This window comes from Scomber japonicus, chromosome 7 (genome assembly GCF_027409825.1).
Source record: "Scomber japonicus isolate fScoJap1 chromosome 7, fScoJap1.pri, whole genome shotgun sequence".
Lineage (NCBI taxonomy): Eukaryota > Metazoa > Chordata > Actinopteri > Scombriformes > Scombridae > Scomber > Scomber japonicus.
Genome location: NC_070584.1, coordinates 14636486 through 14780664, shown reverse-complemented (window position 1 = coordinate 14780664; position 144179 = coordinate 14636486). Strand labels below are relative to the sequence as shown.

At 39.9% G+C, this 144179-nt stretch overlaps 9 protein-coding genes and 1 pseudogene across 12 annotated transcripts; 5 read left to right on the top strand and 5 right to left on the bottom strand.

Annotated features, from left to right (window-relative positions):
- Window positions 1-13190: 13190 nt before the first annotated feature.
- Window positions 13191-20087, bottom strand: lpxn (leupaxin). 2 transcript variants are annotated; one of them, XM_053321971.1, is made up of 9 exons: window positions 20058-20087; window positions 18973-19058; window positions 18671-18738; window positions 18255-18351; window positions 17697-17957; window positions 17384-17557; window positions 16743-16824; window positions 16490-16638; window positions 13191-14486 (listed from the first exon to the last, which is right to left on the bottom strand). In XM_053321971.1, exons 1-9 carry the CDS (start codon window positions 20068-20070, stop codon window positions 14220-14222), a joined length of 1197 nt encoding a protein of 398 aa, XP_053177946.1. In that variant the 5' UTR covers window positions 20071-20087; the 3' UTR covers window positions 13191-14219. The 2 variants fall into 2 exon arrangements, with proteins under 2 accessions (XP_053177946.1, XP_053177947.1); XM_053321972.1 differs by lacking the exon at window positions 18973-19058 and having other exon boundaries at window positions 20058-20082.
- Window positions 20088-21406: 1319 nt separating this feature from the next.
- scyl3 (SCY1-like, kinase-like 3) lies at window positions 21407-30892 on the top strand. Of its 2 annotated transcripts, none has more exons than XM_053322646.1 (14): window positions 21407-21663; window positions 21781-21974; window positions 22589-22774; window positions 22886-22999; window positions 23150-23206; window positions 23291-23393; window positions 23516-23627; window positions 23711-23788; window positions 24044-24183; window positions 24265-24455; window positions 26273-26444; window positions 28662-28832; window positions 28930-29726; window positions 30250-30892. In XM_053322646.1, exons 2-14 carry the CDS (start codon window positions 21810-21812, stop codon window positions 30310-30312), a joined length of 2349 nt encoding a protein of 782 aa, XP_053178621.1. In that variant the 5' UTR covers window positions 21407-21663; window positions 21781-21809; the 3' UTR covers window positions 30313-30892. The 2 variants fall into 2 exon arrangements, with proteins under 2 accessions (XP_053178621.1, XP_053178622.1); XM_053322647.1 differs by having other exon boundaries at window positions 21407-21673; window positions 21790-21974.
- Window positions 30893-31154: 262 nt separating this feature from the next.
- On the bottom strand, window positions 31155-46084 carry firrm (FIGNL1 interacting regulator of recombination and mitosis). Its single transcript, XM_053322046.1, has 23 exons — window positions 46025-46084; window positions 45840-45928; window positions 45520-45624; window positions 44706-44846; window positions 44312-44474; window positions 40032-40116; window positions 39736-39874; window positions 39176-39265; window positions 38994-39058; window positions 38753-38901; window positions 37822-37951; window positions 37492-37678; window positions 36811-36893; window positions 36430-36481; window positions 35567-35656; window positions 35049-35234; window positions 33927-34046; window positions 33687-33782; window positions 33493-33606; window positions 32322-32426; window positions 32141-32221; window positions 31906-32049; window positions 31155-31412 (listed from the first exon to the last, which is right to left on the bottom strand). Exons 2-23 carry the CDS (start codon window positions 45903-45905, stop codon window positions 31203-31205), a joined length of 2601 nt encoding a protein of 866 aa, XP_053178021.1. The 5' UTR covers window positions 45906-45928; window positions 46025-46084; the 3' UTR covers window positions 31155-31202.
- Window positions 46085-52444: 6360 nt separating this feature from the next.
- Window positions 52445-53505, bottom strand: si:dkey-51e6.1 (uncharacterized protein LOC558617 homolog). The gene is made up of 3 exons (XM_053322278.1): window positions 53255-53505; window positions 52774-52898; window positions 52445-52663 (listed from the first exon to the last, which is right to left on the bottom strand). Exons 1-3 carry the CDS (start codon window positions 53466-53468, stop codon window positions 52571-52573), a joined length of 432 nt encoding a protein of 143 aa, XP_053178253.1. The 5' UTR covers window positions 53469-53505; the 3' UTR covers window positions 52445-52570.
- A 1727-nt stretch (window positions 53506-55232) lies between these two features.
- On the top strand, window positions 55233-72678 carry LOC128362218 (uncharacterized; annotated as a pseudogene).
- A 4862-nt stretch (window positions 72679-77540) lies between these two features.
- On the top strand, window positions 77541-85904 carry LOC128362217 (P-selectin-like). Its single transcript, XM_053322960.1, is given in 24 exon segments — window positions 77541-77591; window positions 77698-77776; window positions 77884-78288; window positions 78440-78544; window positions 78649-78840; window positions 78979-79170; window positions 79320-79508; window positions 79729-79833; window positions 79938-80129; window positions 80267-80458; window positions 80608-80796; window positions 81017-81121; window positions 81226-81417; window positions 81556-81747; window positions 81897-81966; window positions 82292-82410; window positions 82515-82706; window positions 82845-83036; window positions 83186-83374; window positions 83596-83700; window positions 84476-84664; window positions 84667-84936; window positions 85047-85176; window positions 85269-85904. Coding segments are annotated over 24 exon segments (3849 nt in total). The 5' UTR covers window positions 77541-77588; the 3' UTR covers window positions 85330-85904.
- A 2096-nt stretch (window positions 85905-88000) lies between these two features.
- On the top strand, window positions 88001-90794 carry LOC128362216 (L-selectin-like). Its single transcript, XM_053322958.1, has 5 exons — window positions 88001-88097; window positions 89430-89825; window positions 89903-90007; window positions 90415-90600; window positions 90745-90794. Exons 1-5 carry the CDS (start codon window positions 88001-88003, stop codon window positions 90792-90794), a joined length of 834 nt encoding a protein of 277 aa, XP_053178933.1.
- A 2743-nt stretch (window positions 90795-93537) lies between these two features.
- Window positions 93538-100885, top strand: selp (selectin P). Its single transcript, XM_053322957.1, has 20 exons — window positions 93538-93616; window positions 93702-94088; window positions 94176-94283; window positions 94382-94567; window positions 94656-94847; window positions 95327-95509; window positions 95634-95819; window positions 95976-96161; window positions 96260-96445; window positions 96593-96778; window positions 96925-97113; window positions 97332-97517; window positions 97666-97851; window positions 97998-98186; window positions 98391-98576; window positions 98722-98907; window positions 99160-99348; window positions 99431-99619; window positions 100367-100489; window positions 100588-100885. The coding sequence occupies exons 1-20, from the start codon at window positions 93538-93540 to the stop codon at window positions 100653-100655; spliced, it is 3570 nt and encodes a 1189-aa protein (XP_053178932.1). The 3' UTR covers window positions 100656-100885.
- A 1956-nt stretch (window positions 100886-102841) lies between these two features.
- lmx1a (LIM homeobox transcription factor 1, alpha) lies at window positions 102842-113139 on the bottom strand. Its single transcript, XM_053322384.1, has 7 exons — window positions 112961-113139; window positions 106368-106588; window positions 105925-106100; window positions 104620-104697; window positions 104127-104211; window positions 103565-103756; window positions 102842-103203 (listed from the first exon to the last, which is right to left on the bottom strand). Exons 1-7 carry the CDS (start codon window positions 113137-113139, stop codon window positions 103061-103063), a joined length of 1074 nt encoding a protein of 357 aa, XP_053178359.1. The 3' UTR covers window positions 102842-103060.
- Window positions 113140-115003: 1864 nt separating this feature from the next.
- Window positions 115004-142519, bottom strand: rxrgb (retinoid X receptor, gamma b). 2 transcript variants are annotated; one of them, XM_053321878.1, is made up of 10 exons: window positions 142365-142519; window positions 124130-124362; window positions 120297-120441; window positions 119831-120010; window positions 119204-119364; window positions 118419-118548; window positions 117786-117918; window positions 117281-117372; window positions 117002-117107; window positions 115004-115523 (listed from the first exon to the last, which is right to left on the bottom strand). In XM_053321878.1, exons 1-10 carry the CDS (start codon window positions 142393-142395, stop codon window positions 115376-115378), a joined length of 1359 nt encoding a protein of 452 aa, XP_053177853.1. In that variant the 5' UTR covers window positions 142396-142519; the 3' UTR covers window positions 115004-115375. The 2 variants fall into 2 exon arrangements, with proteins under 2 accessions (XP_053177853.1, XP_053177854.1); XM_053321879.1 differs by lacking the exon at window positions 142365-142519 and adding an exon at window positions 136257-136372.
- Between the last annotated feature and the right edge of the window lie 1660 nt (window positions 142520-144179).

Genomic DNA, 144179 nt, shown 5'->3' with positions numbered 1-144179 from the left:
ACAATGTTAGGGGGAGGAATATGGCAAAGAATGCCAGGAGGGGGTCCAAAATAAATCTGTTGAAGCCCAGCTGCTCAAAACAGGTTGAGATGAGTAGACTGTATCTCTCTTGTCCCTGAGAATCTCAGACCATAGAACCAGAAGATAGTGTTTAAGGAATGTGCACGCACTGATTTAGACAGTGTTTAGTGACAATAGGTCTGTATTAAGTTGTTTTCTCCACAGCCTCTGCAGTCAGTGACGTCCCCTGTGGCATGTCAACACATGCAGAGGATAGCTAACTGTCTATCTTCATCATCCACAGCTCAGAATGAGAAAAGGCAGGAGGGGAAAGATGAGAGGAAGAGATAAAGTGACATGGGTCACAGAGTTGTTTTTTCTGGAAGCAATGTCTCATATAGATTTTTTCCCCCTTTAGTTGTTTTGGGATGAAGTAAGGAAAGGTTTACTGTAATGTTTATCAGAGTTAAATTGCTGATCATTTACTTTAAGTGATTAAAGAGATTTATCCAGATTCAAGGCAGTTTTAATTGGATGTGACAGGGATATTTGATTATTTTATCTGTGTAGGAAGATCTTATTTGCAACTAATCAAAAAGCAATATGTCTTGATCTTAAAGAATTCCCATTTCAATTGCATCACATGTTTTCATGTGGAAACTGTACTTATGTGGTTCATCCATTTGTTTCTGCATATGGAATGCAAGAGATTAAATGTGTTTTGTGAAATATGAGGAATTGAAGGAAAAATCTAAGTAAGTGAGAGAGGAAAAACTGCAGTGTTTCCATCTGGGGTCAGTGATTCACTTGATGATGTGAAAATTATGTTAATTATTGTCTCAACCCAAAATGAATACATAGGGGTCTCCCTCTGCCACCATCATCAGACCACCAAATGACTGGAGTCCATAATGCTCTCACATCAAAGGCTTGGCTGGCAAAGACACCTTATGATGCATTGTGTTCTCTCCCGCTGGTCATCCGCATTGTGAGTAAGTGTATTATCTATATCGCGAACCCCTGCTATCTTCTCCCCCTTTCTGCTCCATTTACCCCTGAGAGCCAAAGCAGGAAAAGTACCTAGAGGACTGAAAAGGCTCCTCCTGGTGTTAAGCAGATCTATCTTTTGGCTATTAGAATGGTAAAAGAATAAGATTAAGAGGAATAATAATGTTTCCCCTCTTGTCATCTCAACAACCGTAGTGACACTGCTGCAAATCTGAGAACTGGACAATAGATTCCATTGATATCCGAATATTATGCTAATGCAATATATATACAGCTAATGTTAGTCTGTATAATACTGTTGGTGTTCATTGTCAGGGTCCTGTTTGTGGTTTATCCAAGCAGGGGTTCAACAGAGGCCGCTGGTGCCAAATAAGGCCTTTTTGCATACACTGGGGGACACAGCATAAACAGCATGTGTTATGGTACCATTAAATCAAAGTCTCTGGTCTGCACTGGTGTGCAGGAAACCACACATGAATTCCAGCCTTAAGGATCAAATGAGCTCTTCTTTAAGTCGCAAAAAATCAGGATTTGGACTTGACCTTTCTTTTGAAGACAGTCATCTGGTCTAATGAGGTTCTTTGAAGATTATCTTATTGTACGAGAGGCTTTTATGTCACATGTATTGTACATTTGTGGCATCAAAGCTTGCCTCGGTAGAAAGATATCATGCTTAAAGATCAACAAAGATAGGGAAGCAATTCTGTGGCGCTGTCTGGCCACATTGTTTTCGTACACCGTGCTCTTCCTTACTTTGTAACGTGAGTTCATACAACTGACTAGAGAAAGAGTCTGAGTCAGCGCAGCTCAGTTTGGTGGCACTGAAACCATGTTTATCCTGCGTTTATTCAGGGTTTATTTGGTGTATGTCTGGCACATCTCTGTCAACTCACTGGTCACATTTTCTAACTCTTTGGTGGTATTGTATCCAGACTGCAGCTGCCTACATTGGATGTAATTGTGTTTGAGAGGGAAGGCTGTCCTCTTGTGTTTTTTTTACCCACATCTGGGAAGCCAAGTGTCCAAAATACCGCAAAGTCTGTACCTGCATTTCAGCAGATTTGCAGCACAAATCGGTCACTGTCTCTGTGTGTTTTGGAGAAAGACATGTGGCTTGAAGATGTGTTTGAAATTATGAAAACACAAAGGCCTATAGTTAGAACTCACAGAAATAGGCGCAGAAGGGCAAACATCTTGACTGAGCTGCCCAGTCTAAAAGAACCATATGATAAAACCTCTTTGGTGTCTGTGATGAATAATTCTGAACTTCAGCTGCGAGGTCAGAAAAAGTGTAGGGGCTGAATAATCTGAAAAGGCCCTTTTTTCCACTCTCCGTGTAATGCTGTTTTGATAACACAGTATGACATTTCATGCTTCCTCTCCATCATCCCCTCTTTTCTGAGTCTCTGTGTCTTCTCCTGCTCCCAAGTCTCCTTTGGTTTTTGTCTGTTTATTTTCAAGATCAAGGCGCATTTCTGTAACACTTGGCTGGTCCGCTCCCTCAAACCCAAAAATTCAAGTTCATGTGTCAGTGTGGATATACATTCATCTAAATATGAGACGTGAAGAAGGGAGGGAGAGATAGGGAGCAAGGAGTGACGGGAGGGAGAAGGGGAAAACTGAAAGAAAAGAAGCGCAAACGGAAAAAGTGGTGATGTAAAACAATTAACGTGAAGAGACACAGATTTGTCATGGATGGAGATGATTAGGTTTGATTGATGACTCTGTATTGACATAACGCTGACATGATTTATTGCTTTAAAGGGCATTCTTCAAGTGTCTGCAATTAATGGGTTGTAGAAAGAAGGCAGAAGAGGAGGAGGAGGTAGGAGCTTTTGAGATCTGGTTCTGTAATAATAACCTGGCTGTGGAGTATGATAAACACAGACATAGACACACATAGACAGCAATCCAGGTTCACACACACACACACACACACACACACACACACACACACACACACACACACACACACACACACACCCAGAGTTCCAGACTTCTCTCTGGGCATCGTTCCTACAGCTACTCTTCACTCACACATAGAGCTGTTCTCGTGCTTGACAGGGAGCAGAGGGGCTGTCAACAGGCCCGGAGCCTGTCAAGGAGCAGCCTGCGCTACCACGCTACACTGCTACACACACCCAAACTGATATAAACACAGATCCATACATGCACATGCAGTTGAAACATGTCAAACAGCATGGCTTCTATGACAAAATACACATAAACACGCGCACAGCGAAAGGTCAAGAGAAACACATTAAACAGCACGGCTTGTACTGAAATGCTTCGAATGTAACACACATGCACACACACACAAAGAACAGAAACACATTAAACAGGATGACCTTTATGACTGAATAACTAAACACGCACACACACAGACAAATACACAAACAGTCATCCAAGGAAAAGCCTACAGAGGTAATTTTCTGCTTCTTCAGCTGATCCTGAACATGTGTCAAGGTTTATACTGTAATCTACTGTAAGAGACTGAGAAAAGAAAATAAACCAACGTCGCCTCTCCTTTCTTTTCTACATTTACTTATGCTCTTGCCTGGAGCTCTGTTTGGGCTGCCACGGGACATGTGCGTGTTGTGCTGCCATGTGTGTATGATGATGTCATTAACCACTTACCTTGATAGAAGCTACTTCAGGGCATCGACAGATAATTAAAAACTGCTTTGTCTTTTTTTTTTTTTTTTTGTAGTATCATCTTATGGGGCAAAGATTTCCACATGTGTAAACATGTTTTCTTTTAGCAAACTAAGTGGATAGCAGAGCTCAGTTCTTCATGGCTCAAGTGCAACTCCATCAATAACCTCATGATGACAGCTTCCAGTCTCCACCTGGCCTCATAGAAGATGAATTACAGCGTGAATCTGACATAGTCCTGATGTTCAGGCCCAGGCGGAGGGCAAACTAGGAGTCTTAATACCCCACCAGGGAACACCGGGGGCAATACAGATTCATATACAAACTGAACCAATAGACTCATACAGACACATATTCAAACCTACAAGCAGTTGCACATACTGTATACTAGGCTACTGTACATGCAGTACCTAAACAACTGTAAAAACATAAAGTAACCTGTTGCATGATATGAAATGACAAAATTTGTTTTACCTGGACAGTTAGAAACTAGTCTGATGTTTCAGTTACGTTACAACAATATTTCAGTTTTCGATTTAGTTTCAGTATCTTGGGGTTGTAAAAAACAAACAAACAAAAAATGAAAAACAGAGCAACATGGTATGAAATCTTACAGTCATTAAATGCTTCACCACTAATCCAGAGACTTTGTCCTAAATGACAAAATGTCTGTAAGACTACAATGCAGTTGTACTTATAAAACCACTGATTTAAGTTATTGAACTTTTTATTAAGTTAATTATAAAGGTACTTGTGTAAGTTTGCAGGATCTGAAAGCCTCCAGTAAGTCCAGCAATGTGATTTTTTCTGCCAATGAGCATATAGCTTCCATAATTTTTGAATACCCAAATCAATGTTTATATTTTTTGCAAAAGGTAATGAAATACTTGTTTTTCAGAGCTGCCAAAAATGAAAATAAATCATATTATTTTGCAAAACTGCTGACAAACACCAGTCAGACTTTACTTTACTTTACTTTACTTTACTTTACTTTACTAGGCATTAGCTTTTCCAATTGGCAGCAGCTACTCAGGTTTGGTGAACAGTATGACCAGATATGGGAGACCAGCAGTGACTCTTCGGACCACTGTGCCTGTACAGATACCTGACAAGAGCAGCCTGGCCTGACTTCAGCAGGTTAAAACATATGTTACACTCTGGGGAGTTCAAAACTCTGCAGCCAACACAGTGAGACAGTTGGTTGATTTATGAGCAGGAGCTGAGCCTAGTGCAGTCTACTGGGTCAAGGCACGCCACCGTGATTGAAAGTCACATCCGACCCAATGTATCAGCCCCTCACTCAGCACACTGCACACGCCCAGAGATGACTGTGTTCTGGTTTTGATATCCCAGGGTCTCAAATGAAGTTGACAGTACAGCATTTACAAAGTAATTTGAGCACACAGGATACAGAGTCTACTGTTCATGTGAAGTGGCCATTGGATTTTGTCCCTCGTTAGTCTCCCCTCCCTCCCCCATCACATGTCTCATGTTTTTTTTGTTTTTTTTGTCTCTCCTCGCCTCATCAACACACTGCCCATGTACATATAGTGACTTTTGAACTTGGATGTCTTATAATCTTTGAAAATTAGATGAGGCAAGTTATAAAGTTGGAGAAATCCTGTCATCTCACATTTTTACAATATGCAGTGATTACTTCTGACCTACTAAACACAGCAGTAAGCTTTGTGCAGTCACACACATTCACCTTTAATGCACTACCGGTAGTAAAACTTGTAGCAATGTAAGCACAGCAAACACAAAGGTTTACATGTCGTTACATTCACGTTTGTATACAGCTTCCTCCATATCTTGATATTCACCCTCATCTCCTGAGTCAGTTTGTGGAACGTTGTGTTTGGATGTGGCGGGGGACAGGTTACAACTGGAGTCAGAGATCAGGGTCTGTAGTAGGGCATGACAGATACTGGATTTTTGAGGCCGATGCCAATATTGTTGAGAAAAAAAAATGTATAGGCTGATAATCTTATACATACAGAATATATACATTAAACACACATTTATTGCAGTGATGCCTCAAATGTGGTTATCGAACTTGAATTAAGAAAAAGGACCAAATATGCCTAAGATCCTGCCTAAGGCCAATATCAGTTGATAATATCGGCTGACCCATATATCGTTCAGGCTCAAGTCTATAGCCAGCTATCTACAGTGATAATGTCTCAGAAGATAGTAAATGGGGCATGGCATGTTATCAGCTGTGTGGTTTTGCAGACAGAAAAGGGAGATAACAATAGTTGGATGATGCAGGCTTCATCAAACCACTCAGACTGTAAACAGACAGATTCAAAACAAAACAAAACAAAACAAAACAACGCAGCATTTGCCAAAATGAGCTTTCCATTATCAGCCAGTGGTTATAGCCTCCTGATTATGTTGAACGGATATTGTAATAGTAAAATTACACTAACCATTATGTGGAAATATTGTTTGATTCAATTCTAAAGCTTGGTATGATTTGTCTCATTAAAGCTACAATTTGTGGAGCAATTCCTCCAGTGGAAACATGATCACAGATGAGTTTTTCAGAGGGTTAATAATACTGTGAGTTTAGGATTGTTTACCCAAAGAAAATTAATTTTGATTAACAACATTAAAGTAAGTAATTCAAAGGGAAAAGATTAATCTGATAATTGCTATCATTAATCACTCTACAGGCTGAAATTATCTTCATTTGACAGTTGTTTTATTATTGTGTCCTCATTTCAGGCCTATAATGAAAGTATTTATATAAACATATGATGTGCTAGTCCTAACCATACTGTTATTACTTGTGCCGCTATACTACCACTACCAAATATCAGTGCTGATTTTTCCAAGTCTTCTCACAGACATCATTAGTTTCATCTTACTGTGTCATATACTGTTGCAACTGCTTCTCTTGCTCTTACTGATCATTCAGTCAAATTTACGGCACATCTTTACTTCTTGCCTTTCTCATCCTCTGTGTGTTGTACTGTAACATCAAACGTTACACATAAAAGCCTCTCTGCGGCACTGGAAAGAGTTCCTCTTTTCAAATGTGTTTCTCATTTCATGCTATTATCATATCACTGGACATGTCCACATTCAACTTTTTGTTTTGAAGACTGTGGATTCAGAGAGTAAATGAGCCTCAGAGTCAGTAATTTGAGCTCTAATCCTGCCGTAAGCCCTGACGGAGACTCAACTCTTTAGTGGAAACATTTCCGAAGCCAGACATCTTTCAGGGAAGGAAAGTGAAGAAGATATGATAAAAATGACAGAATAATCCCATAGTTCCTGTTTGTCTTGCTTTGTGGGTTGCTATGTGACTGTGTGTGTGTGAGAGAGAGAGAGCTAAAGAGATAGATGGAGAGAGAAAGTTTCTGGTATAAGAGGAAAAGAATCACAGGGTGTCAGTGTCCAAGAAGAGGTTTTGCTTATGTAGCACTATCAAAATATTGGGGAAGGAAAATTATGTAAAATGGAAGGATCCTGTCATGACTCTGCTATAGTTGATTATTATATATTACAATTGTTAGATACAGTGAACAAATGAAGCCAAGCTGTCGTGTACAGTGGCAATGAAAATTTTATTATTTTTTAGATAAGGGTGAACAAAATTCTCTCTGTTCATGCTTATATCCTATTTTAATAAAGTTAAGAAGTAGAAGTAGAATTAATATATTCTTATATTTAAATAAGAATGCTTTTCTCCAGTCAAATACTAAGACATTCATTCTTCATCAAAACTATCAGAAAAAAGACATCCTGTATTTGTTTAATTTTCTTGAAACAAATAGTGAATGTGTTTAATGAAGTGTGACACCTCTATTTTGTTGATCATTTAAATAATGTCCCTTGACTGAAGGAAAAACCCATGTAGCAGCATTCAGATATCAAATGCAAGTAATTCAGTTCACTGGCAGTTGACCTGTTTCAAAGGAAGTGAGATTTTAAAATTGAATTTTACATTTCAAGAACTTCTTTTTCTTTTGGAGGGAGGGGGGGGGGGGGCGGTATGGGGATATCCCCTTAGAGAGGACTCTCTGTAAAAGGCTCGACTGCCTTTACAGATGAATGGAATGTCAGTGACTGAAGTAGCAGGATTATAAAAATGAAGAAGTAATCTTTATGATGAAAGCAATGCGGTGGTTTTGAATTACTGCACACTAAATCATTTTTATGCAAAGAAGTAACTCCAGCTCCATCATCACATAGCTCTGGATGAGCCCTGGGCTCAGACAAGGGCTTATGATTGCATCTTAATGGGTTTAGTGGGAACATGGTGTCACAGAGAGTACCAGGGGATTAGTGATAAGAAAAATGTCTCCTCTGACCCAAAGGTTTGGAGTGAGCTGCTAATGTATCCTTCAGCAAGGCAAAACGGAATCTTCTCTGTCCAATTTAAATGGATGTGCTGTCAAACACAGCAGAGCTGAGGTGCTGGAAAATTGACACCTGCTAATGAAATTACTGTAAAACCCAAATGGAGTTGCCAGGGTGAAATTTGTGAGTTTGAGTGTGTTTCGCTATTAAACCCATTACGATGCAATTATAGGTACTCTGTACATATGTGTACAAAGTTTCCCAGTGTTTTCCAGCAGGCCAGTTGGAAGTCTGACTAGAGCCTGGCCTTGTGGGCTCCCCCTGCAGCGACTGTGATTTATCAAACAGCCGGCCAGAATCTGCTCCTCACAGGGCTTCTCAGCCCTTAACAAACCTCCAGCTTCAGGCAACAGGGCTGTATTGCGGTTAACCATCACTCTTTAAAACAAATCTCATAATGATCCCTGCTGTGGCTGTTACAGAGGCAGCGGATTTGGCTTAGAGCCATATCCCCAGTTGGCCCCATCCCATCAGTTCTAGAGCCACTCTGCTCAGTATCTGACCCCTGGTCCAACCCTCAGTCTTGCCACCTAAGCTGGGCCAAGAACTGCTGCGCATGCTGACAGCCATCTACCATACAAACAATGTAGGGCAGCAATGGAGATTCAAACAACAACCTCAACAACCTCAAGACCCAGTCCCGTGTTGGATTCCCATTCATAACACAGTTTTAATTCTTGTGAAAACCTGGCCTTAACCTCAGCTTTTTGAAACTAACATACTGTGATCTCAAGGCACTTGACCAAATCATTACAACCATGCCCACCATTCAAAACATGAAGGGTTTAATTTTCACCAAACAGCTCAGTTGATCGCAGCAATAGCTTCCCTGAACATATCACAGACTGTACTGCTCTGGCATACTGTAGCTACCATAAACCCACACATGGACACAATGAAGCAGCATAATGAAACCATCTATCTTCTTGACACTAAAGGCTAGCATACAGAAGGAGCTCACTGTCTTATAAATCTTTCTCATAACCTCAGACAGTTTGGTCTGGACTGATATTAGGATCCAGATAACTGTGCCACACTCTTCCTCCTTGTTTTTCTATGTTGAGCATGGAGGTCCAACTGGGAGACTTGGCAAGAGATGTGAGGGAGATGAGACAAAAAGACATGCAGCAATAGAGATTGAGTGTTTTGAAGTTTTCTTGAGAACCTCTCATGGCGTCCCCCCTTGGGAGTCCATTTAACCCATAAAAACTGGGGACCTCAAGTTCACTTGGTTAAGGATCAGTGATCACACAGAGGTGGAAGTGATGCTCACACAGATATGCTTTGTGTCAACCAAACACACAAAGAGCATAGTTTTCTTGGCTGTGATTGCACGTGTGTGTGTTTGAGATAGTCCAGACTCATAAATAGCATTTATAGGTTTTTGTGTTTGCATGTGTTTTGCATCTGTGTGTATGTGATCTCTTTAACCAAACCTATAGATAGCACACATATGTTTGAATTGATTTGTGTGCATGTGTATGTGTGTCAGCTGAAGCTATTTGTACTAACTGGGTTCTGTGTCTTTGCAGATCATAACCAAGCTAGCATGAATAAAAAATCCACAAATAGTATTTATAAGTTTGTTGGAGTTGTGCGTTTGTGCGTGTGTGTGTGTATGTTTGTGTGTGTTTGTGCACATTCATATGCTTTCTGGTATTTGAGAGAGTGTGAGATAGCAAAGAGTGCTCAGTGTCCAGCCAAAGACAACAAGAAGTTCCTTTTGGACAGAGGAGCTAGTCATGAATCAGGTGTGATACCTGCACTAGCATCAGCAGATCGCCAAAACAAACACACCCAAAGTGGAGCGGTGTTCCAGCTCAACTTCTCTCTGCGTGGAAGTAATTACTGAGGTGTTGAAGTTGTCACTTTTCCTTTGCCGTTAAAAACACATTCATTTGAACTCTCACACAGAAATGCTTGTATTTCACTGCAGGTTTTGCAAGCTAAACCAACTCTGTGAGTTTACCAATTCGCCTTTGTGAAGTACTGAAATTTGCATCTTGTGCATGTTTGTCCAGTAATGACTGACACAACCAGTTCTTCCCTTTTTAGATGATTTTAGTTCTTCACATGATGTTTTGATTTACAAGTTGTTCAAATTACATAAAGTATCTGGTCTCACCTCTGCCAGCAGACTGCTGTTTAGTTTCATGTTGAGAAAGTATGGCAGTAATTAAGTGCCTCAAACATACTGCAAACAAGTTAACATTTATCATTTTCAAAATATTTTCCAGTCTGCACAGACGCACCAACTGCTGTTAAACAGAGTCATGACATTTGAAAAACCGTACTGTGAAGACCTATTAATAATGACTTTAAGGATAGGGCTGGTGATTTTGCACTACATCATTTCTCAAAGAACTTCAGTACAAATTGAGAGATTTTGATAAGTAGCACAACAGGCTACAGAGCTCTATAAATGGAACCACATTAATTGTAGTAACGTCTGCTTACATAAAACTACTCTCCAGAGACTGAAAACATGATTGCTGTTATCATCTTTGGAACCGTTTCTAAACAAACTAGCAGTCCCCCCGCCCCCTGGCCCTACTACTCGTTTTGAAATTCCCTCCATTGGTAGTGATCCCTCAAAATGGTGCCACAAGGGGTAGGGTTTGAAATCTATAATTAGGAAATGGGACACCATTCATTTCGTCATCAGTAGCTGACAATGGCACATACATAACACACCAGCAAAGTTTCCAGTGTTTCCCCTATATATTCCGACACACTTAAAATTTATCCGATGGTTATTTATGAGCTTCTTTCCCCCTACCATTAACCATGTTCATCTTGTGCTGCCTCAGTTTGCAATGAGACCCACTGCACCCAGTGCGGCTGATACACTGAACCTGCTTTGGTTGACAATAAGAATAATACAGAAAATAAATTGGGTCATTCCCAATTTATAGAAATTAGATTAGAAATTCAGATTAGAAATTCTCATTCACTTCTTATGTAGAGGCATCTTTGAAGATTATGGGAGTGTGTTTCTGAGTCTTTATGACCTGAAAGGATTTTTAGATTTTTAAAACTTTTATTCCCATTCATGTTTCTCAAAAGCTGTGGTTTATGATTCCAGTGTAATTGTCACTGCACAATGAAACATCAATAATCTAATTATTTATCGGACAAATTCAGTGTATTCAAGTGTTTCTCTTCATTTGTGGATTTACAGTAATGTATCTGCATGTACTTGACTTAACGTGACCTGATAAGTTCATCAGTACATACATAGTCCTGTAATAATTTTACAGTAATATGATACATGCATGTTTTACTGCACCTACTGGAGTTGTGATTTCACATTTTCAGGACAGATTTGGAACTGGACTGTCTCCAACTTGCACATACACATATGTACATGTCTGTGAGTCTACAAGCAAATGTTCAGATTAATGAGTCAGTCTGTACTGAAGACCTATTTGACAGTTATGGATTCAATGCTGATGGGAACTGCTGGGTTTACATAGTCGGGCAGGGTCAGTCGGGTGTCACCCACAATGGAGCTGTGTGGGTCTGGAAAGGCTGCCCTACCATCTCCATCAGGGGTGGCCTAGCGGACACAGGCGTTTTACAGGAGAGGAGGTAAGTGTTAGGTTTCGAGTGTCACGCAGGGGTAACTCTTGCAACTACACTTCTCAACCCCTGCCCTCCTCACCCTGCCTCCCTCAGCACCAGTATCCATTATGTCCCAATATACTCCTCACTCCCAGCACTCCCTTTCCTTCCCCCATTGAGTTCTAGCTGCCATCTCATGGCCCAGTGCACTCTCAGACTGTTCGTACTCTGTTTCACTGTTGTAAATGTCACCTGAGTTAGACTCTCTCTGTTTCCACAGACGGCTCTTTATACGCCACCCTTTTAAAAAGACCCCCGCTCACATTTCATGTTTTCTCACTTTTACTATGTACCAGAGAACCCTTTTCTTCCCTGATCATTCAGCCATATGATAACACTGGTATTTCTCCAATGAATGCCAGAATTTCTTTCCCCACATCATAATTATGTTTTCTGCTTTTCTATTTCAAATTTTGCAGAGCTCTGTTTTTGTTTAGCTGTAAATAGGATACAACACTGGACAGCCAGGGTGGGTGTTCACATGTGCATCTGAGGTTTTTCAGTAATCTAAATTTAGGATAAGCCCACGTTTCCAGCTCTTTGTAGCCATATGTATAAAAGAGAGCCTTAAACAAGTCTTGTGATTTATAACAGAGGTTTGGTAATGTAAAAACAATATTGTAAAATCAATATTCTTTAATAATGTAATAAACATAATTGAAAACAATACCACCTGACCTATGTTGCTCAGTTTCTGGTACTTGCACCTCCAGCTGTGTTTTATAATACAAGCTGTGAATTTCTTAAACACATTTAATATTTAAGATTTCAGTCTTTGAGTTCAGTAAGAATCTAGGCACAAGGCCATGAGACCATTAAACACTTGCAATCTGGGACTTTGAGCATTCACACTTCTTCCATGATGCAAGGCTCATATTCTGCAGAGACTGTAAGAGGCCTGGTCTGACAGTGATGACAGCATGATTAATGCCCACCTCCGTTCCCACTCACACACGAACTTTACACAGCAAGTCTAAGTGGTTTGAAGGAAAGCTGAAGAAATCAGCCCATAAGGCCAACAAAAAGTAGCCACTGTTCATCTAAAGATGATGAAATGAGAATTGGAAACTTTAAAAATAATGTAGCACAATTTGATTACCTTAAATTTTTCAGTGGTTTCATATTTCTGTTATGTTCAATGAAGTTAAAACTATGTAGTAATAAAATGGTGTGGTTTACTTTTCTTATGTTCACACTATCCCCCATCTTGCTGCATTTAAGTCTTCTTCAATTAAAGATTTCTTAATGCAAGTGGCATAGCATAGCTTTATTTATTGGTGGTGTGTTTATGGACATGCTGATATCAGATATTTGAAAATTAGCTGCTGAAGAATTGAAAAGGTATCAAATATATCATACAAGTGAAAAGGAACATGTACAATATGACCATGAACAGGTTCATGTGAATTTCTGCGCTTCAGGTATATTTAAGTATTTCCTATAGTTTCCTACCTATTGGATAATTTTGACCTCCTGAAAAAGGGCTGATAATTCATTAAATTCTAATTTTTTTTTAATTATTTTTTATTCTTTTTTCTTTTTTTACAATAAACAGTTTGAAAATTGATTTGAACGTTTTTTTTAAAATTCAAATACAGAACTGATAGAAAACCTCACATTTACATAGATAAAACATGTCCCCCTTGAGGAACTACAGCACATCCTGTCTAAATATCTGATCCTATTATTTGTTATCAATGGGAGTGAATGAAAAATGTTATGCAGCAACAAAATGGAGGTCAAACTTGCAACCTACATCACCAAAATATTTTTTTCTTGAAAGTATACTTTGTGGTTGATTCATCCCTCAACAGGCAGAGTGAGCTGCTGAAGTGATGCAGCGATGTGAAGAGCTCCTTCTGAAACCACTGTTGTTGAATTCAGCACCTTCATTAATCTTCCATAGGCTGCCATAAAGGAGCCTGTGTAAAGAGTGATGAGGTTGTCTGAATTCAGTGAATGCCAATGGGCCAAATGGTCAGTGAGAGTAAGAGGAAACTCAGGTTGGCACGCCGATCCCATGCCAGTTACTGCCAATACAAGCTATCAGGCCACATAGACCAGCCCCTTGACAAACTGCTCCATACTTCCAGTGAGTATCTCTGGACTGCCAAGTCTTATGGCAAACTGAGGATAGCTTAATGGAAACCATGGGTTTAAACTGCACTTCTATGTTTTTCTTTCTCCATTTATACATTTTATGTGGGCATGATGTATGAAATCCCATAAAAGTTAGTCAGCAACACACCTTTTAGAATCGTCCAAAATTCACATACATAAAAAGTTCTTCAGTGCTTTATCATGGGAGCTACATATTTCTCTTGTGTTTTACAACCATGTTATTAATTATTTTACATCTGTAACATTTTTCTCTTGATATATTTTCATATTCTATTCGTACTTAAGACGTGGAAGGTTTATTTCTTATCTATACAAAGGCAAAGACAGTCTCAACAATGTTGATATGATTAGTAGTTGTCTCATTTCCATTGATGATAATAAAATTAAAACCTCTGTAATGAAGTGGACGGTATATTATTTGCATAGTATGCACTGTATCCTCAAACAAAGAGTTTACTAAAGCAAGGTGTACAGTATGGCTTCCCATCCTGCTCCTTAAAGATACCCTGGCTGAGCTGCCGCAGACAGAAGGCACAAATAAAGTGCTCGGGGTGAAACTTGCGTTCAAGAGCAGAGATGCAGCGGCCTATGATGGGCTCATTGCAGCTTCCACACAGAGTGCCCTGCCGAGAGTGGAAGTCCTTTGAGCAGAGGGGCCGACCATTCATCTCCATGAAACAGCCATCAGGGAAGGGCTGCAGACAGTCCTGGATATAAGAACAGAAGAGAGAGATGAGGAGAGGGATGTGGGGTAACAGATAAAGCAGAGAGGATAAAGAGATGCAAAAAAAAAAAAGTTAAAAGTGGTAACATGGAGAAAGGAAGATAATGGAGTAAAACCTGCTTTTAAAGGCTCATTCCAGTGATTTTGCTAGTTACTGTATAATAACCCAAACTCTAACCCTTAACTTTACATCATGTATACTGCTGATCATTTTCCAAACATTCATTCATTCCATGAATTTTGCTTGGAAACTGACTCTCAAATATCTGATATCAGAATTTCCTTGGCTGAATAATAAGGAAGCCTTTTAATATGATTTCCTACAACTTTATAACTGAAATACCATGCGATGATAATCTAACTTTCAAGTTTCAAATCTCTGTAAATTGATATTCTGCTGAAAAGGAACAAAGCCAAAGCCTTTCCGGCAGAAAATTAATCTTAAATTAATCTATATTAATCCTTTTGATAGATTATTTTTCAGAATGGTAAACTGTAATGTAAAGTAATACTACATAATCTTTACACACATACAACATGCAAAATCACTGGCACAGTCCTATAATATGTTATGAGCTTAGATATGGGATGGAAAAGAAAGTTCAATGTGACAGCTGTTTCTGTCAACAATCAATTGATAACTGTTGGAATGATCTGAATTGGTCCGATACCTTCAATGTTTCAAACTAAATATTACAGGCATGATGCTACACATGGCCCTCTAGTTGATTAGTGACCCTTGTTTTGGCAGACAATTTGACTTGTCATAGTAGTAAAAAACAGGTGTAACTCTTAACATTAGCAATGGTTTTATTCCATTTACATGTGCCAATAAGCCATTTCAGTGAGCCAGCAATCACAACACCAGGACCCTGTCACAACACCTGAATGGATGTCAGCCATTAATAATGACATTAGTAAGACCTGTCTGACAAAAAAAAGGTCCACTGTGAAAGGTCTATTTTGTTCACTGTTTCTTAAAAAGTAATACTGTGCACATGCTCTCATTCAAATTCCATTAAAAACAAAGTAGAGTTAAGAATTTCTCAAATCAGCTGACTTTTTTTATGAGAATAAAACTTAAGTCTGCAAAAAGCTCCAGAGGACCTTTAACTGATCTGGGGTGTGTAGGGGGGTAATGACTCTTCTACAACTGCATGGTTGTGCTTGTCATCATATTTTCCAACATTTCATGGTATGGAAATCTCTCCACTGTTGACAGGAATGGACTGCAGCACAGGGTGATACACCAGAAAGATCAAAGGTGCTAAATTGTATGAACTGCCTCACTTATTTTTAGCAGTAGGTTGATTAAAAAGGCCCGAGTGCCCACTTCATCCTCTTTATGGAGTGTTGGACCTCCTGCCTCTGGAGTTAGATTCAGGTGATCACGGTTCAGGTAATGTTTAGGTTAGGTTTTGTTGCTTGTTGCGAGGGCTTCTAACAGTTATGACTGGGTTTTGTAGTCATAGTTGGATGTATTCCATGTTTTCTGTGATGTTGTTCATTAAATGTACCTAATTTTAAGTGGTAGGTGTTAAAAGCATTCCATTCCATGTCTTTTGTGTTCAACTTTAAGAACATTGTATTGTCTGTCAAGAAGCATTTTCTTTAGAGACCATAAAATATTAAAAGTTGAAGTTGCTACCTTATTTCAGAACATCTGTACTGAGAATATTTCATGTTCAACAATTGGTCACAGCCGAGTAAAGCTAAAGTTGAAGCTGCACATTGAACCGTTTTTGAGCAGATGCTGCTTACAGAAGTAGAGTTGAAGAGATATAAAAGATACCCACACTGAGGAATATGGTTTCCTTGATTTATTTGCATCATTTCAACCGCAGCGTATTCATCTGGCATAAGGTTTTCATCAACTTTGTGGTCACAATGTTGCAAATAAAGCAAATGTGTGGGTATCTTTCTCATTTATTCCCAGGCTTGTGTGCGAGCCAGGGCTGTGTGTGTGGTCTGAGGTAAGGAGCTCACTGAGCAGACGAAGCACTCCGAATGCCAGGTGCCATTGGCAGCCGTCAGGTAGTTCTCCTTCACTGGCTCCCCACAGCCTGAGCACTTAGGAGCAAAGAGGTGGTAAAAGTCCTTGCAACAATATGGCTTCCCGTCCTTCTCTAGGAAACCTGGGACAGGTAGAAGATACATTTCAAGTGAGAACATAACAAGTAATAAATTGCTGAAGTCGTGGTCCCCGTGGAGAGAAATGACTGCACAAGCTTCGTCTTACCATCAGGTCCAAAACGCTCTCCGCAGAATGTACAGAAGAAGTGCTCTGGATGCCAGGTCTGGTCCATGGCTGTCAGGATGTTCTGGTAGCCAGAAATAGAAAAAAAAACTGACATCATGTTTTCTACTTCCTTTGGGGATTAGTAAAGTTTTTCTCCTCTCACATGTTTAGATGTCAGGAAGCACAAAAATGTGGATTGCGAACTGCATAAAATGAATCGTTACAGTAGAAGATGCATTAGTTTCTGATTAATGACTTTGGTCTGCAGCTGAAGTCTGCAAAATCCCAGTATGGTTTTGTATTTTATCTATTACTATGACATGTGGGAAACATCTAGAAAAATGAAGTGTCCTCATCCAAATCTTTGAAAGATTACTGTGTAAATGAATTAATGTAATATATGACAGGACAAATCAGAAACAGGATAGCTAAATTCTTAATTCTGTGGCATTTAGGTGTAGCTACTTTTTATAAGTATACTTTAAAAAAAGAAAAAAGAAAACAAGTACTGTACATACTTAGTATCTTACAGGTATGCAAAATACATCTTGCTCTTTTTTTAAAATGTATTAAATCTTATTTTTGTTTTACTATAATCATGATATGACAAGTATATGGCAAATGAAATGACCCCTTCTCACCTGCAAAACGGGCCCTTTGCAATAGGCACAACGTGGACAGAAGAGCTCTTCATAGTCTTTGTTACAGTATGGCTGCCCATCCCTCTCGTAGAAGGTTGAGGTGCCCAGCTCTGTCTTACACGCCACACACACAAAGTGTTCAGGGTGCCACACCTCACCCAATGCTGTGATCATCTGGAGAATAGGAAACAAAATATTAGTTCAAGGAAGAGCAAGGGGTTTTTTAATCTCTTTGTCCTTTGCATTTCTCCAGATTTTCTATCTGCAACACACTGATTTCACATCTTGTTGTGATTTATGTGACGTACTGTACCTTTCCTACGACGCTTTTGTTGCAGGCAGCACAATGGCCCTTGGCAGTCGTGCGGACGCCAATTTTTTCCAAGTCAGAGCTCAGCCCTCCTAACATGTCATCTATAGCATCTGTTTTTTTGCTCTGCTTTGAGGTCTTTGCATCTGAACTGGCTGAGCTGCTGCTCCCCTTGTTATCCTGTTGCCCACCTTCTGTTTTCTTTTTTACAGACAGCTTTTGCGTTAGTGGTGGTGGGGTTGATGAAGACCCTGGATCCACGAACTATGATAGAAATCACAAGCACAGATATACTTAAAGGTCAGTGCCTAATAAAGCTCTTACACTGAATTTCTGTCAATGGGCTTATGGAGTTTTGACTTTAGAACAATGCTGCCCTCTGTTGTTGAAGTTGGTTAATTTTAGTGTTTTTCTGCATGTCCACTGTTTTAACATCATCACATACATGAAAAATACAAGAATAGTGCTTAATTGAGATTATTGATCTTCAATGGCCGCAAATGATTAATATTGACAGTTTTCAATCAGTTTGGAACACACACGTGCAGACGGTGTACTGACCCCTTGTGCCAGACCCATCAGATCTTGCAATATGAAGTCCAGCTCCTGAGTGGGTGAGTCAGAGTTTCTTCCAGCTGCCACAGGAGCTGGCAGATCACTAAAACCCAGAGAGAGGCAAACAAAAAAATTAAAGCATTTTATCTAAAGTTCAAAAGCAAATCTCAGAGAACACTCACTGACTATGACTGCTGTATGTAGACATCATCTGCAGTGGTTTTTACAATTGTGTGATGTGAAATTATAAGGTAAAAGAGGACCCAGAAATTCTGATAAGAGTAATGACAGGAAGTCATGTAAGATCATTAGCTACATGAATATTTTGAAAGAGAAATAACTTCAGGTGATTTCCTGTTTCTTCAACACATTTGATACAATGATAATGTCCATCAGAAGTCAAAAAAGAATTAGTGGATAACCTGTAGACATTCAAGCTGATAGCGCTGTTTTCCTTTTTGGTAGGCCCAGCACAAACTGCGCCTTGCACCTGTGGACACACAACCAAAATATTCTGGAGTTTTGGTGATGGAGGTACAAAGATTAAGAGTAGATCTGATCATATGAACAAAGCGTGGACAATTTCCAAAGTTCCTAAATGCAGATGTTAATTTAACTGGTTGATTGAGAAATGATTGCAGGTTCGACTACAACTGAAATAGGTGATAATCCATGTAGTTATGTTATAGTATAAACTTGTCATTTTTTGTGGCTTTGTCTTTACCTCCTCAGAAGCTGGGCCACCGCTGATTTTCTCATCAACACTCTCTAAAGTGCCTGATGTCAAAGCCAGCTCTTCCAACAGCAAATCTGTGGCAAGATACAGGCTATAAGTCTTCTAACCAAACATATAATTATAAATACACATGTGTACATTACACACACAGAACACCCACTACAACACATTGATTCATCTTTTAGGGTGTTAACTGTTTAACCAAAGGATATGTATCATATAGAGAGTTGTGTAATATTTCCTGTGAAGTGAGATAAAATCGATGCACAAATAAAGGTGCAAGCATATGAGTCTCAGGTTGCTTCATGCAAGTCAGCTTCCTCAGGAAGTATTGGTATGATGACACATTTGCAGAAGTGAAACTTTTAATACTGTTGCAAGGCTCTGGTGACAAATATTACCCCAAATTCAACTCTCGCCTTCACACAGTCTAACCAACATATCTGACAAAATGGGAAGATCTGAAAACATTTTTTATGGGGAAATAGATGACATGGATGTTAAAAAAGAAAAGAAAATCAGCTTTTAGCTCTATTGTTTTGACAGTTGTAGTCTATGTCTCCACATGCCCTAATCTGTATCCTCTTATTTTTTAGATCATAGTTAAATTAAAACAAGTTGTTACACTTCTTGCGAAACACAAGTTGTACATTCTGATGATCAGTCTGACTTTGCTTAACCTTTATATTATTAGGATTTTCTTTTCAAGACTCGTGGTTAAAACGGCAGCACAGTTAGCAAACTATTAAGTGCAACTGAAAATACAGAATAACAAAACTAAGACCCAATAGCTGTAACAAGACAGTGTAAAAAGTTAACTAATAACATTGACTGTATTAAAACATATTCTACAATATAGTTATATACCGTATATTGTTCTGTACTTGTGTTTACTGTATACTCACTGTAATCATATTCCATGACCAGTTTGTCTTCTCAAAGCTATTTTCACATGAATTTCAAATTATGGCATAGTGTAATGCTTTACAATTACAATCTTGTTTCAGTACATCCGTCCACTGATCAGTTTGATGATAGATAAGAGTGTTAAACATGAAAGAAAGTTGTCTTACCAAGCTCATCCATGTTAGTTCCTGCTCTCAGTATCTACCCAAGAGTGAGCATGAGGTTTTTGCTGCTGGTTAGTTACTGAGGTAACAACCCAAATATGTCTTCTAGTCAACACCGTCACTTCCTCTGACAGACGTTTATTTTCGTTTGTAACTGAATCAAGAACTTGCCATATTTAACATGAGATGTTGCTGTTTCCTGGTAAAGGGGAACCAAGGACAGTTTCTGAACAGTGCAGGTGAGGTGTTCCCTTGTAAGGCTACGTCTGATACATCCTTCAGATGTGTGTATTGGTTTCATATGTCATGTGTGCATATGAACATATTTTTACTTTGACAGGTACACTCAGATTTGGAGACATGCTCTCTACCTCAGAAAGCATCGATTGTGACTGTCAGTCAAGGCATTTATTAACCATTTTCAAACACAGAGGCAATTTAAAGTGCTTTATTTAAGGGGGGAATGCATTTATAAATAAACAAATTGAATATAATCAAAATCTATTTAAGTAGAATAAAATATGATAAAAGAAAACAGACAAAAAAATGTCAGTGCTTCGCACACCACAGATACTATGAGTATCAGTATAGTTTTATTAATAACTTATTAATGTTACCTCCATCAATGCACACATAAGACGACAAATATAAAAACTCAATCGAGTAATTTAATCAAATTAAATTAAAAAATGTACAGTTGTTGTAGGCCTATAGGCTGTTTAACATGAACAGCTCATTTAGTTATAAAACGCAACCAGGTTTACACGAGCAGGTAAATCAATACAGCAACAGTTTAAAAAAACAAACAAACAAAAAAACACGATCAGTTCTTCAAAATATGCCCCTACAGCTTGTCCACATAATGTGAATGCTTGAATTGTGGCCTACCACTAGTGAGGCATGGATTTGATTTGTAGTCACTGATCCCCACATAGATTGATACATACATACATAGCGGGTTGTCTAATTATAGTAAATAAAGTGATGCTTATGTTATGTTCTCTGTGCTTATGAAGTAAGTTGCCACCGTGGATGTCATCTAAGGCCATATGGCTGTCACCTCACCTCGCTTTCATGTAGTACCTGCGTTATCTCGAACCACTCTAGTCGCAACCATTAGCAATAAAAACAGGGGTATTTTCTGGTTTTGTCTCACTTTAAAACTCAAAATTAGGCAGATTAGAGTAACATCTTCTGATAATGTGACATAAATCGAGTAAAATAATAAAACCGTTTTCCAACATTTTTTTATATGCGCCTCAATGGCTCGTTTCCAACAATTTTGAAAACACTACAGTCCCATCGTGAGCTTTGGTTTCTTCGTTTACCGGAAGACTCTGTGTTTACAGCAGCTTTCGCTCTCCACGTTAGCATCGTTGGTTGACGAGCAGGGAACAGGAATTCACCAATAAACTAACAATTTGACCGTTTTGTCAGTTCAGTTGGATAATTGTATGCGGCACTGCGTTTAGCATGATTGTTTGGAGGCGGGAGGGCTACAGAGAAGCATAGCAATGACGAGCTGGCTAACGTAGCGTCGAGGTTAGCCAGCTAGTAAACTAACCGCAGCGGCTAACTTCTCTGAGAGGCGGTCCATCCAGTGAAACAGGTATCAGTATGTCCACTTCACTCAGTCTGTGTTTGCTTAGGTAACAACTGACAGCGTCGTAATGTCACATATCAACGTTAGGCTCTAGTGTGTTTACGTCTGTGTGTCTCCTCGCAGGTCCGGGAGGGGGGGGGGCAAGCGCGGCCATGGGTGCTGAGAGCAGCGCGGTTCGGAGCTGCACCCTGGAGGAGCCGCTCCTGACGCTGCCCTCCGGACTCACCATGCACTCTGCTGTGCTCCAGGATGGAAAGCCTGCATCCGTGTTTGTGCACAAACGGGGAAATGAAGACAAAGTCAACAAAGCTGCCAAGGTAAGTGAAGGTGAAACCTGTTCCTGATACCATGGCACTGCCTCACTAACCCTCATGTACTAAAAAGAACTCTAAATGCTGCTACAGTGGTGAAAAGAAAAGAAAGTCTACATTGCAAACAAGCATATTTATCTACAAGTAAAAACCACCAAAAAAAAAATAGTCCTAAAATACATCACGTTTACTGTATGTAATTCTCAGTTGTTTGATTAGTGGACTGTATTTGCTCTGTCTCTTGCTTCATTAACTTTTTATCGTGGCTTTGACTGTTTTTGTTTTATATATTTTTTCTTCTTGTCATTTGTATTGGCATGTGGTGACTATTGTAGTTTAAATAAAGTATCTATCTATCTAGTTTACAACTTCAGGAGACCCACCAATAAACCAAATAAGTAGAAACAAATAACTATCTCATACAGTGAAAATACTCAGCAGTTAAGTTAAGTTAAGTCCCTAAAACATGTCTTGATGCATTTGCTTTCATTGTAGCTCAGCTAAACTTGTCATGGTTTTTGCACTCAGGCTGTAAAACCAGTTCTTACACATGGATCTTCCAACAGTTGTGTGATGTTTTTCTTGCGGGATATAAATATATAAACTTTAATTTCCTGCAGCACCTGAAGACCTTGAGGCATCCATGTCTGTTGCGCTTCCTGTCCTGCTCAGTGCAGGATGGCGGCATCCACCTGGTGACAGAGCGTGTGCAACCCCTGGAGCTGCTGCTGGACAGCCTGTCCCCAGAGGAAATCTGTGCAGGAATCTATGACATCTTGCAGGCACTTGTCTTTCTGCATGAGAGGGTGAGCAATTATAAGTATGAAGCTACTGATGCAAATCAGTCTTTGTCCTTTTGTCTTTGTTAAAACAGGAATGCATACGTTCCTGACTTGTTTCTGTTCCTTAATCACCAGGGCAAATCAAGCCACAACAACGTGTGCATTTCATCTGTATTTGTCAGTGAAGATGGCCATTGGAAACTGGGAGGGATGGAGGCTGTCTGCAAGTTCTCTGAAGCAACTCCAGAGGTAGAATAATATCTAACATATTCCCAAGAGGGAGTCTGTATTTATATATTTTTTTGTTCTGTCCAAAATCTAAAAGTACCTTTGTCAGATATTTGCAGACTCACTTTACTGTGTATCAGTTTCATGTTTTGATTTACTTCATCTCCTCAGTTTCTCACAAGCATTCAGAATTTGAGAGAGGCCAGTTGTGTTCCTCCAGAAGAGCAGGTAAGCAGATTAAAGGTCATGATGGAAAAAATGTTGTAAGCTCCGATTTTGTTCACAAGTTCTCATGAAACATGTTGTTGGCAGGTTGAGGGCTTTAAAATGCTTCCAGATAATCATGCTCACTCTCGGGACTGTTACTCTTTTGGAATGATGGTAGAAACCCTTATTCCACTTCTGAATGGCTACGGTAAGTAATAGAGTGATGACTTTAATATTTACAGCAGTGTTTTAAATCCTAATGTTGCAATTTATTAAAGCTTGTGTATGCTTTCTTATACAGTTGTTTATCCATCTCTTTGTTCCTGTTAGTGTCACAGGAACTGTCTGACAGTCTGAAGAAGACCCTGCAGGCAGGTCTGCTGAACTCTGACCCTTTGTTACGCCCTCCACTGAGCTCACTGCTGACTCATGATTTTTTCAGGTTTGTGTGGTCATGTTTGCTTTATTTGTGATCAATATATACTCACTCAGAAAGATTCACAGTCTTTATTTTCCTGTGAATAGGAATGACTTTCTGGAGGTGATGAATTTCCTGAAGAGCCTTACCCTGAAGACAGAAGAAGAAAAAAATGAATTCTTCAAGTGAGAAGCAATTTGGTGTTTTGTTATTAGAGTAATTTACGAAGCAGAATACATTTTTTTGCCACTTGCAGAGCTTTAGATAGAGATCTATTCTTTCAGAATTGCATTTTTGTATAATTGTATTGATTCGATAGATACGGTTAATTAGGAAATTTAAATTGTTTCTGATACATTCCCCCCACATAAATGTTTCACTACTTTATTTTGTGAAGAATATCCTTAACATGCTGTTTGTATGTTTGTATGTTTGTGTAGGTTTCTTCTAGACCGAGTCCAGAACCTCCCTGAAGAGCTGATAGCTGCACGCCTTGTCCCCAAACTCCTCAATTCTCTGGTTTTTGCAGAGCCCATGGCAGTCAAAAGCTTCTTGCCTCATCTTCTCAGGCCAAAGAAGGGTAAGTCAGCATTTTAATGAACTCATTCCCCTGCTGTTAATAATAACTAATACATTTTGCAATCAATGTTTGTGTGCATAGATTCCAGTGGTAGTGGGAGCAGTGAAGAATGCCTGCTGTCAGTGTCCCTTTACCGTAAACACGTGATTCCTCAACTTCTCAAGCTCTTCAAAGTCAACGAGGAACACGTTCGGATCGTGTTACTGGCTCACATCCACATCTATGCTGAGTTCTTCTACCACGATGAACTCAAAAACCAGATCCTACCTCAGGTGGAGTATTAACATCAAATCACAGTTATTAACTAAACTAAGTTTAAAGGAATAGTTCAAGATTTTGGAAAATACCATTTTTACTCTTTTGCTTTTTACTCTTTTGCTTACAGTTAAATAGAGCCAGGATATTAGCTTAATTAAGTATAGAGTGGAAGCAGTGAGCTCCAGGGCTGTCAAAAAATTAAAAAAAATAGTTCAAACATATAAATGACTCACAATTTGTTCGGATGAATTCAAATGCACCCCTCCCTCATTCACACCCGTCTGTGTGTGCCAAATAATATGCAGTCAAATGAGGCCGTACATTTGCTACACATGCTGCTCCACTTGTCAGCTCAATCGGATGGTAAGCTAGCAGGTGAGCCCGCAGATTTGTTGTCATTGACAGCTGCCTTTTACAAAGTCGCCAAAAATCCTTCTCTTTGTGACTTTGCCATCCAGGGTGTAGAAATATAAAATACTTTCATATGTGCCATCTAAGATGTTTTGATGTCATGATTGTCAGCACAGGAAGGCAGCTCAGTGTTTCCCTCCATTTTAACAAAACAATACTCCATTAACATTAGCTTAGTTTACTGATAGGTAGGACTGTGACACTATTAAAACATGACAATATTTCTCGTCAAGGTTAATGCTGTCTCGCAAAGCAGTGTTCAGGTTATGGTACGGAGCGCGCACTCCAAAAAACAAACAAACCAAAAACAAGACAATCGATTCTCTATCACTAATTTGCACGTCACATCTTTTTATAATGTCACCGTGTGGATCAATTGACCTTGTTGCAGAGGGTTCCCTCGTTCTTCTTTGTGAACTCGCAGCTTTTACCTGCTGAGAAGATCTCACAGTCAGATGTAGGAGATGGGGAGAGGAGCAGGGGTAGATTGACCTCAGGTCTCTACACTGAAAGTCTGAGGTAGGAGGAGCGGAGGAATCTAGTGCAGCTGTGGAAGCCTAATGATGCAAAAAGTAAAATGAGTCGCACTACCAAATTAAGACACAGTTTATAAGTGTGTGGTTCTAATTGTGTATTTGTGATAGGGTTTGTGCAATCAAATGTTTTTTTTATTAGCAATATTTTATAATTCATGAAAATGTGATTCTTTATTCCATATTTATATACTAGAGTTGTTTCTATATTGTTCATATTCATTTTTGGTATTTGTGATTGTTTATAATTTTGGTATTTATGGTTGTTATTCCCATAAATACCAAAATGATCTATCTATAAAATATCTATCTCTATGGAGGGGATGGAAGGCAATCTTTTTACAGTGCTTGCATATTGGATACTGCATATGATAATTCATACTTAGAAAGTGGAACAGAAGTGACATTCATTACAATATCATTTGTTAAAACGTGTCTAAATGCACCTGCATTGTTTTGCATCTTGTCACTTTCAGTTAAATAAAAGACTTTATATAAAACTTTCATAGAAGATTTTTCCAGTCATATATTTCATCTCGTTTTCGTGAACCCAATACTGTGTATCGTCACACCCCTACTGAGGTCAATCGTGCCTATAAGTCAAGTTAATAGTTTTAGAGCGCCCTCTGCTGGATCTTAAGGCAAACCTCTTCCAATGGTCTTACAGAGACTGCAGCCTATATTTCAAACAGGTCAATACAGCTTCAATATGAACTTTTTACCCAACATTCAAACAAATTTCGAATAAAAAGTGACAGCACTAGTGAGCTTACTCCACACATGTTTTTTTTATTTATCTGGAGATAATAGAGACTTAAATGTCATTATGCATTTTTTCTTCGTTAAATGATATCTCCTGTAACTATCTTGTATGTGTCTGTCTGCAGGTTTTGCTGGGAATGAGAGACACCAATGATTCTCTGGTGGCCATGACACTGCAGAGTCTGGCAGTGTTGGTGCCTTTGCTGGGGGCCCAGGTGGTGGTTGGAGGAGAGAGAACCAAGGTCTTTAAACGCACCACACCCAACTTCAACAAATCTACAGAGGTCACCCCGGAAAGTAAGTAACACATACAAATGAAAAAACACACAGCACTCTGCTTGGGCAGTATCTATTTTTTCATACCTTCACATTTCATCGGCGTGTACAATATGTGATGGTACTTGTGTCCAAAGAAAAGAAAAAAGCTAGCCTACAATGCTGTATGTCTTACATGCACTGAGCCTACTGAGACTTAGTCTGGCTGGGTTTCGATATTTACGGCTCATTGAATAATGAACAGATAGTAATTAAGTGCCATCTTCTGTGGATTCTTACTGAGGGACCCGATGACACTTGACACTTTAGACCCAACTTTCTGGAGGCAAATAGTGCACACAGCGTTGTCTGTGTTGGCTTTCTCAACTTTATCATCATGACTACTCCCAAACAGGGGCAGTTTTACTAGTCCTGTAACATTATCCCCAAAACTCAGTCTCCATCTTTCTTAGCTCAGCTGCCTGTTCCACCAGTAGAGACTGACCTCTGGTGGCACGTGAGTGGCTATACAATACGTCACCTCAATACGGCATCTCCGTATCAGTTTAATAGAAAGAAGAGCATTTGTTTATTTGGGGGGGTTGACGGTATTGAAAATCATGCCTTTGGGATTTTTAAATACCCTGGTATACTAAAATAACTTGATACTGTCCAAGCCTACACAGTACATTATACCACACGAAGTTTACTTGGCTCATTTGGTAGAACAACTTTATACATGTGTTTTATCTGAATTTTGAGAGAATTGATTTTTGACTAAACTGATTTTACTCATTATGGCTCCAGAGGTGAATTGTTTAGTCTTTACTCATAAATTGATGCATTGGAAAGTTTGTAAGTACACCAGGAGTTCATTAAAATAACACTTACCTGATGGCTTTGGCTCCGTGTGGTCGCGCAAGATCCCGCACAGAGCACATCTATTGCCGGAAGAGATTAGTAGTAGTACTAGTAGTAGTAGTTGTTGTAGTAGTAGTAGTAGTAGTAGTAGTAGTAGTAGTAGTAGTAGTAGTAGTAGTAGTAGTAGTAGTAGTAGTAGTAGTAGTAGTAGTAGTGAAGAAGGGGCAAGAAGCAGAGTACAGCAGAAGACATCAACGTGAGTAGAAGGATAGGACAACATGCTATACAGTTGTATCTATATTAGTGTTGCATGGTCTACCAGTACCCACGGTATACCGCAGTGCCAAAACGTCACAGTACCTACTATACCATAATTTCTACACAACGGTAATACCGTTGAACACTGTGCCAGTGGGACCCATAGTTTCTGTAAAAACAAATCTGGCTTGTGAGCACAGCTGCATTGTCCCGCGCACATCTCATCTGTACAGCTGCAGTCACTCACAAAACACAGACAGTCATAGCAGAAGCAGCAGATCTGAGCGTCATGATAGCAGAGCTATCAGAACTAGTTTTTTGAATAAAAACAAATACTCTGCGGCCAAACTCGAAAGTGCTTTTGTCAAAGTGTACGCGTTAATGCATGTAGCTTGCCAGCAACAGAGAGCGATGGCTGGAGAGAGGGGAAATTTGGACTTGCAACATGTTCAATATTTGATAAACTTTGATAAATAAGCGAACAGCACTCTGTGCAGCAGCAGAAGTGCTTCGCAGCACAGAGCGTCTCTCCTGCTCACAGCCTGTCAACAGCAGGAGAGCGTCCCGGCTGACAGGCTGTGAGTTGACGAGTCACACTGGATGGCAGAGGAGAGATGTAGAGACACTAATACTGTACACATCTGTTTAAACATGATTTTAGGGGACTTTGTTGCATTTAAAGCAATGTTGTCTATAGTTGGACTGTGCTGATTATTCTGGTCCACAAGTATTTTTTTATGTACACTGCAATTATTTTTTTACTTAACCAGTAGAGTTACCATGTAATGCATTAAATGTATGTTTATCTTGCACCAACCAATATTAAGTAATTCTAAGTTGTGTAAATATCTCTCTCTCTCTCTCTCTCTCTCTCTCTCTCTCTCTCTCTCTCTCTCTCTCTCTCTCTCTCTCTCTCTCTCTCTCTCTCTCTCTCTCTCTCTCTCTCTCTCATATATATATATATATATATATATATATATATATATATATATATATATATATATATATATATATATATATATATATATATATATATATATATATATATATATATATTTAAAAAGAAAGATGTAGAAAGATCTACATGCTCAGTAAACTATTAACTGCATTTTAAACATATTTTTTTCTTTCCCTTTTCAGCTTCACCTGTCCATATTGTTGGAAGCTCCCACCCTCAACTTGCCCAGCCTTCGAAAGTCTTGAATTTGTTCCCCAGACCATCAGGGACTGAAGGCCTGGTCCTGGGTAACATGGGTAGCTTAGTGACTAGCAAGGAGACTACAAGAAATTACCCTCTGATGCCAAAATCAGGTGAGACACCCCTTTTCTTACTCTTCACTTTACTTGATGGTTTGGTTTGACGGTTTCATTGGTTAAGTTCACTCTGTTTTTCTGACGTGTGTTTCAGATGTCAGCAAACAGATGTCGCTACCTTTGAACGGCTTTGGTCAGGGCAGTAAGATGGAGCCACTTTCTTACAGCCCAGGGCAGGTAGACAGACTCAAAGGTCAAGTGGAAGACTGGCCGAACTGGAGTGACCCTGAGGAGGGTGAGAACCGGGATGGACAGCCAGTCCAAATCCACATTCAGTCTTCAGAGAGTGTGGATCCAGTCAGCAGCAGACTACCCCTCTCACACCAGAACATGGAAGAGGAGCCATGGGATGACTTTGAGGACACTGAACCTACCTCAGATCTTTCCCCAACAGCTCCTTTATCAGACCCAGTTATACTCACTCCACCCAGAGGTGATGCCACTACACCTGTAAAACATGAACCTCTGAGACTGGGATCCTCCAAACCCCTCAAACTGAGCTCATCGCTGCGGCAATTCACACAGAGCAAGACCACTTCTACATGGGACAACATTTGGGCTCAAGAGGAGATGGACTCGGAGAAAACACAAAACCCATCAAAGCCTAAACCCACAGCGCCACAGAAAAATGTTGGGATAGGAGGTTTAGGCGAGGAGTTCACCATAAGAGTGAAGAAAAAGCTAGAGCAGGACCCAGAGCTGGATTTGTTTGCAGACATGGTGCCAGATATAAAGCTGTCCTCTCCAAGTCTGCTGCCACTAGAAGAAAACAGTGTGAGTGATGTTGGACTGTCGTCAGCCTCTTCAGAAAACACTAAATCACAGCAGGAGGACTCATCCATAAATACTGTAACTTTCACAGCCAAGTTTGCAGCTACCAGTCTGACTGAGGTGAGTGTGTGTGTGGGTGGGTGTTCAGTTACATTTAATTCTCTTTTCTCAGGATTTTGAAAGCAGGGTGCAAAATCTTTTTGTCCATCACTCAAAGAAAGTGAATGTTCAAACTTTACCAGCTGTATAGATTAGCATTGTGTTTTTTGGTTGGTGATTGAAATAAATCCACCAGCTGCTTGCATATTTTACTAGCATTTGGCTTGTTACTTACTTGGTACTTTGTGCCCTGAAAGGATTTCAAACATTCAAGTAGCCTTACAGGCAATAGCATTCAAAAGTAATTTGCAGAAATCCAGAAAATAACACAATACATTTAATTAACATTCTTGTGGGGAGGGGAAATCTACACAAAATGCTGAAGTTTTAAGTATAAAAGGTTAAGGTGTGTGGCTTAAATGGGGCACCTAGTTTAAATTTCAAATCTCATTTCTTTTTCTAATTTTTTCAACAGACATTCATTTACACAAACATTTTTGTTTGGTCTTTGTTCACATTTTAATGTTTGTTTTTTCTCTCATAGACTGAAACAGATGGCTGGGGTGATGAAAATGATCTTAACTGGGAGGATGAGAATGCCTGGTGATGACGTTTTAGCCGCCTGTCTCATCTGGAGTGACAAGTTAAAGACTTGAACATTGGATCACTCGTATCCTCCAGATGCAGCATTTCACTGACAGCCAGTAAACTGAAGGTTGCTGCTGTGCACAGATCCACTTCTCATTTAACAACACGATGCAGTAAGAATGATAAACAGAGACCATCAGAGTTTTTATATCTTAGTCTGTTGGTACCCAGACTTTTATTATCAGTTTTTTTTTTTTCATCAAGATGACTTGCTTTGGAACTGGATGTTTATCAGATGGTGCTAGACTTGGACATAAATGAAGCCATTCTTAATTATTTGCCAACTGATACCGGTCACCTCAAGATGAACAAGGATTGTAATCAGAGGTAAATGTCATCTTGTTTTTAATTGTTTCTCTAATTTCTTTTAAATGTGCCAACATCACTACTGGCATGAAAATCAAGGTACACTTTTTTGGCAAGACACCAAAATGTGTCAGGCTTGATTTACAGAAGGTTTGCACTTTGAATGAATGTGAAATAAAACTTACATAATTTATTAATAAGTGTTTCGGTTGCTGGTGGAATAAAGATTTTACTGTATCAAATATGATCTCATTCTGTTTCATTTAGTTCTGCTCTGAGGTAACTGCAGTTGTTTGAGGCTACAGACAGAAAGTTATTACTTGATTTTTTTTCAACCAGACAAGCAAACAAAAACATCTACTTAGAGTGCCAAATACATAAATCCTGTTAAATTAAAACAAAATCCACATGACTTTGTATACAAAACTTTTTTAATAAACATCAATCAAAACTGACAATGGTTTTAAAAAGTGAAGAGGAACTTTAATAGATTTAATAGTTTTTGTACACAGAAAGCAAATAATCTGGGTTAGAAAACAAAGGTTAGGATGTTTGACTGGCTGCTCTGATGTGGGTTATGAGTGTCTGAAGCTCCTGTACTCTGGAGTCCAGCCACTGTGGAGGTGGTTCATTAGTTTTGGCTTTGTCTTCAGTGAGCGCCTGAAGGGCTTTCAAAGCGCACTCTGCTGTCTGGATGTAGCGGCTGTACTCCTCCTCTGCACTAGTCTCCTGCCGGGCTCTCTTAGGGGAGGGCTGAGGAGGAATATAAAATTGATCCATCCTTTCATGAAGCAAATTCTTGCTTACAATTGTGATTGTTTTTCTCATTATGAGACATTTCTTGTACAAACAAAAATTTGACTTGCTGAAAGGAGAAACAGGATGTGATAGATGTATTTTCCTGAATAAATACACTATATACTTAATAGAACTTTTGATATTGTCAGGAGAAGTTAAGAATTAGCTTAGGGAAATAATATTACACATAACATACAGCATATTTGGGCAAAGAAGTGTAGCTCCAACCAAAAAATCAGTGGTTTATTCACTGTCTATAAACGATCAAATAAATACATATAATCGTCATCCATGATTCCCTGGTTCATATTATGCCATCTACCCTCTCTCCTGCTCATGTGGGTTTGAATACAGTTGTACAGTATCAATGTGAAGCAGGGCTGGACATGACTGCATATTCAGAAAGCCTGTGAATGAAGATATAAGTTATTTCAATGATGCCACTCACCTCCAAATTAGCAACCGCTTCTGCAGCCAATACGCTGGAAACGTTTACTTTGTTTTCCAGCCTTTCATTGTGTTGCTCAATAACTGGAGTCTCCAGCTTTAGCCTCTCGAGCCGTGACTCTACATCTTCCTGTGCATTTACAGTCTACAAAAAAAAAAAAGACAGGACAACTTCAATGTTCAGTGTCAGTTTTATCTTTGGTAAACCTTCATTTAGATGTGTTGATGTCTCTTACCTTGCTAAGATAATTCACCACCTTGTTCTTGGTTTCCTCTACACACAAACTCTGGGAAATGACTTCTTCGTGGTTTGTGATCTTTAATACCGAAATGAGACATTCCACGTTCTGTTAATACATCAACATCAACAGGACTACATGTGTAAAGTTAGCAATATCTATGAAGTTCTTGACGCACCTCTGCAAAATGAGAAAATGCCTCCAGGGTGTGCTGATGTAGCAGCCAGGACCTCTTAGCCAGCAGAACTCCAAACAGGCTGCTCAGTCTTGGCAAAATTTGACTCTGTGGAAACAAACAGTTGGTGTGAATAAGAAGGAAAATAGATACTATGTTTTCACTGTTCACTTCAAAATCCAGTGAAAACATTACAGCTGCAAGTACTGACTATAACTGATAATTCCATTCATATTCATTTAGTTTATAAAATGTAAAAAAAAAATGACACAAATGCACATCAGGCATTGCAAATACCCAAAGTAATGATTTACACTGCATATGTGACAAAAAAACCAACATTTCATGAAGAGGAAGAAAAAAGAAAATAAATCTGTAAAGAGTAAATGTTTTTGTATTTTTATTAAAGTTACTATAAGGCACTTTCATTTTGTGTTGATTTTGCCAGCCTGTGGAGAGTTGTAGTAATGTTTCTGGGAATGAAGACTATTTCCCTATAAGCACCACCATCTTGGCTAGTGTGTGTAAGTGAAAGAAAGACTTATTTTTAATACTTTTTAAAATTATTTTATACACAGCTGGTTGCAAGATGCATATTGAAGAGGTAATGTATGTTTGTGGCTGTGTAAGGTTAATAACTAATGAGTAAGGAAGCTGATAAGAACTTTTCAAACTTTTGCACAGTCATACAATGACATTTGCTGTGCTCCCCTCGTCCTAGTTATGTCTTTGTACTCCTTTAAGCTACAATGCTACATGAAATATAAGCATGCTCTTCCACTCTGCGTGACAAATTGTTTCATCTGCTTTCACAGGGAATCCAACCGTGTGGCAGACATTCAGAATAACTACATGAAAACGGTCTTATTTGCTTATGTAGATCACATGGAAGCTGTTTCATGACCACTTAAAAATTCCTTTTAGTTACTTTAAACATGTAAATATCTCACAATCAAAATTTCAAATAACTCTTAAACAAATCTTAACTCCCTTTTTTCCCCACACACTAAATGTTTAGGTTTTTTTACTCACTAGTGTGTCTAGCAGTGTCAAAGACCTTGAGAGCGATTTCTAGTGAGTGAATCAGTAAAACAATTGACCTTAATAAGCCATTAGTCAGTAGTGCAAGAGGTTAATACAGTAAAAATCCCTAGTGATTGTTTAGTTTAGGTACCTGGCTGTCAGGAGGGACTAAGATCTTCCCCAGTGATGCAAGGAACTCCAGAGCAGCCAGCAGCAGCTGATCTGCACACTTCTGAGACACCAGAACATCTACACACAACAGAGCCTGGGACATACAACAACAGTCAACAAAGGTATTCTACATTCTTTGTGTATTTATTCTGAACTGTGAAACTAACAGCATACCTGACAAATGACTTGGGGTTCAATGTTTTTCACCAAAATGGCTGATATAGACAGGAGCAGCTGCAGAGTACACTGGAGCACAGGGTGGGTCTGTACCTGAAGGCGGCAGGTTACAGTCATGCATTCACACTTTGTGACTGTGACTGTGACTGTGTGTGTGTGTGTGTGTGTGTGTGTGTGTGTGTGTGTGTGTGTGTGTGTGTGTGTGTGTGTGTGTGTGTGTGTGTATATGGATCTCACCTGATCTGGACTCATTCGTAACCAGAGCTGTGTGACTATTCTTGTTGCTGATAACTTGCACTGCTCCTCAGGAGATGATTTCCCTTGAACCACCATTAAGAGGGCTAACAGTATCACGTTCTGGAAACAGGATGGGCTTTGTAAATATAAAATCTGTGCATATTTTCTTTTTCTAATATATCCACTGTGTTTCCTGGCATTGTCGTCTTGGCTGAAATTAATAACTTTGGCAAGTATTTGATAGTAGCTGGCCAGTATGACCATGAAATACCCCCCACCCTGAAGCAGAAGATATGCTTCTCTGATGAAGAGAAGGTTGTTTTTATAAAACATTATTTTAAGAATTATAGAAAGGTTAGTGAAAGGACAAGGATGTGTTATAAAAATGTGAACTTAAATGATCAGAACCCTCTGTAGACAAAAATAAAAGAGTGAATACTAAACTCACTCTTAATTTTAGTCATACTGCTTTTGCCAATGATGTTTTTTTTTTATCCTGCAGTGCATTGTGTTATATCAAACCTCATGCATCTGATAGTTTAAGTTTAAATCTGCCTGCAAACTGACAAATCATAAAAAGACATGGGATTTAGTGCATTAAGTAACACCCATATTATGCCTTTAAGGTATAAAAGCTACCAGATAATTATAACATCAATGTTACATCAAAGGGTCAAAAATGTGAGCAAATTTTAGATCTCACTTCAAAAAGCTCTTAGAGGTCAAAGACAAACAAAAGAGTGAGGTCACTAACAATAATCTTATCTGTATCATCTGTTCCCTACCAAGGCAACAAGCTTATCTTGCTCTTAACATCACTTGAAGTGATCATTTGTCATCATTGTCTTAGTGCACAAGGACTTGGACTGCAGCCTTGCATTTGATATTCGTGCAGCTTTCTTTCTCTTCATGTACTCCAGATCACAGTCACCATATTTTCCTTGTTATCTTTAGGGATTGTATTATGTGTAAATAGACATTAGCCCCTTTCCATTTTATGCTTTTTTTTGTCTTTGCCCAATCACGGCATCATCGTTTAGAGTTCCAAGCACTTACAAAGACAATGCTCATGTATACAAGGTGGAGGTGAGAACTGCTGACTACTACTGATTACTTCCTCACCACTTTGTCCACTTGGCCTAGTTTGTATCCTCCGTTCTGCCAGTCGCTAAGAACTCTTTGAGAAAGGGCAATAATGTCACTCTCTACACGTCGAAGGACATCATGTGAAAGAGCTCTGAGAAGGACATGACACCACATGGGAAGGTTTTCCAACTGAGATGGGGGGAAACGCTCCACCAACTCCATCTGGAAAAAAACCCAAAACACTTAACATAATTTAACAGATACAATCAACACGCATCAATCAAAACCAGAAACAAGGACTCTGAGAGCTTTCAATGTAAACAAGTCGTTTCTTAAGGATTTATAATATTATAATATTATGCTTATAACATTCCTTATGAATTAGTTTGTTTGGCTGTTTCCACATCATTTCTACAGAGCTTTCTTTAGTTTACATTTTATTTGGCCTTTCCAATGTTAATAAATATCTGCTGAACTACTGCTTTTGGGTAATTTTGACATAAAACTGTTGGGTATATAAAGCGATGAGGGTTAGTTAGGGAGTGATTTCTAACCTGGTGATTCGGCGTCATAAGGAAAACCATACGTCTGAGCAGCATGCCCAAGTGGGACAACTGGTAACACTCGGTGGCGCATGATTTCACCTGAAGGAGGAGCGGGAGAAGCAAGAAAGGAGAGGAGGGACAGTTTGAGTGTCAGTGTCAGTGTGAAGGCTCAATAGGAGTAAAATCACCAGTACATCAGGATAGCAAAAAGGTAAACAACTGAAGTTGGTAGACCAGCATGAAAAAGGGTGGGATCCGACTAAATCTGTCGACATTATGACATAACAGATTTGGAAAATTTTTCACAGTCCCCAAACAGTCCAAAACATCAATTGTCACATCTGTTGGGGTGCCAAAGAAAACAGTCAGGACCCCATAATAGTCCATAACCCTACAGAGAGAGATTAAGGGGCCTAGAGTTATTTTATAGAGTGCTCACAAAGAGGTCATAGACATGACCTCACCTCCATTACCTTGTGATGTTTATCCAAGATGGTGAGAGCTAAAATTTCAGAAGCTGGGATATGATCCTATGAACTGTGTCCAATATGAGTCAACAATATTAATATACTTTACTTAAACAACTTGTAAAGTACATTTGTTAATTTTGTAAATAAATGTTCAATATCGGCAGCACATATCGGCTAAGGCTGATGTCAAAAAAATTGTTATCGGCATCGGCCATAAAAAATCTGTTACAGACATACAAACATACATACATACTTTTCTGTTGCTCGAATAATCGTTAAATCATTACAGCTCTATTATCATCTGCATGGAAAAACTGAATTTCAATGATGGAAGTTGGGACCTCCTGACAAACATTGTCTTGATGGTTTCTGTATTAAATCATTCTCCTTCTCTATACACACCAGCTTAGCAATGAGGAGGACATGATGTAGACAAAGTTCTGCTGTTCCATACCTGTAAACAAAGGTGACAAAATCAGCAGTGGCTTCAATACAGTAAAGAAAAACTTATTTAATTAGTTATGTGTCTAAAAGTACTTGAAATCTAAGGTTTATGGTATAAGTATGAGAGCGCCACAACAATTGACAGATTACAGGAAAATGTTTCAAATAGATATGCCTCATCAAAATGCAGATGCACGGTACACATTTTTAATGCAAATAATATATGTGAATACACCTGTAAACCATGGCATTAAAAATGAAAATAGTGAATGCTTATCCTATTGAAGTAAAACCCTTATTCTATTGGGGGGAAACTCCACCATTACTCCTCATTCTCACCGCGCTGTAAAGCACCACACATCTGTTGCCAGTAAAGCTGTCTGTGTGTCAGCCTGCAGCACAGCATCAGCCAAACAACACTCCTGAGGAGAAGAGATAAAGTAAGGCGAGGTCAGTAACAGCAGGGAGGTAAGTCTGGGGCATAAACGAGCAACACAGAAAAAACAAAGTTTCAAAAGATTAAACTAAACCAGTCAGGATGAAAGTGAAAGAAGACATTGTATTGTTTGAAGGGTAAAACTAGATAAAACAAGGCTCAAATGTGATGAAAGATATGTAGACTTACAACTAGAGCCAAACTAAAACAGGTTTTTTCAGTCACTTGTGAAATTAAAAGGCAAAAAAGGGAATCTAAAGACCATATATTGACCAATATATGTTATTATTATTTTTCCAGTCAAGAAACTTTTTTTTTTATTATTCAAGTTGACAGAATCTTTGAAAAGTAAGACCAATATTGAAATACTATATCTATGTTAAGCCAATATTACCCAATATCCACTGCCAACAAATCAGTCTGGCTTGTAAAGTACCTTTGACTAAAAAAAAAAAACAATTGTCTTTGGTAAAGTAAGTCACAAAGTGATGAGGTCAAACTTATGGCAAGCATCCATTTACAGAGAAGTTCCAGTGAAAGTCATTTAAAAATTGATGACATATTGTGCTGTGTGTAGAGCTCACCAGCACGGGGAAGTACACTGGAGGAAGCGCAGCCACACTGGCACAGAGTTGCACGCAGATGTGGTGGTGCAGAGTCACCTGGACCTGGGCCTGACCCTTCATCATCACTCCTGGCAGCAACACTGGCACTTTCCTCTCAGTATAACAACGCCGGAAACTCGTGAACATGGCCTGGTAGAGAGGAAGCCTGGAAATAGAAAGTATTGAAAGAAGCTTAAAAGCATTTTAGTCATGATGAGAAAAGAATGCTACTACAGTTGATGTAATGCTCCTGTCAGCTTCAAACGTGCAATTGAAATTGAAAAATATTTCAGTTTTTTTTTTTATTACCTGGGTGTCTCTTCTGAGAATTTGCTTCCGGTGTACCAAAGCTGAAGCACCTCTTCTGGTTGGGAGGCAAGCTGATTCAGCACATTCACTAGCAAAAGGCACTGTGGAAGCACATGCTCAGGTTTTAACCCTGTGAACAGAAACACAAGGGTCAGTCTGGGGTCTGGGGTGGTATGTTGCACAACTACAACAGATAGAAACAGTATTCTTATTTTCCTGAAGATGTTGAAAGAGATGTCAGCCTTCTTTATAAGTTTTGGCAGTAAAAGACTGGAATCAGCAACTAATTATCCTGAAGAGCCCTCGACTTGTATATGGGAGGACATTTTGGGATATGAGCCCAAACTGCTAACTCTAGAGTATTTGTGATGTGGTTTGTCTGGTATCAGTGTTATTGCTGATCTTACTTTCTCAAGTATCACTGAAACATGATTCATAGTCACTATTTTGTAAAGCTTCAAGAACAAAATTTACATTTCCACAGGCCTAAAGCAGTACACATATCTCCACTTATATTTCAGTTGTGAGATGCAGTTCAGGCCTCATGTGACTTTACACAGAAGAATGTGATCCTCGTCAGTTCTTAGAGATGTTTATGTTAGAAAAAAGAAAAGCTAATACCCTAAGTTGTATAGCATAGTTGAAAATACAGTAAAGCGTATGACATACATACGCTTTACTAGAATTAAATTTGCCAGACATAATCAAAAAGAACATTTTCATCTGTAGTCCTGAGGCAGATATGACATAGTACAACATCAGCTCATTCTGTATAGTTTATAGTATTCACTTGTGGAAAGGAATTGGCACACAGCTAATGCAATAAATTATAAACAATGTCTCTATCACGAAGGGAAACAGGAAATCCTTTATTAACTCTGCAACAATATGTGGAAAAAAAGGGAAAACTGAAGAAAAATGAGAAACTCACGCAGGTCCTTCTGGAGAACAACTTCAGCAAAGGGCCTTAAAGGCAACAGCTGCAACAGAAGTGCATCCATGGGAACCAGAGCCGCCATGTTCAGCTCATCGGACAGAGTCGAGGGCAGAGTTGGAGCACACAAGCTGGGAGGGAATTTACTAAAAGACATCACGGTCACAGTGTTCAATATTGCAGACACAAAGGATATGATTTGATCTAGATTTGCTTTTTAAAACCAAACCACATGTACCTGACGATCTGGAGGTAGAGTTGATGAAAGCAGCTACAATACTTTGTCAGAAAAAATCTGAATTCCTGTTAAAAGGAAGTATATGATGGGATGTAAGTTCCACTGCTTTATGTCATGGATCAGAGACTTTAAAGTGGAGTAGAGTGAGGAGGGTTTTTTCATTTTTTTCACTTTTTCAGTACCTTTATGTAATGAACCAGAGTGTTGGCAAAAAATCTGCACATCTTTGCAGTTTTCTGGAACAGTTTGTGTTCTGGGCTTTGTTTTGCTTCCTATAAAAAGAACACAACAGTATGAAAACAAAAAGGTGACAAAGATCAAGTGTACTATTGACCCTTTGATTAAAAACACAAGTGTCATTTATGTCTATGAACAAAAGGGTATAACACAGGAAATACAGATCATTTAGGGTACAGTAAAGAATAACTGACACAGAAAAACGCACCACAGTGATGGCTCAGGTTGTTTATCAGCTCAGTGAAGACAAATACATTGCATTGTAGTTAGGTTCCTTCATTTACATTTGACATACTGTTATATAACTGCTACAGAAAACACTAAAAAATAAATAAATAAATAAATGAATATGATACAGTTCACAGCAAAGTAAAACTCGACTAAGATATCAAAGAAATGCAAGTTTAATCCTGCCTAACCTGTGAAGCTGCTGACAAGTTGTTGTTTTGTTTTTTATTAACAAGTGTTTGTTAAGGAATGCCAAGCATGCACATGGCTTTCCTACCTGCAGATCAGCATGTTTAATTTGTTCAGCCAGCTCCACACTGTTGTGGAAGGAAACCAGCAGGTTGTCATATAGGCTGCTGCTGATGTCACCGTGATGCAGATGTTCCTCCACCAATGACTGGTACTTCAGACTCTGTCTGAACAGAGTAATGAATGTTTGAAATAAGTCGTCAGAAACCAATTTCATTAACTATGAAATGTGACCTAGCAAACACTTTAAACAAATGAACTTATTTAATATGACATGCAATATGACATTAATAAAAATATCAATGTGAGTGTTGTGGTACTAACTTGACGAGGAATTTCCATGTGTTTGCATGCAGTGCCATGTCCAGCTTAGAGATGACGGAGCAGATATCCAGGAGGCTATGAATTACTGACAAAGATAAAAAAAGAATATATACATACACACCAATGCAGAATATATATACATATATATATATATATATATACATACATATATACACACACGAGACCACCTTCACCCTAACACACTCCCTTCAGGAAGTCGCAACACAAAACACAAGCTGCTTACCATTTGCAATACGACTAATTACCAAGCCCACATCCCATCTTAAGTGCCCTGAACACCTCACCAGGGAGGCGTCCGGGAGGCATCCTAATTAGATGCCCGAGCCACCTCATCTGGCTCCTCTCGACGCGGAGGAGCAGCGGGTCTACTCCGAGCTCCCTCCGGATAGCTGAGCTTCTCACCCTATCTCTAAGGGAGAGCCCAGCCACCCTACGGAGGAAACTCATTTCGGCCGCTTGTACTCGCAATCTAGTTCTTTCGGTCACTACCCAAAGCTCATGACCATAGGTGAGGGTAGGAACGAAGATCGACTGGTAAATCGAGAGCTTTGCCTTTCGGCTCAGCTCTCTCTTCACCACGACGCTCACCGGAAACAAGTCCGACTTATTACCGGCAATGCGGACCAAGCTCTGACACCGGTCATACAGGGAACGGACGGCCTGTATCAGGGGGTCCGGTACCCCGTATTCCCGGAGAACCCCCCACATGGCTCCCCGAGGGACACGGTCGAATGCCTTCTCCAAGTCCACAAAACACATTACATGTGGACTGGTTGGGAAAACTCCCATGCACCCTCAAGGATCCTGCGGAGGGTGTAGAGCTGGTCCACAGTTCCACAGCCTGGGCGAAAACCACATTGCTCCTCCTGAATCCGAGGTTCGACTATCCGACAGACCCTCCTCTCCAGCACCCCCGAATAAACCTTATCAGGGAGGCTGAGGAGTGTGATCCCCCTGTAGTTGGAACACACCCTCCGGTCCCCCTTCTTAAAAAGAGGGACCACCACCCCAGTCTGCCAATCCAGGGGCACTGCCCCCGATGTCCACGCGATGCTGCAGAGTCGTGTCAACCATGACAGCCCCACAACATCCAGGGCCTTGAGGAACTCGGGGCGGATCTCATCCACCCCCGGGGGCCTGCCACCAAGGAGCTTTTTGACCACCTCGGCGACCTCAGCCCCAGAAATAGGAGAACCCCCACTCGAGCCGACACTCGATTGCTGCCACAGCAGGCACCGACCACCTTGCGGCCACAGCTCCGGTCGGGCGCCTTAACAATGGAGGCACGGAACATGGCCCACTCGGACTCAATGTCCCCCGCCTCCCCCGTTACATGGTCGAAGCTCTCCCGGAGGTTGGAGTTGAAAATCTCTGACAGGAGACTGCCAGACGTTCCTATCAGACCCTCACAATAAGTTTGGGCCTGCCAGGTCTGACTGGCATCCTCCGGGCTTTTTTTTCTAAGTGGGTTTCTAACGGCAGATGTAAGCATAAAACTGCAAAGACAGGTACCAACACAGAAATTTCAATTTATAATATTTATTGCACCTCATCAGACCACAGCTAGTAGACATACTGTACTTGAACAACTGTGTTTTTGGCCACAAGTTTTGTAGTGGTGTGTGCCGTTGAGAGATGCTTCATTAGGTTAGAGTTGCTTGTAACGGACGTGGACAAATACTTCGCTCTGATACATAATGTACATTTCACATGTATGTTCCTGCCTTTTACCTCAAGGAGATTAAAGTAGTGTCTGTACTTCCAGTTTAAAAACGCAACCCTTTCCTCCGAACTCGCCATCGCTGCAGCTTCTGCTAGTTTGTGTGTGTGAGGCTGCTGTGTGCATGTGTCGTGCATGTGTAAACACTGCCTCTGATTGGCTTACCATGAAATCTTACTCTGCCTTAACCAATCATCATCACGGTTGATGAAGTCTCCCGGCTTTGCAGCTTTTGTGGCTGAGAGCAAAGTTGGCTCAGAACAGGTTCACTGAGTGGATTAGCTTCAGTTTGTAACGTGCCGCATTTAATTAAGTAACGTAACGGCGTTGTAACGATGGAAATAGTAATTAGTTACATTACCCGTTACTGAAAAAAGCCGTTTATTTAAACCACGTTATTCCCATCACTGGTTATGGACAATCTGTGACAAGCACAGAAGTCCAATAACAGAACACTGCTTGGGTTCAGGTTGGGGGGGGCATTCCTCCCAATCACACCCCTCCAGGTCTCATTGTCACTGCCAACGTGAGCGTTGAAGTCCTCCAGCAGAACGAGGAAATCCCCAGAGGCAGTACTTTCATTTCAGTTACATATCTGTTTGAGGCAAAAGTATTTAAACCTTTTCATTCAATAACGGGTGTGAACTTTCACAGCAATAATATAATAACTTCAACCAAACCTTTCCTGTCGCCGTTTATCAGCCCTGTACACCAGCTTGGAGGAATTTCAGCCCATTCTTTCTTACAGAACAGTTTCAATTCAGGGATGTTAGTGGGCTTCTGTGTATGAAGTGCCCAATTCAGGTCCTTCCACAGTATTTCTAGAGGATTTAGGTGTGGCTAAGGCTATGGCTCGGCCGTTCCAAAACATTAACTTTCTTCTGCTCTAACCATTCTTTGGTAGAGTACAACCTTTCTGTTGAGCATCAGTTCACAGACAAATACCTTGACATTTTCCTGTGGAGTCTGCTGGTACAACTTAAAACTCAAAGCTCCATCAATGACTGCAAGTTGTTCTGGTCCATCAAAGAAGGCCCAAACTATGATACTGTCACCACCATATTTCACAGATGGGATGAGGTTCTTATGTTGGAAATCAGTGTTTGCTCATCGCCAAAAAGGAAAAACCCTTCTCATTCAAGCCTAAAAGTTTGGTCTCATCCTTCCACTTAACATTTTTCCACTCACTTTCTGGCTTATTTATGTGGTCTTGAGCAAACAGTAGATAGCAGCTGTTCTCTTTGAAAAGAAGTGGCTTTTTTATTTCCAACTCTGCCATGCACACCATTGATGTTCAAAGTTCTCCTGATAGTGGACTCATGAACATTAAAATTAGCCACTGCAAAAAAAGCCGTTAGTTTCCTTGGCATTACCCTAGGGTCCCTTGTGGCCTCCCACACTATCATACGCCTAGCCCTCGGTTTGATCTTTGTTGTTTGACCAGTCTCGGGAGGGTAACACTGGTATTAGATGTTTTCCATTTGTACACAATCTGCCTGCCAATCTACTTGTGGAGTCCAAACTCTTTCAAAATGGTTCCAGGCTAGTTAGTATCATCAACTCTTCTTCTAAGGTCCTAAGAAATCTCAATGACACACTTCCTCAAACATGTTGTGAAGCTCAGACACTGAAAGAGAAGGCTTAGATTTATCTTTTTAAACAAGGCAGGACCTCCATGACTAAAATATGATTGTGATGCAGTGATTGAAACGCTCAACTCGAGTTTGCCCTTCAAATTAGCTGATAATCCTAGAGGTTCACATAAATATTCCATGTACAAATATGTAACATTGGATAATTTTCCTCAATAAATAAAAGAATAAGTTTTTTTGTCCTTTTTTTCTAGATTTAGAAATTTGATCCAGATTAAGGACCGTAAAAAACGGTGTATAAGACACACCTTAAACCCAATTTTTTTTCATTGAAAAGTGGGGTGCGTTTTATACAGCGGTGTGTCCTATACACCAGCACAATAGAGAGGTTGGATCTGGATGTAATTATATGTATATAAAAGGCTGTCCACACTAAGAACAATAACTATAACAATAACTATAGCATACAGCTACTCATTATATCAAATATGTAAAGTGATCATGTTTTTTTAAAGGTAATTGAAACTCATAGCCTAATCTGAACCCAGTCAGAGTTAATATACCAGTCCAGTTCAGTTCAGTTAAACAAATCATTACCATTAACCATTAACCCGACACACTGTTTCAGATATAATAGTAAATTGAAAAAAGTTTTGGAATATAAACGTGTTTATAAATGAATAGTTAAAGGTGCATTCAAATAAACCAGCCTTTTTGCCCCACATGACATCCCCCCAAAATATATATGCACCGGTTTTTACAGTATATATAGAGCAAAGGGGTTCACAAATTTAAAAAGGCACTGTATGTGCTTTTAATTCCTCTTGAATCCATTTTTTCTGGGTGTGTGACCCACATATGTTCTGTGTTACTTATACTTAAATAACAAAGAGCGTGTCAGCTGAAACCAGGGGAATGCACAACACACACACACTGTAAACACACACCTGTAACAATATCAGAGATCTCCTCCTCTGAGGCACTGCTGTCCAGAGAGATCCTGTCCAGCAGCTCCAACAGGCCCTTCTGGAGGGAGTAGGCCTCCTTAAAGAGTCCCTGCAGCAGGTCGGCCACCAGGGACAGACGGCCACAGTAAACCACCTCACTCTCCTGCAGACAACATGTACAATATGTTTAAACTTTTACATTTTTTATAATTTTCCAACAAATTCCAACAAATCCTAATTTTTTAATCTATCAATACTATCAAAATATTTAGCCATAATTGAATGTATTACTGCACAGTACAATTTAGGATGAAGCATACTGTATTACATAAAAACATGCAATACAAAGTTAAAATGCACTCGTCACAGCCACCGGTAACCTGAGCACGCTGACCTTGCAGTGCTCAAAAGTATCCCTCAAGACTTTCAGGATACAAGTTGGTAAGGAGCGGATTGCAACCAGTTCAGGGGTCTCCTCAAATGTGCCAACGTGACGCACACAAGAGGATAGTGCATCAATTATCTGCATCATTGACTGAAACACACAATGAGATCTTGTCAAAAAGATCTTGTGAGAATGGAGTGAGAACAGTATTACTATGCTTTACTAATATATATATTATATACACACACAAATATACACATATGTAATCAGGGGTGCAATACATTGCAAAGTGTTCCTAATATTTTTCCCCCCTCGTGTATGTGAATAAAGTAGACAAAATATTATGAACACTTTTCAATATAATGCACCCCACTACACCACCATCCACTACAACCTCAATAATAAACTTTAAGTAGAATTATCACCTGTCTGACAATGTCAATAAAAATGAAAATGTATAAGTTTCATAAAATTACAATTTATGGCAGAGCTAATTATCAGACTGCATCAGATTGCACAGGTTTACCTTATGCAGTGACCGATGAGGGTATACAATATATATATCATACACAGAATAAAAAAGATAACTTACTCATTGTATCATTTTGAAATACACAGCACTGCAATGTAACAACAGCAATAATAATTTTAGCCTAGCTGATTGCCAGAGATTTGCTAGATTTGCTTTTGCTATGTGCACATATCGTAAAATGGTGAGGACCAAAAAGATGTAAGAAAAGATGAAAATCTGAGCTTTATGATAGGCTCATAAGGACACACACACAATCCCCTCCATGCTTACGCCTAGAGTAGATAATAATACCTGTAGAATGTTCCTCAGTAAAGCACACAGTTCTGGGTTTTGACTGGACAGTCCCCCAACTTGAACCAAGATTTCTTTCATCATGTTGTCAAACATGGTCACTGTCTGCAAACATTAGTGACAGACCACAAACACACAAACACACAAGATGTCAATGAGGCAGTCATTTACAAGAAACAAAAGTCCTTCACAGGACAAAGATTTAGCAGACCTAATAAATAAATAAAATAAATTAGAATAATACTTGTTCCAGCAAATGAACAATTTGAAGAAATGATATCCCCTTCAGACGACAGTGCCAACTGACATTCACTGTTTACCTTTGGCAAGATCTTGGAGAAGCATTCATCTTCCAACTCTGACAAACCGATATGAGGGAGGAACATGTCTGTGATTATCTTCAGTATACCTACAGGAGTGTTATGTTTTTAAGACAGTTTATAGTTAGATCAAAAATTGTACAAAAGGCCATTGTAATTACAAACTGTGCAATAAAGAAACTTACGTATATGATCATCCCAACTCTCTGACTTATGATGCAAAGAGTTCCAACAGTCAAGAAAAACCACAGCATTGCAGCACATCCCTTTACTGTAATGAAGTTATTGTTCAACATTTGCTAACTTGCCACATATGTCCAGACTGTTATGATAGTAGCAGTAATAATCATTAGCAGGAGGAAAACAGAGGTTTAACTTGTTTCACTATGGAAATACACTTATTATCTTGAGTGGAGTAGAACATTTTCATTGATGTCTAATATTGGTGTTGACATATTAGTGCTGACAGACAGAACAACTCAAATCTAATCAACTTTATAGCGATTATTAGATAAGAAAATGAATCCTTAATTGTAGACATATTCAAATAACAGACACTGCCCCATTAAAAATAACATTTCATAGATATTTATAAATGTTCATATTTTTTCCATGCTTTCCTGTAAACATGTGTAATAATCACAGGGCTGGTTTCAGTGACGTTTTGAGAGGATATGGTAAGCTTTGGCAGGACAGACTTGAGCTCCTGGCGACAGGTTTCCTGACTCCACTGTACCACCTCATCGAGGAGAGAGGTGTTAGTCTGGGACATGATAACAGCAGGCGCCAGAGGAGGTCAGCACAACTGTCCAAAAGACAATAACATCAAATGAGTCACTAGTTAAATATAAACGCTTTCTCAAACTCGCTTAATGTTTCGCTTTGTCAAAGTTGAGCTAAGACGTGTTTATATGTGTTAATAAAACTCACAGCTTCTTACCATAAATACGAGCCGTTACCGTCTGTTTCGTGGTATAAAATGACACAAACAGATAGTTTCTCTCAACCTTCACATTTGCACTTTTCTCAACTACAAACACTAAAAAGTAATGAAAACAGTTGAGTGAGCAGTGTTGAGCGCGCCGTTGTTTGAGTCGGATGTGACGTAGAGACTGACGTTGCTCTTTTGCTCTGATTCTGATTGGTTGAAGACGTTCGGCTGTAAAGCGTATGGCTAATCACAGGGCTCAACGACTGCACAGCGGTGAATATAACAGCTGCCATCGTGAGACCATGGGGATTAAATGTAAATGTAAATGTAGTTTATTTATACAGCCCTTTACAACAGTCCTTTCGGTGTACCAAAGTGCTTTACAGCAGGTAATAAATAAAGAGAGGAATAAGTAAAAACAATTAAAAACAATAAAATAACAGTGAAAGCAATAAAATACAACAAAATCGAATAATATAAAATAATATAAAATAAGATAAAAGTGTCATACTACTGGGTGTTAAAAGCCATCCTAAAAAAAGTAGGTTTTTAGCCTGGACTTAAAGAGGCCCAGGTCAGAAATAGTACGCATCTCGCCTGGGGGCAGCAACAGAAAAGGCTCGGTCACCCCAATGTAAGGTTGGTTAAATGTAAGGTCAAATAGAAATAGATTAATAGCCTACATATTTTAAAAAGATCATTACATGTCATGGGTGAAGTAAAGCCTCAAACACTTCCAATCTGTACATAATTTAAAAATTAAAGTTTATTTTAAGACATATTTCATTTAATGTGAAAAGGGGAACGTTTGATTGTCCCCAATACGTTTAATAACCCTTACAGAAGTGTTTTTTTCTTTTTGGCGATGAGCAAACACTGATTTCCAACATAAGAACCTCATCCCATCTGTGAAATATGGTGGTGACAGTATCATAGTTTGGGCCTTCTTTGAATGACCAGGATAAGTTGCAGTCATTGATGGAGCTTTGAGTTTTAAGTTGTACCAGCAGATTCCACAGGAAAATGTCAAGGTATTTGTCTGTGAACTGATGCTATTTTATTCCTTTATTTGTCAGGGACAGCACATATTAATAAACATATCTGTAAATATGCCAGAATTAGCCCAAAGGCTAGTTTTCATCTGTTGTCCCTGGCCAGGTGTGAGTTGGCAGCCTAAAATCAAGATCAAGAAACAGATTTAAAACATTATACGACAAGTTAGTTACAATAAGTATAAAACACAGAGTGACATAAGCGACAAACAAATAGTTACAGAGCAGTAAGACAGGAGCAGACATAAGCAAGAACTAATTTGAGCTAAAATGGAAATGAGCAGGTAAATCACATATGAGCAACAATCAAACAAGAAGCAGGACAACAGTAACACAACAGGACAATTCAACTGCATAAACAGGGACAGACATAAGAAAAACTAGTTCAAGAAACATGATAAAAATAAAACGGGTCAGGCAACAAGACATTTTGACACTAAACACAAAGACAGACTAGCTGGAACAAGTAAAAACAGGTAAAACATATATGAGCGTTAAGGCAGCAGTTTTAGCAACAGGTCAGTTTTGTAAGGTGATGAGTTTATCCAAATTAGTGCTGACTGATTTGGAGACTTATGAGCCATGTTCTTAATTGTCTAGAAAAAGACCTGTAAGTGGTAATGACCCTGACGTGGACTGGTACATCCTTCCAATCATGTCCTGCTTTGATTGAGAAGGCAGATTGACTAAAAGCGAATTTTCCCAGTGGGATAATAATAATAATGCAGTTTCCTCTTATGATGTGCAGGGCTGATAAACAGTTACGGGAAACGTTTGGTTGAAGTTATTGCTGTGAAAGATCACACCTGTTATTTAATGAAAAGGTTCAAATATTTTTGCCTCAAACAAATATGTAACATTGGATAATAACAATAATAATAATACTAATGATAATAATAACTATGACTTCAGATGGGCTGTGGGCTTGGTAATTAGTCGTATTGCAAATGGTAAGCAGCTTGTGTTTTGTGTTGCGACTTCCTGTTCTGTGATGCCTCATATTGTATTTAGTGTTACGCCAGCTGAAGGGAGTGTGTTAGGGTGAATTCACAATATGAAACACTGCTGTCAGAATATTACATAAAAAGTTGTGACTATGATGAATCCATAACCTTGGTAGACATGAAGTGATACACTGTCATACATCTGGAATCATGCAGTCAAACCCCCCAAAAGCTTGTTGGTCATGTTGTCTGCATTTAAAAAAACAAAAACAGAATAGGTCCGACCTACAGTACTGGTGATATATACTATACTGGGCTTCAAAATGGCCAGAAAATGCATTAAAAAGGTAAAATTCTGAAATAATGTAATATTAAAGCCAGATTTGTATGCATTGTTCAACATAGATTATATCAGATGAATTATGAATTAATTAATATGTATTGTTCAAATTAGATTTTATTATATTTCTCGCTTAGGAGTCTGGAATTTCTGTCTCAGACCTGATTACTCAAAAAAGTTTTAGTGTCTGGTATTCTATTGTTTCTCTGATAAGATCTTGAACACTGACGTAAGCATCACGCCATTTGCAGCCCATTTGTTTCCCGGCAACCTTGCAGAAGATGAGGATACGTTGGACGTCAACAGGGAGGGACAGACTTCTTGTTTAGGAACCACATCTCAACATTGATGCTATCTCTTTTCAGATATTGTATTGTAGCACTGATTGCAGTGTGCTTGCATTAAGTGTGACAGTTTCCCGTAATGCTGAGTCAGGCTGATCACCCTGTCATGCAGTGCTGGTAGTTATGTTACAATGAATAATTCTATAATTCATATAATTAATCATAGATTTCTTGAATTCTAGCACATTAGTGTGGCATACTTATACTATAATACTTTATAGAAAATTACAGTTCTTTGGCTATTGCAAGATGATAGAATATATGTTTGATTTGGTTTTTTATTGCTTCCAAAAAAAATTTTTTTTCATTTGCTTGTCCACAAGAAGGTCAAAGGGGAGCAGCTATATTGTGTTTCAGTATTTTCAACCATGAATTGCATTTTAACAGAGATGCTTGATAATATGATGGACTATACTTCTCCATCATCATGGCACCATTATTCTATCTGAAACCATGAGTGTGTGTACATAATGTAATAATGACTGATAAAGTAAACAATGTGACCGTTTTTAATGTTATATCTTTGTGCCTGTCTGTCTCTCTGTGTCTGTCTGAGAGAGAGAGAGAGAGAGAGAGAGAGAGAGAGAGAGAGAGAGAGAGAGAGAGAGAGAGAGAGAGAGACCAGCAAAGTCAATTTTCGACAGCAACATAAAACCAAATCGTCACATTCAGATACAAATATAGAGATCTTCCTCCCCCACTGTACCAACTGCCCCATCAATACACCAGACCCTCTGAAACCACACAATGTTGTTCACCAGACAGTAGTAAGCATACTCTGGCCTGAGGTGAGCAGATAGACGGTCAGAGAGACACACACAGAGAGAGAGAGAGAGAGAGAGAGAGAGAGAGAGAGAGAGAGAGAGAGAGAGAGAGAGAGAGAGAGGGAAAGACTGTGTAAGCATTTTTTACTGCAATTTCAATTATATCCAATAAATAAAACTTAGATAAAGTGATATTTGTATATTATTACGTTATGGGCTCCAGTTGTTACATTTGTAAAGGATTTTTTTTAACCAGGCCAATAACGTAATAACCAGCCAATAATGTAATACAAAAGTTATTACGTTATTGGCATATTACATTAAAAAACGGGCACATTTATTATGTTATCGGCCATTATCATGTTATCGGTCGATTTTACATTATTGTCTTCTACAGTGTGCTTTTGGTGTGTCGCAGAAGCTGAAAAATAGTTGGTCTAGAAAGAACATGAGAAGCATGGTACACACCAACTACAATCAAAGTGCCTTTAGTGAATCACACAAATAGTACATGTACAGGCCACACAAAAACTATAGCAATGAGAGGCCCTGAATTACATTGCAGGATCTATTTTATACCAAAGTACCAAGTTTATACCACTGTACTTTGTTTTTATTATTAGTGTGGGGGGTAGGGGGTGGGGTGGGTTAATTGTATGTTTTAATGTTTCTCAAATTACATGTTTTTCTGTTTTATGTAAAGCACATTGAGTTACCATTGTGTATGAAATGCGCTATATAAATAAAACTGCCTTGCCAAAGAGATGGTCACACAAGAAAACTTATTTGGTAAGGTTTGATAAGGGAGGCTGTGTTCAGCTATGGCCATTAAAATAAACAAGAGGTTGAAATCTTCAAGGACAAGTTTTGACACATAATACAACCCTGACACTTACGATAATCTCCAAGCATATGATTAATACAATTATTTCCTGAACATATGTAAGAATCCTTTTTTTAGAGAAATCAGATCATAAAGTCAATCTTATCTATCACCCCAAAACTTCATAAAATAATTACATTTTTTTAGATTAGAGATTTTTCCCACAAACTTTTATCAGTTCAGTTGAAGTCACACAAAAATACTCTACTAATTAGGCCCTAACTGGAAAGTGTTTTCCAAGAAGACGGCTGAGTCTGACACCGTCCCTCTTGTACTGACCTCCCTGTTAGCACATAATAGAAAGGTTATCAGTTTACGGGAAACTGGCTCTGGATTTAGGATGTAAGGGAGGAAGAAATACCCATTTCTTTTTTTGAGGCTGGCTTGCTGATGAGGGTCAAGGTGAATGGAGGTCTCTTTGGTATGTCGACAGTAGCTAATTCTGTATATACTCAACAGGCAGAGTTGCATACCACTCTTCCGTTGAATGGTTTCTCTACAACTCACCATTTATATGATGAGTCACAAACAACACAAGATAGGGATGGCTCCACTGCTACAGTAATATGTAACTTTAAAAAAAAAAACAGTCTATCTCATGTGGGAAAATCCTGGTGAAAAGGATGTGGGGTCCATTAAGACGAATACTGGAATGTCACAGGAATAAAGGAAATACTTTGTGGCTGATAAGATAGATTTACAAAACCAAAGGGAAGACAAATCAATGTTCTATAATGACAGCAAATCATTCTCCACTTCAAAGTCATCTGAGCAGCTAAAAACACCATCAGGTTAAATTTTCAAAAAAAGAAAGTGAAAAGTCTTGAAAGCTGAAAATAAAAGTGAAAGGAAACTAACCAAAGGATTAGATCTTTTGTTTAAAAGAGCATATAATTATTACAGTATGACCAATTTCAGGCTATTTTATCACTCCTTCCACTCCACCTTCCTGTTTTTCATTCTATGCTGCATGATTGGGAGGCATTGGGGAATTTAGTAAAAACATTACGTTTATTGAGCATTACACAGGAATTTAAGAGTAAATGTGATATCATATCAAAGCCACTCTTTTTTTATTCTTCCTCCAAACTTTCCCTCAGAGTAACAGGATATGTTTGCGATATCAACTGATTCCCCATCTTCCTGTATGTACTTTACGCTTGGCACATGGCCTCCAGCTCTGAGGGAGTGAATCAACCTCTGGGTGAGAAGTTGTTGTAATTTTAAATGGATAATACTTATGTTTATACCTCATCTATTCAATTTTAGGTGACAGATAATAAATAATAATAAAATCTGCAAATATGTGTACATTTTTTTGTGCTGTCAAGAGAAAAAAGCAAGCAGTGAAATTCAGAATGGTTTTATTGAATTAAATACAAGTTGTACAGAAGGGTGACAGCATTAAATAGTGGTGTTCATACTGAAATGAATACAGTTCAGCAGATATTTGAAATGAGATGCAGGTCTACACTATTTTGTGTCATCACTGCAGGTGACCTCATAGTCACCAAAGGCACTCTTCAACTTCTCTACAGACACAGAATGGTCTGCTTTACCAAAGCCCTGAAAATAACAGAGAATGCAAAACACATTCACATATTAAAATACTATCCAGTAAAGCAAAGACTTAGTATGTAATCCATATTAAAACATTTGCAATCAAATGAACTCACAGTCGATTCTCCAAACACCCTTAGTTTTTTCCCTTGGCTGTTGTGCTCTATCTTCCCTCCACCAAGGCATTTGCACTCCATCCCCAAGGCTTCCATAGCTGGATTGACCTTCTCAAAAATATGATCTGAAAATATTTTTTTAATATGTCAATTAATGGAAAAAATACAATGTGGTTTCACTAGTTACACCAAAGGCAGATCACAGAAATCACACAATTTATAAAACGACTGTGGCATCATTTCATCTTCTAAAGCTGTTTGCCTACTTTTAAAGAAACTGCTGCTGGTCATATGGTGTGTGCACGCCCACCAGGATGTATGCACATTGCACATGTTTACAGGTTCCATTCTAAGAACAATGTAGGCTAATGGATCGATTCAGGCATGCTGTTGCTGTAATAATAATCATCTGTGGTGAGTGTTATATCGAGCTGAACTGACGCACTTGACGCTCAACAGCAAACTACTTTCATGAACTTACTGTGGTACTGTGCACTTTTTGTGCCCCGGACAATGTCTTTATGAACATCACCATCTTTCACTGTCACCCTGACCAGTATGTACTTAAAAGTTCCCTCTGGATCAATCTCCACATCTGGGATTTTAGCCAGGGCGTCTGCCATTGCGACTGTCGCTTTGCACAAAGCAGCAGAGACTCCACAACTGCTCAGACGTCTTCCGACGACAGACAACATGGTGCTTTCATGCTAATGCCTTATTTAGGCGAGGGCCTAATTCTATTTCCGGTCTTAAAGAGACATACACATTGTTGTTCAGGATATGGCAAGTTCGCACTGGCGACCCCACATGGCAAGCAGCAAGATAAGAAGTTTGACTTACAGCCAATGTTCCCAGTAACTAGACCACTTCATGGAAAAGGAAGAGATCAAGAATGCCACATTTTCTCTTCAGGGAGTTTTTCTTTTATCTTTAATTAGCACTTTCCTGTGACCAGAGAATATTTTCTTCTGATGTCCATCATGTGTCCATCATGTGTCCTTCAGCTTTTAATTAGGTGCCAAAACACTCAGAAGAAGAAGAGACAGTTGCAGTCCTCTCCTCATGAAGTGGTTTCCTGCTTTATCAAAGCAAACAAGACAGTGAAGTGATCATGTCCTCAAGTATTGTCTGTGCGTTGAATTGATGATGTATTCCTCTCATAATATTAGATACAAAGTGCAATAAAAAATCAGTTGGAGTGTTTCATTGTTACATACACACAAAGTAGGTTATAACAATAATAAACATAGTAATGTGGTTTACATAATATAATAAACATAAAGGGATTTTTATAATGTGTAGTCAGAAGCTGAACTCCAGAGAACTGCACAAAGCTAGATGAGCATCTGATAAGAATGTTTAAACAAAGGAGGGAGTGTTTTTCACTCTTGGACTCTGTTGTGTTAATTAAGGAGTTCATATCATTTTTGAGGGGAAAGGGTGGAGGTAAGAGGTGTCAAACAACAGTGGCTACTATCCAGTGCCTTGTGTCCGAAAGGAAGGAACTGTCGCCTGCAGGCAGTAAACCGGCGCCTATGCTCATATACCTCACGTTTCCTGTCCCTTGATGCTCATAAAAAAAGATACCAGTAACTGCCATTAAATTGTTGTTTTTGTTGGGTTTTTTTGTTTTGTTTTTTCATTTTCTCATCATGAGCACATTGTTTGACAGGACAAGTATGTTTCATTCTATAGATTTCCACTGGTAATCTTTGCATACTTCTGACCGAATGACTCGTCATGCACACTCATGAAGTCTAGACTCCATGAGAGTGCTGGTAAGTTAACACTTAGTCATATCTAGAAAGGTCAAATCCAATAAAAGAGAAAACTGTCTTATCAGCTCACAGGGTTTCACAGCTTCACAGTCAACTTTCACATTATACATGCATGTGTGCAGTGTGCTGTTCTGCCTTCTCCAGGAAACATTTTTTATGTTATGCAAGTTCTCTTATTTTGTTACACATGCACTAATATACCATCTTGTACACATGAATACATTAGCACAATTTGTAGGAAATTATTTCAATCCTTTACTTAATTAAAGAAAGGCACATATACAACAGTATTTGTTTACTTTTGTTGTTCTGTGCTTAATATTGTATTTTTTTTTTAATTTAAATTACTAGGACCTACGCCTGTCAAATGAAATGCAATATCTCTGTCTGAAATGTATAGAGTAAGTATAAAACAGCATTAAATAGAAATTAAGTGCCTCAAAATTTTACCTAACTTTCACTTTATACCAGCAGAGAAAACAAAGGAATATTTTGCTTCATAGTAATATACAAGGAGGCGGTTTTCCTCCGGGGGGACAGTAGAGGAGGGGGTAGGTGGGGAATTCCACAGAAATTTTTATCTTCCCGGAAAACTGGACTGAAACCTGGTCCTGCTGCCTGCTGCATAAAAGCAGGCAGCAGGACAGCACACAAACTCAGTAGCTCTTATCCTTTGGTGTGGTGAGACTGAAGACAAACTATAAAACTACACTCGGTTATAACACACCCAGCTTAAAATGGTGAGTATAGAGTTTTGTTCAGAGAAAATATCTTCATTATTTTCTTGTGGCCAGTGATGTATAGATTTACTTTAATTTATCTTCTATTGTTGTTTTATTCTTACAGGAGTTCTTCTTTGGAATACTTCAGACCTGTGGATCGAAGCGCTCTGCTTCATGGATCAGCTTGACCCTTCTTTACTCAGGTATGGAAATCAAATGGAACCATTACATCTCTTACCTTTTTTTTTAACTTAACAACCTAACATGTGTCTCTATTCTCCATCCTCAGTGCTGTGCATGTGGACTAGTGTAGAATGCTGGTCCTATTACTACTCTAACGACACCATGACTTGGCCACAAGCAAGAGACTGGTGCAGGGAGCACTACACAGACATGGTGGCCATCCAGAACCAGGAGGAGATTGGGCATCTCAACACGTGGCTGCCCAGGAAAGCTGGATACTACTGGATTGGAATCCGCAAAATCAATGATGTCTGGACCTGGGTAGGCACCAACAAGGCTCTGACACCAGAAGCAACCAACTGGGCACAAGGAGAACCAAACAACGGCAAAAGAAGACAGAGAGGGAGTTCTAGTGAGGACTGTGTGGAGATGTACATTAAAAGAGAAAAGGAGATGGGCAAATGGAATGATGAGAAATGTGAGAAGACTAAGACCGCTCTGTGCTACACAGGTGAGCAAACATTAAGATATAAGAGCTACCAATTTTAGCTGCTTTTGTTTTTGTATTCTTTCATTATCAGGAAAACTGTTTTTATAGCTTAGAGAAATATCATTATTCAATGTATGCCAAATAACAATAAGTCTTCTTTTCTCAGCTGCCTGTATGGATGATTCATGCATCCACGGAGAGTGTGTAGAAACCATCAACAGCCACAAGTGTGAGTGCTTTGAAGGATTTTACGGAGAGAGGTGCGAACAAGGTAAGAAAATACAATAATGGTATTCTTTTTAAAGTTTATACTAATTTAAGTCACTTACAGCCAGAGCCTCTTATCTAATTGTGTCTTGTTTTCTCTGTTGGCAGTTGTTAAATGTGATGAAAACGAGGTGACCGTCCCAAATAAAGGAAGTGTGAATTGCACCCATAAGTATGGAAACTTCTCCTATGACTCCCAGTGCAGCTATTCTTGCGAGGAAGGATACCAGCTGAGTATGTCCAGACCCCTGAAGTGCACTGCCTCCAAAACCTGGTCTGAGCAGCCTCCTACATGTAAATGTGAGTTTAGGTTTATTGCATTAATACCCACACAAAGGTGGCTGCAATTTCAAGTAATCACATTCAATGCATCTAAATGCTGTGATCACAATAAATAACCCTGGTTAATGTGTTTTTTCGTGGCTCTCCTGTCTGCAGTGGTTCAGTGTCCAAAGCTGTCCGATCTACAAAGTGGATCCATGAATTGCTCTGATCCTCTGGGCCCCCTCAGCTACCAGTCCACCTGTGTGTTTACCTGTGCTGAAGGCTATGCTCTTGTTGGTTCCTCATCTAACACTCTGCAATGTGAAGGGTCAGGACAGTGGAATGACTCGCTCCCGCTTTGTGTTCGTAAGTGCACATATTTCATCTTATGTACATTGCAGGATTTTATAGTCTCCTCATACTAGCAAAATGTTGTGTTTGCCTAGTATTATGCAGGAAAAGCTGCTTTTTAAAAAGCTGCTGCTGAGCTCTTGTGTTTCTTTTCTGGTGTGCAGCTGTCCGGTGCCCTGCTCTCCAGGATCCAGAGAATGGCCATATCAGCTGCTCAGACAACAAAGATATGAGGTACACCTATGGGTTCACCTGCAGCTTCAGCTGTGTGCCTGGCTATAAACTGGTGGGACCGAGCAAACTGACCTGCACATCAGCAGCTGAGTGGAATGAGGGAATGCCTCACTGTGAAGGTGAGGGTGTACTTCAAGTGTAATTCCATTACATTCTTTATGATTAGGAAACATTTTTTTGTTTTGTGGCTTTGTGATAAGTTCACAAATATAAGTGACTATTACAAATGAGACATTTTCGCATTTTTTTCTTTGTTAGCAATTACTTGTCAAAGTCCAGAGGGAGAAGCTCACCTGATACCCCGGTGCACCCATCCCGAACTGCGGCCAGACTCTACCTGCAGCTTCAGCTGTGAAGCAGGCTTTGAACTGCAAGGAGCGGACTCTATTAAATGTTCTGAGAATGGACAGTGGACCAAAGCCATACCTACCTGCAAAGGTAAGGTAGCATATCTTCACATAAATCTGTGCTTACAGCACTGCATACCATCTACAGAACCCAGTCTATTTGTACTATGTAATGACCCCTCATTCATCTTTTTTTGCAGCAATGGGATGTCCTGCTCCTGAGGTTCAACCAAGAGTGGGAGTCAGCTGCACCCCTTCTCTTTCATCACCTGTTTCTGCCAGGACCCCATATCCACTTGGTATAGTCTGCACCTTTAGCTGTGAGGAAGGCCATGAGCTACAAGGTGCACTCAGCATGGAGTGTGTACGTTCAGACCAGTGGACCTTCACACCACCAACCTGCATAGGTATATATGCAAACACGTTACCTGAACTATTCGTAACAGTCACTCAACTGGATGCTTAAAGGCTTTGAGGTTGTGGGCTACTGATGGTTAACATCAACATTTTGCTTTTTTTTCCCTACAGCCATAAGATGCCCCCTGCTTGAGTCTCCTGAAAACGGTCATGTCAACTGCTCAACCAGTGAGCCAGTATATAACTCTCAGTGCTCCTTCACATGCAATCAAGATTTCTCATTGGACGGACATGAGCTGCTGACATGTGATCGTCATGGCAACTGGACAGGAGACATACCGAACTGCCAAGGTATAACAAATAAATGAACAGATATCAAATTAGATTTAAACATAATACAAGATTAAAATACAGGTTTTAGTCTCAAAAGTAAATATTCACCTTCAATGATGTTTCCACAGCTCCTGCATCTCAGACTCCTGCCATTGCCTCTGGTCTGGCAGCAGGGGGAGGGGTTCTGACAGCTCTGTCTGCGGCTTTGTGGATCCTGAAACGACTGAAACAGAAAGCAACCAAGTTTGAGTTGAACAGGTAAGATAAGCTTTCAACTCTCTTAAATCATACATTTTCAAAAATAAGTTTGTCCAATGGCAGTGCTCATCTTATTGTGTCTTTTCTTACAGCAACTCCGACATAGAGGACCCTCCACAGGTTTACAAAAACAGCGTTGACAGTCTCATATAGAGCACATTCATATCCTCCAGCGGGCGACAAAGGAATTGACAAAAATCATTTAAACAAAACTGTATGTGAGTCATAGTAATGTTAACAACATCTATTATTTACATTAGAGACTTAAATGTTTAAATGGAAAAAGCCAATGTGTCAGAGTTATCAATTGTGAGATGTTTTTTCAGACCTTTGCATTTCATAGTTTGATTCAAGATTTCAAGACCAATCTATGATTTGATATGTAATGTTGGTATTTCCTCCCAAGGGGAGTCTTATATTGAACACATTGTTCTACATCTTTATGAACATGCTGGAAAGGTGGCTCTGTTCATGTTACTGTAAATGTTACATAACATTGTGCACTGCCATGTCAATGCTAAACTGTGAATAATTTTGAGATATTAATACCAGTATTTATGTACTATTTATTTAATAAGTGGTTATTGCATTTGAAATGTTTAATCCTCTCTCTGTAACAAAACTTCAAACCATTATTTGCTTTTGTTGAAATTCATTTTTATGCATCTGCCTGTATCATAACTAATATTATCTGTCTGTTCAAAAATATATTACATGTATATATTATACAATAATAAATATATATACTGGTATGCAGCAGTGTGTGTCACTATGATTCACCAGTACGAGGGTTCAGCCTTCTTTTCCACATACACCACCAACCTATTCCCACACTTAAAGTAATGTCATTCCCCCTGACTTTGCAGGACATTGTGTGTTTTTTCAGCAGTCCAGGAAGGACCTCTTTCAAATATGTCTCTCTCATCCCAATTACAGGGGTCAGAACAAGATAGTGAAAGGTATGCATGGGAGGAAGGGGTATATTACAAGAGTAATCTGTCTTTAAGACCATCATCATTGTTTGTTTCAGAGTCTTCTATGTCAGCATTTTCAAAGAGGCAGAAATAGATCTGATATCTTACATCATGAGCAAAGGCCATTATTTTTATTTATTTATTTAAAGGTTTAGAAATCAGGGACAATGCACATTAATAAAACATTTTAACAAAATATAAACATGCCAGAATTAGCCAAAAGGCTATTTTACATCTGCTGTCCCTGGACTGATGTTAAATAGTCACCCTAAAAGAATATAAAAAGATTTAGTTTCAGGCATACAAATAATACATTAAAAAATTAGAAGACTAAATCTGAATAAAAGTAACAGAAAAAAAAGAATACAAAAATCCATACATACACACACAAGCTAACAAAGACTCAGCTCAAACAACAGACAGTTGCTGACAGACAAAAACAAAAACAGCATTAAGCAGCAACACCAACATCAGCAAAACTGATTACACCAGACAAGCTAGCAGACCACAAGCAAGCAGGACATAGACAATAAAAACATTATAAAAAGCCATGCACAAAAAGCAACAACAGTACTAGACAATTAATAAACTGACAGACATGACGTATAGCAGCAGAAAGCACCGGCAGGCAGAGCAGCAAACGTGGAGGAATTTAAGCACTAAAATTTAATGTTGACAGCTTTGACCACTAATAAACCGATTTTTAAAGAAATTTTAAAAGCAGCATAATTTGAAAGATTTCTAATGTGATTGTGAATGGAGTTCCACTCACGAGCAGCCCTGATTGAAAATGCAGACTGACTAAAAGCACTTTTTCTAAATGGGACAACACAATCTCCTCTAGCTGCACTCCGTGTAGATGTTGATGCCATTTTTATAAACTGGCTCAATACAGGAGGAGCAAGTCCATGTATGATTTTGTATATAAGACAGGAGTGTGAATATTTAATCAGGTTTCCCAGTGTAACAACTTGTATTTCAATAAAATATGGCAATGATGATAGTTGTTGGATTTCCTGTCCAGTACTTTTAGAGGTGTTTTATATAGGGAAAGTAGAGGTTTAAGAGCAGTGTTGCTGGCATGAAACCAGGTTGTCAGACAATATGTTACGTGGGAGAAGATCATTGAGTGCATGTACATTAGTGCAGCCTTACTTGACATACAACTGCGGACATGTTTTACTAAAAAACATACACACTGTTTTAGAGACATTCAGCTGAAGGCTGAAGGCTTAGCTCTCTGTCTCTCAGTAAGTATTTAATGTAAATCATTTTAACTCAACATGTGAGGATGCAGAACAAAGCAAATACACCGAATAGGATACTGAGAGACTAGTCACAAGCCACAAGTGTTTATTCAGTACTTTAAAAACAAAGATGATTTCAAAAAACTAAATTGTTCTTAAGTGGGTAAATATAGAACATTTTAATTAGGTCAAACAATTATCCCTTTTTAAATTCGTTTTTGGGTAATAATTTCTTTAGCTTCAGGATGTAACCGTGACCCTGACTGTACTTTATTTATTTTTATCATGTATGACTCAAAAACCTGTCCTCGAGCCCACCTTTACCAGAAACATGGTACTTCCTAGGAAATCTGTTCAAGCTAATCTATCAACACCTGCATTCACTTTGTACAGTAAACATCCAGGTATTCTATGATTATGTTGTGCTGAATGGCATGACACAAATATAAAAGCCTGACACTGGTCCACGCTTGCAGCAAACTAACATGCACTTGCTGTGCCACAGTAGTGTAATGTTTTATGTTTTATATGATTAGAAAAACAAGGATTATAGATAAGTAGGCAGGTTCTTATTCATTTACTTTTAATAGTGGCATTTATATGCATTAGTATTTTGGCCTCTGATTATTTTTCTTTTGACAGACAGCAGGTGTTTGTAGATCAATCACTAAAAATGAAGTGGACACTAATCTTCCTCCTTGGTGAGTATTGGTATTAACAATATAGCAAAATGTATACTTTGCTGAGCTTTGATCCTTTGACAAGATGATCTGTCACATCTGATGATTATCACATTATGGGTAATCCTGAACTTTTGTTTCTTTCATATTTTCTTTTATGTGATACTAGTAGGCAAACAGAGGGAAATGGAATGATGAGCCATGCTCCAGTTTGAAATGCCCAGTATGTTACAAAGGTATTTAAAGCTGATTGTTTTTTAAAGATTGTTTCAAAACTGGGACAGATTGTTTTAATACTGCCCCTTTTCTTGACAGCCCAATGCAATGCAACTATATGTGGCAGAGGAAGATGCCAGGAGACCATAGAAAACATTACCTGCCTCTGTGATCCTGGGTTTGAGGGTGACAGGTGCCAAACAGGTAAGGAGAGAGGTCTTTGGAAATAATTCACCAACCACTACAGTGCGTAATGTTTATTTAAATAATAGATTCACATTTTTTCAAGCCTATCTAAAAACAATGCTTACAAGTCCATATAGTTTTGAGTACAGGTTTTTGGTTGTTGTAATAGTTAATCCCATTTATACTGATTGGTATATATAAGGTATACTCACCAGTTTAACCAATCTTCTGTTACCTGTCATCACAGGGATTGAGAAAACTACCTGAACTCCATAGGGCCCTGACTTTTCCTGGGGGAGAACATAATTGGTATCAGTATTGCAGCCTGGACCCAGCACATATCAGTCAGACTCACAGATGATCTGAGTCAAAGGAGGTGGGGGGGCTCTGTGACTCTTGGATGATGGTTGTTTCCAGTGTGGTGGAATGGGAGGGGCTCAACGATGAGGGAGGTTGAGGGGAGAAAAAATGGGATTTGGGCGGGGTGTGAGTTGGATTCCAACATTGACAAGGTCATTCATCCTTTCGGTGAAATCCAGAAGTGGGGAGTCCTGACTGAGTGGCGAGAATGAAAGCTGGATGGGGTCCTGGTGGGTGAAAGTTGGGAGTCTCCTGGTGGGGCTAGGGGAGACTCCACTTGTCGGATTGTTGGGGCTGGGGGAGACTCCACTTGTTGGGTTGTTGGGGCTCGGGGAGACTCCTCCTGTTGGGTTGTTGTGGCTGGGGGAGACTCCTCCTGTTGGGCTGTTGGGGCTGGGGGAGACTCCTTGTGTTGGAGTAAAGATGATGGCATTAAAGCCTCTCTCAGGGTGTGCTGAGTTTCATGGTCAGTCCTTATCTCAGGCGGTAGCAATTCTTCTCCAGAACGCTGTCCTATCTGTTGTTTTGGATTGTCTCGCCTCTTGTCCTTGGCAGGGACTGCTGGTGACTGACGCACAAAATAAAAAATGTTGTAGCTTAACAGCTGTACTCCTGACTTGTTAAGGCAAAATCCATCTGCCTTAAAGAGGTGTCTGCGTTCCCAAAAAATGATGAAATTGTCAATAAAATTCACCGATTGAGCGTCACACTTGTCTTTGAGCCATCTGTTGAGCATCATCAGCCTGCTGAATCTCTCATCTCCTCGCCGAACTGATTGTTGCTTGATAACATCAAGTGCTCCTGTGTGTATGACGAGAGATTTCACTGTCGGATGCTCAGCAGTGATTTCCAGAATTTTCTCTGCGATATCGAACACCATGTCATTGGTAAAACAGAGTACTTTGGTGTTTTTGTTGAAAAAGTGTTTTATCTTATTCACAGCTCCGTCACCCACTATCAGCGTCTGAGGCCCAGTGGTTAGCTCTTTCTGCAGCCTTTTAGTTTTTGATTTAGCCACATACCTTTCTCTGGTGCTGGAAGATGACCTTTCTTTTGGGGAGTCAGGGTCTTGTAAAAGCGGAGCAAATCTGTTCTCTAGTAGAATCCCTGTGTCTTGGGTCGGTTTGCTCTTACTTTTTGTTTTTGCCACAGTCCACGGCTGTTTTCTCCTTGGTACTGGGGTTGAAGAGACCCTCCTGTGCGATGGCAGTGCAGGCCACTCAGTTTCATCACGAGTCTCCGGGTGCTGGGTTCTGCCTGTTAACCGTCTTCCCATATCTAAGGAAAGCGATGATTTATTCATTGGCTTTGCACCAAGAGAGTTCCAGGGAGAACTACTGGTTGATTTACTGCCGTAACCACCAGCCTCCTGTTTCTTGGTGGTGCTAATTAGCTGTCTGTAAGCCTGCTCCTGTCCACTGATTTGGGTCATCAGTAGAGTGGTTTCATTCCCATATTGTCCATTTACCTCCACGTTGACTTCAAGTCGCTGAATTTTCGTCTCCAGTACTGCTATCTTCTGGAGAAGTTTGTGGTAATCATCCGTGGAAAAGGGAAGCATCTTGCTGCTAATTAGCTTAGCTTAGCTCCTCAATCCCAGTCACTATAGTGCAGGCTTGTGCTGCTGATAGGCCACACTCACTACGTAAAAGAGTTTAAATAATAGTGGTAGCCTTGAGATACTTTCATGAATTAAGCTCCCAGTGATATAGAAGTTTCCAGGACAGGATTTCAATGGAAAAAAGAAAGTAAAGCGGAGAGCAAAGAGCGAAGCGTCTCCACTCAAGCAAAGCAGGAAGTACTACTGAGGCAGGAAAGGGACACATGGGGGCTAAATTGGTAAAAGGGGAAGGTGTGTTGACTCCATTGGCAATGGTGGTGAGAATGCAACCAGATCATGACAAGCAGATTAGACAAAATGAAAAAATGACATGAATGCACATCAGGAAGATTACAGTGGCCTAAGGAAAGAACCTCTGAAGCCACCTGTAGTGATGAAATAGAAGCAAGCAAACACCTGACTGATAAACTGACACAGCTGCATTTACAAGAACGAAAGTACAAACCACTGCAATGGCACCACCAAGCCCAACAGGACCCCCACCACAGCCTCAGATGCAAGCTCCACAAACACCTGAACAAATAGCATCACCTGCTACACAGCCACCTGTCTATAGACATATGAACCAACCCAAACCCAGTGTGGAAGCTCATTATGGAGAATGGAGACAAAGAGGTAGACCATTACAAAGAGACGGTTCATATCAAAGAGGGCAAGGATGCGGACCAAATCAATATGACCGTTTCCAGGTCCAAAGAAGTCAGCGCAGAGGCCGACATGACACTGCAACATGTTGGGGGTGCGGAGAAAAGGGACACGTTCTAAGAAGCTGTCCCACTAATCCATGGATAGGCCCAGCCCAGGAGTGGCACTAGGGGTGCCCAGAGAAGCCTGACGTGGAGTACATGACACCAGGGGTTTCAATGCAACCACAAGAAGAGCCAACAATATCAGTAATGATACAAAATCAAGAACATTAATTTATGGTATAGATACAGGGGCAGCCTACTCCTGCATCGGAAATGCTGGCTCAAGACTCCCCCTGTCAGGATCATCTGGTAAGACTGTAGGCTTCTCTGGGAAAACACAAATAATACCCCTAACTCAACCTGTACCGATGTTCATCGCAGGAAAATCAATAACAGCGCCCCTGTTATATTGAAAAAATACCCCCGTTAACCTGTTGGGACGAGACATCTTATGCCCACTAAAAGCCAACATCATATGCAATAGAGTAAGTATAAAACAGCATTAAATAGAAATACTCAAGTGCCTCAAAATTTTACCTAACTTTCACTTTATTCCAGCAGAGAAAACAAATCAATATTTTGCTTCATAGTAATATACAAGGAGGCGGTTTTCCTCCGGGGGGACAGTAGAGGAGGGGGTAGGTGGGGAATTCCACAGAAATGTTTATCTTCCCGGAAAACTGAACCTGGTCCTGCTGCCTGCTGCATAAAAGCAGGCAGCAGGACAGCACACAAACTCAGTAGCTCTTATCCTTTGGTGTGGTGAGACTGAAGACAAACTATAAAACTACACTTGGTTATAACACAGCCAGTTTAAAATGGTGAGTATAGAGTTTTGTTCAGAGAAAATATCTTCATTATTTTCTTGTGGCCAGTGATGTATAGATTTACCTTAATTTATCTTCTATTGTTGTTTTATTCTTACAGGAGTTCTTCTTTGGAGTACTTCAGACCTGTGGATCGAAGCGCTCTGCTTCATGGATCAGCTTGACCCTTCTTTACTCAGGTATGGAAATCAAATGGAACCATTACATCTCTTACCTTTTTTTTTAACTTAAAAAAAAATCATCCTCACTGCCCCACCATCTAACATGTGTCTCTATCCTCCATCCTCAGTGCTGTGCATGTGGACTAGTGTAGAATGCTGGTCCTATTACTACTCTAACGACACCATGACTTGGTCACAAGCAAGAGAATGGTGCAGGGAGCACTACACAGACATGGTGGCCATCCAGAACCAGGAGGAGATTGGGCATCTCAACACGTGGCTGCCCAGGAAACCCACATATTACTGGATTGGAATCCGCAAAATCAATAATGTCTGGACCTGGGTAGGCACCAACAAGACTCTGACACCAGAAGCAACCAACTGGGCAATCGGAGAACCAAACAACAGCAAAAGAAGACAGAGAGGGAGTTCTAGTGAGGACTGTGTGGAGATGTACATTAAAAGAGAAAAGGAGACGGGCAAATGGAATGATGAGAGATGTGAGAAGTCTAAGACCGCTCTGTGCTACACAGGTGAGCAAACATTAAGATATAAGAGCTACCAATTTTAGCTGCTTTTGTTTTTGTATTCTTTCATTATCAGGAAACCATTTTTTATAGCTTAGAGAAATATCATTATTCAATGTATGCCAAATAACAATAAGTCTTCTTTTCTCAGCTGCCTGTATGGATGATTCATGCATCCACGGAGAGTGTGTAGAAACCATCAACAGCCACAAGTGTGAGTGCTTTGAAGGATTTTACGGAGAGAGGTGCGAACATGGTAAGAAAATACAATAATGGTATTCTTTTTAAAGTTTAAACTAATTTAAGTCACTTACAGCCAGAGCCTCTTATCTAATTGTGTCTTGTTTTCTCTGTTGGCAGTTGTTAAATGTGATGAAAACGAGGTGACCGTCCCAAATAAAGGAAGTGTGAATTGCACTCATAAGTATGGAAACTTGCTGAACTCTTGTGTTTCTTTTCTGATGTGCAGCTGTCCGGTGCCCTGCTCTCCAGGACCCAGAGAATGGCCATTTTAGCTGCTCAGACAACACAGATATGAGGTACACCTATGGGTTCACCTGCAGCTTCAGCTGTGTGTCTGGCTATACACTGGTGGGACCGAGCAAACTGACCTGCACGTCAGCAGCTGAGTGGAATGAGGGAATGCCTCGCTGTGAAGGTGAGAGTGTACTTCAAGTGTAATTCCATTACATTCTTTATGATTAGAAAAAAAATGTTTGTTTTGTGGCTTTGTGATAAGTTCACAAATATAAGTGACTATTACAAATGAGACATTTTCGCATTTTTTTCTTTGTTAGCAATTACTTGTCAAAATCCAGAGGGAGAAGCTCACCTGATACCCTAGTGCAGCCATCCCGAACTGCGGCCAGACTCTACCTGCAGCTTCAGCTGTGAAGCAGGCTTTGAACTGCAAGGAGCGGACTCTATTAAATGTTCTGAGAATGGACAGTGGACCAAAGCCATACCTACCTGCAAAGTGTAGTGTAAAATTTAGGTGATAATTACTAATAATGAAAAATGTTGTATCTGTTCAAAGGGTACTTGATTGTTGACCATCGTATACTAAAGATGATCAAATCTGAAGGCACTATGTTAAACGAAGAAGTATATGTGATTCTGCAACTACTAAGTGAATAAGTACTTTATGATTGAATAAGCATGAAAACCACAATATATGTGATTAAACCAGTCTGCACTTTTATTATCATTATTATTATTATTATTATTATTATTATTGAAAAAGAATGCAGTAAGAAAAGTAACTGGGCAATATTGAACTCGAAATGACCTGTGTTGGTTAAACGTACACCAAACAAGGGGAGGGGTTGAATCTTTTTGCAAGGGTCAGCAATATTGACAGTATAAAAACACATCCCAAAGTTTTATCTCTTTGTGTCATTTATACATAGATTATGTCTGTGTATTGTGATTCCGGGTTTTGCTGTTGAAAATAAAACTCTAACTGCATTCAGCTGGATGTCTCCTGGTGATTCCTGATTACATTTTTTTGGACTTCAACATTTTTTGAACAACGAGAAACTTAGTAATAATTTGAGACGACATTTTTTGGCACCCCAGATGGGACGCGTTGTGGCCGACAGATCATTTGACACAAAATGTAATGTTGAAAAAAGAAGACTGACCGCTAAAACCATCAAAACAAAAAAGGAGTTACGCAAAGCTGAATGCACCCGTCTGTGTTGTATGTTCGTATGTCCTTGTGTCCATGATTATTAACTGAATATATTACAAGTGGAACAGAGTGTGGATGGTTCTGAGTTTTGAGACAAAGTAAATATTGCATGTTGTATGGTGGCTTGTCGCTGGCCTTGTGTTTGAGGGGGAGGATTTGGCTGGCGATAAGAGAGAAAGAACTGAAGCAACACAGCAGTCATCTGTTATATAGAGCAGAAGTGCAAATATCTGTAAAGGGAAAACCATAAGTGCAGAGGGTAATCAGGAGGAGATAGTAATGTATCAGTATAAGTAAGGGACAATTATTGTCAGATAAAATTAGTTGCATGTTGTATGTTTGGCTTGTAAAATAATCATTTAAAGGTCGAGACTTAACTATCACTGCTATTTTAACATCAAAGCAATAGTGATTAAGACTGCAACCATTAGCTCTGTTACTGCTGACAAGCAGATAGAAATGTTTACTAGGTATGGCTATTGAACAAAGATAGTGCCAGTAACCACAGAAAGAATTACTAGGTATGGCTATTGAATAAATAATAGTGCCAGTAGCTATAAGCATGCAGAAATCGGCGCTGAAGTCAAGTTAAAACTAAGAAGAAGTGTGTGTGAATGAAGCCGTGAATTGACAGAGATTGGAGTGGTTTGAGTAGCCGAATCACCTCTTGTGGGGCCCTTGGGAGCAGCACCCTACTTCACATGTACAGACCCACTAAGGTCTGTACATGTGAAGTAGGGCTGTCAACAGATTTGATCAGGACCGATCTCATGATTATCAGGGGTTGATTCGCGAGCGTATATCACTTTGTGATTTGTTTGTTGAAAGTTTAAAACTCTTGGTATTCGTAGGAACACTTTGTACATAAACTACGTGTAAATCTGTGTATTTAAATTGTCTTGACTAATCTGCGTGTTTAAGCGGTTGTGTGACGGTATATGGACATAGATAATATCTTTTACCTGTCTCATTTTCTCGACTGCAGTCAAATCTCCTGTACAGAAACCTTTTTTCCTCTCTCCAAACACACGATACAAGGCTGTGTTTAGTGTTAACACACACACATACGTGTGCGCTCTACACGCACACACACACACACACGTCCACACTGACACACAAACATCCCCATTCACACCCATACACACGCACGCACGCGCACACAGTACACTCAAATTTGTTTTACACTCATACACACACACACATATACACACACACACACCATACACTCAGACTTGTTTATATGTCTTAAACAGACATTATTCCTTTAACAGTAAATATTCACACACTTCCCCCAGTCACACACACACACTTATACACACACACACACACACACACACACACACACACACCATACACTTAAACTTGTTTCATACACACTCACACACACATACATACATACACTCACACACACACACACACACACACACACACCACGCACTCGGACTTGTTGAATAGTAAATACTCACACATTTCTCTGACACACACACACACACACACACAAACTCATACATCATACACTCATACTCATTTATATGATTTTAAGGGACATCTTTTGTTTACTGTAAATAGCAATAAAGACACACATACACCAAACTTCAGTCACATACACATTCACCTGACTACATCATACCGACAACAGTATGTATAACACTAGTATGGAAGCAAGAGATAGTAGTGAAGATGAAGGTGTAATAAATGATAACAGTAAGGAAGTAATGATACCATGGGAGTAAGAACACATTTTTGGCTTGAACACACTTACATTGATGAGAGGGGAGCAGAACAATGGCAAACCGAACAAGTAGTCAGTCAAAAGCTGTGGCACCTGACCAAAATTGTTAACTTAGTAGAGATTGAGAGAGAATTTCCTGCAGTATCATGGACAAAAGTGTTACAGAGAATTTGGATTCCCCGAACATTAACACCAATATTAGAACAACTCTGTAATAATCCAATGTCTAAAATTATTATCCCATTGAGTCCTATTCTAGGAATTCCAGAAGGATTGACAATGAAGGGAAGAAACAGAGGGGCAGTAGATCCGTGGCTAGACATCACTGTCATCCCCAGAAAAGTAAAATGGGAAACAGGTAAATGTAGTAGCATTACCAAAACATTCACAGAAGACGACACTAAGGATGTAAAGTATAACCCCACACGAGAAAAGAGACTCAAACCAGGAGTCACTGCAGGCAAAATTGTTGTGTGGATCAGAACAAAAGAGGAAGGACAGTCAGAAGATTCTAGACAAGAGGATGAAGCAGGAAAGGGACACATGGGGGCTAAATTGGTAAAAGGGGAAGGTGTGTCGACTCCATTGGCAATGGTGGTAAGAATGCAACCAGATCATGACAAGCAGATTAGACTCTGCATGAAAAAATGGTATGAATGCACATCAGGAAGATTACAGTGGCCTAAGGAAAGAACCTCTGAAGCCACCTGTAGTGATGAAATAGAAGCAAGCAAACACCTGACTGATAAACTGACACAGCTGCATTTACAAGAACGAAAGTACAAACCACTGCAATGGCACCACCAAGCCCAACAGGACCCCCACCACAGCCTCAGACGCAAGCTCCACAAACACCTGAACAAATAGCGTCACCTGCTATACAGCCACCTGTCTATAGACATATGAACCAACCCAAACCCAGTGTGGAAGCTCATTATGAAGAACAATGGAGACAAAGAGGTAGACCATTACAAAGAGACGGTTCATATCAAAGAGGGCAATGATACGGACCAAATCAATATGACCGTTTCCAGGTCCAAAGAAGTCAGCGCAGAGGACGACATGACACTGCAACGTGTTGGGGGTGCGGAGAAAAGGGACACGTTCTAAGAAGCTGTCCCACTAATCCATGGATAGGCCCAGCCCAGGAGTGGCACTAGGGGTGCCCAGAGAAGCCTGACGTGGAGTACATGACACCAGGAAGTGTGAATTGCACCCATAAGTATGGAAACTTCTCCTATGACTCCCAGTGCAGCTATTCTTGCGAGGAAGGATACCAGCTGAGTATGTCCAGACCCCTGAAGTGCACTGCCTCCAAAACCTGGTCTGAGCAGCCTCCTACATGTAAATGTGAGTTTAGGTTTATTGCATTAATACCCACACAAAGGTGGCTGCAATTTCAAGTAATCACATTCAATGCATCTAAATGCTGTGATCACAATAAATAACCCTGGTTAATGTGTTTTTTCGTGGCTCTCTTGTCTGCAGTGGTTCAGTGTCCAAAGCTGTCCGATCTAGAAAGTGGATCCATGAATTGCTCTGATCCTCTGGGCCCCCTCAGCTACCAGTCCGCCTGTGTGTTTACCTGTGCTGAAGGCTATGCTCTTGTTGGTTCCTCATCTAACACTCTGCAATGTGAAGGGTCAGGGCAGTGGAATGACTCGCTCCCGCTTTGTGTTCGTAAGTGCACATATTTCATCTTATGTACATTGCAGGATTTTATAGCCTCCTCATACTAGCAAAATGTTGTGTTTGCCTAGTATTATGCAGGAAAAGCTGATTTTTAAAAAGCTGCTGATGACCTCTTGTGTTTCTTTTCTGGTGTGCAGCTGTCCGGTGCCCTGCTCTCCAGGACCCAGAGAATGGCCATATCAGCTGCTCAGACAACACAGATATGAGGTACACCTATGGGTTCACCTGCAGCTTCAGCTGTGTGCCTGGCTATAAACTGGTGGGACCGAGCAAACTGACCTGCACATCAGCAGCTGAGTGGAATGAGGGAATGCCTCGCTGTGAAGGTGAGAGTGTACTTCAAGTGTAATTCCACTACATTCTTTATGATTAGGAAAAAAATGTTTGTTTTCTGGCTTTGTGATAAGTTCACAAATATAAGTGACTATTACAAATGAGACATTTTCGCATGTTTTTCTTTGTTAGCAATTACTTGTCAAAATCCAGAGGGAGAAGCTCACCTGATACCCCGGTGCAGCCATCCCGAACTGCGGCCAGACTCTACCTGCAGCTTCAGCTGTGAAGCAGGCTTTGAACTGCAAGGAGCGGACTCTATTAAATGTTCTGAGAATGGACAGTGGACCAAAGCCATACCTACCTGCAAAGGTAAGGTAGCATATCTTCACATAAATCTGTGCTTACAGCACTGCATACCATCTACAGAACCCAGTCTATTTGTACTATGTAATGACCCCTCATTCATCTTTTTTTGCAGCAATGGGATGTCCTGCTCCTGAGGTTCAACCAAGAGTGGGAGTCAGCTGCACCCCTTCTCTTTTGTCACCTGTTTCTGCTGGGACCCCATATCCACTTGGTATAGTCTGCACCTTTAGCTGTGAGGAAGGCCATGAGCTACAAGGTGCACTCAGCATGGAGTGTGTACGTTCAGACCAGTGGACCTTCACACCACCAACCTGCATAGGTATATATGCAAACACGTTATCTGAACTATTCGTAACAGTCACTCAACTGGATGCTTAAAGGCTTTGAGGTTGTGGCCTACTGATGGTTAACATCAAAATGTTGCTGTTTTTTCCTACAGTCATAAGATGCCCCCTGCTTGAGTCTCCTGAAAACGGTCATGTCAACTGCTCAACCAGTGAGCCAGTATATAACTCTCAGTGCTCCTTCACATGCAATCAAGATTTCTCATTGGACGGACATGAGCTGCTGACATGTGATCGTCATGGCAACTGGACAGGAGACATACCGAACTGCCAAGGTATAACAAATAAATGAACAGATATCAAATTAGATTTAAACATAATACAAGATTAAAATACAGGTTTTAGTCTCAAAAGTAAATATTCACCTTCAATGATGTTTCCACAGCTCCTACATCTCAGACTCCTGCCATTGCCTCTGGTCTGGCAGCAGGGGGAGGGGTTCTGACAGCTCTGTCTGCGGCTTTGTGGATCCTGAAACGACTGAAACAGAAAGCAACCAAGTTTGAGTTGAACAGGTAAGATAAGCTTTCAACTCTCTTAAATCATACATTTTCAAAAATAAGTTTGTCCAATGGCAGTGCTCATCTTATTGTGTCTTTTCTTACAGCAACTCCGACATAGAGGACCCTCCGCAGGTTTACAAAAACAGCGTTGACAGTCTCATATAGAGCACATTCATATCCTCCAGCGGGCGACAAAGGAATTGACAAAAATCATTTAAACAAAACTGTATGTGAGTCATAGTAATTTTAACAACATCTATTATTTACATTAGAGACTTAAATGTTTAAATGGAAAAAGCCAATGTGTCAGAGTTATCAATTGTGAGATGTTTTTTCAGACCTTTGCATTTCATAGTTTGATTCAAGATTTCAAGACCAATCTATGATTTGATTTGTAATGTTGGTATTTCCTCCCAAGGGGAGTCTTATATTGAACACATTGTTCTACATCTTTATGAACATGCTGGAAAGGTGGCTCTGTTCATGTTACTGTAAATGTTACATAACATTGTGCACTGCCATGTCAATGTTAAACTGTGAATAATCTTGAGATATTAATACCAGTATTTATGTACTATTTATTTAATAAGTGGTTATTGCATTTGAAATGTTTAATCCTCTCTCTGTAACAAAACTTCAAACCATTATTTGCTTTTGTTGAAATTCATTTTTATGCATCTGCCTGTATCATAACTAATATTATCTGTCTGTTCAAAAATATATATCATGTATATATTATACAATAATAAATATCTATATATATATATACTGGTATGCAGCAGTGTGTAGTTGTTGTGTCACTATGATTCACCAGTACGAGGGTTCAGCCTTCTTTTCCACACACACCACCAACCTATTCCCACACTTAAAGTAATGTCATTCCCCCTGACTTTGCAGGACATTGTGTGTTTTCAGCAGTCCAGGAAGGACCTCTTTCAAATATGTCTCTCTCATCCCAATTACAGGGGTCAGAACAAGATAGTGAAAGGTATGCATGAGAGGAAGGGGTATATTACAAGAGTAATCTGTCTTTAAGACCATCATCATTGTTTGTTTCAGAGTCTTCTATGTCAGCATTTTCAAAGAGGCAGAAATAGATCTGATATCTTACATCATGAGCAAAGGCCACAGCATTATTTTTATTTATTTATTTAAAGGTTTAGAAATCAGGGACAATGCACATTAATAAAACATTTGAACAAAATGTAAACATGCCAGAATTAGCCAAAAGGCTATTTTACATCTGCTGTCCCTGGACTGATGTTAAATAGTCACCCTAAAAGAATATAAAAAGATTTAGTTTCAGGCATACAAATAATACATTAAAACATTAGAAGACTAAAAATAAAAGAAAAAAAGCAATACAAAAATCCATACATACACACACAAGCTAACAAAGACTCAGCTCAAACAACAGACAGTTGCTGACAGACAAAAACAAAAACAGCATTAAGCAGCAACACCAACATCAGCAAAACTGATTACACCAGAAAAGCTAGCAGACCACAAGCAGCGGGACATAGACAATAAAAACATTATAAAAAGTCATGCACAAAAAGCAACAACAGCGCTAGACAATTAATAAACTGACAGACATGACAGATGGCATCAGAAAGCACCGGCAGACAGAGCAGCAAACATGGAGGAATTTAAGCACTAAAATGTAATGTTGACAGCTTTGACCACTAATAAACCACTTTTTTAAAGAAAATTTAAAAGCAGCATAATTTGAAAGATTTCTAACGTGAGTGTGAATGGAGTTCCACTCACAAGCAGCCTAAAAGCACTTTTTCTAAATGGGACAACACAATCTCCTCTAGCTGCACTCTGTGTAGATGTTGATGCCATTTTTATAAACTGTCTCAATACAGGATCCATGTATGATTTTGTACATAAGACATGAGTATGAATATTTAATCAGGTTTTCCCAGTGTAACAACTTGTATTTCAATAAAATATGGCAATGATGATAGTTGTTGGATTTCCTGTCCAGCACTTTTAGAGGTGTTTTATATAGGGAAAGTAGAGGTTTAAGAGCAGTGTTGCTGGCATGAAACCAGGTTGTCAGACAATATGTTATGTGGGAGAAGATCATTGAGTGCATGTACATTAGTGCAGCCTTAGTTGACATGCAACTGCGGACATGTCTAAAATTTGCCAAATTGAATTGAATGCACTTGAAACCTTTTTAATATGTTCTTTAAAAGTGATATTGTTATCTATGAGCACACCAAGGTATTTAAAATCTGAAACAACACGTAGCCGCTCCCCTTCTTCAACCACATCAGGCTCTGCACAGTGAGTTTTAGTTTTACTAAAAAACATACACACTGTTTTAGAGACATTCAGCTGAAGGCTTAGCTCTCTGTCTCTCAGTAAGTATTTAATATAAATCATTTTAACTCAACATGTGAGGATGCAGAACGAAGCAGTTATTAAATACACAGAATAGGATACTGTAGCTGATAGTTATAATTTATCACTGTTTATACTATTATTGTCATTTTGTACATGTTTCAGGTGTCGCTGTGTGTCTGTGTTGCTTAAGAGGGCTGTCAACATTTATTTTGAAAATACCCCTTTTATTTTGACATTCTGTGTTTTGCTGCGCTGTTGCAGATAGTGAGAAGTAAACAGGAGAAGGTGAAGACGCACATGTGCTGTCATTAAAGCTAAACTGTAAAGTTAAGGACAGTTACAGAGAATTTGGATTCCCCGAACATTAACACCAATATTAGAACAACTCTGTAATAATCCAATGTCTAAAATTATTATCACATTGAGTCCTATTCTAGGAATTCCAGAAGGATTGACCTTGAAGGGAAGAAACAGAGGGGCAGTAGATCCGTGGCTGGACATCACTGTCATCCCCAGAAAAGTAAAATGGGAAACAGGTAAATTTAGTAGCATTACCAAAACATTCACAGAAGACGACACTAAGAATGTAAAGTATAACCCCACACGAGAAAAGAGACTCAAACCAGGAGTCACTGCAGGCAAAATAGTTGTGTGGATCAGAACAAAAGAGGAAGGACAGTCAGAAGATTCTAGACAAGAGGATGAAGCAGGAAAGGGACACATGGGGGCTAAATTGGTAAAAGGGGAAGGTGTGTCGACTCCATTGGCAATGGTGGTGAGAATGCAACCAGATCATGACAAGCAGATTAGACTCTGCATGAAAAAATGGCATGAATGCACATCAGGAAAATTACAGTGGCCTAAGGAAAGAACCTCTGAAGCCACCTGTAGTGATGAAATAGAAGCAAGCAAACACCTGACTGATAAACTGACACAGCTGCATTTACAAGAACGAAAGTACAAACCACTGCAATGGCACCACCAAGCCCAACAGGACCCCCACCACAGCCTCAGACGCAAGCTCCACAAACACCTGAACAAATAGCATCACCTGTCTATAGACATATGAACCAACCCAAACCCAGTGTGGAAGCTCATTATGGAAAATGGAGACAAAGAGGTAGACCATTACAAAGAGACGGTTCATATCAAAGAGGGCAAGGACGCGGACCAAATCAATATGACCGTTTCCAGATCCAAAGAAGTCAGCGCAGAGGCCGACATGACACTGCAACATGTTGGGGGTGCGGAGAAAAGGGACACGTTCTAAGAAGCTGTCCCACTAATCCATGGATAGGCCCAGCCCAGGAGTGGCACTAGGGGTGCCCAGAGAAGCCTGACGTGAAGTACATGACAGCAGGGGTTTCAATGCAACCACAAGAAGAGCCAACAATATCAGTAATGATACAAAATCAAGAACATTAATTTATGGTATAGATACAGGGGCAGCCTACTCCTGCATCGGAAATGCTGGCTCAAGACTCCCCCTGTCAGGATCATCTGGTAAGACTGTAGGCTTCTCTGGGAAATCAAAAATAATTCTCCTAACTCAACCTATACCGATGTTCATTGCAGGAAAATCAATAACAGCGCCCCTGTTATATTCACAAAATACCCCCATTAACCTGTTGGGACGAGACATCTTATGCCCACTAAAAGCCAAAATCATATGCAATAGAGTAAGTATAAAACAGCATTAAATAGAAATACTCAAGTGCCTCAAAATTTTACCTAACTTTCACTTTATACCAGAAGAGAAAACAAAGGAATCTTTTGCTTCATACTAACCAGTGCCTTGTGTCCGAAAGGAAGGAACTGTCGCCTGCAGGCAGTAAACTGGCGCCTCTGCTCATATACCTCACCTTTCCTGTCCCTTGATGCTCATAAAAAAGATACCAGTAACTGCCATTGCTTTTGTTGGGTTTTTTTGTTTTGTTTTTTCATTTTCTCATCATGGGCACATTGTTTGACAGGACAAGTATGTTTCATTCTATAGATTTCCACTGGCAATCTTTGCATACTTCTGACCGAATGACTCATCATGCACACTCATGAAGTCTAGACTCCATGAGAGTTCTGGTAAGTTAACACTGTTTTTTGGTGAGTCATATCTAGAAAGGTCAAATCCAATAAAAGAGAAAACTGTCTTATCAGCTAACAGGGTTTCACAGCTTCAAAAATAGCCACTTTTCATTTCAGTCAACTTTCACATTATACATGCATATGTGCAGTGTGCTGTTCTGCCTTCTCCAGGAAACATTTTTTATGTTATGCAAGTTCTCTTATTTTGTTACACATGCACTAATATACCATCTTGTACACATGAATACATTAGCACAATTTGTAGGCAATTATTTCAATCATTTACAACAGCATTTGTTTACTTTTGTTGTTCTGTGCTTAATATTGCTTAACATTGTAATATTGTGAAATGTATAGAGTAAGTATAAAACAGCATTAAATAGAAATGCTCAAGTGCCTCAAAATTTTACCTAACTTTCACTTTATACCAGCAGAGAAAACAATGGAATATTTTGCTTCATAGTAATATACAAGGAGGCGGTTTTCCTCCGGGGGGACAGTAGAGGAGGGGGTAGGTGGGGAGTTCCACAGAAATTTTTATCTTCCCGGAAAACTGAACTGAAACCTGGTCCTGCTGCCTGCTGCATAAAAGCAGGCAGCAGGACAGCACACAAACTCAGTAGCTCTTATCCTTTGGTGTGGTGAGACTGAAGACAAACTATAAAACTACACTCGGTTATAACACACCCAGCTTAAAATGGTGAGTATAGAGTTTTGTTCAGAGAAAATATCTTCATTATTTTCTTGTGGCCAGTGATGTATAGATTTACCTTAATTTATCTTCTATTGTTGTTTTATTCTTACAGGAGTTCTTCTTTGGAGTACTTCAGACCTGTGGATCGAAGCGCTCTGCTTCATGGATCAGCTTGACTCTTCTTTACTCAGGTATGGAAATCAAATGGAACCATTACATCTCTTTTTTTTTTAAATTTAAAAAAAAATCATCCTCATTGACCCACCATCTAACATGTGTCTCTATCCTCCATCCTCAGTGCTGTGCATGTGGACTAGTGTAGAATGCTGGTCCTATTACTACTCTAACGACACCATGACTTGGTCACAAGCAAGAGACTGGTGCAGGGAGCACTACACAGACATGGTGGTCATCCAGAACCAGGAGGAGATTGGGCATCTCAACACGTGGCTGCCCAGGAAACGCTACTATTACTGGATTGGAATCCGTAAAATCAATAATGTCTGGACCTGGGTAGGCACCAACAAGGCTCTGACACCAGAAGCAACCAACTGGGCACAAGGAGAACCAAACAACGGCAAAAGAGGACAGATAGGGAGTTCTAGTGAGGACTGTGTGGAGATGTACATTAAAAGAGAAAAGGAGATGGGCAAATGGAATGATGAGAAATGTGAGAACACTAAGACCGCTCTGTGCTACACAGGTGAGCAAACATTAAGATATATATATAAGAGCTACCAATTTTAGCTGCTTTTGTTTTTGTATTCTTTCATTATCAGGAAAACTATTTTTATAGCTTAGAGAAATATCATTATTCAATGTATGCCAAATAATAATAAGTCTTCTTTTCTCAGCTGCCTGTACGAATGATTCATGCATCCACGGAGAGTGTGTAGAAACCATCAACAGCCACAAGTGTGAGTGCTTTGAAGGAATTTACGGAGAGAGGTGCGAACATGGTAAGAAAATACAATAATGGTATTCTTTTTAAAGTTTATACTAATTTAAGCCACTTACAGCCAGAGCCTCTTATCTAATTGTGTCTTGTTTTCTCTGTTGGCAGTTGTTAAATGTGACAAAAACGAGGTGACCGTCCCAAATAAAGGAAGTGTGAATTGCACTCATAAGTATGGAAACTTCTCCTATGACTCCCAGTGCAGCTATTCTTGCGAGGAAGGATACCAGCTGAGTATGTCCAGACCCCTGAAGTGCACTGCCTCCAAAACCTGGTCTGAGCAGCCTCCTACATGTAAATGTGAGTTTAGGTTTATTGCATTAATACCCACACAAAGGTGGCTGCAATTTCAAGTAATCACATTCAATGCATCTAAATGCTGTGATCACAATAAATAACCCTGGTTAATGTGTTTTTTCGTGGCTCTCTTGTCTGCAGTGGTTCAGTGTCCAAAGCTGTCCGATCTAGAAAGTGGATCCATGAATTGCTCTGATCCTCTGGGCTCCCTCAGCTACCAGTCCACCTGTGTGTTTGCCTGTGCTGAAGGCTATGCTCTTGTTGGTTCCTCATCTAACACTCTGCAATGTGAAGGGTCAGGACAGTGGAATGACTCGCTCCCGCTTTGTGTTCGTAAGTGCACATATTTCATCTTATGTACCTTGCAGGATTTTATAGTCTCCTCATACTAGCAAAATGTTGTGTTTGTCTAGTATTATGCAGGAAAAGCTGCTTTTTAAAAAGCTGCTGCTGAACTCTTGTGTATCTTTTCTGATGTGCAGCTGTCCGGTGCCCTGCTCTCCAGGACCCAGAGAATGGCCATATCAGCTGCTCAGACAACACAGATATGAGGTACACCTATGGGTTCACCTGCAGCTTCAGCTGTGTGCCTGGCTATAAACTGGTGGGACCGAGCAAACTGACCTGCACATCAGCAGCTGAGTGGAATGAGGGAATGCCTCACTGTGAAGGTGAGAGTGGACTTCAAGTGTAATTCCATTACATTCTTTATGATTAGGAAACATTTTTTTGTTTTGTGGCTTTGTGATAAGTTCACAAATATAAGTGACTATTACAAATGAGACATTTTCGCATTTTTTTCTTTGTTATTATCAGAAAAACAATTTTTATAGCTTAGAGAAATATCATTATTCAATGTATGCCAAATAACAATAAGTCTTCTTTTCTCAGCTGCCTGTACGGATGATTCATGCATCCATGGAGAGTGTGTAGAAACCATCAACAGCCACAAGTGTGAGTGCTTTGAAGGATTTTACGGAGAGAGGTGCGAACATGGTAAGAAAATACAATAATGGTATTCTTTTTAAAGTTTACACTAATTTAAGTCACTTACAGCCAGAGCCTCTTATCTAATTGTGTCTTGTTTTCTCTGTTGGCAGTTGTTAAATGTGATGAAAACGAGGTGACCGTCCCAAATAAAGGAAGTGTGAATTGCACTGATAAGTATGGAAACTTCTCCTATGACTCCCAGTGCAGCTATTCTTGCGAGGAAGGATACCAGCTGAGTATGTCGAGACCCCTGAAGTGCACTGCCTCCAAAACCTGGTCCGAGCAGCCTCCTACATGTAAATGTGAGTTTAGGTTTATTGCATTAATACCCACACAAAGGTGGCTGCAATGTCAAGTAATCACATTCAATGCATCTAAATGCTGTGATCACAATAAATAACCCTAGTTAATGTGTTTTTCATGGCTCTCTTGTCTGCAGTGGTTCAGTGTCCAAAGCTGTCCGATCTAGAAAGTGGATCCATGAATTGCTCTGATCCTCTGGGCCCCCTCAGCTACCAGTCCACCTGTGTGTTTACCTGTGCTGAAGGCTATGCGCTTGTTGGTTCCTCATCTAACACTCTGCAATGTGAAGGGTCAGGACAGTGGAATGACTCGCTCCCGCTTTGTGTTCGTAAGTGCACATATTTCATCTTATGTACATTGCAGGATTTTATAGTCTCCTCATACTAGCAAAATTTTGTGTTTGCCTAGTATTATGCAGGAAAAGCTGCTTTTTAAAAAGCTGCTGCTGACCTCTTGTGTATCTTTTCTGATGTGCAGCTGTCCGGTGCCCTGCTCTCCAGGACCCAGAGAATGGCCATATCAGCTGCTCAGACAACACAGATATGAGGTACACCTATGGGTTCACCTGCAGCTTCAGCTGTGTGCCTGGCTATAAACTGGTGGGACCGAGCAAACTGACCTGCACGTCAGCAGCTGAGTGGAATGAGGGAATGCCTCGCTGTGAAGGTGAGGGTGTATTTCAAGTGTAATTCCATTACATTCTTTATGATTAGGAAACATTTTTTTGTTTTGTGGCTTTGTGATAAGTTTACAAATATAAGTGACTATTACAAATGAGACATTTTCGCATTTTTTTCTTTGTTATTATCAGAAAAACTATTTTTATAGCTTAGAGAAATATCATTATTCAATGTATGCCAAATAACAATAAGTCTTCTTTTCTCAGCTGCCTGTACGGATGATTCATGCATCCATGGAGAGTGTGTAGAAACCATCAACAGCCACAAGTGTGAGTGCTTTGAAGGATTTTACGGAGAGAGGTGCGAACATGGTAAGAAAATACAATAATGGTATTCTTTTTAAAGTTTATACTAATTTAAGTCACTTACAGCCAGAGCCTCTTATCTAATTGTGTCTTGTTTTCTCTGTTGGCAGTTGTTAAATGTGACAAAAACGAGGTGACCGTCCCAAATAAAGGAAGTGTGAATTGCACTGATAAGTATGGAAACTTCTCCTATGACTCCCAGTGCAGCTATTCTTGCGAGGAAGGATACCAGCTGAGTATGTCGAGACCCCTGAAGTGCACTGCCTCCAAAACCTGGTCCGAGCAGCCTCCTACATGTAAATGTGAGTTTAGGTTTATTGCATTAATACCCACACAAAGGTGGCTGCAATTTCAAGTAATCACATTCAATGCATCTAAATGCTGTGATCACAATAAATAACCCTAGTTAATGTGTTTTTTCATGGCTCTCTTGTCTGCAGTGGTTCAGTGTCCAAAGCTGTCCGATCTAGAAAGTGGATCCATGAATTGCTCTGATCCTCTGGGCCCCCTCAGCTACCAGTCCACCTGTGTGTTTACCTGTGCTGAAGGCTATGCGCTTGTTGGTTCCTCATCTAACACTCTGCAATGTGAAGGGTCAGGACAGTGGAATGACTCGCTCCCGCTTTGTGTTCGTAAGTGCACATATTTCATCTTATGTACCTTGCAGGATTTTATAGTCTCCTCATACTAGCAAAATTTTGTGTTTGCCTAGTATTATGCAGGAAAAGCTGCTTTTTAAAAAGCTGCTGCTGAGCTCTTGTGTTTCTTTTCTGGTGTGCAGCTGTCCGGTGCCCTGCTCTCCAGGATCCAGAGAATGGCCATATCAGCTGCTCAGACAACACAGATATGAGGTACACCTATGGGTTCACCTGCAGCTTCAGCTGTGTGCCTGGCTATAAACTGGTGGGACCGAGCAAACTGACCTGCACATCAGCAGCTGAGTGGAATGAGGGAATGCCTCGATGTGAAGGTGAGGGTGTACTTCAAGTGTAATTCCATTACATTCTTTATGATTAGGAAAAAAAATTTTGTTTTGTGGCTTTGTGATAAGTTCACAAATATAAGTGACTATTACAAATGAGACTTATTAGCATTTTTGTCTTTGTTATTATCAGAAAAACTATTTTTATAACTTAGAGAAATATCATTATTCAATGTATGCCAAATAACAATAAGTCTTCTTTTCTCAGCTGCCTGTATGGATGATTCATGCATCCACGGAGAGTGTGTAGAAACCATCAACAGCCACAAGTGTGAGTGCTCTGAAGGATTTTACGGAGAGAGGTGCGAACATGGTAAGAAAATACAATAATGGTATTCTTTTTAAAGTTTATACTAATTTAAGTCACTTACAGCCAGAGCCTCTTATCTAATTGCGTCTTGTTTTCTCTGTTGGCAGTTGTTAAATGTGATGAAAACGAGGTGACCGTCCCAAATAAAGGAAGTGTGAATTGCACTCATAAGTATGGAAACTTCTCCTATGACTCCCAGTGCAGCTATTCTTGCGAGGAAGGATACCAGCTGAGTATGTCAAGACCCCTGAAGTGCACTGCCTCCAAAACCTGGTCCGAGCAGCCTCCTACATGTAAATGTGAGTTTAGATTTATTGCATTAATACCCACACAAAGGTGACTGCAATTTCAAGTAATCACATTCAATGCATCTAAATGCTGTGATCACAATAAATAACCCTGGTTAATGTGTTTTTTCGTGGCTCTCTTGTCTGCAGTGGTTCAGTGTCCAAAGCTGTCCGATCTAGAAAGTGGATCCATGAATTGCTCTGATCCTCTGGGCCCCCTCAGCTACCAGTCCACCTGTGTGTTTACCTGTGCTGAAGGCTATGCTCTTGTTGGTTCCTCATCTAACACTCTGCAATGTGAAGGGTCAGGGCAGTGGAATGACTCGCTCCCGCTTTGTGTTCGTAAGTGCACATATTTCATCTTATGTACCTTGCACGATTTTATAGTCTCCTCATACTAGCAAAATGTTGCATTTGTCTAGTATTATGCAGGAAAAGCTGCTTTTTAAAAAGCTGCTGCTGAGCTCTTGTGTTTCTTTTCTGGTGTGCAGCTGTCCGGTGCCCTGCTCTCCAGGATCCAGAGAATGGCCATATCAGCTGCTCAGACAACACAGATATGAGGTACACCTATGGGTTCACCTGCAGCTTCAGCTGTGTGCCTGGCTATAAACTGGTGGGACCGAGCAAACTGACCTGCACATCAGCAGCTGAGTGGAATGAGGGAATGCCTCGCTGTGAAGGTGAGGGTGTACTTCAAGTGTAATTCCATTACATTCTTTACAATTAGGAAAAAAATGTTTGTTTTGTGGCTTTGTGATAAGTTCACAAATATAAGTGACTATTACAAATGAGACTTATTAGCATTTTTGTCTTTGTTATTTTTCAGAAAAACTATTTTTATAACTTCGAGAAATATCATTATTCAATGTATGCCAAATAACAATAAGTCTTCTTTTCTCAGCTGCCTGTACGGATGATTCATGCATCCACGGAGAGTGTGTAGAAACCATCAACAGCCACAAGTGTGAGTGCTTTGAAGGATTTTACGGAGAGAGGTGCGAACATGGTAAGAAAATACAATAATGATATTCTTTTTAAAGTTTATACTAATTTAAGTCACTTACAGCCAGAGCCTCTTATCTAATTGTGTCTTGTTTTCTCTGTTGGCAGTTGTTAAATGTGATGAAAACGAGGTGACCGTCCCAAATAAAGGAAGTGTGAATTGCACTCATAAGTATGGAAACTTCTCCTATGACTCCCAGTGCAGCTATTCTTGCGAGGAAGGATACCAGCTGAGTATGTCCAGACCCCTGAAGTGCACTGCCTCCAAAACCTGGTCTGAGCAGCCTCCTACATGTAAATGTGAGTTTAGGTTTATTGCATTAATACCCACACAAAGGTGGCTGCAATTTCAAGTAATCACATTCAATGCATCTAAATGCTGTGATCACAATAAATAACCCTGGTTAATGTGTTTTTTCGTGGCTCTCTTGTCTGCAGTGGTTCAGTGTCCAAAGCTGTCCGATCTAGAAAGTGGATCCATGAATTGCTCTGATCCTGTGGGCCCCCTCAGCTACCAGTCCACCTGTGTGTTTACCTGTGCTGAAGGCTATGCTCTTGTTGGTTCCTCATCTAACACTCTGCAATGTGAAGGGTCAGGGCAGTGGAATGACTCGCTCCCGCTTTGTGTTCGTAAGTGCACATATTTCATCTTATGTACCTTGCAGGATTTTATAGTCTCCTCATACTAGCAACATTTTGTGTTTGTCTAGTATTATGCAGGAAAAGCTGCTTTTTTAAAAGCTGCTGCTGACCTCTTGTATTTCTGTTCTGGTGTGCAGCTGTCCAGTGCCCTGCTCTCCAGGATCCAGAGAATGGCCATATCAGCTGCTCAGACAACACAGATATGAGGTACACCTATGGGTTCACCTGCAGCTTCAGCTGTGTGTCTGGCTATAAACTGGTGGGACCAAGCAAACTGACCTGCACGTCAGCAGCTGAGTGGAATGAGGGAATGCCTCGCTGTGAAGGTGAGAGTGTACTTCAAGTGTAATTCCATTACATTCTTTACTGATGGTACTACTGATGGTTAACATCAAAATGTTGCTGTTTTTTCCTACAGCCATAAGATGCCCCCTGCTTGAGTCTCCTGAAAACGGTCATGTCAACTGCTCAACCAGTGAGCCAGTATATAACTCTCAGTGCTCCTTCACATGCAATCAAGATTTCTCATTGGACGGACATGAGCTGCTGACATGTGATCGTCATGGCAACTGGACAGGAGACATACCGAACTGCCAAGGTATAACAAATAAATGAACAGATATCAAATTAGATTTAAACATAATACAAGATTAAAATACAGGTTTTAGTCTCAAAAGTAAATATTCACCTTCAATGATGTTTCCACAGCTCCTGCATCTCAGACTCCTGCCATTGCCTCTGGTCTGGCAGCAGGGGGAGGGGTTCTGACAGCTCTGTCTGCGGCTTTGTGGATCCTGAAACGACTGAAACAGAAAGCAACCAAGTTTGAGTTGAACAGGTAAGATAAGCTTTCAACTCTCTTAAATCATACATTTTCAAAAATAAGTTTGTCCAATGGCAGTGCTCATCTTATTTTGTCTTTTCTTACAGCAACTCCGACATAGAGGACCCTCCACAGGTTTACAAAAACAGCATTGACAGTCTCATATAGAGCACATTCATATCCTCCAGCGGGCGACAAAGGAATTGACAAAAATCATTTAAACAAAACTGTATGTGAGTCATAGTAATTTTAACAACATCTATTATTTACATTAGAGACTTAAATGTTTAAATGGAAAAAGCCAATGTGTCAGAGTTATCAATTGTGAGATGTTTTTTCAGACCTTTGCATTTGATGGTTTGATTCAAGATTTCAAGACCAATCTATGATTTGCTTTGTAATGTTGGTATTTCCTCCCAAGGGGAGTCTTGTATTGAACACATTGTTCTACATCTTTATGAACATGCTGGAAAGGTGGCTCTGTTCATGTTATTGTAAATGTTACATAACATTGTGCACTGCCATGTCAATGTTAAACTGTGAATAATTTTGAGATATTAATACCAGTATTTATGTACTATTTATTTAATAAGTGGTTATTGCATTTGAAATGTTTAATCCTCTCTCTGTAACAAAACTTCAAACCATTATTTGCTTTTGTTGAAATTCATTGTTATGCATCTGCCTGTATCATAACTAATATTATCTGTCTGTTCAAAAATATATTACATGTATATGTATTATACAATAATAAATATCTATATATATATATATATATATATATATACTGGTATGCAGCAGTGTGTAGTTGTTGTGTCACTATGATTCACCAGTACGAGGGTTCAGCCTTCTTTTCCACACACACCACCAACCTATTCCCACACTTAAAGTAATGTCATTCCCCCTGACTTTGCAGGACATTGTGTGTTTTTTCAGCAGTCCAGGAAGGACCTCTTTCAAATATGTCTCTCTCATCCCAATTACAGGGGTCAGAACAAGATAGTGAAAGGTATGCATGAGAGGAAGGGGTATATTACAAGAGTAATCTGTCTTTAAGACCATCATCATTGTTTGTTTCAGAGTCTTCTATGTCAGCATTTTCAAAGAGGCAGAAATAGATCTGATATCTTACATCATGAGCAAAGGCCATTATTTTTATTTATTTATTTAAAGATTTAGAAATCAGGGACAATGCACATTAATAAAACATTTGAACAAAATGTAAACATGCCAGAATTAGCCAAAAGGCTATTTTACATCTGCTGTCCCTGGACTGATGTTAAATAGTCACCCTAAAAGAATATAAAAAGATTTAGTTTCAGGCATACAAATAATACATTAAAAAATTAGAAGACTAAAAGTAAAAGAAAAAAAAGCAATACAAAAATTCATACATATACACACAAGATAACGAAGACTCAAACAACAGACAGTTGCTGACAGACAAAAACAAAAACAGCATTAAGCAGCAACACCAACATCAGCAAAACTGATTACACCAGACAAGCTAGCAGACCACAAGCAAGCAGGACATAGACAATAAAAACATTATACAAAGCCATGCACAAAAAGCAACAACAGTGCTAGACAATTAATAAACTGACAGACATGACAGATGGCATCAGAAAGCACTGGCAGGCAGAGCAGCAAACGTGGAGGAATTTAAGCACTAAAATTTAATGTTGACAGCTTTGACCACTAATAAACCACTTTTTTAAAGAAAATTTAAAAGCAGCATAATTTGAAAGATTTCTAATGTGAGTTGGAATGGAGTTCCACTCACAAGCAGCCCTGATTGAAAATGCAGACTGACTAAAAGCACTTTTTCTAAATGGGACAACACAATCTCCTCTAGCTGCACTCCGTGTAGATGTTGATGCCATTTTTATAAACTGTCTCAATACAAGAGGAGCAAGTCCATGTATGATTTTGTACATAAGACAGGAGTGTGAATATTTAATCAGGTTTTCCCAGTGTAACAACTTGTATTTCAATTAAATATGGCAATGATGATAGTTGTTGGATTTCCTGTCCAGCACTTTTAGAGGTGTTTTATATAGGGAAAGTAGAGGTTTAAGAGCAGTGTTGCTGGCATGAAACCAGGTTGTCAGACAATATGTTATGTGGGAGAAGATCATTGAGTGCATGTACATTAGTGCAGCCTTAGTTGACATACAACTGTGGACATGTCTAAAATTTGCCAAATTGAATTGAATGCACTTGGAAACCTTTTTAATATGTTCTTTAAAAGTGAGATTATTATCTATGAGCACACCAAGGTATTTAAAATCTGAAACAACACGTAGCCGCTCCCCTTCTACAACCACATCAGGCTCTGCGCAGTGAGTTTTAGTTTTACTAAAAAACATACACACTGTTTTAGAGACATTCAGCTGAAGGCTGAAGGCTTAGCTCTCTGTCTCTCAGTACGTACTCAATATAAATCATTTTAACTCAACATGTGAGGATGCAGAACAAAGCAGTTATTAAATACACAGAATAGGATACTGTAGCTGATAGTTATAATTTATCACTGTTTATACTATTATTGTCATTTTGTCAGTGGTGGACAGTAACGAAGTAAATTTACTTGAGTACTGTACTTGAGTACTTTACTTAAGTACAGTTTTTGAGTATCTGTACTTTACTTGAGTATTATTTTTGGGGGATACTTTTACTTTCACTCCACTACATTCGAAGGACAAATATTGTACTTTTTACTCCACTACATTTCTATTGATGCTTTCGTTACACGCTACTTTTGAGCTCACGTCAGCTGATAAATAAACTAAATATAAATAAATAAATTCTGCTGATTTGCGTATGGTTTGTCTTAGTCATGTTGCCGTACCTGTACTATGTCATGCCATACGAAGAAATGGAGGAAGAAACTCCCACCGAGCAGCCGTGGCCTTATCTCAAACCCATGTTTGACAGTTTTGTCACAAAAACTGATTCGTTTCAGTTTAAATGCTTGTTGTGCTTACCGCAAACAATTTATATCACGGCCTACAAAAACTTGTCTTCCAACCTGAAAAAGTATGTCGTGGTAAAGTAGCTACTAACGTTAGCTAGCTTAATGTTTGTTAAATTGCAGATGAACATTTTAAACATAAGTGTATGTGCTTTAGTATCATAGTTGGCATTTATAAACGGTTTAAACATATGGCAACTGTTGCAGTCCAGTTGAATGATTAAGTTGACTTTCTGTTCATGTTTTTTATACAATTCATATCAAAGAGTCCAAGGTAGGGGTTAGGTGTGTTGAAATGTAACTACTGTACAATATGAAGAAATGTAATTTGTTGATGAATGCAGCTGAGTCTGTGTTCTGAGACTTCTTGACTTTGTGTTTATTTTTGAGCTATAAACATGTCTAGCAGAATCGCATCAGTGTATTGTATAATGACAATAAAGCTACTTTCCTGTATTTCCTGAGATATTTTTTAAATACTTTTACTTAAGTATTTTTTTAAGCAAATACTTTAATACTTTTACTTAAGTAATATTTTGACTAAGCTACTTTTACTTGTATTGGAGTAATCTTTGACAAGGAGTATCTGTACTTTTACTCAAGTTGTGTACTCTGTCCACCTTTGCATTTTGTACATGTTTCAGGTGTCTTTGTGTGTCTGTGTTGCTTAATTTCTTTAGCTTCAGGATGTAACCGTGACCCTGACTGTACTTTATTTATTTTTTATCATGCATGACTCAAAAACCTGTCCTCGAGCCCACCTTTACCAGAAACATGGTACTTCCTAGGAAATCTGTTCAAGCTAATCTATCAACACCTGCATTCACTTTGTACAGTAAACATCCAGGTATTCTATGATTATGTTGTGCTGAATGGCATGACATAAATATAAAAGCCTGACACTGGTCCACGCTTGCAGCAAACTAACATGCACTTGCTGTGCCACAGTAGTGTAATGTTTTATGTTTTATATGATTAGAAAAACAAGGATTATAGATAAGTAGGCAGGTTCTTATTCATTTACTTTTAATAGTGGCATTTATATGCATTAGTATTTTGGCCTCTGATTATTTTTCTTTTGACAGACAACAGGTGTTTGTAGATCAATCACTAAAAATGAAGTGGACACTAATCTTCCTCCTTGGTGAGTACTGGTATTAACAATATAGCAAAATGTATACTTGCTGAGCTTTGATCCTTTGACAAGATGATCTGTCACATCTGATGATTATCACATTATGGGTAATCCTGAACTTTTGTTTCTTTCATATTTTCTTTTATGTGATACTAGTAGGTGGCCCCTTGGCAGAGACTACCTTAGGATGGACATACCATTACTCAAACAGCACGAAGAATTGGGCTGATGCCAGAAAGTGGTGCCGGGAAACTTACACAGACATGGTGGTCATCCAAAACCAGATAGAGAACGACTATGTTGTCTCCCTGCTGCCAAATCAAACTGGAAGTCCATATTATTGGATTGGAATCACGAAAAACCACATCAATGAAACTTGGACCTGGATTGGGAATAACAGCACTTGGACTGGTAATGAGTCATGGGCAAAAAATGAGCCCAACAACAACCACAATTCAGAGTTTTGTGTGGAGATATACGTCAATACAAATGAAAATAGAGGGAAATGGAATGATGAGAAATGCTCCAATTCGAAACGCCCAGTATGTTACAAAGGTATTTAAAGCTGATTGTTTTTTTAAGGATTGTTTCAAAACTGGGACAGATTGTTTTACTGCCCCTTTTCTTGACAGCCCAATGCAATGCAACTATATGTGGCAGAGGAAGATGCCAGGAGACCATAGAAAACATTACCTGCCTCTGTGATCCTGGGTTTGAGGGTGACAGGTGCCAAACAGGTAAGGAGAGAGGTCTTTGGAAATAATTCACCAACCACTACAGTGCGTAATGTTTATTTAAATAATAGATTCACATTTTTTCAAGCCTATTTAAAAACAATGCTTACAAGTCCATATAGTTTTGAGTACAGGTTTTTGGTTGTTGTAATTGTTAATCCCATTTATACTGATTGGGATTACACCATCTAATTACAATGAAAAAAATAAGCGAACACGCGCTGCATTTATAGTCACACAACACACACGCGCGCAGTCACTCTCCAGTGCGCGGTCTTGCTCGCTCACTCCAGATTCCGGGAGATCGGATCTCATTTGCGGGAAACATTTTTTTGTTTTGTGGCTTTGTGATAAGTTCACAAATAAGTGACTATTACAAATGAGACATTTTCGCATTTTTTTCTTTGCAGTTGTTAAATGTGACAAAAACGAGGTGACCGTCCCAAATAAAGGAAGTGTGAATTGCACTCATAAGTATGGAAACTTCTCCTATGACTCCCAGTGCAGCTATTCTTGCGAGGAAGGATACCAGCTGAGTATGTCAAGACCCCTGAAGTGCACTGCCTCCAAAACCTGGTCCGAGCAGCCTCCTACATGTAAATGTGAGTTTAGGTTTATTGCATTAATACCCACACAAAGGTGGCTGCAATTTCAAGTAATCACATTCAATGCATCTAAATGCTGTGATCACAATAAATAACCCTGGTTAATGTGTTTTTTCGTGGCTCTCTTGTCTGCAGTGGTTCAGTGTCCAAAGCTGTCCGATCTAGAAAGTGGATCCATGAATTGATCTGATCCACTGGGCCCCCTCAGTTACCAGTCCACCTGTGTGTTTACCTGTGCTGAAGGCTATGCTCTTGTTGGTTCCTCAATGTAAAAAAAAAAAGCGAACACGCGCTGCATTTATAGTCACACAACACACACGCGCGCAATCACTCTTGCTCTTGCTCGCTCACTCCAGATTCCGGGAGATCGGATCTCATTTGCGGGCGCCAGGGAGCCGCTATCAATATGCGGGAGACTTCCGGAACTTCCGGAAAAGTTGGGATGTTTGCATTAACATATATCACTGCAAATGTGTGTGGGAATGTCCAGTTGTGCAAGTGTTAGATTTGTGAGAATCGTATAAACTATGCGCAATACCCACAATACCGTGCTCACAGTCAGGCCCTGGGTTAGGGTTAGGGTTAACCCTTACTAACTGTTAGTAGGCTATGTTTGCTATTGCTGAGATGCGTTTGTATCCTTAGAGGCCTTTTGTTTTCCTGCCTCAGACAATTAAAGTGTAGGCAAACTTGAAAACTATCACAGTCTGCAAGTTAAGGTGTTAATTGTAGTAGTAGTAGTAGATAGGCTTTATTTTGTTACTATACAGAAGTACAGCAATCACCCCGTCCGTACATATACAACATACAATACATATAATAAGACAGACATAACCGGATGACTGAGCACTATAGAGGGGGTAGAAAAGGGAAGAAACAAGAGGAGAGAGGAGGAGGGAAAAAAGTAGCTCCCGGACTGTGCTCTGTGTGGGAACGGAAAAACCCCCAGCAATTGTTAGGGATGAGGAATGACAGGGACCCGGTCTGTTTTCTTTCTTTTTTCTTTTTTTTTTTTTTTTTTTTTTTTTTTTTTTACAAATTCACATTCTGATGGATTTTTCTTATCATCTCCCAAATGTCCTCTGAGTAGTGCTGATTCTACTGCACTTTTTCAGAGCATGACATGTAATTTCTCATCTAAACCCTGGCATCTGTTTCCTCTGTTTCCTGGTGTCATGCAGACTGGGATTCACATTCAAAATAGTTATGAAAAATGCCTGCATCAGCATGTATGTGCACTAAAAAATACTTTCACAATAAATGTTACATAACTGCATCCCTGTTAAACTTCAACCTGTGTGTGCCCCCAGCTGTGGAATGCCCCCCTCTGTCTCAACCTGATGCATACCATAACTGCACGGAAGGAAACCGGAAATTCAACTCAACCTGTCACTTTAAATGCAACCCAGGCTTCCTAATGATAGGTTCACCAAAAGTTACCTGTGGGATCACTGGTGCTTGGAGTGGCCCAAGGCCTACTTGTACAAGTAATTAACTTAAGTTAAATACCTTTTTAAGAAAATAGTAATTTATTGCATAGGATCTGCTGTTTCTATATCTAAGTGATTCTGCTCTTACCTGGAAGTTACTATATTATTGGCAGCAGCAGCAATGGTCGTTGTAATAACCTGTTCTAAAAATAGAAATATAACTTTGAGTAGTATTGTATGACTGAGGATAAAACTGTTTTCTCAGGCTATAAACAAGCTCTGTTGGCTGTATTGGGGTGTGGAGTCTTCAGCACCTGCTGCTACATCTGTTTTTGCTGGATGAAGTGCAGAAAAAGTCAGTGTTTCTCAATTACAATTCACAGAAATAATGCAATGCAATGCAATCATATCGCAAGATCTCAATAATCTGTTCCTTTGCCCACAGGAAAGAAGCTTGCTCAAGAAAGGTCAGTTTTGAAACCTGGGTATTTTTACCAAGCTCCACCCATTTACTATGTTGAACTATGCTTATGTCCAGCATTTAATAAATAAATTAAAAGTATATAGATTTTGTCCTTTAAAATGCTAAATATATTTTACTGTAACTGTATACATCATCCAGTAAATAATATCAATGTTATTTTTAACAGGCAGCCGGAAGACGTGACAAGTCCATCCACTGAGGTGCAGGGATGAAGGGCAACCGGAAACCTAGTATATGTTTTAAAATAGATCTATTATCGGTCATATGTAACTTTATCATATTCATAGTGCACTATTACACAGGGCTGCAACTAACCATTGTTTTCATTGTTCACGAATCTACAGATTATTTTTCTCGATTAGTCTGTAGACGTAGTTTGTAAAGTGAACATCTTGAAAAAAGTCTTTTTTTGTCTGATCAACAGTCCAAAACCCTAATATAACCAGTTTGTTATCACAGAGGAGTGTTAAAAGCAGAAAGCTGCAACCAGTAAGTTTTGGGGCATTTTTGCTTAAATATTTCTTAAACAATTATTTGATTTGATTTGATTTCAACTAATTATTGCACTAATATACTGTATGGATATTAAGTGTGCACATGATAGTGCATGTTGTGTCAAAATGCTTGTATTTAATAACAGTAGCATTGTATATCTGTGGTAACTTTGTCAAAGACTACATTTAGTTAAATAAAATTATTAACACCAGTAGTGAGTGTCTCTAGTGTGTGACTGGGTGTATGTTCCCACTGGTGTGGTTTGGGTGATATTGTAGTGTTCTTCCTGAGAGGATGCTATGGTAAGTGATATTACAACATTTGACATTGGGACATTCACTGAGGGACAGTTAACACAATTTTTCTGTGAACTTCAGTCAAGTGGAGTAAATGCAATCACATGTGACGAGTGACTGAGAGATAGACAGATCATATGGTAGGACCTGTAAAATATCTGTTTCACATTTATACATGCATTAATACACTGTAAATTAATTCTTACATTCAATCTTTTTTCAGATGTTGCAAGAATCAGTAAATGTTAGACAAAGCCTGCATCACAGGGTGCTGATTGCTGTATTGATTGTACTTGTCCAAGGTAAGTCTGCATAATCCTATGAAAACTAAAATCTTTGCGTCACCAGTTCAATTTTGTTTGATCATTAATATATACCTAATGTTAGACCTGAGTAGTGGAGGAGGAGCGCAGGCATGGACCTACAGCTACAGCACCAGTCCAAACCGTAGATGGCTCGAGGCCCGCGAGTGGTGTCAGCAGCACTCAACAGGCATGGTGGTCATCCAGAACCAGGACGAGACTGACTTTCTCAACGAACTACTGCCATATCACTCCAAATATTATTGGATAGGCATCCTCAAAGTAAAAGGAATGTGGACCCGGATAGGAACCGAAGAGGTCGTGGGCGAAGAGAATCAGAATTGGGCACCAGCAGAGCCAGACAACATAGCAGGCCAATATTGTGTGGAGATGTATATTAAGAGGGACACTGACACGGCCAAGTGGAACAATGAGAAATGCACCAAAAAAAAGGGAACTGTCTGCTATACTGGTAAAACACTCTTATTTTGTTTCATGGACACATTTACTGACTCCAATATATTTATTGCATATGAGATCTCTCTCTGTATGTATGTAGTCTCATGCAAGCAGGATTCCTGCAGTGCCCATGCAGACTGTGTAGAGACCGTAGGGAACTACACGTGCCAATGCCATCCTGGTTTCCAGGGACCACGCTGTGAAGAAGGTGAGTAAACATTGTCATAATCTAAAAAAAAGCAATTAACTCTCTCTCTGTGATAAGTTGAATAACATATTTGTTTATTCTTCAATATCTTGGGTCAGCAATCACATGTGAACCCTTGCTGAATCTAGAACAAGGTTCTCACAACTGTTTGCATCCCTTTGGGTCCAATCGTTTCAATTCTTCCTGCCATTTCCACTGTGAGCTCGGCTTTCGGTTGGTAGGCGCGCCCCAGCTGCTATGCCAAGCCAGTGGACACTGGGACCACCCTGTTCCTCTGTGTCAAGGTATGGCCACTGCCTGTCAAACAATGTCAAAATTGTTATTTCAGATGTTAAAGTTACACAGAAAATATTTTTTTACTACCTGTCATAGCTGAACAGTGTCCAGTTTTGAACCACACCAAGATCAGTGGACGTAATATGAACTGCAGCCACCCCATTGCACCTTATAGCTACAACTCCACCTGTGAGATCAGGTGTGAAGAAGGCTATTGGCTCAGTGGACAGGACCATATACGATGTGACCATACAGGCCAGTGGACAGCCAGTGTCCCAACATGTTCAGGTGAAGTTATTGTCATTATCATTTTATAGTAAAATTAGACCAGATGATGTTTTAAATATTAGCCTTATCACAAATGAATGCTCTGTGAAGCCCTGTGTGAATGTCAATCGTGAAAATTTCTGCAAGTGTCACTTTTCATGTGACTTCCTTTTTTTGTAACACTCTTTTAATAAACTTATGGTCACCTTTTACTAATAGCTAATTAGCTGGACTCAATGTATAGTCACACCCTGGACAGACTGGACTGCAGGTCAGATGCAGGTCATATGTGTTAACACTTTACTTCACACTCATTTATGTCTGTATTTGGCAAACAACATTGTGGTTTAATGTGGGTGGAAAGTTGCTGTTTTCTTTGGCTATAAATTATGTCAGTGTGCTTATTCATGCCACTACTTTATGCTCATGCTATGTTTATAAAAACGTAGTCATAACACACGGCTGTTCAAGCTGACCGATTGATATCTATCCCACCACAGTGCAAAAGTGCTCCTCCATTTTCTTTCCAACGGGCAACATGACATGTGTGGACACTGTGGAGCCTTTCTCATTTGGCTCGGAGTGTAACTTCTCCTGCCAGGAAGGTTTCTACCTGATTGGGGAGAACACAATCACTTGTTTGGCCTCTGGAAATTGGAGCAAACCTACACCTACATGTGCAGGTAGGTTACCTTTATTATTTTTAGGATCAGTGCTTCCACAGTCCCCTGAAAGTGATACAAGTTTCCTGAAAATACATAAAAATGTTCACTCCTTTGATAGTGAAAAATGTTTTTTCTTTCACAGTGGTACTGTGCGACAGTCTGATGGTTCCACCTCATGCTTCAATGAAATGCCAAGATCCTCTAAGTGCATACAGCTATGGCTCAGTATGCACAGTCAAGTGTGAAGAGGGATTTGATCTGATTGGCACAAACATGACAAAATGTTTGTCACAGGGCAACTGGAGTCATGCACTTCCTCTTTGCCAGGGTATGACTACAGATGACTAATCACTTAAGTATACTGTAAATAAGTATGAAAACAGATACACTATCAGAACAAATGCTGCTCATTCTGTTCTCATTGCTCATCCATCTCAGGAGAGCAAGTCACTTTTTTTTCAATTTTTTTGTCTCTGTTTTCAAGCTAAGAGGTGCCATCCAATAAATTCTCCCCCTCATGGTTCCCTATCTTGCAATGACACGAATGGCTCCTTCAGTTTTGGTTCTAAGTGTGTCACAACATGTGAGGAGGGTTTCCTAATGAATGGAACAGCTGAATCTGAGTGCAACTCCCTGGGCATGTGGAGTGCTGATATCCCTCATTGCCAGGGTATAAAAAACATTTACATAAATTAAGATTACATTCTGGGATCTCCTTACCACATCTCTCTGAAATATCTTGCTGGTCTTTCCATCTTTCTGTTCCAGCTAGGAAATGTCCCACTCTGAACTTTCCCCCTCATGGCTCCTTTGTCTGCGCTGATCCTCATGGAGAGTTCAGTTTTGGTTCTCATTGCACAACAGCTTGTGAGGAGGGTTTTGTCCTGAATGGTACAGCTGACACAGAATGTACTTCTGTGGGCACCTGGAGCACAAACATCCCACGTTGCTTGGGTAAAAAAAAATTACAATCCCTGTATCATAATCTGTTAATCACAAAACAACAGAGGAGCAGTTCATTTAAAGGTTTAGATGGCTTGACTTTACTTCTTTACCCTGTACAGCTCTTTAATATTCCTCCTTTTGCATGTTCACCTCCAGCTAGGAGATGTCCCAATCTGAACTCTCCCACTCATGGCTCCTTAGCCTGCTCTGATCCCCATGGAGTGTTCAGTTTTGGCTCTCAGTGCAACTCAACATGTGAGGAGGGTTTTTTCCTGAATGGAACTGCTGTGACAGAGTGTACCCCTGTGGGCATTTGGAGCACAGAAATACCTCACTGTCCTGGTAATGTGAGATTTATACATTTATTTGTATCACAATCAACACACTGGAAATACCTTGACTGTAAGCTTTTGTGATTCAGATGATGTAGATTACTTGGTCTAAAGCTGATGATTCTACATTATGTTTTATGGTTATATACACTACAGCACGCCCATGCCCCCTACTGGTTAAGGCTCCACAACATGGGACAGTGAACTGCAGCCATCCATACTCCTTGTTCAGCTATGGCTCCCACTGTGACTTCGAATGCAATGAGGGTTTCTTGCTGAGAGGGATATCAGCTACGACATGCAACAAATCAGGCGAATGGAGTCAGGACGTACCCACCTGCCAGCGTGAGTGAAATTTACACTGAACAACACTTACATAAAAACACAAAACCAGAGTTACCTTGTTGTTCTGTAATTACAATGTCTGTCTGCACCTCAGCCCATATCCAGCGGAGTTTTCTGCTGTCATTATCTGCTGATCATAAACCAACAGAAGAGCCTTGCACTCACTTCATAAAGCTGTTAAATATCTCTTTCTTTCCTTTTCATTGTTCACCTTCCAGCTAAGAGATGTCCCACTCTGAACTCTACCCCTCACGGCTCCTTAGCCTGCTCTGGCCCACATGGAGCATTCAATTTTGGCTCTCACTGCATGTCCACCTGTGAGGAGGGTTTTGTCTTGAATGGGACAGCCGACACAGAGTGCACCTCTGTGGGCACCTGGAGCACAAACATCCCACGTTGCTTGGGTAAAAAAAAAATTACAATCCCTGTATCATGATCTGTTAATCACAAAACAACAGAGGAGCAGTTCATTTAAAGGTTTCGATGGCTTGACTTTACTTCTTTACCCTGTACAGCTCTTTAATATTCCTCCTTTTGCATGTTCACCTCCAGCTAGGAGATGTCCCAATCTGAACTCTCCCACTCATGGCTCCTTAGCCTGCTCTGATCCCCATGGAGTGTTCAGTTTTGGCTCTCAGTGCAACTCAACATGTGAGGAGGGTTTTTTCCTGAATGGAACTGCTGTGACAGAGTGTACCCCTGTGGGCATTTGGAGCACAGAAATACCTCACTGTCCTGGTAATGTGAGATTTATACATTTATTTGTATCACAATCAACACACTGGAAATACCTTGACTGTAAGCTTTTGTGATTCAGATGATGTAGATTACTTGGTCTAAAGCAGATGATTCTACATTGTGTTTTATGGTTATATACACTGCAGCACGCCCATGCCCCCTACTGGTTAAGGCTCCACAACACGGGACAGTGAACTGCAGCCATCCATACTCCTTGTTCAGCTATGGCTCCCACTGTGACTTCGAATGCAATGAGGGTTTCTTGCTGAGAGGGATATCAGCTACGACATGCAACAAATCAGGCGAATGGAGTCAGGACGTACCCACCTGCCAGCGTGAGTGAAATTTACACTGAACAACACAATACCAGAGTTACCTTGTTGTTCTGTAATTACAATGTCTGTCTGCACCTCAGCCCATATCCAGCGGAGTTTTCTGCTGTCATTATCTGCTGATCATAAACCAACAGAAGAGCCTTGCACTCACTTCATAAAGCTGTTAAATATCTCTTTCTTTCCTTTTCATTGTTCACCTTCCAGCTAAGAGATGTCCCACTCTGAACTCTACCCCTCACGGCTCCTTAGCCTGCTCTGGCCCACATGGAGCATTCAATTTTGGCTCTCACTGCATGTCCACCTGTGAGGAGGGCTTTGTCTTGAATGGGACAGCCGACACAGAGTGCACTTCTCAGGGCTCATGGAGCACCGATATTCCACATTGCTTCGGTAAAGAATAATTACAAATCCCTGTTTCATAATCTGTTGATCATAAATCAACAGAGAAGCAGTTAATTTAAGGGTTTAGATGGCTTGACTTTACTTCTTTATGTGCACTTCTTAACTATCTCTCCTTTTCCCTGTTCACCTTCAGCTAAGAGATGTCCCATTCTGAATTCTCCAACTCATGGCTCCTTAACCTGCTCTGATCCCCATGGAGCGTTCAGTTTTGGCTCTCAGTGTAAATCAACATGTGAGGAGGGTTTTGTCTTGAATGGAACAGCTGATACAGAGTGTACCTCTGTGGGCACATGGAGCACAGAACTATCTCACTGTCTGGGTAATAAATCATATATGAGAGAGCCGAAATAGAGACTTGAAATATATTCCCTTCATTCATTACTATAAACTTGTATTTAAAATGTGTTTTTATGTGTCCAAGCATTCATTGATGAACTAATTAGCATAATTAGCTATGCCATTAACCCATATGAAGGGTTTGGCCTTGGTGGAAAATACCCCTTCCTCCACTTTGACTCAGATGATGAGGGTTATTTGATGTGAAGGTGATGGTTATATATTTTATCCACAGCACGCTCATGCCCCCTACTGGCCAATGCTCCACAACATGGGAGCATGAACTGCAGCCATTCGTATTCCCCTTTTAGTTATGGCTCCCGCTGTGACTTTGAATGCAATGAGGGCTTCTGGATGAGAGGAACATCAGCTACAACATGCAACAACTCAGGCCACTGGAGTCCAGATGTGCCCACCTGCCAGCGTGAGTCCCTACTGCCCAGCATTACCATAAATTCCTCTGTTATTGGATCAGCTGATTTTATTACATTTACTGTTCTTCCCAGCTGTACAGTGTGAGGTCATCCATCCCCTGTCTTTACGTCTGTCAATGGAATGCTCCCATCCCCTGGGGAATTTCAGCTTTGACTCCCAGTGTCGTTTCACCTGTAAAGAGGGGTTCTTTCTAAATGGCACAGCGGTGCTGATTTGCTCCTCAACTGGATTGTGGAGTGATACACTTCCTACCTGCATAGGTAAATACATTTTTTGACTGACTGAATAAAATTACAGTTGTCTTTGACATGACAAATATTTGTGATATATGGGTGGTGGATTAGTGAATTAGATTAATGAATGGGCTATCTAAAACAGCAGTTATGCTAGCGACCCTGAGAGGCTGTACTTAGGGCTTTGCACTAAATGTGACTTGTCTGCATGCTGACATGCTCACAGTGACAATATTAACGTACTGATTTTAAGCAGGTGTAATGTTAACCATGTCGCCCATTTTAATTTAGCATGTTAACATATTAACATTTGCTAATCAGCACAAACACAAAATACAGCAGAGACTGGTGGAAATACCATCAGTTTTGCATGTATTTGGTCATAAAGCAAAGTGTTGGACTAACTGAAATTTTGACCTGATGGTTATCAGGTGATCAACAAAGTGATTACAATTCATCCTGAGGGGGTCATGAGTATGTTTGCCAAATTTTATTTAACAGGTTTTGAGGAATTAAACACAAAAATTAAATGTGAACCTCATGTTGGTATAAAGGAAAAGTCAGGGGCATTCTTCCTCAAGACAAGTGTCTGTACACAATTTTATGGCATTTCAGCCAATGGTTGTGCTGAGATATTTCAGTCTGGACCAAAGTACATACAGGATGGCTAAAAAAACACCAATAAAATAATGATCTGCTGATAAAGAAACATGCCACGATGATAAAACCAAAAGGATGAAAGCTTGTATTGACTGTGATCTTCATGTGTTCCAGTGGAGGGATTGCCAGTGGGGTCTGCCTTGTTGCTGTACACTGGCGTAGGAGCAGCCACTGCTATCGTGCCACTTGTCCTGATAGGACTGGCTTTGGGGATGATGAGACTATTCAAAAAAAAAGGTGAGACCTGCTGTAATGATGCTGCACAGTTACAAACATTAACATTGATTGTGTTGCACAAACTGGATATTAATAATTGTAACCTTTGCTCCGTCCAGAAACTCCAATGATCGCTGATGAAGATGGGGCATGGGAGCAGCAAGAGAATCCAGCATTTGAGTTATAACAGTTTTGTTTGTTTATTTTGTGTTTTCAATTCTGTAGCAAATAATGTCAAATACATTTGAGCTTGCTTTTATGATACATAGCTTGCTAGTAATGATATGATACTGGTATCAAAAGATCCTTGTTGGATTGAATTTCAAATTAGTAGATCCTTAATATATAAGATGCATACCTTTAAAAATGAATACCTGTTATTAATGCCTAATGCACACTCAGTATAGCTTTTGTATTGTTTCCTGCTTGCATATTACTTAAATCTTCTTCAATGTCAATAAATTCTGAAACACCATTGTATGCCTCTAAATCATCAACTTAATCACCAATACCTCACATCAAAACAAGGAAAGCTGCCATGATGGCGCCCCTTTGTTTGGCAGTCTTTTCAACAATGTTAAGTGTCAAATGGTTCAGTATGGGGTCAGTTTACCCACATTGACCTCCTCCATAGGAACTAACTCTGTGGGGTCAATTGGGACAGAGTGGCAGAAAACCTCTGAGATTGCCAAACCACCACACATTGTCAGTTTAGCACATTTAGCAGCCAGAAAGCTCCTGTCACTGAGTGGTGAGGATGTGATCTATTATCAGTCTCTGCTCAATGTGTCACACTGGGCACTGATTCCACATTGAGGGGCAATTTACTACCCACTCAGGATGTAACATATTCCATTTTATGGATGATATACATTTTACTTCCCCTAATTTACTGTATGGCTGTCTTTTGTATAGATTGGTTCCCATCTGTGCCAATAATGCACCAGAAATATGCCACCAGACTTTAAATGTGTGCTGCAAATGGCCAAGAGGATCTTCAGCAAAGCATGTGCATCTGTCTTGGCGCTGCAACAGCGTGAAGCCAATTATAGTGGTTAAAAGACAGAGGGTTTGTGGCCTGTGGTTGGCATGAAGGGTGCAATAAATTACTGAACTGTTGACAGGAAACTGTTTGGCTACCGTCAGAATAATAATGAGGTTATTGCTACCTGCTGTGACCGTATGATCATGGTTTGATCATTTTTCTCATCCCACCCACTGCTGCTGGCAACCATATATGTGTGCCAACTGCGCACAGAAAGGGAAAAGGCCCTGCAGGTGACCACCTTGGCTTCCGTCCCTGATATTTAAGTCTGACTTTTCTCCCTTCCTTTACCTCAAAGGATACAGGGAAATGCATCATGATACTTCAGTCCATACAACAAAGAGTGTTGTTCCTCCTAACACGAGTGTGCCACATGCCAGCAGACACTTAGAGCAGATACAGACACAGATACAAAGTCAGACTCAAAGAAACACACACACACAGTATACTCTGCTGCACATTTCTTTAGCTCTGGTTGGCAGTAGCATACCTTGGTGACAGACAGTTAGATTGTTCCTGACCATTGACTTGCGCTCTCTGCTCTAGAAGGTCTGATTTCATAGTGGGAAATATGAGATGGGTCCAGGAGAGGGTTCATGGCTGGGGCAAGGAGGCACTCCATATAGTGGGGCTTCATATCTCTGTGTCACCCTGGGCATTCTCCCCTGACACAGCTTTCAGCCCCTCCGTTGTCTGAAGCCCCCTCCCTGGGTTTTCTCAGCCTGCCTCCCCAGGATTGGTGCATTCCAGCTGGGCACAGTGCCTGGGTGGTCCCCTCCCTCCCGTCCTCTTTGATTGGAGGAAGGAAAAGGCAGAAAAATGCAGCAAAGGCCTTTGACCGCGAGGAGCACAATGTGAGCGTTGATGATGGCGGCGTGGATGTGATGCTTACCTGCCACTGACCCATACTGCTGTCATAGCCCAGCATTTACAATCTGATGATCCACCCAACAGCCAGAGGAAGATGCCTTGCTGACCTGTCACCTAGATTGGACTGATAAGGACTGAGGATGGACTGACCTGGCTCCAACCCTCAGCACAAATACCCCATCTTCATAATAAATCTGTCGGAGCTTTATACTCACAACGCCACACTTCATACTGGACTGATTCACTGTACCATAACCATTATTTATTGATCATTGTTGATTCGCTCAAAATGAACAGCATACACACAGTGTGAGAATAAATACAAATACACACTCAAACAGCTATTTACATTAAAATGCAATTATAATCTCATAATCTAACATTCAAACATAGTGGGAGATGTCTGACAGTATCATGCATACACAGGTGACTTTTTAAGATCCTGTGTTGTACAGTGGGGTAGTAAAGCATAAGAGTGTGCATGTTTATATGGAGGTGCCTGATTACCACTGATTTACAGTGTATTGCATGGTATCACAGTGTACCCATATCCCCATGGCAGTAATTTTGCACCCACATCCTCAGCTACCTTGTGCATGGTCTGGACAGACACATACTGTGGCCAGAGAGCAATGCTGAGCGAAGGAGATGAACCTCACTGAGTCTGGTGTCTACTTTCAGGAGGCGAAGTATGAGTCCTGCATGGAGTAGAGGCGGTCAATAGGAGTGAGTAGAGAAGAGTCACCCAGAGACAGACAGTCGCTATCAGTCACAGGACAAAAGTGGTCTTGGTCCATGTCACTGTAGAGGCCCTTGTAACCTAAAAAAGACACATATCGCTGATCATTGGATAATCAGAGATTAAGCTGATCATCTTTTGGGTTGAGTTAAAATATAACCCCCCATAAATCAATTATGTTTTGCAAATAAACCTTTCAACTAGCCCCATACTAAAAGGGAAATTTGAGTTATTCTGCAGCACAAAGACCGAAGAAAAACCCTGAGGAAAAAAATCCTATGCCTAGCTAACTGGGATCCGAATAAATAAGTAAATTTACCACTGTTGTACATTTAAAATAATAATATCATGACTGATAACATATCCTCAAAAATGAAGTCATTAAATTGCTATAGTCACACTGGGGCTTTGCGTCATGGTTTGACAGCGCTGAGGTCTTTACCGTAGGGGTGCATGTGATCCCCTGGCATCTGAGGTGGGGTCAGGCCCTGTCTGAAGGGGTCCATGTCATAGTCCTGCTGCTCCAGCGTGGTGAGTCCCATCTGTTGCTGCTGCTGCTGCTGCTGCTGCTGCTGAATGTGGGAGTAAGCGGACCCCAGGCGCTCCAGCTCAGAGGTCAAACCACGGGAGGGCACTAGGGAGCAGAGGAGTCACACAGGAGATCATGCTTACTGGTGTCTATGAATGTCTTTGTTTTGGTGAACTTTCAACCTTCATGTTATCTACTCACAGACTTTTGATGCTATCAAAACTTTTAAAAATCTGTCAGAAATCTTTTAACAAAACAGAATCTCCCACTTTTAAAATATTTATTTTGTTACTTTTGTCTACTGAAACACATTAAAATGTTAAAAACAGCTTGGATGAAGATTTAGTACACATGCAGCATTTTCTTACTAATTGATTTCCCTTCACTGAGAAGGAAGGGGTGTATCTAACTTTATATTAACTACACTGAGTAATGTGGTATATATGTGGATGTATTAAAATACTTAGTATAATACTTGTGTGATGTGATGGGTGTTCACGCTGCTCCTGAGTCTGCTGCTGCTCCTGCTGCTGCTGCTGTCTCCTGGCCAGTTTCTTCATCTAAAAAGACATCAAAGCTCACAAACAGGCCTACTGTAAAGTTCCCTTTCACTCCACAGCCCCTCTGCCACCCAGGCATATGAGTGTGTTCATTCAATTGCAAAGTATTAACAGTGGGGTAAAGGACATCTTTCAGTGGAGGAGGGAAACCACACATGAGCCCACTTTGCGAGGAAATATGGGGTTTAATCTACAGTGATCTTGCAATGAGATGTCATCAGTTTCCTGTATGAGGAGATAACCAGGCTGATTTCCACTCTGGCATACAAACACGGTGCAGAAAGAGTTCTTTTATTAGGAGCGCATATGACTGTGTGTGTGTGTGTGTGTGTGTGTGTGTGTGTGTGTGTGTGTGTGTGTGTGTGTGTGTGTGTGTGTGTGTGTGTGTATGTGTGCACTTTGTATTACTTTGGCTCTTTGGTTCTGGAACCAGACCTGCACAACCCGAACACTCAGACCAGTCTCTGCTGCCAAGGTCTCCCTTACCTTGGATTAAGATTCAGGGGCAAGAATAGAAAAAAGAAAGAAAGAAAGAAAGAAAGAAAGAAAGGGAGGGTAAAAAAGGAAAATAGAAAGGCAGAGGTCAGTTGAAAGGTAAAAAATCACTTCACCAATCCACCATCCAGGAGGAAAAGATAAAACATTTATGAAATGTATTTTTAAGAAAATAACAGAATACTTTCCAAACATCTTTTCTTTTTGATTTTTGTTGTTGGTATTTTTAAAGTCAAGTTTGGTTTTTGAGGATTTCAACAGTATAATTATGGCTATTTTTACCATACTATACCATTATATTCCAGCCACATTTCTGAGCTCAATTATTGAAATTTCATTCTTCCTGAAATCAGATTTAGGGGTTTTCTGTTCACATTCTGAGGTAGAAATTTACTGCCATACAAGGTATTTATTTGACAGTTTTAGTAACTTTTCAGATGAAGATGTGACACTATGGATAATAAAACAAGATTTAAAATACAAAATACTGTTGCTGTTAAATCAAAATTAAAAATTAAATCAGTGGTTTCCAACCTTTTTGACTTTTGATGTCTTACAAAAAGCAGTGTGTAGTCAGGGTCACATCTCAGATGTTAATGAATTGTTAACAGCTCCACCAAAAAGTGATTTTGCTCTCTAAACTTCTCACATGTTTTCATCTCATTAAATGTTCAAATGATCCAATATTTCACCAGAAAAAGGCCATACACTAAAAACATATTTTTGTATGAGGACTTTGTTTTTTCTTTTTTCCTCTCCCATTAATCATCTCATGACCCCTCAGGTGTATCTGGTGACCCTGTGGCGGAGCCTGACCCCTATGGAACCACTGGACTACACTAGCCAACTGTATATAGCTGTATAAGTAATTCAAACTAGCTCTACCTGCAGCAGCTACAAGAGTAACATACTGCTTATAACTGATGCTTCAGTATTAATAATCTAATGATGTCATATATCATAATATATCAGTAAAAGGGACCAAACCACTACTTTTACTGCAAAACTTTAAGTGCATTTTGCTGCTTACACTTAAGTAGTAGTGCTCTTACTTAAGTAAAAATTTTCCCTTTTACTTGTAAGGGAGTATTTTTAAATTACTGTATTTTTAATTTTACTGGAATAAAGGATCTGAATTTTTTACCACCACTGTCTGTATCCACACACATATCTACAGCACCTTTAAACAGATTGGTGAAGGCAAGATAAACACTCTACCTTTCGGCAAGGCTTGGATGAGACCTCAAAGGAGGCTTTAAAGATCCGCCTTTGTTGAGTGGTCAAAATAGTGCGAGGCCTTTTGGGACGTTTGCTCTCTGGGTCTTCTGATCTAATTCGTCTGCCAGAAACCCTCCCAGATTCCTCCACCTCTTCGTCATCATCATCACTTTTCCCTAGACACAGGCAGACATGTTTGAAAAGTAAATATATGCACACACCCACACAAAATAAAGAACCTGAGTAACAGAATGTGCTTGAACCATTCATAATCATGCACATTACAAGCAGAAAAAAGGCTTTTATCTATGTCTTCAACTATCTTGACACCACATTCTATTGTCTCTTTGTAGCCTTTTTTTTTTTTTAAAGCAGCCAACAACAACACTAAACCCAAGCTGTATGTGTGTACATGTTTTAACAGACACACACATACTGTTCACCTGTGTCAGAGGAAGTCGGGCTGGCCAGACACTGGTGGTAGTCCTCTCTGGCACACAGTAGCTGTCCCTCCCTGAGGACACAGTGGTCTCCAGTCTGCAGGCGGCAGGAACACACACTGCAGGTGAAGCAGCGCAGGTGGAACACAGCGGCTCCTGCACGCATCACCAGCTCTGCAGGAGAGATGGCCTCCGCACAGCCCCCACAACGCACCGCAAACAGACTGGACAGAGGGACAGAAGGGTAAAGATGGGGGTGGATCGGGGAGGGGGTGGGGGGGTGGGGTTAAGGGAGGAAATAGAAATTGTAAGACTTCAGTAAATAACAGAGAGTAATGCTTTTGTTTGGCTGACTGGAGTTTAAATACAAACTCAAGCAGCCCTCATCAGTTAGAAGGGACTCTATAAAAAAAATGCTTGAGGAATGTTGCTGAGTCGATCTGTCACTCAAAACTGCTGCCAGCCTCTTCCCCTCACCCTGACTTTTCCCCTCTCCTCCTCCTTCTCCTCCTCCTCTTCTTTCCCCGGCCACTCAGACACATACCCTTAGCATGGCGGGTGTGCGTCTTAGCACCTGGCAACAAGGACTGGTGGGCTTAGCCTCAGAGACTGTTGCCGTGGCTCCGGCTGCCGTGTCCGAGGCTGTGCTCCTGGGGAGGCAGCAGAAAAGCTCTCGGCAGGCCATGGCTCCAGGCAGAGGGGGGGAATCAGATGTCCCGGTGGGAGAGGCTGAGCCACTGGTCCCAGGAATTATCCGCGGAATTATCCCTAAGTCTGCTTAACCAGAACGGGACAAAGACAGAGCCAGCCCCAAGCAGCATGACCATTGTCCGCTGGCTGGCACCGCAGCATTTTGGGTCTGTCACGCAGGATGATGCGTCATCATTCTGGAGCTGCCGTTGTCTCCAGACCTGACTGGGTCACCAGACCATCAGCCCAGAGGCATGAGAAAGTGACAGCTTCTTCCCCTTTTTTCTTGTTTTCACGTAACATACTGCATGTGGCCCATTACTGATATTGTGAAGATGGAAAAACTGAAGCGATGTAAAGTTTGGTTGTATACTGCTCAGCACAAGTGTAGTATGTTACTCTTGAACAAATTATGAAATAAAAAAACGTAAATATTAGATACTTGATATTTATTGGGACACATACAGCTATGTGCCCCAGTGCAGAAATAACAAGCTGCAGCAGTCATAGCTGTTTTATAAAGAAAAAGTGAAACAAAATTTTAATAAAAATAATGACACTGTTCATTTTGGTATTTTATGCCCTTGTTTTTAGAAATCAGATGGGAATCATGAGAAGGTGCAATTGCTTTATCAGAAGCTTTTTCATTCATAAATCCTGTTCTACAAGTTAGTATATGCATAAAAAATTATCATTAAAGTCACATTAACTTTCAAATGAAACAAACATTGCATTTGACTTCACTTTGGATATACTCAAGAGCCCAATATTTACAAGCAAACAAAAACTCAGACTAAACATAAAGCAAACACACATCCCTGTCAAAAGGCCTGGAGATGCAACATCCCAAAGCCAAACATTGCTGGGACCTCTTGCTGTGGGGTCGCTGGGGAAACGGTAAAGCCCCTTCCGAGAAGCTCAGGAGGGTCAGCCGGTCTGCTTGACCCATCCGAGCCGTCTGTCCCACGGACTCAATGGTATGTGCTTTAATATGGCCAACATGCTGTCTGTGGTATGTGCATTCCTGTGGCAACAGAGGATGCAACACTGAAATATTTTAAAGGAAGTGTGGCAGGGAAAATACCCGGAATGTTTCTGGGTTTCTGTGAGGCAGCAAAGCAGCTACTTAATGTCTTGATATGATGCTAATGTTAAATGTCAGTGAAGAAGAAGCATTAATGTTCATGTTTCGAGAATTGCTTTTCCATTACACGCCTCGTCCAGTTCATCTTATTATGCCGAGTACTCTTAAGTGTTGTTAATGCAAAGGTAAGAGTACCTCCAATACTTATGGAGCAGCTCATGGTGTTTAATATTTCAGAGTTTCCGTTGACATGATTGGCTTAGAGGCCCTGCCAGCTGAGCGGGAACACTCAGTCACGCTGCATGGCAATTAGTGACAAGATCATTACAGCAAAATAAGTCAGCAACATTCAGCGCTCTTCCACACTGACACAACCTCTCTCAAGGTAGATGCACTGTATAACAAGATGAGTCTCTCTCTCGCTCTCTCTCTCTCTCTCTCTCTCTCTCTCTCTCTCTCTCTCTCTCTCTCTCTCTCTCTCACACACACACACACACACACACACACACACACACATACACACACACACACACACACACACACACACACACACACACACACACACACACACACACACACACACATTGTTCTTGCCCTGACTTCAGTGCTGACCTTTGGTAGTCAGGCAAAAAGACTGCTGGTCTAGTGGACATGCAGAGAGACAGATCCTGTTTCTGGATCAGGTTAACCTGGATCTTTTGCCGAACACACACCAACAGAGGCGAGTCAGAGGAGAGTCAGATACAGATCTGCAGGTCAAGTGTACCACCAGTCACACTGATGTATTTTGACATACTGATCTGACGACCAATCTGCTGTCCGGTCCACCTGTCCACTGAACCATTCAGTCAATCTAACCCGACTGACAGTCCAACCAACCTAAATATCACATTGTCAGATAGAATGAATTACAGCACAGTTTGTTGTGTGTATTGTGTCCACCAACTAGAGGTCAGGCAATACATTATGTTTCTTCTCAGGTTTTCAAAAATATAAGAGTAAAAATAGAGAAAATATAAGAATGATTTCATTGTGTAACTCACACATGCACATACAGAATAGTCCATATAATTGTAAAATCTGCTAAGCCCACATTTTAGAAATTGCATCATTAGAAGTTGTCATTAAGTCTGATAAATTGATAAAGTTGTTATCATGTGGAACTCGAACTTCACTTATGAACAGGGAGTTTTTCATATCTTAGATTAACCAATGGCACGTGCTGCCTGGTTAGTTAACAGCTGTAAGTCATGAGCATGTGTATTGTACACAATTATAAAGCCTGAGTGCAACAGAGTTACTACAATTGATGAACATGGAGGAGCCTGCACACATGAACACCAGACAGGGGAAACAGAAGTGTAAAGCATAAAATCAAATGTCTTGCTTGCCGCAGTGGATGCTGCTTGTGATGATATAACAGCAGATAACAGCGGCATATAAGACAATTCTTCCCCAGCTGCATTGCTAAGTAGAGTATTAGGTATGAGGCCGATGAGAATCTGTGGCTGAACAGACAGGATGGACAGGATTCCCTGCACAGTAACTTTATTTTCTTACTATACTGCTGCATACAGTGGGCCTATATGTTTTGTTTCAGTTTTCAGTTTTTCCCTGTTTATTGTATTGTGTTGTGTGACCGATGCAGGGAAATAAAACGTTTTTTCCTCACATTAAATGTAAATCTAAGTGTTCCTTACAAAGTGGAAAGTGAAACCTTACACTCTTAAAAACGACATCTGAAGAGTACTTTGATATACAATAGCAAACAACTTACTGATTTTTTTCATGGACACAATAACTTAATTTTGACACATGAATTAAACGTTTTGGGAGAGTTACAGCCTTGTGCAGGTCAACTATAGCGTTTCTGCGCATATTAGCTGTTTTTGTTGTTAAAATGTTAAGGTGTCAGTCTGATAGATAGTGCTGATGACTTTCATGACTCTTTGTAAATTGGATTTAGGATTTATAAAAGCATCAGTTACTGATGCTCTGAATCACATTGTCTGTTTATTATTATTATTATTAGTAGGAGTAGTAGTAGTAGTAGTAGTAATAGTAGTTGTATTATTATTATTATTATTATTATTATTATTATCATTATCATCATCATTATTATTATTATTATCATCATCATTAGTGTTATTATTATTATTATTACTGTTATTATTATTATTATTATTATTATTATTATTATTATTATTATTATTATTATTATTATTATTATTATTATTTCTGAAACATTTTAAACTCTTTGCCCCTTTATATATGCATTCATCTTCCTGATGCCTTTTAATTCACTGGGGGTAAATCTTTATCAAACATTTTGGCATCTTATCTACATGAACCTTCTACATGTTCTGGCATAAAGTGATACAATAATCAAGACATATGAAATAATTTGTCGCCTGGATTCAAGCAGAGTCTCTTGGATTGAAAATTCATCAGCAAACACTGATGAATTTGGAGTGAAGAGGAATAGCACAACATGAACTGTATGCACAACTTTGTTTAGGTGATTCAAACACTGGCGTTATTGTCTTGTAGCTTCCATGAAAAGACGACTGATTACACACGAGCAATGAAAAAACAAGGCGAGATTCAGACAGAAGATACAGCATGTGGTAGACAAATGTTGTCACAGTATGGAATAATTTGTCACTTCTGAGCTGGCTTCACACCAATCGACTCTGCGTTTGCACGGCGAGAGAATTACTGGCACAATTTTAAAGCCCTCATCATGGACAACAGTGGTGCTCATGTGTTATAGGGTGCCATAACCCCAGACAGCACAGCAAGGTGGGGGAAGATGGGGTGGGGGGGGGGGGGTTCGCAGGGAGGTGGAGATGTGAGACCTCAGAGGCGGAGCTTTGGCACCAGGCCTCCTGCTAATTGGTCAGGTCAGATATCTCATGGTCGGCTGGGCGTTGTCCCATTGCTCCACACAGGAGCTGCTGTGAGTAGAGCTTTCCAGATGCCACAGCACATAACGCCAGGGCTCATGGAGCGCACTGTCCACCAAAATAAGTTCACACCATCCTCAGCATCTCTCTTGAAGGGATGCGCCAGACCTTCTGACATATGGCTCAACTCCCCTAATTACCTCTCAAACCTGCTCTCTTCTCTGTGTTTTAGCCAACTGCTATCATCTACGTTTATCCTGCTAAGTACTTTGAATTGTGTGGTTTTACAAGACTCCACTCTGATTTTCATTTATCCATTAAAATATGACTTAATATGTTAATATTAGTGCTTGGTCATCATAAAAATGGTATATTATACTGTTCTGCTGACAGATAATGTACTTGTGAAGGTACAAAGCCTTAGATATCACTACAGTGTAATTTAAGTCAACATGATGGTGATGAGTTAGTTGGGACTAAGGAGAGTGAGTGTAACTACCGCTTGTTTCTCTGTTTGCTTGGCAGAACAACCATCACTAAATTGTTCAGAAATAACGTGAGCTGCTGCCTGTTGGGGTGGGCAGTTTTTATCTTGGCTCTTGTTTAGGTGAGAGCATGTTTTGGAGGAAAGTTGAGAGGATGAGGTGGATAGGAAGAAGCCAGGCGATGGGTGATGGTGGGAGTTTTGGGAAGGGGGGTGTGGGGGTGGGGGGGTGGGGTATTGCCTCATTGGCGACACCATATGTTGTCCCCAGCTTGCAGTTGCCACACCAATGGGCCTCAAAATTTTAACACATTTTGACAATGTGTCAGTTGAGCTCTACCCCTGATTGCGTGGTGGTGTATGTGTGTGTGAAGGTGTGATCGTGCTGTTTTGTTTGTGTGTGTGTGTGTATGTGTGTGTGTGTGTGTGTGTGTGTGTGTGTGTGTGTGTGTGTGTGTGTGTGTGTGTGTGTGTGTGTGTGTGTGTGGTTGGATGTACACTATAGTGCAATACTGTTCTCACATTCCAGCTCCCTCACCATCCCTCCCTCCTACAGTCACCTTGTTCTCTTAGTGGACTGTGCCAAGTTCCCTGGAAGTCAACTAACACCATACATGTACATATACACAACAGTGTGCCATATATTTTAAATGTTCCAACAGTAAGTAGGAACAGAGGCCAGCAAGTTAATGCACAAAGATATGTTTCCTTCTTTCATAGTTTCTTTGTCAGTATTTATCAGAAATGCACACACACACACACACACACACACACATACACGCATTCTTAGTCAAGGTCAGATCTTAGACATGCTCTGTAGTGAAATTGGCTTAATACACTATGCTTTTTGCTTTTTGGTTCCAAGCTGTAAAATACCATTAAAAAAAAGCCTATATCAAAATATGATTTAAAAAAATCCCAAACTAAATATGAGCAAAAATGTAAAATACAAATATATGTATTTACATTGACACATAGGCTATAATATGGAATTGTATAGCCTATAACTGCAAAAATGTAGAACTAGAAAGCAAAAATTTGATAATAATAAATCTGCATCAATTTTCATCACAGGCAAGGATGAAAATGTCAAAAAATTGACAAAAAAGTAACTTTTCACCAAAAAAAATGTAACTAATATATCTTCAAATGGGATACGGTCATATGATTTTAGAGGCTCATAAGAAATAGCTAGTTGTATTTTACTGTAGATGAATAGATATTTTTTGATGAAGATATTTAAATTAAAGGATAAAATATAACATATAATATGTGAAACTACAATATATTTTATATTCAGTATTCAATGCAAATATGAAAATGGTCAGAGCTGAAACATAGATTACCGTGTATTTTAAGTGTTTTACGATTTTTGAGCTGTAACATCAAGTGTACCCAAAACAAGCACAGACAGGTGGAGATGCTCACTCACTCGGCATAGTCCCGCTTGCAGTAAAGTTTTCGGTCCCGCAGAAAGCAGGAGTTGGTCAGCGCGTCTCCGCACGCCGCGCATCGCACACACTCCTCATGCCAGAGGCCGTCAGTGACTCTGAGCAGGAATCTGTCTCTAATCAGCCGGTGGCATCCGGCACACACGGCCCTCTGATCCATATCTGCAATGATTGCAATGATGGCACATCATTCAATTACAACACTTTTCCAATGATCAGGACGCAGATGGCTGATTTGACTGAGACAAACTGAACTGACATCAACATTTGACTCTAACTCGTTATAATATGAGGGAAAAGTGTGAATAAGTGTGCAGTTTGTTTATTTAAAAGTATGTAATGTATTTCACTTGCTTAGTGATCATGTGCCAAAAAGTGTAGTAAAAATGCAATATCGCATGGGAGAAAAAAGAAAATTGTGTCTAAATCTTAAAAGAAAATAGATAATATTATAAAATAAATCAAGTGTACCTAAAGATACTGCCGGTTCATCCACCATTGCTGTCATCTGAAGAAACATTGTGAAATATATTTTTCATTAAGGACATGAATATTCGAAACAAAATTAAAATAAGTCATTAAAGTTCACAGTCCATCCATACCTGTACAATGCGAGCTTGCTGGCGGTAGAAAAGTGTCTTACTCCCAGATCGTCTCAGAGCATCTCCTGCGCTCAAAGTCCGGCTGCAACTTGCTGCTCCGAGCGGTGAGATGCGCGTCAAAGTTTGTGCTCAGAGCTTCCGACGACCTCTCTGAGTCCACTGTTATCGACGATTTAGGCCATCTATCAATTATCCTATTAGAAGTGAACGGGAAAGAGTAAGAGAGAGAGAGAGAGAGAGAGAGAGAGAGAGAGAGAGAGAGAGAGAGACTTCCTCCATGTGCAGGTGCAGGTTAACTCTCTCTCCCTTTCTTTTTCCCTGTCTCCTTTTCTCTCTCTCTCTCTGTCTGCCCTACATGCTCAATGCCACAAAGTTTCCAGAGAGGCACTTTCTTTCATTACAACCCAATAATGCAAATAGTGTTCAACAAATAAAGTGCATATAGATAGATAGATAGATAGATAGATAGATAGATAGATAGATAGATAGATAGATAGATAGATAGATAGATAGATAGATAGATAGATAGATAGATAGATATTGATATTTGAGAGTCAAAAACAAATAGGAAGCCTATTTCGTCTGATTTAAAAAATATATTTTTAATATACATTTTTGAAAAATATGTAATCTTGTTTCAAAAATATTTTAAACATAAGAATTTTAGTACAGCAATGTATTAACATGTGAGCCTCATAATATTCTTATTATATCTGTAATAAGCCAGTATTAGCCATATCGGTCATGCTCTACTATGTTCAATATCAATTTTCAATATCCGACAACAGTACTCCATATCATTTTTCACATTTACATCATTTACACCATCGCAGGTTTTTGTTGTTGAAATGAACTTCTCTGGTGTTGAGGCCTGTAAGTGAAGGAGGAGGATGTTGGAATCTGTGCATAGACAGAAATAAAACATACTTTGAAGCAGCATCTTTCTTTTCATGTGAACACTTCGCGGACGCCATCTAGTGTCCGCGCATGGAAATACATAGAAGACTGATGAACAACCTTACACAGTGCTTCTCAGCTGTTTCTGCCCCAAAAATGTAAAACGTGGGCTGTCAAGATTGTTTACATTTGACAACATAGATATATGTCAAAGAATGTTGGTCTCCTATTAAAATGATTTTAATTGTTGATTGATATTTTCTAATGTATTTGTGTGTCCCCTGAGCTAAACTCTAAAATAATGTCTACTGTGTTGTTTTAGTTGCATAATAAAATGAAATACATACATTACATTAAACATTAGATACAATAAGTAAATGCTCATTTGTGCTTTTTGGTGATTTGATGCTATTAAAATGGTTGAGATTGCATATTTTGATCAGTTCATGTAAAATAACAATCTGTGATGGACAGTTTTATAACATACAATTTTAAAAAAGGACAATACAAACAAAACATTTCACATAAATTTTTAAATAACTTTATTCTGTAAGAATTCTCAAATGTGTTTTATGAAATGCAGAAACGTTTTCTGTTTTTATACAATTCCTCTTTGAATAAAATATGATTCATTTTCAAATTGCATTGGGTTGCTTTTAAAACAGACACCTGAAATTATCTATTTACAAAAGAAATCTGTTAACAATTCTATTAGAATTTATCTCAACAGTGTACTCGATCCTCCCAACAACCTAAAATACTTTTTCAAATTTAATAACTTTTTTTTTTGCTTGGTATAAAATATGTAGTTTTACAATTTGAATCAAGTCTTTTTAATCCATCTTCATATCACTGACAATGTGGGAGTATATACAGGGGGGAAGAGGGGGACAGGTGTCATGTGATCTGATGCGGTGCCTCCAGCATCTCCATCAGGAAAGTGTCGATGGGCGTGTCACCGATCAGCTTGAAGAAGAACAGATGCTCCAGGCACTTGAGGCCGATGGAGCGCAGGGCGGGGAGGCGGAGCAGCAGCTTGGCAAACCTGCCGGCAGTAAGATGCAATCATCATTTGACAACTCCTTTTGAACACAATTTCCATTTTATAGAACATTATCATCATGTTTATCATTAACAATATAAATACTGGATCCTATTTAATAAGAGACTAATATTCTGTTAGAGTCAAACAAGTTCTGTTTAAAGTATAGTATTTTTTAAATTAAGTATTTCCATTTTATGAGAGTACATACTAAAAAATTGAACTCGAGTACATTTCATCTGGAAATGTTACATAACCACATTCATCCTACTTTAGGTGCTACTTACTTTATCAGTCAAGATTGGCAAAACAAAATAAATCTCATCACACTAAAATGGACTTTTGTTTATAATGAATTTGCTGCTACTGCTTTCATATTTCATCCAAGTCTGAATTTTATTTTCAAATGAATATTTTTAGTTTATTCTATTATTACATTCTCTGAAAAAAATAGTTAATAATTTTTCCAGCACACTAATATTTATTTTTACTTGGTATGCATATATGCCGAGAGCACCATATTAATATATCACATCATGGGTCAGCACATACAGACAGGATATTCTGAAATGGGCGGTGGGGGGGTGGGGGGGGGGGGGGGGGGGGGGGAAGAAAGAGCAAAATAAAGACAAAGGAGAGCAGACTTCAGCAGTCTTGCCTAGCCTGAGGGTTACATGGGAGGCTCCAAACTAGGGCATGATGCCCTCTTTGTATGATATCTGAGGTATTGAATGGGATATAGTCAAGAAAGGGTTGCCACAGTTTATCAAAAGAACATTCATTGTCCTTCAAGACTGCACTCAGTCTCTCCATAACTTTGAATATCTCCCTATGCCATTGATTCACTTGATACACTGAAATAAAAATCTCCTTGCCATAAGTAGAAGTTTGAATAGAGTATTGAGTAGATACAGCATAGCCAAGTCCTCATTCAAAATATTCAGCAAAAACAAACCAGGTGTCACTTTTATGTTGTTGTTGTCCTGCTATCTTTCCCCAGAATTTGGATATAAGGAAACACTGTCAGATACAGTGAAAGTAAGACCTGATGTTTTTTACACTTTATACATAGTGGAGTCCTAGGGTCAATAACATTGAGGAATTCTAAACGTACTTTCAGTAAGTCGGTTTGAAAGAAAAGTTTAATTATTATTCTATATTTGGTATGTTTTTTGTTGCTCTATCAGTTATTTCATAGTGCCTTTAACTAAAGTAAACTGAAGTATGGGCTGTTATTTCTCACCACCTAATGACCTTATTTAGCTACCAACAGTATATCAAAACAATCAATTGCAACTACTCTCTTCAAGCTGTAACACCACTGGCATTTATCCATTTAAATCTAATGGAGAGTTCAATATTAAGAACTGTGCTGTGATGTAATCTGCAATCTTAACCACTATGTACAACCCAAAGCAGCAATTAAACAATGGCGTTTGTGTTTGATATTGATCGATGCTGTAATGTACTGCACTTCCTACCTGCCAGGCTGGTCTGGGTATTTCTGTTTCGTGTATGACTCCAATGAGGCGTAGACCTTTTCCCTCAGGCCCTCGACCTCTGGTGGGTTTGACAGACCTTTTGCATCTGAAACAAATACAGTACATACTCTCAGTCAGACACAAGCACAAAGTAACCCCTCCTGACTTCCCATAGAACATTTACTACTGTATAGAAGGCCAAACAGAAATGAAAGGCACAATATCCCAAAAAGAGCATCTTTCCTGGGCATTGAATTGGTGGTTGAAGGCTGAACTGACCTGGGTTAAAGAGGACAATGGCTCGCAAGCAGCCCAACTCCGTCTTATCCATCTGCATATCTTTCATTTTAGATACCAACTCTGTCAGGACTCTGCAGGAGATCAAAAGAATAACATTAGAGAGTCTTGATACTGAAGGTGAATCAATCAATAGATAAAAATATAAGTACTTTGCCCCATTTATTAGTATTTCTTTTATGTTTCCAAGACTAAACATTCCACTTAATTTGCGTGATACCACAAAATTGTATAAGAGAAACTAATAAGCTTTGTTTTAAAGGCAACCAAACAGGAATTCTGATGTACAATACAGTACCATACCATACTATACCATACTATACCATACCATACTATATACTTTATTATCCCTGCAGGGAAATTTGTCCAAACACATAAACTAACACATACTGTAGCACATCACAACCACAAATGCAGCATGTGTATGTGAGTAAACCAAATTTTTAATATTTAAATGTGACTAATGTTTGCCTTATCCACTACCTACCTATCAAAGATGGAACCCACTCCAGCACTGTGGGCGCTGCTTCTGTGGACGTGGAGGCCCGTGGCCAATAAGATGCCATCTTTTACTGTGACTGAGCGATGCGAGAACGAGGCGATGAGCAACTCATTCCAGCCTGTAAGCAAAACGTAAACAACTGTGACTTCTCCATCATTCTGCCTATCCCTTCATGACAGTGTTTCTCAAGTTCCTGTAAATGATATATGTCATTATTTCTGGAGATAAAATTAGATCTCACTCTTAACAGATTTCTTGAAGTGACAATTAGACTTTAGGTTTGTTATGTGACCTCTAGACTTCCTCACTCAGGCCTGTGTGTGAAGTTTCTCACCAGCAGAGGTCAGTGCTGGTGTGGCTACAAACTGCACTGTTGGGACTTGGCAAATAGTCTGGTTATATTTGGTTTTACTGCTCCATTAAACTAGATGGCAAAAATTAGTTGAGCGAATATACAAGATTTAAATAGATTGCCTGCAGGAGGATTAATAACTACTGTAATGAATAACTCCCTCTTGTACGGAATTGTATGTGTGATTATCTTTGTATGCACATTTAAGTATGTTTATCTGAACTTGGATGTATTGACATCTTTTCCATACATTTTTGTGTGTTTACCTGCTCGTAATAAGATGACTTGGTCATCAAGGGGGAGTTCAGAGAAATGCGGGATCCTCTTAGCCCACTCAACTAAAGTGAAGAGCTGCTTGTCTGCTGCCTGGCAGATATTGGTGACCGGGTCATTGGTCTGCAGAGAAACAAGGAGCAAGCAGTACAGTAAATAGCAATAAAGTGTGCTGATGTGTAGCCTCTAAACTTGCCTAACAACAGTCAGTGAGTAGGTGGAGTTGTGCCTATTTTTGGCTTTTTGTAAACCAACAATTATCCTCTCAAGACATGTATGTTCATATGCACACAGGGACAGAATGATTAGAGTATGAACACCTTTCTAATATGTTGTCAACAAACACTGAAAATGATAAGCTTCAGATGGTGGGATCTTTATTTGCAGGTTTCAAACAGATTATACTGTACAGGTGTATCAAAAACAATGAGTGAGTCAGTGTTTGCTTCGCTGTTGATTTAATGCCATAGTTAATGCCAAGTCATATTGTTACTGTATGGCATGGTGATAAACAAATACAGATAGCAGCAACTGTCAGCAGGTTATAACAGCAGCACACAGATGGCAGCTTCTTTGAATTATTGAGTAACAGCAGAGTCTGGATTCAGTCCCAAAGACTCCACAGTTTACTGCTTAGTTTACTTATCATAAAAACATTTCAATCTTGCAATTCACAGATCTGCCTCATCAGTATTTATGGGTTCATTTTCTATCATTCCACTTCATATTTAAATACATTATTACTGGGACAAAATCATGCTTAGCATCTGTGACTTACTGAGTTGCCAGGGCTGCCGTCGCTGTATGTCTCTGTTTTGGGCTCTACAGCCAGCTCGGCATCCAGGATCTTGTCCACAGGCATGTCCTCGTTGAAACTGCTGGTAGATTCTACTTCATTCTCTCCCCGCTCCTTCCCTCGCTGCCTCTCTTCCTGTACCGCTACAAACACACAAGCACATAAGATCAAACCACGGATGGACTGGATACCAGCAACACCATAACATCACTAATATTACCATTAATAAAGCCCTACAATTTTAAGATAAGCATACCACAGATATACCCTCAACAGTCCTAGTCAGTTGAAACCTAATGTTCTGAATATTAAATGTTCTCTTAAATTATTCAAAGTTGGATGATGTAGTTTTTTATATATTCTGTATACAGTTATTCAAGCATTTCATTGAAGCTATATCACACTTACTGTAAATTTAATGAAATATTCAAATAAAACACACATTTTATGGCTATAACAATACATTAAACATAAAATATCAAGACATGGATTCAGCATCTTTGGAAACTTTGTAACAACAGTTCTATAGGGTTGAAGAGGATAAGGACCACAGGTCAGCAGCTCATGGCCAAACCTATCTTTATGTATGAAACAGTAACTTACACATACCTTCTCTTTTCATGCCCATGGCCAGGCATTTCTGATAGCGACAGTACTGGCAGCGGTTTCGCTGTCGCTTGTCAATCAGGCACTCTTTGCTATCTCGACATGTGTAGGTTAGATCTTTGCGAACAGTCCTCTTAAAGAAGCCTTTGCATCCCTCGCAGCTGTATACACCATAGTGTTTTCCTGCAGAGACACAGCGAACAACAATACTACATTGTAGCTTCATCCCTCAGGACATAAAATGTTCTCAGCTTAGACTACATAGATGAAAATGTTATTTTCTACTGCACAGAGAAAAACATAAAAAAATGATTTTCACAACAGGTAAACTACACTGACAAATCTGACAAAATGCCTGAAAAATAACCTTGAAGTCAATCTGTCTCTTATCTTTCCTTCAGTCTTGCAGTGAGTGGGAGCGTAGATTTGTTACCCCATCCCTTTCCACATCTTCACCCTCTAACATTACCTGAGGAGCGGTCCCCACAAATGGCACAGATGTGCTTTGACATCCCCCCGGGGCTTGTACACTGGTAGTTGATGTTTCCCAGATTCTGCAGGCCCGGCGGAGGCTTGATGTCCTCTGAGCTGCTAACACTGTTCATAGAATTCATCTGAGGATGACAGGAAGCAAAAGATGAGAGAAAAGAGAAATAGAGTTAAAGCTGAGGCAGCCAGAACTGAACGGAACAGAGGAGAAGAGGAAGCAGAGGGCAAAGTAAAAGTGAAAAGTGTTTAGCAGTCTCATGACATTCTCTCCCTTCCTCTATTTTCTCAATTTGTCTTCCGCTCAGCTCACCCATGTTTTTTTTTCCTCCCCACCCACACACTTTAATGTGAAAGTGTCTCAGGGTGTGCGGGAGGGGCTTCTGTCGGACTCTTGTCATACAGGTTTTTTTAATGTTTGTTGACAGGGAGAGGCGTACCCCAAGGGGAGTCACGTGGACAGAAGGTGCAGTTAACCAGCACAAACAGCAGAGGGCGCTCGTGTGTAGCAGGAAATGGTGAGACATTGTGTTATGATGTTGACACTTTGAATTAATAATGCACAGTTTGTTTTAGCATACCACGTTTCCATTTTGGAGACGTATCACCTACTTTTAATGGTGTTCCAAGTGTTTAACAACAATTCACACCTACATTAGGGTGATGACTTGCACTGCAATATGAGGTCTCACATGTGATCTTAAGATGCCCCATGAGACATTAAGGTGTGAATGACCCACTGAGGTTAAAGTAACTGGGATTCCTGACCACTCTCCTGACCACAGAAGAGTTAATGAAGTCTTTTGAACAAGATATGTGTTCAACACTAGGCAACAAGTCCAGGTTTCTTTTCAATCTTCATATCTCTGTCTGTCTCTTATCATCTTCTTACCCTTTGACACTCTCCCACTAGTGGAGAGCACACTTTTGTGGACCATTTATGTTTGTTTAGTTGTTTATGTGCAAACATCTGCACTCCAAATGGAAACAATAAGGATAACCTATATTTGCCCTCATGTCCCATATATGTTTGATGCAATGTGACATATAGGACATCCTTCCCACAGTCACCTCAGGCTTTTCCTATCACTTATTCACGATGTGCACTCTCTTCAAAATATCCTCTAATGGCAGACTGAACTCAGGCGTTTACAGCTGCGACCAGCAGAGGAGAGTATACAAGAGATTTTTTGTTTCTGTCCTTCATTTCTCCCTGAGCATTCTAGTTGTCTACCACTCCATCCCACTGTAGATGCTCCAAAGGCAGACAGTCATACTTATAATGAGTATTCAACATCCCCCAACCCAAATAACTCACTAATTGGTGAGTCAGTGGTGAGCAGCTATTCCTCTTCAGTGCACTCGTCATTGCAGTTTTTACAAATACTTAATTTTACACATGTATGGTTAAAAAAATGAACAACAAATTGTGAGTGCTGCATTCAAACAGTTGTTCGGTTGTAAATGTCGGTTCAGACAGCTAGCATACTGCTGTAGAAGAGGGCTACAAGCACTGTATATGGATTATTGATGCATCATACATTCTTTATACAACACATGGTATGAAGAACATAACTGCGTCATATATGTAAGCTTTATTCAGGCCTTCAATGGGCCAAACCTGCATTGGTTTAGTGAAAATCTTTTATGTTTTTTGAAAATCTAATCAAACTAATTTGTTTGCAGTCAGCCAGCATGCAGTTTTGGGCTTAATATGGAGATTTAAAGGCACAATCAGTGACAGAAAGAGAGCAAAAGAAGCCAAAGTGATTCGATTAGTTACTTAACAGAAAATTAATCAGCAACTTTTCAAGGCAAAATTACAAAAAAGTCACTGATTCATGTTTCTCAATTTGTAATATTTGCTCACTTTCTTGATATCTTTAGGTTTTGATTGGACAATCAACAATACAAAACTGTCAAGTGGGTATGCCAACTTTAGAAAAGAGTGATGGTCATTTTTTTCTTTTCTCTGACATTTTAAGGCCCAAACAATTAATCAACATTAATTGAGAAAATAGTAAAATGACCACATCTACAGTTGATTAACATAGAAACTCTTGAATCATATAAGTTAATATACTGGTCATTTCTAAGGTCAGAACATACTGATAAGGGCTGTAAAAAGGTCTGTAATAAAAGGATTACAGGATCCCTCGACAGCAGTAGAAACATGAACATCACCATAACGAACGAACAAGGACAATATTGAATTTGCTTCGTCTACTGTCAGCCCAGCACTGTATATTGCATGATGACCTGATGGCGGCTTGGTCATTGGCTGTTGGTGAGCAGTCAAACGATGGTCATACCATGGAATTGTATTAAACCCGGCTGTCCCTAAAGGCACAGATCCATACTATGATTGAAGCAATGCATATCATTGTCTGCTGTGCCTTGTAGCACTGACCTCGATTGAGCCTCAGAAGCAATACATGAGTGTGTGTGTGTACATGTGTTTCTGTATGTGTAGATGATCATCAAAAGACTAAGTCTTCTGGGGTTTGTAGTTCATTCAGTGGACCACTTAAAGAAAGCATCTCCATTAGGTCTCTCGCTTGTAGTCCATCCTCTACAGTAAAAAGTCTTGTAGGTCTTGCTGTCTATTTTTCATGCAATCTAAAAAGATGTTTGTGTGATCTGTTATAAGATAGAGCTATGAAAAGAGAGGTAGGGAGAAATGACAGTGGTAGAGAAAGTGTGGTGAAAAAAATAGGAAGGAGAAAAAGTGAAAAAGAGAGAAGAAATTGAGTAAAAACACAGGCTGCTCTTTTCTCCCTGTCCTTTCTCTCAGTAATCCATTAAAAGGCTAATAGTTGGACCGTGTCGCATCTTAAGCCCCCTCGCATGACAAGAGTGACACAGAACTCAGGGATGACCTTTAGGGCGAGAAGTTTAAAGGTCAGTAGAAGGGTAGGGGAGAGAGAGGAAAGCCAAGGTATGCCAGCCAAACACATTGGATACGGCTAACCTTCAACCTCCTGTCTGCGGTTGGAGATTCCAGGAATGAAAAGCACATGATCGACCAAAGAAGATAGTTTAACTCAGGCGGACCTTGCCAAGAGTAGTAATATGAACAAATTATGAGCCTCTGTTGATGAAGTTTAGAGCTTAGGACAGTGTGAAGATGAATAAAACATCAATGTTGATTTTTTTGTAATTTAACTGACTGGATATCATTCTAGATAGCACATTTTTTCACGTGTTCAGGAGGTACTGCAGACATGTATGAAAAACAATAGGATGAATTATAGATATTTTATTCAAATGATTAAATCTTGAATGCACCAAACATCATAAATTGATTATAACTTTTCTATTAATTTTAAAAACCCCCCTCAAGAAAGTTAAGTTATGTAAAGTTAACCATTAAAATAACATCACTCCTTCTACCTGATTGAAACATATAGAATCAATGAATATGAAAGATGCCATCCATTCACATACACTGCAGGCTTCAAGTTTCCACATTCCACTTGTGTAAGTTGTGTAGGGGAAGAATATTAGCACCAAAATAGTTGTGATAACACAAATCATGCTCATAGGCAAACTAGGATTGGGATAAAATGAGCACAGAGAAACGTTCCCCCAGCAGATGAATGTGATAACAGCCTTTGAGTGTCAAAATCTGCACATACATCATTCTGCACAGTGAAGCTCAAACATCCAAGTGGCCTAATGAAAAACACATTTTTGAGTAGGGTGGGCTTTAAGAGGAAAGGCTGTAATTCTTTCAAACAAAATAAATTCCACAAAAATAAAGTAAATCAGACGATGTCCATAGATGACTTTCAAAATACCCACACATTTTCTCACCTGTGGACTGCCGAGTCCAAAATTCATGTTGGGCGTGGACGGCAGCGATATAGACGGCGAACCCAGGGACGAAGTGATGACGGGGTAGGGTGAAGCCAGGCCATTCATTGGTGAGCCCAAGGTGGACATGGGGGACGGCAAGGGCCTAGAGGTGCTGATGACTGACGGGTGGCCAACCATGCCACCCATTGATGGGGGGTGGGAATGGGCTGTGCTCATCGGCCCCGTTGAGTCTGTGGAAGAGAAGGAGTGCTGTGTTAGGAAGAATGGGAATCAAATGGAATCCACTACAACTAAGCCTATCTTTGTACAGCTTTTAATGTTTTTTGACAACATGTCAAAGAAGTTATTTTTGACTAAGTGAGAAAGAATATTAGGATCTAAATATATCATTATTTGGCAGGTAGATCAGTGTATGAAAGAAAAAACGCAAACAAACTAAAGTCTAGTATAAATGTATTACAATTACAAACACATCATCTTACATAACTGCAGTTTTAACTAAAGGGCTGACTAGCAGTGAGCATACAATAACTGCAAATTCATCAAGTAACCAGACATACAATGTATAGGAAAATGATGGTTAAATGGATAACACATCTCGTTGAAGCCTGATGCTGATTAACAATGCAGTATGTCTTTATGCAGTCAGTGTGTGTAAATAAGGATACAAACAAGTGAAGCCCGCCTGATTTTGGTCACAGGGTGCTGACTTTGCTTTGCATCCATTGATGTAAACTGACAGGCTGGCATTTACATAGATGACCTACTTAGGAAAGCTGTCAGTCAACAGGGTAACAGGGCGTGGTGTGTAATTTCATGCATGTGCTATAGCTGTGAGGACTTTCATTCATCATCAACACAAATTGCTACAAATACCAACATACTCATACAGTATGTGCGTGCAAGGACTGACATATACATACTGACACACAATTAATACATACTGCACAGGCTGTCATAACTTGCTCCGGTACAGACTGATAGCTCTTTGGGCTAACATCAGTGACTCACGCAAATGATTTTTTAAGCAAAATGTTACTGATGAAGGCTGACATACCACCATACACACACCATATGTACCTAAACATTTGAATTAGCCTGAAATGTCTTGTGTGTCAGTGCACCATCCCCCCATCCACCTTTACACACATGCACACACTCATACACACACACACACACACACACACACACACACACACGCACACACAGTGTGATGCTGGGCCCAATGCCGATGTTCTTAGTTAAATGTCACATTCCTGATTGAGTGTGCGTGTGTGTGGTGCCACTCTTCTCTATTTCAGGAGAACTTCCCACCACTGTTGTATAAATTACAGTCGAATATACAGTTTTGGAAGACCTTGCCAATATGATTACTTGGCAGAGTCAATGCTATTAAAATGATTTTTTTGCCCTAGTTATTATATTTATTTCCGAACATCCCAGTGTTTCTGGCCAGATCCTTCTTTAAAAATATAGACTCAATTGTACTCCCTTTCTTGTGGGAATACAAAACACACAGAATTGGCAAGAAACACCTTTTATCATATTGGGCTTCACAAATTAGGATTATGGCATATTGACTGGATGACACAGTAACTCCACCAAATTGTCTTGAATTGGAGCAGGAGGCATGCCAGCCTTATACTATATATGCCATCCTTTTGGTATCTTACACTATTGAAAAATCTTTATACAATTCCAATGTGATGATCCACAGTACAGTGCGCATTTGGAAACAAATTAAGTTACGCTTTAAGTTGAAACCCATATTTTATGCATTACCGGTCATGGGGAACCCTACCTTTCCACCATCCAATCTAGATAATACTTTTAATCTCTGGAAAAAGGCAAGCATCAATACAATAGGAGACTTATACATTAAAGGCATATTTGCTTCTTTTGCACAGTTACAAAATAAATACTATAATAATATAATAAATCTACCTAGAAGTAGTTTCTTCAGGTACTTGCAAATAAGAGACTATGTAAGAACAAATCTGAAAAATTTGGAGACCTTCGAAGGCTCTCATCTTGACAGGTGCTTCCGGCCTATGTCGATCAATATCTTATATATATGACACCCTGCAAGCTATCAATCCAGTGAATTCCACTCTAATAAAAACAAAATGGGAGGAAGATATGGGCACTGAGATCCCGGATACTCAATGGGAAGAGAGTTTAGAACACATCCATAAGTGCTCTAATAATGCTAGGCACTGCCTAATCCAGCGTCTTCATTATTCTAAGGAGAGGTTACATAGAATATACCCTGAGATTTATCCTATATGTGACAGATTTAATATCTTCAGTTTAATATCCAAAATATTTCACATACAGCTAGAGACTGATCTATTCATTATTATTTTAGGAACATCAGATGATGTTATAAAGTTAAGCAACTTCCAAAAATGTTTCCTCTCCTATGGCCTCATTATTGCAAAAAAGTTACTTCTCATGCATTGGGAAAAAAGAAGTATCCACCACAAAGATGTGGCTCAGTGACCTTACTAACACACTCCATGTAGAAAGAATAAGATATACTCTTATGGATAAACTTGCATACTTTATATACTTTATCATAAAAAATGTGGTCTCTTCTCACTCATTATCTCACACCTCCTATCAGAAATTAATATTTCCCCTTCACGTCAACAAAGTAGTAAACCGATGGAAGAATAAGACTGGGTATGGTGTGGGGGGCTGTCTATGTATTTCTATTTTTATTTATTTGAGTTTTTTTATTCTTAGCTTTTTTCTTTCTTTGTATTTTGTATTTCACATTTCACATCTGTTTTTTCTGTTCTAAGAAAACAAAAAAGTGCACTATGGCCTGTATTCTACGCACACAGATGTGTGTATACTGTAAATATGTAAAAGTATTTCAACATTCTCTAATAAAAAACACTTGAAACGTGTGTGTGTGTGTGTGTGTGTGTGTGTGTGTGTGTGTGTGTGTGTATAAAGGTGGGTGGTGGCCTGATGCACTGACATGAAAGGAATAGTATCTGTGTTATGGTGAAAAGGTACAAGCAAAGATCATTTGACTTTTTCTCCAATTAAAAGCTCCAAAAGATGCCCAGAGTCAGTTGTCTTCAGGGACTGGAAATTCCTCATGGCAACCCTGTGATAGTCAGATGCTAATACTCTCTTGACTCCCGCAGGTTTTCACTGCATTGTTAGAATCACGGCTCCTTTTATTTTCTAAATCTACTGAAAACACCTTATGCATGGTTTTGATTGACCTTTAAGGACAGGTTCAAAAGTCTGTCTTTCAAAAAATATTTGGGCGCCCATATGAACATGATAACGTGATTTTCTTTCTGTAATTGTTCCTCCTAATTATATACCATTAGAGGGTCCCTTCATAATGCACTTTAAATGGAAGTGGTTGGGGACAAAGTCAGCAGTTTTTAGTGCAGAAATGTATTTAAATATTTATCCGAATTTCCAGTTTTTGTTATGATCCTTCCATCGCAATACTAAAAATAAAATAACTTGGAAGACATTCACTTAATTTGACTAACTCAATCTGCTGAAGCTTCATATTAGATTTGGAAATACTGTTAAGTACATTTTTGCTCAAAACGAGGACTGTGGATTGTGTCCCCCATCACTGATATTGTTAGTGCATGTGGAGGTGATCTTCTCATGATCAGTATGAACAGAAGGAATGATGTTAATGAGTAAAATCTCCTCAATGTTTATATGGGCACCTGACTATATTTTAAGATGGATTAAAAAAAAAAAAAGAATTTCTCCTGTATAATATATAATATAATATATAATATACTGCATAATTCAAAATATTTACTTTAGTTTATATAACAGTAAAATATGTGAATTATCAACAAAAATAATAATAACGCTATAGCCTGGCATGACAAATACTAGCAAAGATTTACTTTTGACTCTAACAACCAAACAGGATGATCTTAACATTAAACAGACAAAATTTTGTTTATTTGGCTTTCAGCTATATTTCAGATCTTTTAACCTCACATGAGCCAAAGTGCTATTTCTTCTTCTAAGGCTTATTCTGACCGAGAGGTGCTCCAGCTCCTCAAGCAGCTAGATTTTTGGAAAAGACCTTTGTGGGGATTCCAGTGATCTCTCTTATAAACCCATCTGAAGACTCTCTAACGAGCTTGTTTAATTTAATCATCTTTAACCAAAGGATCATTTGTCAAGCACCAATTTTCAAGCTCAGCTCTCTTTATATGTCATCATTACGTAGGCTATCCTTAATCATGTCGTTGAACTTGTCGGTATATGTTTTAGGCGGGCTCTATTTAAGACGTCAAATCTTACCCCTAGTGATTTAGTCATGATCTGAAGCATTATAAAATCAAAGCTTGATTGTAGCTTTCTGCTAAAGAAGTATGATACACGTACTACGATGCTTGCAAAATTTGAGAAGTGGTCCTCCAACTGTAGCATGCAAATTTTTACTTTCACAATGTTCACATTTCACTTTTACTCTGCTAGTTTTGACTCACTGTATAACTCTGGCTTGAAATACATTTACAATACACAAATAAAGATGAACACTAGATCTTTTCTAATCTGTGATAAATAATGTTGCATTATTATTATGAAATATATTGAACGGAAACAACCAAATGTACTACTTGCTCCCAGGCAGTAGCAGTCACAGCAGCAGCTCCTGTGTACACAAAGATTCTTTGGTGTTTACATCTAAAAAAATAATTGCTTATGTTCACAAACAATGTGGCTGTTTCTGCCTGTCAAGTTTGCCAAAGTGACTTCAGTTTGTTGGCTAAACAGAACAACTTGATAAATACTTTGCAATCATTTGGAAATGTTGCACTGGTACTTAACCTCTGACAGTCCAAAGCCAAAATAAATAGAGTCTGCATTAGTTTCTTGTGCACTGCATAGGAGGGGAGAACTCTGACTTAAAACGAAATGGAAACTTTGGGTAATGCAAGAGAGTTGCTTTCAGATTTCAAGGAATTGGGAAACAGAGAGGAATGTCACATCGTCTGCTTGGATGTAGTGCTTTTTGCATGAAGACACATTCTGAAACATTCACTCCCTCTCTGTATGCCAAGAAACAGATGTTGTGCAACTTCCTGTTTAGCACTGAGACTATAGCCTCCAACCCCCCCTCTCTCTCTCTCACTCGCCCACTTTCTCCAGCCCTGAGTGATCCCTGGCAGGCAAATATGTATTGGGACTTCCCTCTCTCCCACTGAGCTGACTTCATACAAGAGATTTAGTGCAAGTGACATGTTTTAAAAGAGCTAAACTCTCTTAATGCTGTGTTCTATATCCCTCAACTTAACAAAATGTATAGCTAGGATTTAAATTCTACAATGGAGGGTGTGTATTCCCAACTTTTTTGGAGTGCAGATTAATCTAATCAACAAGCTTACGTAATGGATGAGCACTGTACAGCATGTACTGTGTCTGATTTTGTGCACTGACCCCTCTCTTTATGTGCATGGCAAATTCCCTTCAGGGCTCGTAAAGATCTATTCTATTCTAGAAGTGCCGAGTAGGAGAAATAGTAACGGGCTGTCGTTGCTCCAGCCAACAATTTGCCAACGTGCTCTCCTAGGCATCAAGACCAGCACGTTCCCTGATTGCCCAAATGCCAGACCCAAAAGATGGTAAGATAAAAGTGGTTATAGGGAGAGATCTGAAAAACCAAAAAGATTTAGTGCAACATTTGGACAAGACAAACCTTGCATGTGGATCATTAAAACTAAACTCACACCAGAGAGTATATCCTCGCCTTTTTGTACAGCAATGTGTCCAAACGTTCTCATTAATTTGAACTCATGAAATATAAACAGGCTAAGAGCCACAACAATTAAAAATGACTGTTTTTAATCAGTACTGCACATGCATCCAAAATGTCCAGAGATGAATCTGCTCAGTTTACAAAGCTGTATTGAATTTGTGTTCGCAGTAACGCTCAGAGTCATATCTGTAATATATTATGACTTGATGAAGTGTAAATGTCCTTTATTGTAACATCTGTTCAACAGTTGACTGAAATATAAGCTGCATGTTTGAGACAAAACCAAAGATTACTGCATGTTGTCCACAGCTGAGGATCTTTATGGCTGCAGTATGGAGGGAGAACAACAGCACATGGCTAGTCAGCTGGTGGGATGCTTAATCGGGAATGGCTGGCGAGGTGAGCATGCTTTGTAAAGGGAGTGTGTGTTTGTGTGTGTGTGTGGAAGGAGGCCAACATGTTCAGCGGAGGAAGCATAAATCGGCCCAGAGCGGCTCAAAGGGGCCTATCCTTGAATGACCCACCTCAATCGCCTGTTCCATCTCCATTCTATGTAAATCACCTCTATACAAAGAAGCCTCTGGAATGCGCAGTCCAATCACACCTTTCGTAGCAGAGGAAGCAAGCACAGAGGAGGTTCCTTCAAAGACAAGTCTAATAAACTGATCATATGAAAGTCGCACAGAACTGCTCACAGATTTGTGTCAGTGATTCCTGTCTATGTTTATTTAAGGCCAAACCTATACAGTGCTGCAGAAATGCAAGCATCTATTTGAGAGCAAACAAACAGACAGAGAGCAGTGAAGGGCACCTTTGACCGCTGGCGTCGCAAATCAAAGGTTGCACATTGCCAAACTCCTGACCCAAGTTCAAAAGAGTCCCTATCTGTAGACCACAGTTACACAGATCATTCCCAGAAATGAAGTAAAACCTACAAAGTGACCCACCGCTAACACTATGCCATTAAAACAGCAGATTAATAAGGTTTGGTCTGGATTAATGATGTCAGTGTCACCTAAAATCTACACAAATCTTGATAAAGTTGCATGATTTCATTAACAATCAATGCAACAAAAATATATATTTTAAATGTGTGTATTTTATTTTTTGTGTCTGATCACTTCTGATTAAGGACTGATTGAAAGTGTATTTTTGGGGCTGATGCCGATGCTGATATTAGGGAGTAAAAATACAATAACATAAACCAATAGATATGTCAGGCAGGCTTCTCAAACATCAGGATTTCCAGCTTTTTTCTGTTTAATGTCTTTATAAATTTAATATTTGGGATTTCAGACTGTTGATCTGCATTTCTTACTATATCCTAGATAGATAGATCGATAGATAGATAGATAGATGGATAGATGGATAGATAGATAGATATGAAATACTCTAGTACTCTTACTAGTACTCTAATAATTTCTAGGTGTGTAAACTCAAACTGAATATTATAGGATATGGTCATATATATATCAGAAACTATTTTGGTATATTTTAGAATAGCTTGCTTCCTGCATGCAGAGGGAACAAGAACACATCCTCGTCATCATCAAACAGCTGTTGAATGAATTAGGTGATCTTTTACACGGATCTTGATCCTAACATTAATGGCGGACAATAGCCAAAGCCACAAATAAAGCCACAAATACATCACACTGATTTGATGATCAACAGGTTTAACGGAACATCACAGACCACAAAACCTTCTAAATCCCTCCCTGTTAATTACTGGTCGGTGGCTGCATGGAGCACTCCACTGTGTGGTAATTCAATAAGCACATGGCCCACTAACTAATAATATCTCCTTTCTGGAGAGCAGACCGGCAGTGGGAGTGTATAGTTGGGGAGTGGGTAGTGAGGGATAAGCAACGGGGGTAGGAGCAGCAGAGCCATCCTGAACAACAACACAAGCCAGATTAGACCCTATGAAGAAGCCAGTGCATCGATCTGTTTAATACCCATATTAAATGTGTCTGCACATGTCTTTTTTGGTGTTTGTGTGTGTGTTTAGGCAGTGTGACTGTCTGTTGCTGACAATGACCAAATGACAGAGAGCAGAACACATCCTAAAGTAATCAGTCAGACAGCCTGCGGAGCTCATTAGATCCAGCGGACATGTAATTAAGAAATCTCTTCACTGCCAATCCAGCTCACTAGCGCTGGCCGCGAACCCTCGTCTGACGCTCTCCTCACATGCGCAGACCAAGAAAAACATGCAGATCTTTCACACACACACACACACACACACACACACACACACACTCACACAGAACCGCCACCCTTTAAACATTAATTTCTTTGCAAAATGAGGTTGATGTCTGATCAATTGTGTCAGTAAATCCTCTTATCCCTGGGTAAGTATCTGTAGCTCAGCGGGCCAGCTGTCAAGAAGGTGGGAGGCCGAGCAGGAGCGGATGGAGAGTGGGATGGAGCCATAGAGTAGGGAAAGGGAGCAATGGGTGGATGGATGGATGGATGGATGGGGGAGGGCACTACCCCGTTGCGAAACCACTTCTCTACACAACGCTCACATGATCCTACTACCACACACACGCCTAATCTCTTCGCCTGGCAGAGAACATTAGATCATCAATTGAAAACAGCCCTTGTTTTTTTTTCTTTTCTGCACAGCTGTGATTTAGGAGATAGAAATGGTTACTGGAGAGACAAAATTAAGATACTCTCTACTCTTAAATAAACAGTGCACTGTGTGAAGCTGCTTCAAGGACACCTGTTCCACTGCTTTTAAAATCAGCCAAAATAAATAAACGTACGTACCATCATTTCAGCTGAAATTTCAAAAAAACAGGAACAGCACTTGTGTATTGGACCATTCTTGCTGAAACCATAAGGAAATAGAAAAATGTTTTTTTCTCATGAAACCATACGGCTGTGACAACACAAGCACATGAGCTGGTGAACTCCTCTGACCCTACATTCTGCCCTGTAGTGAACTCTCTGGTGAACTCAAACACACTTTCTCTGAAAAGAAGAGAAATGATCTCTCATATCTTTCTTCCTATTTGCCTGTTTTTGTTCTTCCATTTAGTAATAACTTTGAACAAACAAGCTAATTCACATATATACCATGTCTATATCCCATATGTAGGCCGCTGCTCACAGACAAACACAGACTCACCAGCGGGATACTTTTTACACAGAGGCAGAGGATCGATGAGGAGGCCAGGGCTAAGACTGGGTTGAGATAAAGATGTTTCAGAGGTTTTTTTTTGAGAGAGAGATAAAAAAGTTTGGAACTTAAACAACAAGAGCTAACAAGAGTCCGCGTACACATACAGAACAGGCTGACCAAGCAGTCCTGGAAAACAAACAAACAGGTCACTGAAAGGCCCAATGCAAACTGAAGCATCCGCCCGTGTGGCTCTGTCAGATGAGGTAACTATTGGTTCCTAGAAGTAGTCTCTCACATGTTGCAGGGGGCAACACACAAACACACACACACACACACACTCTGGTCTGACACCAGTCTGACCAAGGCGACCTGACCTCTGAGCTTACAACCACATCTTAAAAAGATGGCCAGACTACACAACGAGATTAGTAGAAACAATATGAGTTATTTAACTTGAGTTTAGTCCTGAGAAAGAAGATAAGTTCCTTCAACACAGGACAAAATAAATAGTTAAGTACAATTTATATATATTTATATGTGTATGTATGTATGTATGTGTGTGTGTGTGTGTGTGTGAGTGTAGATAGATAGATAGATAGATAGATAGATAGATAGATAGATAGATAGATAGATAGATAGATAGATAGATAGATAGATAGATAATGTCTGGACTGGTGGTTGTGCATATTTTCTATTCTACAAATTTAAAACTTTATTTCATGCTACAGCTGGTCACCATCCTCTAAAACCCATAATACAATTTTTCATTGACTTCTTATTATTTTGCAGCCTGATTATTTCTGCTCAAAGCAAAAATCAATTTCTAGAGACTCTAAATTTGCATGCGAGAAGTAATCCTTCACAATGATCAACAAACCAAATTCACATGATGCCTTAACTTGCCATTTGTCTTCTGGGTTTATCCTGGAAACATGAATGCAATGCTTTTTGGCAGAAGTTTCAGAAATATTCAAGTCTCATACTTGTATGAATTAAAAATAATGTCTGTCAGTAACATAGAAATTCAATAAAAAATTAATGATGTGCTTTAAAAATGGTCGTCTCTATAAACCAGAGGTCTATGATGCATATCATGTACTCTGCAAGTCCTGGGATCTTTGCTGCATGCCAGCCTTCATCACTTTCTTCACACATTTCCCATCTGTGTCACAATGATCAACTATCAAATAACAGCACAAATGCCCCAATAATATTTGTGAAGATGGCCAGGGTTAATGGAAAGTATGACAAATGTGTAGTTAATGGACATGCAATAAAAAGGATTCTTATTATTCACTGGCAACTCAAAAGTGCAAATTTTTCATTTTTCCACATTACTCAGAATATTATGGATTTATTCACAGATGTATTGGCAGTTCTGTTGTGTAGAGGGACCAAACAGAAATATTGACCTCCCATCATGGACTTACAACACAAGCAGAACAGAACAGCAGCGTTTGGCACTCTAGGGTCAACGGTAGATCAGCTGCTTTGTCAAGTTTGTTCACTATTCATACTTCAAGCCAGGCCTAACAAATCCAGTGAACATCTTTATGGTGTTCAAGGAGGAACTACATTTCTAACAATGAATGTGTCACATGCTTATTTCAAGGAAGAGAAAAGAACAAGTGCTCTGCCATCTACACACATACAGACAGTATATCTAGTTCACAGGCTAAATACACTATTACCCCTTTTCCACCAAAGCAGTTCTAGTGCTGGGCTGGTGCTGGTGCTGGTTCACAGTCGGTTTAACTGTGAACCAGCTGAGAACCAATTTGCTTTTCCATAGCTCGAGGTGGTTAGGGAGCCATGTCACTGTATACGTCAGTTATGTCGCTGCTTTCCCATAAAAGACAAGCACCAACTTCGAAGCAACAATAATGCAAAGAAGAAGAAGAAGAAGAAGAAGAAGAAGAAGAAGAAGAAGAAGAAGAAGAAGAAGAAGAAGAAGAAGAAGAAGAAGAAGCAGCAACAATAATGCAAAGAAGAAGAAGAAGAAGAAGAAGAAGAAGAAGAAGAAGAAGTAGAAGAAGAAGAAGAAGAAGCAACAACAATGATGACAGACTACGCGTTTGTACAGCTGTTACTCCTGGCTCGCATCCAAACGAGATTGTTGTTAGCCTCTGTTGTAAGCTAATGTTAGCCGGCAGAGCACAGCTAACTCACAACGCAAATGTGTATGATTTTCACCATCAGTCAAATGTTGAAGGGATAATTCACTCCTTATGTATTCTCCACTATGCGGTCTTGTTTGTTGTGGTTGGTCTCAATAACTCTGCCCCCTGCCCCCCTAATGTAACCGTTTCTTTCTTCTAGTCCAGCAAAGAACTGGTGCCACTCTGGAACCGTTTTTTTCTGTCCAAGAGCCGGTTCTTTGTCTGTCGAAACAGGAAAACCGGTTCCAAATTAAGCACTGGCCCAGAAACAGCACTGGAACTGCTTTGGTGGAAAAGAGGTGTATGTGTGTAAGTAAGCTCGTATCAACACCTCCCACACCACTTCAAACACAGGAAGGAGGAAAATAATAGCGTTGATGGAGGGATGCAGGGTGACAGACAGCAGACACAGAGGGAGAGAAAGCAGGATGGAGGGGGCTAATAGGAAGGGACAAGTGTTGAGAGATAATAGATAGTGAAGGACAAGGCAATGAGAGCTGGAAGCATCCTTTTAGTTGAGTGGCATCAACACTGACCACATCTGAGACCGCAAGTGAGTCACAAGCTTTTTGATTGTAATATGCAACAGCAAAGCCTTGTACCTGTCACACATGGTTAAAAAGTTCCAATGATGTTAGAAGCAGCAACTGCTGTTTGTGGTCAGTAAAATCCTGAAATCTAGACATAAAGATACGATCCCTTGCAATTTGAAGTCCTTCACAGACTGTAAGAAATGCTAATTAATTTCACATCATACACTATCCATACATAAAACTTCAAATGCAAAGACGTTCCACAGATGAATTTGTTGTGGAAGTTTCTCTGCTGGAGCAAATAATTTCAAAATAAAAAATTTCAAGTGCACAGGGATTTGAGGTATTACCATAATGCATCTGTGTAGCACTAGCTCTTAGTGCTCCAGCTTCACTTCTGTGGAAAATCACAGAGCAGCAGTGGTGCAGACGGGCAACGTCTTCCATCATGTACAATCCCGGGACTGATCCCGATCGGTGTCCCATTATTTCAAACAAGAACAGACACTCACACACAAGCAAGGCTACTCACAGTGGCCATAACCTATGTCCCTCCCAGGGCTGCCTCCAGTTGCAGGTGATACCACAGGGTGCCACATGCCTTCAGGTGCTAGTGTGGCACTGGCAGGTTGCCAGTTACTCCGGACAAGGAGTCAGACTAAGGAGTTGGCGCGGTGACAAACTAAAAATGACGTGGACACACTGGATCTCAACCACTTTTCAGGACAGAACAGTAGCGGTAGGGTCGACGGCGAGAGGGAGGGGGGCGTCAGCGAAGAGCAAAAGAGGCGGAGTCCACCGGCGCCGGTTATAGGATTACCCAGATTATCCTTCCCCAGAGATCAATCCCACAGGAACTGTTTGCTGCCCGACTGCTGCACAAATCAGCTCCTCTACCGCCCACTCATGTTGTGTGTGTCTCTCTCTCTTTCTCTGGGTGCTAGTGAAACTATCTGTGCAGAGACACCTGTTGTGGTGGCAGAACTGGGTATCTGGCAGGAGAGGAGGGTGGGGGAGGCCCTGTGGTAGGGATTGGGTTGGGGTGGGGGTGGGGGGATGGTGTCACACTTGAGAGTAGAGTAGAACCAGAAGTTTCCGATTACTCGCTCTTAAAAGGGATCAAGACTGGAGAGCATGGGAAGACAGGAAGACACTTCTGTTCCTTTAGGCCAAAGAGGTTTTTATGTGTCAATGGCATTTTTTACCCCTCACTTTGTTCTCTTTTTCAGAATATTAGTCACAGACTCTGATATGTAGCTGGTATAAATGGGATGTGAGTGAAAACAGAGTATTCTATCTCAGTCAAAAAACATCTGTAATTCTCCGTGATGCCATAAAATCAGGTCATTATACATGCTTATTGTAACACACTGCGCTACCTGTGTGCACATTGTTAATATGTTTGTATGTTCAGAAAGTGTTTAACATATATAGCATTCCAGGAAGTCAGGAATTGTCTTTTTCAATGCCCTGGGATGGTCAAGCAAACACACAGCAAAGCGAAAACCCAGATGCAGACACGGGCCAAAAATATACCTTAAAGGCAACGAAGAACAATACACGGCAAAACCTAGGGGAGCCTAAATAAACTGTAACACCCAGGAGAGGTTTAAGTCGTCAGTCCAACCCTTTTCACAAGACTGCAACAACCAGAACAGCCTTTCAAAAGTAATAATAAACTGACTTTAGTGAGACAAAAATCAGGCTGCAAAACATAGCAGTAATTATGTAGAAAAGAAAAAAAGACTGAGGCAGCATGAATTCTTAGCAATGGAAGTGTGTCATATCATTATCACCAGAAAATAGCCTGAGCCAATTAATGTGAAACTGGCACTGATTTAAGTGTACAGCTGCTCCTGTTAATTTATCCTGCCGTCCTATCAAATGTTATACCCTTCAGCTTTCGAAGCAGACATTTGCATTGAAAGATCACACTAAAAACTTGAGAAGCCTTCCCCAGCCATGTGGGCATCTATTTTACTGACATGACTCAACAGAGTTTCTTATAAGCGGTGCACCTGCATGTGGCCGGATCAAATGTCTATACAGCGCATGAAGGATAGCCACCAGTAATCAGATCCTGTCACTGACAGTAACCTGGCAAGAGACTCAGCACCCGCAACACAAGAAGACAGCGAAAGAGAAGAAACACTTGCAACTCTTTCAGACTTAACAAATCCTACAGGGAAAAAAACTAAAATAATACAGTCCTTAAATGCACGCTGTGTTATAATAGTATGTCGTGGCCCACATTGAACACATCAAATTAACCCTGAGAGCCATATTTGGCATTCATAGATGTATTGTGGAAGACTGAGCTACAAACTTCAAGAAAGGGTACACCAGTAAATGTTTACCCAGATTTTAATTAATTTAAACACAAGTTTGTTATTAATGTCATATATATTGATGTCCACTAATTACATATATTTTATCACTCCTGAGATCATCATGCAACATTTTTGGTTGGGTGAGAAAATGCAGAAATGAGTGAAAAGCAGAAAAGGGCAGAAAAATAATGTGTTTGTCTTTTTTTTCAGAACAGCTATGTTTGTGTATGCTTGTGTATGCTTGCGTGCTCTGTTAATGGGTACACACTTGTATTTGGCGGTGCGAGATAGAACAACAACACTAAAATGGAACGCGGAGAACTCAAAATAGCCAAGCGAGGTACACAGTGTGTTCTTCATGCCTCTCGATGGAGAGTATTAATGAGATCTAATGCACTTAGCTGTTACCTGTTGCTGCCATTTATGCCATGAAGAACTATAGCCGGGTCAGTCAAACCAACTTCTGCTGAGCCATAAATCTTCCCTCATTAGTCCTGCTCCTATTAATGGTGTTAATGAGCTCCACAGTGCCTACACTTTCTAATCACTTATTTCCATTGGGACTCACTTTGAGTACAGGCCAGCAACAAACAATTATTTTTCTTTCTGATTATATTTTGATTATTTTTTAAATAACAGTAAAATGTAAGAAAATATTGAAAAATGCTCAGCACAAGTCCTTGAAGTATAAGTATAAAGTCCCTGAAGTCCAGCCAACTGTCCAAAACCTGATAGGGCTTAAAATATAATAATTTTTATCAATAATTTTTTTCTCAATTCATCCATTAATCATTATGTCTAGGGTTAGAAAAAGTCAATGTCTTTCATTTACAATCATGTAAGCTCTACCAAATATTTGGTGTCTTTGCATAAAAAATTATTTATCAATCATCAAAATTTCTGCTGATTAATTTTCTGGTTAATTTGCCAATCAGTTAACAAATTAAACATACTCAACTTCCAAGGAAAAAAGCTGAAAATACTCACTTTGGAGAATATGGAAGTAAGGAAAGGTGTTTTTTCTTCATATGTAATTGTAACAATGAACCATAATTGTTGATGATTGATGATTGACTTACTGATGATTTAACTAGCAAATAATGTCTTCCCTTACAAATCTGCAGTAATGATGACTGTAAATAACTTTGTGTTTTGCGGGCACATTAACAGTTATTGCTCCATGTACGCACAGGTGCTAAAGGAAGCATTTACACTGGGAGGAGATACATCATTAAGAAAAAGCCTTACATTTAGCTGTCATGCCTAGTAATAGCTGAATTGATTCAAAGCCAACACTGGGATGGACGGATGGTTAAGACCAGAGGAACGTGTTGTACATAAATACATGTTCAGTGTGTGGAAAACAGGAATTGGTGTGTGACATGTATGTTGTTATTGTTATTGTGTAATTAGCAAAGAAACAGCAATATACATTTCATAACCAAACACTGTTGCAGCCTGTGGGCCTTTTCAAGGTTCTCTGCTTGATTAAAGCTGGAATTAAATCAAGGCTTTGACCTTCTTCACTAATGACTAATTACTGGCAATTAGCCCAGGGAATGGCCTCCTTACGCCCCTTCTTTTCCCTCATCCTGCTCTCACAATTAGCACATGCACCCACTCGCACACAGTCAAGCACTCTTTTACACTGACACATAAATACACACACTCAATCAAAAGTGGCCGGGAATACATCTTTTGTATGTATTGTGTGCTAATGCATGTGTCGGCATTGAAGCATGGCAGGACTCAAGCTATAGAATCCTTGAGCAAATACCTGCAGAGAGCCACACCCCCTCTATCTGTGTGGTTTATTTAACTCTGCAGGAGTGGGTGGGGAATCCTCTGTGCAGGGATCGGCTGCTAGAAAGCAGGTTTTTAATACGGCCCGGGACTTCACAGCCAAATGTACCACCCACATTCTTTAAGTCACATGATATCATGGTCACATTTTTCTGTACAATAAGCACTGCATTGCATAGAAAGACCACAAATTTGCAAATGGGAAGTGTGTATGTGTGTGTCTCTGTGAATGTGTGTGTACAGGGAGGTGAATCATTGACCCCTGGCAAGTGACGAGAGTTCACATCAACTAGAGTGACCCCCTCAATCCCCCCCCCTCCCCCTTTCCTCCCCTTCTCCTTTATTTTGCTCCCTTCACTCTCCATCCCTGCCATGACTTCCCTGATCTGAGAGCTAAATAAGTTCTCAACGTCAAAAGTAGCAAGTGGGTGCTCGTCAGTGTGTCTAGAATCACTTCCACTGACGGAAATTTTAAAAAATGCTGAAGTGCTACGAGAGAAAAATGCTGACTCCACTTAAAGCCTGGGGCTGTCGGGCCTGCATCAAACCTGCTGAAACACAACATGTCTGGGGAAAAAAGCTGAGTGGATCACGAATCAATCCGCTCCTAATCACCAGACTGTTTTTGACTTCACACTGATTCGCCTTGGCACATTCGAAAAGGAGTGTACTCATTTTCAAGTAATCATCTCCCATTCAAGAAGTATGTAGTGTATTTATGGCCCCATACATGTTTTTGTGTGTGGGCTGTTGATGCTAAAATACACCATCATAATTGTGAGCCAACACTTGGACATAACAAGTACAGTTGTGACCAACAGGATGTGGCTTTCACTAAGAACCCAATGGCTTCACTACCAACTTTCACAACATAATTCAAAGATAAGAAATGTCCTCATCTAGGGTTCAGCTGATACTGGTTGGTGTTAAGGATGTCTTTTATTTACTTTTACTTACCATTTTCATGCCAAAAATTAAGAGAAAAAAACTATGTTTAAGTCAGAGCCCAGCCTTTGTGGGGTTGGAAAGCTTCTGCAACAGCATTACTATAAAACAAGAATAAATCTGACCAAAAGTTGCAACGCTACCTAATGATGTGTATAAATGAACTCTGCCAAACATTTACATTTCACAGTGTTTACAGACTGCTTTATGTAGCTGTAAGCAAAGAGAAACCTTGGGGATACTAGCAGTGGACTACATGACTGACAAATATTACTCAATAAAAGATCAATAACAGCTCACCAACTCGCTGGTCTGATGCTGTCCTAATCTGAATAAACCATGGGATGCCACTACAGCCTGATCAGAGGAAGCATCTCTTTAAAGACAGACAAGAAAAGATTCTATTGCCCAGAGGGACTGCTGTTACTTCTGTACACCCTGGGCTTCCCTCTACATGCTCTCCCATCCAGATGTCTCTCTCATTCCCCAGGGAGCCACATTCATTATGGAAACAATTTTCAGCCCCTTCAAAATGGTGCCGAGATATCTGTGATAACATAAAGGGAGCTGCACAATTTAGTCTTCAAAGACTGGTTTTATTTGTTTCCTTGTAATGCCACATTTTATCTGTCATTTCCCCCCACAGTGGTTTAGAAGCACATGCTACATTTCTACTGCAGAGCTTGGACAATGAGTGTATCTTTCAGGGGAAGAAAAAAAAACATCACATGATAAATGATGCATATAGTGTGTGACTCAATGAGGCTCAAACACTCCAGAGTCTATCTCCACACAGTCTCACTTAAAAGGTTTAACATAAAAAACACAGGACCTACTATTATTATGCGTACTGTAAGTAGGGCAGCCTATGTATTCCACATGTTGCAAACTCCACGGTGGCGTTTGTACTGTCTGTGGATTTCACGCTGTCACAAAAACAATCCTGATAATAGGGGGAAAAGTCATCAGCTGGTTCAAGGGCAAAGTCACCGAGTAAGACCGGAGTTCAGCTTTACTTAGCAAAATCACATCATGCTGTCATTCGGCTGAATATAGCCACAGCTCTGACCAGGGCGCGTCAGTCAATCTATGCTCCTGCTTGTTTACCACGAAGTAAGTTTGTTTATCAGTAGAAATCCGCCATTCCTCCGGGCAGTTTCATGCATTTGTTTCTGGATCTGAAGACCATCCCAGACCAATAAATTCTGTTTCTGTCTCAAACAGTTTAGCAAGAGACGCGCGACAAGCGCCATAAATTACATAAGCGCAATTAAAGTGCCAACCTCTGACCTTGCCTGACCGGCACAACCACGATCACCTGACTTTTGCATTGGTCGCAGCTTTGATTTCAATTGGCACAGTTGCATAACGATTACTAACAAAGAGAGTAGTCTTAACAACCGGATTTTGCAGACGGGAGTCGGTGGTTAAAGTCCGCGGTTGCTTTCACGCACTGCTCGTAGACTGGAGAGAAGACGCCATGAAACAAACGCACTCTCCTCTGAGTCAAAGCAACACAACAGGCGACCTGCGCTCTAAATAAATCGTTGAGGCGTACTTACTTAGGTGTAAATACGGATCATGACTGTCCATACTGTGCGAGTTGTTGCGTCGGTTTCCTACAGTCGGTGCTGCTCCGCATCACAGCGCATTCCAGCTCGACTGAACTCTGCAAGGCGGCTCTACACGGGGGCCCAGCGAGGGGGGGGGGCGGCAAAACAGGGCTTCTCCCAATGACAACAGTGGTCGATATCAAGCTCCAACACGATCATGACGAAACATCTCTCCTGCAGTGACACTGTGTTGCAACATTGTCGGAGTAAAATGTTACTTTACGGAATCACGGCAGAGTAAGGCGGCGATACCTTTAAAAGCCCCCCCTCCCCCTTGTTTTCTAGGCGACATAATCTGAAATCTCCCTCATTAATAACACACTATAGCCAATAAGTCTATTAAGGAAATGTTTAGTAGTGACGCAGGAGGCATGATATTTTGGAGCATAATAGCCTTCTGCATATTAACTCGCTGTTTGGACATTCATAGTGATGACCTACTTTTAATGCAGTCGTGAACCAGAACATTTACATTTATTTTCATTCTCTTGCAGTTTAATGTGCAAATGCTTCATTTTAACTCATGCCTTATCCGACTCTAATGTACTTATCTAATAAGGTACTCCCAAAATAATAATAAAAATATATATAGTGTTTTTGATCTCCTGCAGTCTTCCTCTGAGCGAATCTCTCCAGTGTTTACCTATTGCTATAGTCCGGGTCTGGGTACCCCCCGGGGTCCCCCACACACCCCTCCACAGAGTGCGGGGTCATGTAGGGGTGAAGCTCCCGGTACCTCAGAAGGTTATTCAGGAGTCAAGCCGCACTGAGGCATTCACAGTCTTGAACTGCGGAGCGGGCAGACGCTCCGTCAACGCCGGGGCTACTGACCACTGGGCTGCCCCGCTAATGGGACAAGCACCCCCGGCTCCACCGTCCTTGTAACAGCGACCCATAAAAGAGCACAGGAGGATGCTAACCAAGATGAATGGCATTTTTTTTCTGGGCTCATTCTACACTAATCAGAGCTTTTCATTTGTTATGGCCTTGCGCCAGCCCCTCCGCCGCAGCCTCCATTAGGGCCAGATAACGTATAAATTCATTAAAGTCAAAGAGGGACATTACAATGGTCATTTGTCAGATCTCTCTTTGTGTGTCCCTAATGGTGGCACATGGTTCAAGGCATTGAGATGATTTTGGTAGGGCTTTTCTCTCCCTCTCTCTCCCTCTCTCTATTAACAGAGGAACGTGGGAACTTGGAAACGCGTGTGTTTGTCCTGTTTTCATGAATGGTGATATTTTAAAAATCCAAAATTCGAAACTTTTTTCATAAATTGTATTTTGTAAATGCAAGTCACAAAATATTTCCATCCCAATTCTGCATTTTGATTTTTCTGTTTATTCTCATTCTAGCAATATTGTACTTTGTTTATTGTATTGGTCTATATTTTATTTTTCATCAAGGCTAATACTTTATCCTATGCCTAATTATTTTGGTGGTTATCCAATCCATCCATCAACTTCAGATTCCTACCCCCCTCCCAATCTCTCCCCAACACACACAAACTCACAGTCAGTGAAGCAACCCTTTGCACTAATCCCTTTGTATTCACTGCACCATTCCCACCAAACAATGTCCTAAAGCCTAATCCCAAACCGAGCTCCACAAACCTGGGCCACCTGCTAGCAAGTCTCAGTGCTGCTAAAAGGCCAACACAAACCTGAGCAACAAAACGTCTGCTTTGCGTCACCAGCACTTCACATGCATTCAATTCAAAGAGCACACACACTCAATAATACGTGGATTGAAACACATCACACGTG

Bases quoted from the DNA above. Each gene is read 5' to 3' on its own strand.
- lpxn (XM_053321971.1), bottom strand. The intron at 18,352-18,670 runs GTTATCCACTAA...TCTGGGTTTTAG, and splicing joins ATCAGCTTGAATGTCTACAG to TGATCTGCCAGCTCCTGTGG. The intron at 16,825-17,383 runs GTGAGAAGGGGT...TCTGGCTACCAG, and splicing joins GCAAAGGGCCCGTTTTGCAG to AACATCCTGACAGCCATGGA.
- scyl3 (XM_053322646.1), top strand. From the start codon at position 21,810: ATGGGTGCTGAGAGCAGCGCGGTTCGGAGCTGCACCCTGGAGGAGCCG. The intron at 23,207-23,290 runs GTAAGCAGATTA...TGTTGTTGGCAG, and splicing joins GTGTTCCTCCAGAAGAGCAG to GTTGAGGGCTTTAAAATGCT. The intron at 23,394-23,515 runs GTAAGTAATAGA...TGTTCCTGTTAG, and splicing joins TCCACTTCTGAATGGCTACG to TGTCACAGGAACTGTCTGAC.
- firrm (XM_053322046.1), bottom strand. From the start codon at position 45,905: ATGTTCCTCCCTCATATCGGTTTGTCAGAGTTGGAAGATGAATGCTTC. The intron at 39,059-39,175 runs GTACTGAAAAAG...TCCTTTTAACAG, and splicing joins CTCTGGTTCATTACATAAAG to GAATTCAGATTTTTTCTGAC. The intron at 37,679-37,821 runs GTAATAAAAAAA...TTCTATTTCCAG, and splicing joins TTCTCAGAAGAGACACCCAG to GCTTCCTCTCTACCAGGCCA.
- si:dkey-51e6.1 (XM_053322278.1), bottom strand. From the start codon at position 53,468: ATGTTGTCTGTCGTCGGAAGACGTCTGAGCAGTTGTGGAGTCTCTGCT. The intron at 52,899-53,254 runs GTAAGTTCATGA...AAATATTTTCAG, and splicing joins AAAAAGTGCACAGTACCACA to ATCATATTTTTGAGAAGGTC. The intron at 52,664-52,773 runs GTGAGTTCATTT...TGTTATTTTCAG, and splicing joins GGGTGTTTGGAGAATCGACT to GGCTTTGGTAAAGCAGACCA.
- LOC128362216 (XM_053322958.1), top strand. From the start codon at position 88,001: ATGTTGCCGTACCTGTACTATGTCATGCCATACGAAGAAATGGAGGAA. The intron at 89,826-89,902 runs GTATTTAAAGCT...TTTTCTTGACAG, and splicing joins ACGCCCAGTATGTTACAAAG to CCCAATGCAATGCAACTATA. The intron at 90,008-90,414 runs GTAAGGAGAGAG...TTTTCTTTGCAG, and splicing joins GGGTGACAGGTGCCAAACAG to TTGTTAAATGTGACAAAAAC.
- selp (XM_053322957.1), top strand. From the start codon at position 93,538: ATGTTGCAAGAATCAGTAAATGTTAGACAAAGCCTGCATCACAGGGTG. The intron at 97,518-97,665 runs GTAAAAAAAAAA...GTTCACCTCCAG, and splicing joins AAACATCCCACGTTGCTTGG to CTAGGAGATGTCCCAATCTG. The intron at 98,908-99,159 runs GTAATAAATCAT...TTTTATCCACAG, and splicing joins AGAACTATCTCACTGTCTGG to CACGCTCATGCCCCCTACTG.
- lmx1a (XM_053322384.1), bottom strand. From the start codon at position 113,139: ATGGATCAGAGGGCCGTGTGTGCCGGATGCCACCGGCTGATTAGAGAC. The intron at 103,757-104,126 runs GTATTATACTAA...TCTGCTCCCTAG, and splicing joins ACACCCATCACATCACACAA to TGCCCTCCCGTGGTTTGACC. The intron at 103,204-103,564 runs GTAAAGACCTCA...TGTCTTTTTTAG, and splicing joins GGATCACATGCACCCCTACG to GTTACAAGGGCCTCTACAGT.
- rxrgb (XM_053321879.1), bottom strand. From the start codon at position 136,323: ATGTGGCACCCTGTGGTATCACCTGCAACTGGAGGCAGCCCTGGGAGG. The intron at 124,363-136,256 runs GTGAGTAGCCTT...TCTCTTCCACAG, and splicing joins GGACATAGGTTATGGCCACT to ACTCAACGGGGCCGATGAGC. The intron at 115,524-117,001 runs GTAGGAAGTGCA...TACTGCCGGCAG, and splicing joins TACCCAGACCAGCCTGGCAG to GTTTGCCAAGCTGCTGCTCC.